Here is a 144,179-nt window from a genome sequence, read left to right as displayed (position 1 = left end):
GAGACATTTTTTTGGGGACATCAAGAACTTTCAACAAGGTTGTGTACGCACAACCTGTGTCTTGGGTCAAGATTGTTCTCGTACTGGTTCCCGTGTAACTGGCATAAGTCAATTAAGGAAACCCTAAAAAATTTCTTCCCTAAGAAACCTTTTAAGTACCCAACCTATTGAGTTACGTAAGTCACGTACGCATATTATAGGTTACTTTGGGTTATCAAGAATGTCATCTTCTTCATCTCGCTATGGTGATTTTGCAAAAGGATTTCTTGAAAAAGGTTTTGGTTTCGATTCAAAAGGGAGGAAGAAAAGAACTCTTGTAGAAGAAGGTGCACCTAATGCTTCATGCTACTATGCCTACTGACACCAAGATGTTGAGAATGTGGTATGGTTTCGGCTGAAGTGGTTCATGACTTTCTTAAGTACTTTAAGGAAGCGAAACTGCAACTTGTTGATATAATGAAGGATCTTGATGTGATTAGAATTAAGTTGAAAAAGGTTTCTACTGACCTTGGTCTCATAAAGTCACAAGTTAAAGAACTTCTCAATGAGGATATCTTCTCCGAAGACGCAGTTGATATCATGAATCACAAGCTCAAAGGCCTCGAAACCCGTGAAGCTGCCGAATGTGAACTTTGATTAAGCTTGTGATCAGTTTTTTAGTAGATGTTTTATTTATTTATCTAGAAAAACTTCTTAAAAGAATTTTTATTCTTGTTTTTGTTTAAGAAGGATAACTAGGGTTTGGAATAGCCATTATTGTGAGTACACATAGCTATATCCAACGTTTTCATCTTGCAATGTTTTTAGATTTATTTATTTAAATTCTAAAGTTGATTTGGAAGATGATGATTGCAGTATTAATCTTTATGGTTTTATATATTGCAATATATTATGGGATATGTGTGCTTGCGTCCGTGAACTATTATTGTCCCATACGATATCAAAAGTTATCTCTTTTATATGTCGATATGCAAGTATTGATACAAGATCGATGAACTTTTGACAAACAAAAGTTAAGCCTATTATGTCATTTTTTGATGGAAGATAGGTTAAATCTTTTGTTAATAAAGATTATGTCTATAATATGTCGTTATGCAAATAGTGATGAAAATAGAATGAATCCTTGTATATGCCGCAGTATTGATCTTTCCCTGATCCATATTTTATGTGTATACTGCAATGCTCCATAAGGTTTTCTTGTATTGAGCATAAAACGATTGAGTTGATCATTCCTTTATGGTTACATAGTCGTAGCTCTGTAAGTTCTCTTATGTCGAGCATGTTCAGAATGTTGGATATTGGCAAGATTTTAGGAAACATCAGTGTGATTTCTTAAATCAGTTTTGACTGATTTTTAGAATTGTGTTTAGAATTCTATCTAAGTAAGGGTTTCCTACCTTAGCTAGTTTAGATTTCCTAAATTAGAGTAAAGCTTGGTTTCCTAATCGAAGTATTGTAAGCCTATAAATAAAGGCATAACCTTTAGGTTATAGGTATCTACATCATCTACACTAGTCTTTTCTAAACCCTTAGGTTGTAGAAATCTCCTCACTAAAAAGAGAAGTAATCTCTCCATTAGAAAGATGTATATCCTCTCATAGCTTTAGGGTTAGGAGAGTTGGGAGAAAGTTGAAGGTGAGTTGAGAATGTGAAGAAGAAGAATGGGTGTTGGGTGTCATGTGCATTGTGTATTCTCTGATATATGAATGAAGTAAATTTCTGCTGCCCGTGGACGTAGGCCATTGCCGAACCACGTAAATATCTATGTCTTGTGTGTTCTATGTGCATTAGCTTCAGTTGAATGTTTAGTTTTCGTTTCTGATGCCTGATCTTGTGAAGCCTTGAGGAACAATATGAACCTCTCGAGCCTGGTCACAACACAAAATTGATCACTTTTGTGTTTAATTTGATTGTGTATTCCGATTAAATTAATCATGGGTTTACTTGTGGTTAGTTTAATTGAGAATTTTGGATATAGAAAATCATTTCATTATGGTTTTTGGTGTCCAATAAAATCCTTCTTTTCTTGTAAAAGTAAGGTCGCTCTTGTTGTTCTTTCGAGAATGACATCAAATGGGGGAGAGTTCTTTTGAACTTGCGCTTAATTTCCATATCTTTGTGGGGAGTGCGGCTGTGGAATTATTTAGGGGTTATCTTGTATCTTTATAAACTCCTTGATGAATGCATTTAGCTTCGGCTTTATGATTGCATCTAAATAAGTTGATATGTACTTTTCTTTGGTCTTGAAGCGTCTTCGTGGAAATTTCATTAGGATCCCGTTTTCGTACCTTTGCCAATTTTACTGACAAAAAGGGGAGAATTAATATGTAGTTCACACTACAAATACATATGATTTACGTGTTTTACGGGTCATTATGTAAGGGGGAGTGGTTTTCATGTTGAGACGAAAGTATTGACTAAGGGGGAGTGATACATATCACCATAGTATTTTTGTCGAAGTTGCGATATAAGAACTTCGATGTTGCGTCTATGACATTGTATAACAATGATCGAGAGATTTTGTTTTCTCATTGTTATGGCTACGGAACTTCAACAACTATGATGTTGAATTTAACATCTATGGAATCATGGGAGTACTTGGAAAAGACGAAGTTTTCGAGTAATGTTGAAGCACCAAGGAGATCAAGCATGTGGACAAGAAGCTACAAAGTTTTATCTATTTTGTAATCCATGTGTATTGATAGTTTTTTCACTAAAATTGACAAAGGGGGAGATTGTTAGATCATTTCTCCGTCGAACTCGCATGCGTTGCTATCTCAAGAATGTTTGTCAATGTTAGTGATCAAAACTATATGTCTTGATTTCTAATTTACTTATGACTAAGTCTCGGTCTAGGATAGTTAGGTATATTTGAGCTCCAGACTCCATGGCGATTATCTTACGAAGACGAAGAACTACTCAAGGAACCAGTGGAACTTCATCCGACCAAAAGGTATGTGGAGACTTGAACTCATCTGTCACTTAAAAGTCTATCTACTCTATCTCCTACTCTTGAGACAAAAGTCGTATAAGTATGATAATTTTCATACATACACATTTGCTATTTCGAGCCGAGTTTACTCGCGTATCTTTTTCTCGAAATATGTGTTGGTAAGCTTTTGCTTTAACCATTTTCATATTTACCCATGACGAAAGTCATGATGACGTTTCAATCTTGAAAATAGCTTTGATGACGATAGTCGATTCTTTTTGTCTAACGACTATTATAACATTATAGAAGAATGTTTCAATGATTGAAATGTGGAGTTGAGATTACGTAACCAACTATGGATATAAGCATATATATTGTGTTCGCACATTAGTGTATAAATCCATGTGCCGGAAACCAAGTGCGTGCATATGTGTGCATGCGGTATTAGTGAAGGAGACAGGTTAGGTACGCGTACCCGTACGCGTACTGGCGGAAGTTTTCATACCGAAAATTTCTGCAGTCGTTTGTGAAGTTTGCAAACTGAAAACCAGTGACCTAGGTATGCGTACCCGTTCGTGTACCCACTGAAGTTTTCAAACCTAAAATTTCTGCTGAGTTTCCAAACTCAAGTCCGGTAGCTATGGTACACGTACCCATACGCGTACCTAAGCTGGTTATATTTCTCAAATCGAAATTTCATGAACTTAAACAATAAATCAATAAGGAATCAATCTTTGTAAATCGAGGCTATATTGTTCATGAATTGATTCAAGTGAATCAAAACGATTTTGTTTCAATTGTGTCTATGTATAAAGACCTAAGCAATTGAACAACTCTTGACCTAGTTCTTATGAGTCATTTGAACTGCTTATGAGAAAGATGAATACGGTTAATATGGAAGTGCTCATATGGCTAACCATTGGTTAAATATTTGTGAACCAACCCAATGTACACGTTTAGATATGGTTACTCAAACCTAAATGAATACATTCATTTGTGTGTGAGACAAGCTAAGTTTCGATCTAACGGTTGAAAGATATTAGCTTGGATAAGTCAGGTTTTTCATCTAACGGTGAATATTGAATGCTTTGTTACCAAGGTAACTTAGATTGCAAACCATGATTTGAAAACTATATAAGGGAGACGTCTAGCAACTGGAAAAACTAATCCTCACACCTCCTGTGTGATACTAGTTGGTTTTGCTAGAGTCGAATCTCTTTTAACCGTAGGTTTATTCTCGAGACCCTATCGGTTAGCGTCTTAAAGACTTCATTGGGATTGTGAAGCCAGACGAAACTACTTCTCTTGTAGTTGAGCGATCTGATCTTGCTATTTTCTATCGTACGAGTTCAATTGAATAATTGACTTGAGATTATATCTCCGATAGGGCAAGATAAAAAGAAATCACAAACATCTTCGTCTCATCGTTTGTGATTCCGCAATATCTAGTTTCGCTACCATACGATTTAGATTATTGTGAGGTGATTGATAATACTAGGATGTTCTTCGGGAATATAAGTCTGGTTTATCAATTGGTTCTTGTTCACCTTGATTTCTATCAAAAGACGTAACAAACTTGTAGGTTTATCTATGGGAGACAGATTTATCTATTATCGTAGACTTTTATGTGTGATACAGATTTGTTTATTAAAGTCTTCGATTTGGGGTCGTAGGAACTCTTGGTTTTGGGTGAGATCAGCTAAGGAAATCAAGTGCGTAGTATCCTGCTGGGATCAGAGACGTAAGGAGCGCAATTGTACCTTGAATCAGTGTGATATTGATTAGGGTTCAACTACAGTACAGATCGAAGTTAGTTTGTAGTAGCCTAGTGTCTGTAGCGGCTTAATACAGTGTGGTGTTTAATCTGGACTAGGTCCCGGGGTTTTTCTGCATTTGCGGTTTCCTCGTTAACAAAATTTCTGGTGTCTGTGTTATTTATATTCCGCATTATATTTTGTTATGTAATTGAAATATCACAGGTTGTGCGTTGTATCGATCAATTGTGAAATCCGACCTTTGGTTGTTGATTGGAAATTGATTGATCCTTGGATATTGGTCATTGGTACCATCCAAGTTTATATATCTCTTGTATTTGATAAAGACTCGCAGATTTCTATTTGCTTGAGTATAAATCAAATCGAGAGATAGAGATATTAACTCCTTGATATACTTTTTATTAAGATTGAGTCTGACTGTCTAGTTGATTCTCTTAAAAGTATATTCTAGTTAGTCCATACAGATTGCTAATAGAAATATTGGGTGTGGTTGTTAGACCCCCGCTTTTTCAGGTTCTACCAAACACAAGTTCGGTTCTACCTCCATGTGGATACTAGGATCGGTCACAATAGTTTCCAAAACTTTGTTAACTAAGTACCAGGATCGGTTACCACTATTTATGATACTTACTTGTGATCGGTTGCACAGGTTATAGGATCGGTTGCACCAATTACTAAAACTTGTTAACCTACTACAAGGATCGATTACACATCTTGTGATTAGTCCCACCAAGTTCTAGGATCGGTTACCCAACGACTAGGAATGGTCGCACCAATTATAAATATCGATCATACCATCTCAGGTGATTACTTAAGATTGGTTTCACTAATAAAAGTCATACTGATACATAAGTCAGGCATTGTGAATAGTTTTACCAAGATACATGAACAAGTTAGGAGCGGTTACACTAAACACACATATTGGTAATCCAAAGATTTGGAATAAATAACAATATCAATAAGCCTAGCGATTTCCCTTTCGATTCACAAAACAAGTTTATGAATTGTACTTTCTTTAAACGAATGTAAAACAGTGTTTCCTAGGACGAAATCTTCACCCATACCCATACATAATCACAATAGCATTCATACGATTATGTCGATGTCTTATATACTAATTTCAAAAGACAGGCGTTATACTTCGTATTATAATTCCTCAATACTATGTCTAACTACAGTATAATCATACACAGCTTCGCAGTTATGTTTTCAATATAGCACGACTTGAAAGATACGTTAGGAATGAAATAGTTCAAGTCAAAATATTATTAACCTCAAGAGGAAGGATGATGTCGTTGTTGTAGCTCATTACTAGTTCGCATTCTTCAAGTCTTCGAGTAATACTTGTATGTCTCATATCCTAATAACTTTCTAACTAACCTATACGAAGTTGACTCTAGTAAATAATCAAACGACTCTTTAAATGAGTTTTGGTTCACTAAAATATGACAACCAAACTTGACATGCCAATGCTTGGTGAGTTCAACCGAGCAATGCTCTAACAATCTCCCCCTTTGTTAATTTTAGTGACAAAACTCTTACATCATATGGATAAACAAATTACAAGAATTCATTAAACATACGCTTGATTCCAAGTTTCAACAGCACAATAACCTGCATATATTCAATCCATAAATTTCGTTGTTGACATTATAATAACAAAGCTAATACTCCCCCTAAATGTAACATAGGTAGATTTTCAATCTGCACGTCTTTGTTATTCCCTTTGTATCAATATGATATGTTACTCCCCCTTAGTCTATGCTTTACTCTTTCGTTAGATATAACGTTTAAGCGCCATTGTCCTTTCCTTAGTGATACCAAATCACTTGTTTACTCCATATATTTTTCCCTTTTTGTCAAAAAAATGACAAAGGTACGAGCAAATAAAGGAAAAACCGAAAGGATCTTACAAATCTAAGAGACTTGCATAACCTATAAGAGTTAAGCAGGAGGGTTCCACACACCATTTTAGATAACCAATATCAAAACCGAAACTTCAAAGTAATTTTGTTTTGATATGTTACCAAGGAAATTAACAATTGCCCGAAGCAATTTTCCCTAATAGTTTAGCAAATTAAAAATTGACTAAGCACCTTAGTTCTCTTGCTAAACCTATTGTACAAATACAATTACTTGTTTGATAAGACCAAAATAGAGATCAAAATTAACTCTATTTTTCTCATCAAGTTCTAATTATTCGAAAAATAACTTAAACCTTTCACTTTAAACAAGACAAGTACTAGGTTAGTTAACTAGTATTTCTTGTTAAGGCATTCGATTAGACTTGAATAACCAAATCCTCCACTTTGATAAGTCTAACTAAGATCAGAATTAACTTAGTTTCTCTTATCCGGAATCGAATTGGACTAAACAATTGATCCCGAAAATCTTTTTGTTAAGCCATAAAAAATTCATACAAACCAAATAAATCAACTTGCATAATTATCTATCTCAACCGGAAGCAATTGAAACAAACATAGACATTAAAGCACCGCAATTGCACCGAAATTTCGTTAAGCCTAAACAATTGATACCAAACAATAAAGCAAAATAACAATAGTTTTTCTGAACCGGAAATAATTGAAACACACACACATCCATACACAAATAATGGAATAAACATCAATTGTACCGAAATTTTGTTAAGAAAAAGCAAAATATATGCAATAAAATTAGTCTTTTCTTAAACAGGAAAACGATTAACTAACAAATTTGTTACCTCAAATTCCGCATCCTCTTCTCCTCCGAAATATATATCATTAAGCGCAAGTTCACATAGAACTCTCCCTGGTTGTGTTGTCATCCTCTCGCAAGACAAAAGAACAACAACAAAAGGAAACCTTTACCAGAGAGAGGTTGAAAATCGGTTTTAACTAATGTGATGCAAAAGTTGAAAACCCCGAAACACATATGCTTTTATGATAAACCAAAAACGATTCAACATATTGTGACTTTTTCCCACATGAGTTTCAATCGGAACCCCTTATGATCCTTTGATAAAGGCTACCAACATGGGCTAGAACTTAATCCTGCTAAACCAAAAAGTCAAACCATAAGGGTTCACACAACATGAGATCGATTATTAAGGTTATGAAAACCGAAATCAAACATCCCATAACACATAGCAATAATATTTTTTATAGTACTGAAATATAAATAAAATTATAATGCCGAAAACATCATATTATTACACATAAGTTCAAAACACAATATTAGAATTTTACAATACTTAAAATAAAATGTTCAAAAGATAACACGTCTTACTGTCACCAAAAAAAAAAAAAAAAACTTAACTGATTTGGACAAAAGTCTAAGAACTTGAACTTGTGTCACTCAAGCCAAAATCTTCTTCAGATTCTGTATCCTTATATTCTTCAGCAATCAGGGTGAGGTCTGAAGCAAGTTCTGGATGCTTGAGAGATGCAAAGCTGACTTGATGCTTCAGACAATCATTCCTCCTACTGAGCCTTCGATAGAAGGTCTCAAGATCAACATCTTGCATAGAAGTGCTAGGACCAGCACTTGTGTTAGTCTTAGTATGACTTTGTCCCCTCATTCTGTTAATGATAGAATAATTATGAGGCTTTGGCACAAGTCATTGAGAATCATTTGCAAGAATTTCATAAGAACTGCAGATTCTAGTGATAAGGCATGGAAATCCCATGCTTTTTCCATTCTTCCAGATTCTAATCACTTATTTGATAATGAACCCACAAAAATCAAAGTTTGGAGTTCCAATTACCATGTGATAAATTAACTCTGTCACTTCAGGACTCTATATTACCTTGTGCATATTGCTAGGTGAAATATTGGGTACAACAAGCTTACCAAAAAACTTGAGATGTTCTGAAACATCATCAATACAGAGACTGTTACCATTCCAACTACTTCCACCAAGGATTTCAACAATATGTTGTTTGTTGAAGTCTCTGCTCCTGGGTAGAGAAACACTTTCCAAACGGCAACCAAGTAGATATGCAACAATTCTTTTATTTACGTCAAAGCTATGCCTCCTAACCATAGTGAAGAACTTACAGTCTTTTTCATCTACACGGTGTATATTACCATAAAACTCCCTAGTTAACTCTGGAGAACCAGGATAGCTACTGGAATGAATATCTCCCCAGTCATTACGGTTATGAATTAATTAATTATAATACTTCATATCAACATACACATATTTATTTTCACAAATGATTTGTTTATCATGCATTGAACTATACTTCTTGAAGCACTTACGATCAACAAAATAAATCTCAGTACTAACATCAAAGTAAAGAGATGCAAGAGAATCGATAGTTTCATCAGTAAGTTCAAGTTCGGTGTGATTCTCCTATGGGTTTGATTAGAACCTTCTCCTCTTGTAAAATCCCTATTGTGCATGTTGTTAGAATACACAAATTCGAAATAGAGAAGAGAACACTTACAATCGATGATGTCTGTTGATGTCCGAAATACCTTTCTTGGTGTGAATATGAAGCAAAAACTAAAGACCCTTTGATGATTGAAAGAGATAAAGTCACTTTTCAATATCAAACATAGAGAAAGATCGAAACTGAAAACTGTTTTCGATTTGAAGTGGGTATTTTCTCTGTTGTTCGAACTTGAGAAGAAAATAATGAGAATAGAATTTTCATTCTTTGGTTTTATCACAAAGGGTGTCGGTTGAGAATCTGTCTCACATGGATCGATTTGGGAGTTTCTCCATGGATTCGAAACCCATTCTTTGAGAGGAGTAGAAAACCCATTTTCGAATTTGTCCATGGGCCTCATATCTTCCATAAATGTTTTTGGAAACATTTTATCGAAAGTCAGTTCATTTTCTCTGAGCACAGTGTTTGAACAAGATGAATCACTGGTCATACAGACATTACTATCTGAAAAGATTTCTTTAGAGTTCGAATTAGAAGATCTAGATTCAGAACTTAAATTATCTAGAGAAAAGTTAATCATGCAAATACTGACTTCTTTCAGACATTGGTTCTTTCAGACTTTGTTTAATAACTTCATGTTCCAAAAGAAAACTATCCACTTCATCTTGTAATAGTTGACTATCACTGAGGATTTTTTAAGTCTTTTTAAGAGACTCCTCTTCCTTTAATTCGTAAAGTTCGAGTTCTAAAGATAGATCACTGATTTGTTTTTCAATTTCAGCAAATTCAATGAGTTTTAGACTTATTTTGTCTTTAGGATCTTCAGTGAGTCTGAGATACAGTTGACACTCTTCTACCGACCAAATTTCTTTTGATCGTATAGACTCAACAATTTCATTGTTTGTTCTTAATTCAAACAACTTTGAGTCATCTAATCCTGCCAAGACGTTAACTGAATCATCCATCTGATTCAATTCTTATAGGTTGGATCGCACCAACACATATTGTTAGCACTTTTCGTGTTTGCCTGCTCTGATATCAATTGAAAAGACGAGGGTACCCAAATATACCTCAATCTAAAACTTTTCCACCTATAAGTCCTTTCTCCGAAAGTGATTGTTAATTGAACAATTCATGATGATAAACACACAGATTCAAATTCAACAAATTTACTTGAGTAAGAAAACAAGGCACCCAATAATCATAAAATTCCAATTGTGCAATTAGGCAAGAATGAACTTAAATGGTAAGAAAATTCTCAAAGAAGAAGAGTAGCAAACCTGCCTCAAATTAGCATGCACCTAATTGTCTTCCTCCTTAGAAGTCTTCTCATGTCCTAGTTTCAACTCTTAAGAAAATCTCCGATTTATAGTTCTTTTCAATTCCTATATTTTCATCTACCATAAGTAATAAAACCCATTTTTTTTCCAATTAATGAAATCCATTCTCCTAAATTTATTTCCTGTTCTAGAAATCTCTTGTGAACATCTTTTGATTTTGTTCCTAAATCCCTTGTAAACAGCTGACTATTCCAACCCAAGCCTACCATCTCTAGAGGGGTGGAACAATACTTTTTAATTTCCTAAGCCTTAAAAACATATACAAACTATGAAGTTATTCTAAGGAAATGTCGTGTACCGGCAAACTAGTGGTAAGAAATGTATGACTAGCCTATCAATGTATATAGAACATAACAAGAAAAATTATTGGACTAAACCTCTCATTTAGTCATGATTCAACAAATAAAGAAAAAGGAACGAATTATTGAATACGGTTGATACCCGACCCAAAGCACATACAAAATGGGTAAATGAAAATGGAGGGTATCACATTCCGGACTTTGATCTTTTCCGACAGTTCGCAAACGGATATGCGTACTGTCGTTCCAGACTGAATTCAGGTGAAACAGTTTGCAAACGGATATGCAAACTTAGTTCCCGGACTTTGACAGTTAAAACCGTTCGCGTACGAGTATGTATACTTGGTTCCCGGACCTGAATCATTCTTACAACAGTTTGCATACTGGCATGCATACTATTCTATATCCAGACAATTATTAATTGTTCTAAACTCCCATTTCAATCATTGAAACATTTTTAGAAGACGACAATAGCTGGCTCACACAAACTATTAGCTTATAAGAAATTTTCAAGTGATCGAATGATCAATACGAAACTTTTCGAGTCTACATCAAATGACTGTCTCACACAAATCATGTAAGATGTTACAAGGCGATTTTCAGATGATCATCTTTTATTATTTAGTTTCCAACAAATAAATTATTTCCAACTAAACTCGTCAAGAATAATGATGAACGTAGTTAAAGCAAAAAGCTTTCCAACACATATTTCGAGAAAGATATAAGTGAGTAACTCAGGTCGAAACATCAAATGTGTATAATGTAAAATTCTATATAGCTATACGACTTAGTCTCAATAGGAGACGGAATAGAATAGACTTCTGAGTGATAGATGAGTTCAAGTCTCCACATAACTTTTGTTAATGAAGTTCCTACAAGCTCCCCTTAGTAGATCTTCGTCTTCAATACATATGGATTATAAAATAAATAACTTTGTAGCTTCTCATCCAAATGCTTGATTTCCTTAGTTCATCAACATTTTTGAAATTCTTCGTCACTCCAAGTACTCCAGTGATTCTGGACGTGTTCAACTCATCATCATAGTTGTTGAAGATCCGTAGCCATAACAATAAGAAAACAGATGTTCTCAATTATTGTTATACAATGTCATAGTATTATTACACAACATCAAAGTTCAATTGTATCACAACTTTGACAATACTACTACGGTGATATGTATCACTCCCCCTTAGTCAAAACTTCATCTCTCAATGAAAACCACCCCCTACATAATGATCCGTAAACCATATGTACGTAGTGTGAACTACAAAATAATTCTTCCCCATTTTGTCAATATAAATTGTGAAAGATACGAAAACTAGCGGGATCATAATGAAATTCTCAAAGAGATTATTCATGACTAAAAGAGAACATATCAACTTTGTTTCGATGATTTCACATAGTCGAAACTTAGTGTATTCATCAAGGAGTTTATAAATATACAAGATAACTCCTACAATATTCCACAACCGTACTCCCCACAAAGATTCAATTAAGCACAAGTTTAATTAAGAACTCTCCCCCATAAAATGTCATTCCCGAAAGAACAACAAGAGCGACCTTACTTTTATAAGAAAAGAAGGATTTCTTTGGACATTAACAAATCACATGAAACATGAATTTGTATCCAGTAAACTCTAATAAATTAACCACAAGAGAACCTTAATGATTAATTTAATCGAAAACGCTCAACATAAGAAAACTTACGGAGCCATACAATATCTTCACATAGAAGTGGATCAGGGAAAGATCAATACTGGGGAATATTCAAAAGTTCATTCTATCTTTTATCAGTATTTGCATAAAGACATAATAGACTTAAGTTTTAACATTTATGGGACAATTATAGTTCACTGACGTAAACACACATATCCCATAAAAATTTGCAATATATAAAACCATAAAGATTAATACTGCAAAATCATCTTCCAAATAACTTAGAATTTAAATAAATAAATCTAAAACATTGCAAGATGAAAATCGTTGGCAATAGCTTATTGTAATCACCAAAATTGCTATTCCAAACCCTATTTATCCTTCTTAGAACACAATAATAAATTCTCATAAGAAGTTTCCTGGATAAGAAAACGAAGAGACAAACAAACTCATAAACAACATACCAGTTATTTTCCCTTAGAAGGTAGAATCAATCTTTTTTGCATAGACTTACACCAAGAATGGCTACCAAAAGCGTATAAAAAGATTTTCTTAATAAAGAAGAAAGTACAAAGTCTTTAACATCCATGCACCGTAGTTCACATAAGAGAATCGTGAACATTCAAGAATCCAGAGTAATACGTACTACTGCCCATTCTTGAACTTTCTTCTTTGTGATTTACCAACAACATTCTTACAAAAGCTACAAAATGAGCTTAGCAGAGAATTACTCCAAGAATCCAAGTGCCCAAGTTCAAGAGAAGTGGAACAAGTGCGACGAAACGGAGCAAAACACTCAAAAACAAGAAACGAGAAAAAGACAAATCCTAACTCATACAAGTCCAGGGTTTCTCATCACCATTATAAAGATAATTCAAATAGGAAAAGAATGCAAAACTAATGAGGTCGTTTCGAGTTCAGACGAAGAAGTGACGGCCAAAACAAGATTTTTATCGAATACCGAAGACAGGAAAAGTTTGCAAACCGGTTTTGCAAAGGGGATTTCATGACCTGGAGAAATTTGCAAACTGGTACGCGAAATGAAGTCCCTGGATTTAAATTTTTAATGATGGAATGCATACCTGGTATGTGTACCATGAAGGACAAACATCTCGAACTACTATTTTCGAACCTTAAACACAAATCAAGTTAGGTAGACATGAACGATACACAAGGTACATGGATCATAATAAACACTTTAATAAAATAATAAAAACATAAATCTTGCTCAAGTTTATAGACATACCTTTTAGAAGAATCCAATCGTGAATCCTACGGCTTTACCAAAAATTAAATATCTTCCCTAAAAAAATATATGCGCGCCAATTCTCGTGCTTCCCTCACCGTATACATAACAAGCCATTCCTTGGTGAGGATGCACTTACAACACAATCAAGTTGTGTTGAGGTTAACAATGTCTTGATCACCACAAGTGACTAAAACAGACTTTTCCGCAACTATGGATTTTTCACCATCTATAGTTTTTGGCTTATTCCGTTTCACTTTTGGATTATCATGAAAGAGATTGCTTTTAGAACATTTCACATCCAAATACATCTTTCCAAAGAAATTTTTAAGTTCCAACATCATGGATACTGCCTTCTCCATAGTCGTGGAATTTTCTGGGAGATCATTCCTGTTCACACTCGAAGCATCATTGACTTTCTTTGGTATCCACTTATGAGTGTGTTTAGGAACAACCGGAACCTTCTTCCCATCACTCTCTTCCAGAACTCTCGGAAGAGAATTTGATTGATTATTCTTTTGCAAGTTAGTCTTTCTCCAATTGGGAGCATCAGATTTTATCTTTGTCTTTACGAAGTTATCCTTTTGATAATCATTACGATTATGAAAAGGATTCGTATAACGTTTATAGGCAAATCTAGGTTTATCACAACACTGATTCTTTTGCCTAAAGGTTGGATAGTTACAACCTGTAATGCTAAGGGGATTAGCCTTAACATATGATCTTGGTTTCACAACTTCTTGTGATGCCCATACAAGAACATCATGAAGTTTCTAATTCCTTATACGAAAACGACATCTCCTTTCCAGGTGACCTTTATTTCCACAATAATGAAAAATGTATAGAATGTTCTTACCCGAATCCGTATGTGCTGTTTTTGGAGGTTGATAACTTTGCTCTTTCAAACCTTAAATGTCGGTGAAGGTATTTCACTTTTTCCATCAATGGAAACCTTTTTCTGAGAAGAATCAATAGCCTTGACAAATTTTACCTCTTTGCTAGTACTTGGAGCATCTATTCCCTTATAGCCCCATCCTTGTGTATCACGATGATTTTTACTTGCTCCTAGCATTGTGGTTAATTTGTTCGAACTAGTATTGAATTTTTTCAAGTCCTCTTCCAACATCTTGATTTTATCAAGAGCAGCAGTTAAATCAGCCTCGAGTTGCTTTTCTCGAGAGAGAATAACACTTTATCTGTCTTTGAAACAACTCTGTTGAGAGTTAATCCTTGCTTAAGATTCTGCAAGTTTATCTTTCAACACAGAGAGATTTCGACAAAGATTTTCACATTCAGAATTCTTTGAGCGCACATCTTCTTTACGATCTTTCAGAAGGGATTGTAAGAGATTATATCCACAATCGTAACCTTTAAAGAGTTTTCCCATTTTCTTGTTTTCTAGACAGAGAGGAGTCAGAAACTCAGCCAAGCAAGATGTTGACTTCTTTTTCTTTATGAGATGGTCAAAAATCTTGATGTATTGCGAGACTTCCTCATCAACATCGTATCCATCATCTGAATTACTTTCATCTGAAAGATCATCCAACTATTCATCTAGGCGTGTTTCCCAGTTATACACAGTTTCAGACAATGAAAAAGATGTAAGAGATTTCTCAGGAGAAACAAAGCTTTGAACCAAGGCAGAACGTTTCTGAACTGGTGATGCGTTTGTTTGAGATAGTACATCGTCCATAGAGTTAGATTCATACAAACACAGACTTATGAGGTCTTTAACATGTTTGCCTTCTCTAATAATAATTGAAAAAGCGGGGGGTCTAACAACCACACCCAATATATTTCGTTCGACAATCTGTATGGACTAACTCCAATATAATTCCAAGAGAATCAACTACACAGTCAGTCTCAATCAAGGAAAATATATCCAAGAGTTATATCTCTGTTTTTCAATGTAATCACCAAATCAAACAGATAGAATCTGTGAGCCCGATTATTATGAGAAACAACTTGGACGGTACCAAAGACCAATGTTCAAGTGTCAATCAATTTCAATCAACAACCAAAGGTTGGATTTACCAATTTATTGTACTACGCACAAGTTGTGCTATTTCAATTATATAAACAAATATAATGCAGAAAAAAAAAAAACAGACACCAGAAGTTTTGTTAACGAGGAAACTGCAAATACAGAAATACCCCGGGACCTAGTCCAGATTTGAACATCACACTATATTAAGACGCTACAGATTCTAGCCTACTACAAGTTAACTTCAGACTGGAATGTAGTTCAGCCCTAACCAAGTCTCACACAGATTAAGGTACAGTCACGTTTCTTACACATTTGAATTCCAGCAGGACTCTACGCACTTGATTCCCTTAGCTGATGTCACCCACAAACCCAAAGTCGAAGACTTGATAAACAAATCTGTCTCCCACAGAAAAGTCTATTCTAATAGATAAATCTGCCTCCCACAGAAATACCTAAGAAGTTTGTTCCTTCTTTTGATAAATCAAGGTGAACATGAACCAATTGATAATCCGGTCTTATATTCCCGAAGAACAACCTAGAAATATCAATCACCTCACAATAACTTAACTATATGGTAGTAGAACAAGTTATTGTGGAATCACAAAGAATGATACGAAGAGCTTTGTGATTACTTTTTATATCTTACCTATTGGAGATAAATCTCGAGAAAATCTTAGAAAAGATAGTACTTAATACGATAGAACAAGTAATATCAGAACACGCAATTACAAAGAAAATAGTTGGGTCTGGCTTCAGAATCCCAATGAAGTCTTTAAGTCGTTAACCTATAACGGTTTTAGGGAAAACCTAGGTTAAAGGAGAATCGACTCTAGTCGCAACTAGTATCACACATGAGGTGCGGGGATTAGGTTTCCCAGTTGCTAAAGTTCTCCCTTATATAGTCTTCAAATTAGGGTTTGATAACTTTGAAACAAAACAATCAATATTCACCATGGATGAAAAATTGATTTAAGATTCAAGCTAAGTTTGCTTAAAACAAAAGAAACATCTCTCCACCGTTAGATGGTCTTAGCTTGTTACACACAATGAAATATACCTTCATTTAGATATGGGTAACCGTACCTAAACGTGTATATTGAGTTGACTCAATAACAATTAACCGAAGTTAGCCATACGAACACTTTTGTATTAACCACATTCATCTTAACGGTTCTAGATCAAATGATAATCAAATGAATCTAATTGTGTTACTCATAGAGTTGTTCAATTGTTTATATTCTCATGGACCAGACACAATTGAAGCAAAATCGGATTGATTCAAAAGAATCAGTACATGAACATTTTATCCATGGTTTGCAAAGATTGCATTCCTTAATTTATAAATGTATTTGTTCATGAGTATTAAATCATACTTAACCGATTTTAGAACTTAACCACATAAGTTTGCAAACGGGTACGCAAACTTAGGTTCCAGACTTTGATCTTTTTCGACAGTTAGCAAACGGGTATGCAAACTGTCGTTCCAGACTGAATTCAGGTGAAACAGTTTGCAAATGTATATGCAAACTTAGTTCCCAGGCTTTGACAGTTAAAACCGTTGCATACGGGTATGCATACTTGGTTCCCGGACCTGAATCATTCTTACAAAAATTTACATACTGGTATGCATACTGTGCTACATCCAGACAATGATTAATTGTTCTAAACTCCCATTTCAATCATTTAAACATTCTTATAAGACGACAATATCTGTCTCACACAAACTATTATCTTATAAGCAATTTTCAAGTGATCGAATGATCAATACGAAACATTCTGAGTCTACATCAAATGACGGTCTCACACAAATCATGTAAGATGTTACAAGGCGATTTTCACATGATCATCTTTTGACTCATTATTTATTTTCCAACAAATAAATTGTTCCCAACTAATCTCGTCAAGAATAATGATGAACGTGGTTAAAGCAAAAAGCTTTCCGACACATATTTCAAGAAAGATATAAGCGAGTTAAACTCAGCTCGATATATCAAATGTGTATAATGTAAAAGTCTATATATCTATACGACTTAGTCTCAATAGGAGATATAATAGAATAGACTTTTGATTAATAGATGAGTTCAAGTCTCCACATACCTTTTGTTGATGAAGTTCCTCCAAGATCCCGTTAGTAGATCTTCGTCTTCAATCGATGAACATCGTGAAGTCTAAAGCTCAACTACACATTTTATCCTAATACGAGACATAGCTATAAGTAGACTAGAAATCAAGACTTATAATTTTGACATCAAAACTTCACAAACAAGCTTGAGATAGCAACGGTTGCGAGTTCGACCGAGCAGTGCTCTAACAATAGGTAGTCAATTAGACTTCTTAGTTTGCATTTTTGATTTCAAAGGTGAAAGCTTTTATAGGTTGGGTTTTTGTTTGATTGCTTTGAGCATAGATTTTATCAAAGGTTGTAACCTTTTTTTTGATTGGATTAGTAATTCGTTAATGGAGGTATCAAAAGTATGCATATTGTCGACTTGTGGACGAATTTCAAGTTAAGTAACTCTGTCATGTATCTAATATCACATATGTTTTCATTGCATCAATGTAACTTAGTAGTGACAAGTAAAAATAGATAAATGGTAATAACAACCATCTATCTCTCATGGATAATTAACTTGATATGTTGTTCATAATATCTAATTATACTGATGATGAAATCATTTCTTCCACCGGATTAGTTGATTTAATGAATGTAGCGAGTCACTCCGTTTTTGAAAAAATCACGTGCTAACGGTGATATAACAATGTTAGCTGATTAATTTTTAATAATAATTTAAAATAAATAACCCCTCCGTTTTTTATTAATAGTCTTAATTGACAAAGTCAAAATATTAAGGAAATTGTACTAAATGTCATGACTAATTCTTGACGAGCCCTATTTAATGTTATGTTATTACTATAATTAAAAATATAAACACCAAAACAAATTAAACTTTTTATTTTTCTCACCACGCATACTGCTTTTTGTGCTAATTTGTTATAAAAGACAACTTCTTTTACAATTCAGAAGGATTATCGTCTGGCAGGAAATTAGCTGGAAGCCTAGCAACAAGCTGAGCTCCAACTCCCTTTTGAATAACCACTCCTAATCTATGAAAAATATATTCTCCAGCCCGCACATTAGCATCATGACTAGCTATATAATTACGCAGGCACTTCAGAAAATCCGTGGTATCGTCTCCAAGCTCTCCTAAGGTGGTGAAGGTAAGTATCCCAAAACCATAACCTTGTGTCATGCACTTCTCCAAATATTTGGAATTCTTCCGATAAACAACATTCTTGATAGTAAGGCCCGGGGTAAAAGTACGTATCCCACCTCCAGTAAAGGGTGAAACTCCAGTTACGTCAAAGCAAATGTCCCGTCCATTGTCCCAGTTATGCACAAGAATATCAGTTGGTCTCAAAGCAGTGCCATTGATGGAAAGACCCCAAATCAACCTCCTTCCTAGCTGGAAGACCCGCCCGATAACACATGTCAACAATAGTATCCCGCACCAAATCATGCCTAAACTTAAGACCAACCTCATTTGAACAATGTAAGGCATGATCCCCAAAGACTTCCATCTCCCTTTTGCAGAAAGGGCAAGAACCATCCACATCAAAAGGGGGATCCCAAGCCTATATCGGAGAACTAAACTGCCTAGCTCCAATATGTTTTTCTTTGATCAGACTTGCTTCAATATGTTGATTTAGCCCCAAAATAGGAATTGCTATCAGAAAATCCCAAGCATGTTTTGTTTGGTTACGTTGCCAAAGTCACGCCCCGTCAAAACATAGCTGGTTGGTAAGTCCTTCTTAATTGCATCAAAATAGATATTTTCCAGGGAGTTCATGGAAAGGGTGGCAAAACTACTATAGAAAAGTGAATAAACAATACCAGGAAGGGAGTTGAAGGAGTCAATGGCTTGCTGAAAAGAAGAACCACATCTACTGATACCGGTGCTTCTCAAAATGGAGTTCTGCATGTCTTGGGTTTGCAAATTATAAGCAAGGAAACAACAATGTTCAGTGACTTTCATAGTATACAAACCCAAAACACTGTGCTTAAAGGGTAGGGTAGAGAGTCTCTACTGAAGAAGCGCATAACCAGGCCCATCCCCTGTAATAATATGCCTGAGAAATTGAAACAAACGCGAGTCAAACAAGTCTGAGCTTCCTGTAAAAACTCTGGTTTGGTAGTCCGAAGCACAAAATAAAGCCGCGACACACCTGTGCAATTTCTAAACAAGAGCAATTTACATTGAGGGTCTTCAAACTTCACTACAGCATCTATAAGAGCCATAGTCTTGCACACTCTACTGACAACCAGATCCTTGTTAAATTGAGCATCAAGACTAACTGGACCCCCCAAAAGTTTCACACACTTAGTCGGCCTACTAATGTTGGTTGGAAAAACACCTGTAACCGAAGCTCTAGGATCAGGGGAAGGCCAAAACACCTCAGTTTTCGCTATATTCAGATGTAATCCCCTTTCTGCCCCTTCATCCTATATAATCTTCAAAGCCTTTGCCACCATCAACGTGTCACCTATCAAGGTGCCATCATCAAGGTACCGTGCTTGCATTTCAAGTGTATATTGCGCCTCAATTCTCTTGATCAAAGGATGAAGCGTGAGAGCAAACAACAATGGTCCTAAAGGATCACCCTGATGCACTCCTTGGGAACAGGAGAGAACATGATCCGTATAATGTAACCGAGCAGGAGAGGCGTAACAAAATTCTGCCCAACAAGAAATCGAAGGGCACATCTTACGTACCTCAGATAACATAGTCGTGCGGTCAATAAGGTTAAACGCATTCGAAAAATCCATAAGCAACATGGACAGAATATCCGAGTCTCGCTTCTTCTCGAGCATACGATTAACAGCGTGCAGAATTGCCTCGCCCCCATATTTAGCACCAACTCCAAACTGGTGATCTCCCAAATATATATTGATCTCCTTAACAACATGAGAATCTGCACATTTGGAGACAAGCCTTCTCCAAATTGTGCCAACAGCAATGGGTCGCTACCCTCCACCAGGCTTAACCAAGGGAGTGAGGGGAGCACTAGCAATGAACTCGCCCAACGCAGGTGGATATAATCCATCAAGCCAAAGGTTAACCACAACTGTGATAGATGCAATAAGCTTTTCCGAGATAGCAGCCGTAGAGCCACTAAGAGCGTCCAAAAGATGTTGTGCCCTATGACCATCTCTCCCGCAAGAAGTTCCTTTGGGAAAACTTCTTAACCTGCCTATAACGAGGTTCAGAGTTACCACCATAGATGCATAAGTAGACAGAGGAGACGGTAACAGAGGGGGGGGGGGGGAGGATTGGGGTGCTTGTTTCGTAGCTCATGCACAATGTCATCACAGTTGGGTTCTACCCCACTGGAAGTTAGGATACGGATGGCAGCAACATACAATCCATCACGGATCTTACCTCTACATAGCCGTAAGTTAGTAGTCTCATGGCTCTCGGGTTTTCTCTTCTTTTTCTTCTCCAAAAAACTCTGTCGCATCACATGTTCCTCCATCACTTTCTGAAAAAAGCATATGTCCATTCACTCTGTCCCATTGGTCCAGAGAATGATTAATGGACTTGACCTGCATATTTTTTATGTTGATAGACTTCTCTTCTTGTCTGCTCTGAGGGATGAACGTGTGAAGTGTACAAATTGGGAAGAGCAAGAGTTGGATCCAAGAAGCTTGCTCCGTAGGCGATGCAATCACTTTATGAAGCACATAGGGCTCTGAAGGTATGAGCAAAATGCAAACTGCATTTAATTGGGATGCTGGAAACAATTGGGATTTGAGCTCGAAGAACTGTATTCAACAGCTTCAAACTCACCATAGGTAAGGCTTCATCGGCGCTGTCAGTTACAACCCAGGTGGTAGACCAAACCGGTTATACCTTGTATGAGACACACAGGACTCAAAACGCTCGAAGGTGCAGGTACTGCAGATTCATGATGACCCTTGCATTTCTTGTCCCAAGCATTGATGTGCATGCACTGAGAGCACAACCAACTCTTCAGCTGCAGCAAAACAGCTTCCCAAACCTTAAAGACAACTGCGTCATTCAGAATTCTCTCCCGACATCTGTCTATCCTTTCTGTACCTTTGTAGTGTTGGTTCTTCAAGTGATTAAGCAGTGAAGCTTTCAAAAGTACTCTTCCTCCAACTCCATTCCTGCACCCATCCAAACCACGGAAAGGGCATTGGAAGATATCGTCACTTCCACCACAAGTTTGGTTTCTAGGGCTAATAGTAGGGTAGCATGCAAAGAGCTTGGATTAGCACCTATTAATTGGTTAATACTATTATTTTAGAAAATGTTTTAAGAAAATAAAAACAAAATATATTAACTTTATTATGGAATAGGTAGAAGCTTTATTAGGAATTTTATAGATGTCCATAAATATTTTTATTTAAAAAGGGAATGACGATTAATATGAAGTGTATTAAATAATTTTTTTCCTTATTTATGATGATACTATTTAAGATTTTGGATTGAGTTTATATTAAAAATGATTTTATGATTATAAAAAATAAATAATGGGTATATTTGATAGTTTAAGGGAAAAATATGTTTATAAACAGAGGGGATAGATAAAAAAAGACAGACCAAAATAGAATATAGGACAGATAAAAAAAAGACAGAGGGAGTAGGTAACAGTTGGATCAGTCAACGGTTTGACTTGACGGTCCTTAATGGGTCAAGGTACCATCCCTTAATATTTAAAATATTGGGTACGAAACTTAGATGTTGGTCATTTGCTGGGTACCAACCATTAAATAGCCCTTATTATATACAAAAACTTTTTTTATCTGAAATAGAAACAGAAAAAGTTAAAATTATTACTTAAAAGTAAAGGGTTATTTGGTTTTTGGTACTCAAGTTTTGACGTAAAACTGGGTTTGGTCTAATAGTTCTCCAGCCTTTGTGTTTGGTCTAAAGACCAACGTTGACCGTAGTTGACTATCGTTGACCTAAATTTTATTAATTTTATAGAATAAATAAATAAAATTGAGTTTACAAATCCAATGGATGTACTAAAACCAATAATCATATGGTCATGATTAAATACTTCAGTGACCTAACTCTACTCTTCTTCTTTTGCCTCCAACAGCGTATCAGAAACCTCATTGATGAATATGAAGATACTCCATTGATGAAGAACAATATACAAATCCATTATACAATCGAACAAGTAGATTCAAAATTCATTCATTACACAATCAAATAACCAAAGTCAATAAAAAAATATAAAGTCATTTCCATAAATTTCAATCTCACCTGATGTTTGAGAAATAGAGTGATGCAGATTTGTTATCTTCTTCCCGGTATTGCATTTAATTTAAACAAGGAACGATTCATCAATCACCAGCCTTTACCTTCAATATCAATGACACAGAACCGTTTTTTCCCTAATTTGATTCAAATACAGAAATTAATGTTTGTATCAGATTTAACTAATCTGATACTGAATCCACCAGTGTGATTATGTTTTTCACTTCGATGGATTGTTTCTTCAATTGGTTTGTTCAAATTTTTATTTGCTACTAATCACAAGATTTGAAGAGATTCAATCGGGGGAGAACACGATTTGGGCTTAAAGATTTTCAATCGCTATAACCGGGTTAATTAAGTATATTGTTGTCTTCTTTAATTATTCAGAGTAGCAGAAATTTATACATAATATCTTTTAAAGCAGGAAGGTAGAAGATTATTTTGTTTTTTTGATGTAGAGAAAAAATAAAATAGTCGCCGGTTTTTGTTGGGGAAGAAAGACAATGAAAGAGGAAGAAGAATCTTGGTCGTCCACGTGCACTTGAATCAATGGTATAGATAAAAAAATTAAAAAATTATTAGTTTTATTAAATTAAAATCTTAAAATTATACTTAACTTGGTCAACTATAATCAATATTGGTCTTTAAACCAAACGCAAAGACTGGACAAATATAGACCAAACCCAGTTTTAGGTCAAAACCTGAGTACCAAAAACCGAATAACCCAAAAGTAAATAACGATTTCTTAACATGCACTTGTATTTTCTACTTAGTTGGGATTTAGGGTTCACTAAGAACAACAAACATCTTCAAGGATGGTAAGCCTGCGATCAAGTTAAGGTATTCAGTTAACATATGGTTATGGAGAGCAATTATCTCACTGGTATATGAATAAGAACATTTAAGTCATTTTTAAATCTCATTGATACCCGAACATATTCCTTCAATTTTTGGAACATCTGAAGTGGAACAAATATCTTCATAGGTTTTTGTACCTTATAGTGGTCGTACACTAGTACCTACTATCCCTATCGTGTACCACCTTTAATGGATGAAGTTGAACGAGATCAATCTATTCTTGTCGAGGTTGTTGTTAAGTTTGTAATTGGTGTTAACTCGACAAGTGAAATCCCTCATAAGGGTCCGTGTTTTAAAGTAAAAATGTATTTATTCATTAGTATTCCATTGAAATTCTATAGGCGTAGTCGAATGCGGGTTTACTGTTTATCTCGGATAAAAAATTGGTCTTCAAAAACGTGTAAATTCTGTATGGCCAATTATAGTTTTGATAATTTAAAACTTTTAGCACAGAGTTAAAATAAGGGAACATTTGTTGATGTCAATTTAACCATGTCGACGGCTCCCTTCTCATAACACAAACAACCATTAATAAAAGGAGTCAAGATAATCAATATAAGTTTATGCAAATCTAATTGGTTAGTTTTTCGAAGAATCAGAAAAGATATTCGCCGAATAGGATAAAAAGTAACATCCTAAACTATTAGAGCCAGCCTTATATCCAATAGGAAGCTATTATTTTTCTTATTAATAACAAATCTATAAAGAATAAAATTGATTGACAATAATTATCTTGTTCCTTTATACACTTTATACTTTAATAAGCCCCAATTTCGACACATTCCTTAGACATGAGGCCCATGTAAAGATGATTATATTCCTGTTACTCCTTATTCAGTTAATCGCGACATGCTAGTAGCCAAATGACAGACGTGTACCAAGCCCAAACACCCTGTGTTAACTGAGCTCACGGGTACTATACCCATTTCAAGAGAAGCGAAGTAACACAATCCTTTCGGTCGACCATCTAACAATAACCAGACCTACAACACATCAAATTCTTCCTGGGGACACTATATTAAACCTGAAAGTGTTTACAAGTGCTTTTCAATTGGTACACAAAGAGGGTATAGTGGCCGAATAACTAAAAGGAAATAATCATGACCGACCCATGTCGTATGAACCATGTTGTTTCGTATTAAAAACCCTTCATAACCGTTGCACGCCACCTGAAACCAAATCTTTCTCTCTCTAATATGTAACTTACACACATATCCTAGAGTTCTAGTCTCTCCTTATATACAACGAATGTTGGTATACGGTAATATTATTCTGGAAGCTTAAATTTCTCTTTCCTTTAAATGCTTTCTAAGACTAGTGTTTCTCGCTTATAGTATTGAGAGTTAACCTTTTCGGTAGATAGAAGAAGAGTAGTAGATCAGATACTTTGCATACATATATAACCATGCTTTAAACTTTAGGATTGTACGAGGTGCAGTAACCTCAGATAACAACCTTGGGTTAGGTGTTAAGTAATATTGATAATTTGATGTAGCCGCCCTAGTTAACCTTAGGATTGAATTTTCCTAAAAGATATTTAATCTAGACATACTTTAATATCGAAGTCTTCGTACCTATCATTTCAGTGTGCACATTCTTCTATACATTTCGATGAAAAGAATTTCATACTATGTCACTTGACCATGTCCCTTGAGGAGCCTACACTTTCTTCTTTGTTTGAGTGCAATTTGTTTCTAAGATAATCATGAGCCTCCTTCGGGTCCCTCTCTCTAGTTGAGTTATCTATCCCACTTGAGAGATAAATAGGTGTAAGCGTGGCTTTAAGTATATAACCGAAAGATGATAAGTCTTTCCAAATGTTCCAAATCCGCTTTGAGTAAGAATATTATTGTTTCTATGATATGTTATTTTCTAGGATCCAAATGGGTAAGTTAATGTTAGAGCATTGCTCGGTCGAACTCGCATGTGTTGTTATCTCAAGTATGTTTGTCAATGTTAGTGATCAAAACTATAAGTCTTGATTTCTAGCCTACACAGCTAAAGGTCTCGGACTAGGATAGAAAGTGTAGTTGAGCTCAAGAACTCCATGGAAATCATCATACAAGACGAAGAACTACTCAAGGAACTGGTGGATCTTCATCGACTAAAAGGTATGTTGAGGCTTGAACTTATTTGTCACTCAAAAGTCTATCTATTCTATCTCCTACTCTTGAGACAAAAGTCGTTTTTATATATAAACTTTCATTATGCACATTTTCTATTTCGAGCCGAGTTTATCTCGCCTATCTATTTCTCAAAATATGTGTTGGTAAGCTTTCACTTTATCCGAATTCATCTTTACTTAGTGACGAAAGTCATGTTATGTTTAAATCACTTTGAAAATTTCTCTGACGAAAAATGGTCTGTGAATAACGGCTATATCCATCCTCTGAGAATGTTTCAATGATTGAAATGGGAGTTTAGATTACATAACCATTGGTAGGATATAAGCATTATTGTGGAACCACATATATGTACAAGTCATTATTCCTTGAACCAAAGTTTGCGAACTTTGTTGATCAAGAGAAATGGAAGTGGCATGAGCCAAGTTCGCGAACTCAGTCCGCGAACTGGCGGAAGTTCTCAACCCGATAATTTCTGCTGGAGTTTGTGAACTCCTTCCACGAGCTTAAGTCCGCGAACCCAGTCCGCTAACTTTAGCAGGTTATATCTAAAATCGGTTGTTCTTGAACTCATATTTATTTAAACTAAGGAATGCTTTTGCAAACCGTGACTATAAAGTTCATGAACCGTTTCGAGTGAATCAAACAGTTTCTGCTTCGATTATGTCTTGTATAGTTACATAAGATCTAATCAATTGAACAACTCTCTAACTAGTTCATTTGAGTCATTTGAACTAGTTATGGTGAAGAAGAATATGATTGATATGAAAGTAATCATATGGCTAACCATTTGGTTAACTATTGTTGAACCAACAAATGTTAATGTTTGGGAACGGTTCGTAAACCAAAAATTGGACATTTCATTTGTGTGTAACAAGCTAAGTTTTTGATCCAACGGTTGAGAAATATTAGCTTGAATCTAATCAGGTTTTCATCTGACGGTGAATATTGAATGCTTTGTTACCAAGCTAACATTGATTGCAAACCCTGATTTGAAAACTATATAAGGGAGAACTCTAGCAACTGGGAAACCTAATCCCCACACCTTACGTGTGATACTAGTTGCATAGCTAGAGTCGATTCTCCTTTAACCTTTGGTTTCTTCTTCTAAAACCAAGTTGACGACTTAAAGACTTCATTGGGATTGTGAAGCCAGACCGATACTACTTTTCTTGTTGTGTGATCTGATCTTGCATCTTCTATTGTTACGAGTACGATAGTAATAATTGGCTCGAGATTTTATATCTCCGATAGGCAAGATAGAAAAGTAATCACAAACACTTCGTCTCATCGTTTGTGATTCCACAATATCTTTTTTCGCTGCGTCGATTAAGAATATTGTGAGGTAATCAATAATACTAGGATTTTCTTCGGGAATATAAGACCGGTTTATTGATTGGTTCCTGGTCACCTTGATTTATGAAAAGACGGAACAAAACTCGTAGGTATATTCGTGGGAGACGGATTTATCTATTACCGTAGACTTTTCTGTGTGATACAGATTTGTTTATTAAAGTCTTCGACTTTGGGTCGTAACAACTCTTAGTTGTGGGTGAGATCAACTAAGGGAATCAAGTACGTAGCATCCTGCTGGGATCAGAGGCGTAGGAGCATAACTGTACCTTGGATCAGTTTGAGATTGATTTGGGTTCAACTACAGTCCAGACCGAAGTTAATTTGGAGGAGGCTAGTGTCTGTAGCGGCTTAATACAGTGTGTGTTCAATCTGGACTAGGTCCCGGGGTTTTTCTGCATTTGCGGTTTCCTCGTTAACAAAATTCTGGTGTCTGTGTTATTTCTTTTCCGCGTTATATTTTGTTATATAATTGAAATATCACAGGTTGTGCGTTGTTCAATCAATTAGAATATCCGACCTTTTGGTTGTTGATTTAAATTGATTGACACTTGGATATTGGTCTTTGGTACCATCCAAGTTATCTCTCTTTGATAATGACTCGCAGATTTCTATTTGCTTGAGTAAAGATCAAATCGAGAGACTGAGATATAAACTCTTTGATATACATTTATCTAGATTGAGTCTGACTATCTAGTTGATTCTCTAGAAAGTACTGGAGTTGATTCTCTAGTTGTCTATACAGATTGCTAATCGAATTGTTGGGTGTGGTTGTTGTACCCCCACTTTTTCAATTGGTATCAGAGCAGACAAACACGTTTAAGACCTTATAAGTCTGTGTTTGTAGCGATCTGACTCTATGGACAGAGGTGCTACTTCTATTAACGTACCACCAGTCTTCGATGGTTCTAATTACTTATGGTGGAAAATTGTTATGCGAGCTTTTCTTCAAGCACGTGATTTTCAATCATGGGTATATGTTGTTAATGGCTATGATCCTCCCTTTGTGGCAGTTGGAGATGTAAAAGTTTCCAAACCTATTGGTGAATACATCCCTGCTGAGATACTTGCTGCAAAGCAAAACTCCGACGGTTTAAATGCGATCATACATGCCATTACCCCAAATCTTCAGCACCATGTGACTAATTGCACTAAGTCGCAAGAAGCTTGGGATATCTTGGAAACCGTATTCGAAGGTAACTCCATTTAAAAGGAAGCTAGGCTTCAAAACCTTAATTCCGATTGGGAAAGCCTTCGTATGGCAGATGAAGAAACAATTGATGAGTTTAATCACAAAGTGTCTGAAATTGTTAAAGCATCTTTTGCATTGGGTAGGACTATTCCTGAAAAGGACATTGTGATGAAAATTCTCAGATCGTTGTCATCTAGATACGATTCTAAGAAGCATGCCATCGTTGAGGGAAATAACCTTAATAATCTCTCCAGAAATACGCTGGTTGGGAAGTTTAAGATCTTTGATCACGAACATTCATCCAAAACTAAGGATGTTGCGTTCAAAGCATAAAAGGACACTAAATTACTTGATAAGAGTAAAAAAGTGTATATCTCTGAAGATGATCATTTTGAGACAGATTCATCAGATGAATATCTTGACAAGTCAGTCTCGATGATCACAAGACAGTTTAGGGATCTTCTGTTGAAGAGAAGTAAACGGTTCTCCAGAGATAAGCCTAAAACATCAGTTAAACCTCATAATCGTATTCCTTTTAAAAACAGGGAAACATATGAAACTGATGATGAGGATATGCCTCAGTGATTTAAGTGTAAAGGTTTTGGTCATTTTGCAAACGAGTGCCCAAATCGTAGAAAATACACTGGGAACAAAGGTCTTGCTGCAACTCTTGATGAAATGTCTGACAGCTATGGTTTTAATGAAGATGAGAAATCAAATGTTGCACTTCTTGGTGAAAATATTGATTTTGATAACTGTAGCAATACATACATCAATCTCAATATTCTTTCAGAAGATAATCCAACTAATCTGGAAGAAAAAATTGACCCACTTCTTGGAAACTCTGTTTGTAATGTTTCAGGTTCCACCATGTGTCTAGATGCGTGCACATCTCAGAATCCTGTTTTTTTATCCTAGTTTGACGTGTTCGTATTGTTCTCTAAAAAGTCATGAACTTTCAAGGTGTTACAAGTACAAACACCAATTGAGGCACGTCAACAAACTTCAACGAAGAGCAAATCATTTAGCAAGGAAGCTTAAACTTGCTCAGAAGACCGCTGAGGTATGTAGGATCTTATCTTCGTCGAAGAAGTTAGTTTCCAAGAACAAACCAAGACCATTAGAGGAGAAGGTATGGTCAAATTGGTTTGATAGACAGAAGTCTGAGGATTCCTCTCAAGAGGAAAATAGTGGACAAATTGTTGCTCACCGCAACACAACTTGATTGTGTTTCTCTGGAAATCTTCTCTCATGTGCCTGATCAAAAGAAACAATGATTTTGTACCTCTCAGGATTTAAGAAAAGTTTTTCGTTCTTTTTCTTAGTTTTTTTGTTCTTTCTTGTCTATCAACAAAAGAGGGTTATTATCGACAATTCGACTCTTTATAGGGTTGTGAGTTGGACGTGTACGAACTTGTTTAAAGGTTTCGAAACCCTACATTCCTTTTTCCTTCCTAAAAACCTCTTTTTATCTCAAGATTACCTGTTGAGTTCAATTTGTGATTTCCTCTCACAAACCCATACGTTATGGATACTCCAAGCATGATGTCTTGTGATGGAAAAGATGTTAATGTGATTGTTAAGCCATCAATCATGAAGAAAAAAGAAAAATCTCCGTTATCTCCTACCTTGAAAAGAAAAAGAAGGAATGTGAGGAAGCCAAGAGTCGTTCCTTCAAACTCTCAGAAGTTTTCTGGTGTTCTTGAAGAGTTGAAGGAGATGCGAAAGGAGATTCAACAAATAAAGGCTTTTGTGTGTAAGACTCATGAGATTTAGAAGGCCCTGGTTCGACAACATCAGCCGAGAAGGTTTATTGATATAAACTCCTACCTTAATGAACCTTATGTCCCAATGGATGTTGACGACAAGGAGTTCGGGGACGATAAAGAATTCTTCAAAGGTCTTATTGCCTAGTAAATCTTCTATTTTCTTTTTTATTATTAAAAGAATAACTAGAGTTTGGAATAGCCATTATTGTGATTACACATAGCTATGTCCAACGTTTTCATCTTCATGTTTTTAGATTTATGGGTTTAAATTCTAAACTTGTTTGGAAGATGATTTTTGCAGTATTAATCTTTATGGTTTTATATATTGCAATATTGTTATGGGATTTGTGTGTTTATGTTCGTGAACTTGACCGTCCCATATCTTGTCAAAGGTAAAGTCTTTCGTATGTCTATATGCATGTATTGATAAAAGAATGAATGAACTTTTGAAAAATACAAAAGTTAAGCCTATATTGTCAATTGTTGAAGGAAGATAGGTTAAAATCTTTTGTTTGCAAGGATTATGTCTATTGTATGTCATTGTGCAAATAGTGATGGAAAATAGAATGAATCCTTGTGTATTCCGCAATCTTCCCTGATCCATATTTTATGTATTACTGTGAGGCTCCATAAAGTGTCTTATGTTGAGCATTAAACAACCAAGTTGATTACTTTTGATTAGCTATGTTGTTGTTCCGTAAGGTACTTTATGTCGAGCATTTTCAACTAAGTTAATCATCTTGTTTGATTAATTAGTTGTTGCTCCGTAAGTTTTCTTATGTCGAGCATGACCAATTAAATTAATTACTTTTGTGATTAGTTTGGTTGTGTCTTTCTATTAGATTATGGGTTCTCTTGTGATTAATCTAATTGTATTTTATAAGTCTCCATAAGTTCACTTATGTTTGAGCATTTGTCGATTAAATTAATTATGGGTTCTCTTGTGGTTAATTTAATTGAACTTTTTGGATTCAAATTCATACTTGTATGTGATTTGTTATGTCCAAAGAAATCCTTCTTTTCTGTCGAAATTAAGGTAGCTCTTGTTATTCTTTCGGAAATGAGATTTAATGGGGGAGAGTTCTTTTGAACTTGTGCTTAATTGCCATATCTCTGTAGGGAGTGCGGCTGTGGAATATTATAGGGGTTATCTTGTATCTTTATAAACTCCTTGATGAATGCATTTAGCTTCGGCTTTATGATTGCATCTAAAGAACAAGTTGATATTTTTGCTTTCTTTTGGTCAAGAAATGTCTCTTTCGGAAATTTCATTAGGATCTCGTTCTTGTACCTTTGCCAATTTTATTGACAAAAAGGGGGAGAATTAATATGTAGTTCACACTACAAATACATATGGTTTTCGGATCATTATGTGAGAGGGAGTGGTTTCCATGTGAGATGTAGTATTGACTAAGGGGGAGTGATACATATCACCATAGTATTGTTGTCGAAGTTGTGATACAATTGGACTTTGACGTTGTGTAATGATACTATGACACTGTATAACAATGATTGAGAACTATTATTTTCTTATTGTTATAGCTACGGATTTTCAACAACGATGATGCTAAACTTACAACCTTTGGGATCATTGGAGTACTTGGAAGTGACGAAGATTTCAAGTAATGTTGAAGATTAGGCATGTGGAATAGGAGCTACAAAAGTTAATTTATTTATTTTTTGTATTTCATATGTATTAATAGTTTTGCCACTAAAATTGACAAAAGGGGAGATTGTTAGAGCATTGCTCGGTCGAACTCGCATGCGTTGCTATCTCAAGCATGTTTGTCAATGTTAGTGATCAAAACTATAAGTCTTCATTTATAGCCTACATAGCTAAAGGTTTCGGACTATGATAGAAAGTGTAGTTGATCTCAAGAACTCCATGGAAATCATCATACAAGACGAAGGACTACTCAAGTAACTGGTGGATCTTCATCGACTAAAAGGTATGTGGAGCCTTGAACTTATCTGTCACTCAAAAGTCTATCTATTCTATCTCCTACTCTTAAGACAAAAGTCGTTTTGATATATAGACTTTCATTATGCACATTTGCTATTTCGAGCCGAGTTTATCTCGCCTATCTATTTCTCGAAATATGTGTTGGTAAGCTTTCGCTTTAGCCGAATTCATCTTTACCTAGTGACAAAAGTCATGTTATGTTTCAATCACTTTGAAAATTGCTCTGACGAAAAATGGTCTGTGAATAACGGCTATATCCGTCCTCTGAGAATATTTCAATGATTAAAATGAGAGTTTAGATTACATGACCATTGGTAGGATATAAGCATTGTTGTGGAAACACATATATGTATAAGTCCTTATTCCTTGAACCAAAGTTTGCGAACTTTGTTGATCAAGAGAAATGGAAATGGCGTGAGCCAAGTCCGTGAACTGGCGGAAGTTCTCAACCCGAGAATTTCTGCTGGAGTTTGTGAACTCCTTCCATGAGCTTAAGTCCGCGAACCCAGTCCGCGAACTTGAGCAGGTTATATCTAAAACCGGTTGTTCTTGAACTCATGTTTATTTAAACTAAGGAATGTTTTTGCAAACCGTGGCTATAAAGTTCATGAACCGATTCGAGTGAATCAAACCGTTTTTGCTTCGATTGTGTCTTGTGTAGTTACATAAGATCTAAGAAATTGAACAACTCTCTAACTAGTTCATTTGAGTCATTTGAACTAGTTATGGTAAAGAAGAATTATATGGCTAACCATTTGGTTAACTATTGTTGAACCAACAAATGTTAATGTTTGGGAATGGTTCGTAAACCCAAAATTGGACATTTCATTTGTGTGTAACAAGCTAAGTTTTTGATCCAACGGTTGAGAAATATTAGCTTGAATCTAATCAGGTTTTCATCTAACAATGAATATTGAGTGCTTTGTTACCAAGCTAACATTGATTGCAAACCCTGATTTGAAAACTATATAAGGGAGAACTCTAGAAACTGGGAAACCTAATCCCCACACCTTACGTGTGATACTAGTTGCATAGCTAGAGTCGATTCCCCTTTAACCTTTGGTTTCTTCTTCTAAAACCAGGTTAACGATTTAAAGACTTCATTGGGATTGTGAAGCCAGACCGATACTACTTTTCTTGTAGTTGTGTGATCTGATCTTGCATCTTCAATCGTTACGAGTACGATTGTAATGATTGGATCGATATTTTATATCTCCGATAGGCAAGATACAAAAGTAATCACAAACACTTCGTCTCATCGTTTGTGATTCCACAATATCTTTTTTCGCTGCGTCGATTAAGATTACTGTGAGGTGATCAATAATACTAGGCTGTTCTTCGGGAATATAAGACCGGTTTATTGATTGGTTCCTGTTCACCTTGATTTATCAAAAGACGAAACAAAACTTGTAGGTATATTCGTGGGAGACGGATTTATCTATTACCATAGACTTTTCTGTGTAATACAGATTTGTTTATTAAAGTCTTCGACTTTGGGTCGTAGCAACTCTTAGTTGTGGGTGAGATCAGCTAACGGGAATCAAGTACGTAGCATCCTGCTGGGATCATTGGCGTAGGAGCACAACTGTACCTTGGATCAATGTGGGATTGATTGGGGTTCAACTACAGTCCATACCGAAGTTAATTTGGAGTAGGCTAGTGTCTGTAGCGGCTTAATACAATGTGTGTTCAATCTGGACTAGGTCCCGAGGTTTTTCTGCATTTGCGGTTTCCTCTTTAACAAAATTCTGGTGTCTGTGTTATTTCTTTTTCGCATTATACTTTGTTATATAATTGAAATATCACATGTTGTGCGTTGTTCAATCAATTAGAATATCCGACCTTTTGGTTGTTGATTTAAATTGATTGACACTTGGATATTGGTCTTTGGTACCATCCAAGTTATCTCTCTTTGATAATGACTCGCAGATTTCTATTTGCTTGAGTAAAGATCAAATCGAGAGATTGAGATATAAACTCTTTGATATACTTTTATCTAGATTGAGTCTGACTGTCTAGTTGATTCTCTATAAAGTATATTGGAGTTTGTCCATACAGATTTCTAATCGAATTGTTGGGTGTGGTTGTTGTACCCCCACTTTTTCAGTTAACAACACGCTTTTTAATCTTGTTGGATTGGCAACATTTATATCAAAATCCATTTTCCTGTTATCCTCCTTTAACACATAATTCAATAAGGCTAGAGTGAACAATAATTCATTTCATAAAGTTTCAATGGCTATTCTTTACAAGAATATCGGCAGTTTCATTACCCTTTCTAGTTTGTAAAGCTTACTTAGACCATCTTCAATGCAAGATTTGTACCCCTATATAGGGGAAAACTCATCTCCTATGGGTAGAGAATCTCGTAAACCCTTATTCTATACCTCATATATATGAGGAAATTAACACGGGAATAAGTGTAGTCAGGTGAATGAAAGGTCTATAGGTGAAGCATAAATAAGCCGATAGTTATAGTAATCAATTGACCGATGAACCATTCACCGATCCACCTTATAATCTATCAAGCAATAGTCGATCGGTCAACGATTTTCGTTACACAAACTAAAGTACATCAAAATTAACTACCGATTGTAGTATTATCCACTGATTTTAGAGGACATATTTGCCATTTCCAAAAATTTGAAATAAGGATGGCTTGATTTTAAGTTTCGGTGACCCGTTTTTGTTTTATTAATCGCCCCTAATTCTTTCAGGGTCTCACCTAAAAATGCCTGATAAAATTACTGCTGCCTGGGATTTTAAGGGAATATCCTTTTTTTTTTTCCTCATTGGACATGATCTTAGTTGGGTAATACTATAATAAAACCCAGCAATGCTTCTGCAGTTCTGCTGCATAACAGAAAAATAGAGGGTAATTTAGTCATTGCATAGTTAAATAACGAAACTCGACATTCTTTTTATTATTTTCTTCTTCTAAAAATGAGTGCGAGATTTTGACGTTAGTTTTAGAGCAGATCGGAAGTTTCTTTCTCGCCTTCAAACTCCAAACACCCAGATAGAAACGTTCAGTCTCTCTCTAAAACCTAATTTTGGTTCTTCTCCGTTAAAACCAATTGAATCCAAACCCATAACGATTCCTGATTGTTAAGTCAGATGACCTAATTCAGGTCAGCAAATTGACAGATCGGGTTTGTCAAATCTTGAGAACTTTAGTTGATTGAGGGTGTTTGTGATTGTGAAGAAGAGTCATGTTCTATGGGGCTATGGTATGGGATCCTTGGCTAATTGTATCTCAAATAATTTGTTTACAATGCTTATACTATCTAACACTTGGTATATTAATGTCAATTCTTGTTGGGACTCGTGTATCACGGATGAGTCTTGTATATTTCTTTGATTACTCTACTCTTACTACATCAACGGTTACTGGATGGTGTGTAATTGTTGCATTCCTACTCAGCTCACTTGCCGGGTAAGATATTATTACATTCATTCCTTGCAATTTGTGGTGTTTATTGAATGAGTTGGAATTCTGTTTAATTTGTTGAATTAGTTGAAGTTTCATCGTTGCGTAATTCGCATAGCTTTTTTTATGTTTTAGTGTATTATGTTTCTATACTGGGTATAACTTAAAAATTACTTGATCTTTTGATGCACTTTTTATGTCTAAGGGTGGCATTTGGTTATGGGCAATACTAGTAGGTCGAATTGGCTATGCGCAATATTAGTATAAACCCCATCCAAGTTTGCATCTGGCTACTTTTACTGTCTATAATCCCCAACTGGTCGGTTGTACCTAGGGACTGCAGTTAACGACATTAGGATAAGATAGTCTATGCCAGCAAAAGGGAGAAAAATAGAGAACAGTGTGGTAGATTAGACTTAAAATTTACCAATAATCTGTACTAGTGTTTCCGAAGATTGAGATAAACTTGCTAGCCATGTTTTTTAGCATGACTAGAGAACTATTTTATAAGCGGTAGATTCTCTGTATGCATATAGGGTTTCTACAAATATACTCCTGGTCTAGGAAAGAGCCATCTTAAGTTAAGGAAATCAAACTATTAAAGGCTGATCTTCAACTAATGATTCGACATCTGACAGGAACAAAGGTAACGGATTACTATACTCCTGTTCAAATAACGGATCACTTGATCAGAAACATCTTATGTGCCATAATGCTGAGTCTGCTTCTAAGCCCTTAAATTTTTGTTTCTGTTTCAGACCCGTGTTTAAGTTGTCAATCCTTTTGATTTGACTTAATTTGCAAAGATTTTTAGAAGCTTTTGACCAGCTCTAACGCGGTGCAGCTTTACCAGTGAATCAGATTTCAAGGACAACTTGTTTTCGACATGAGAATTTTGGACTGCACGTATCGCGTATATCTGCTGGAATATAAATATTCAAGTACCTTATATTGGCTAAATGATTTAGGGTCATTGCCTTAAGATTTGATATAATTTTTAGCATAATGAAAAGATATGGGTTTCCTAGAACTTTTAGATTTTCATGTTATGTCTCTTTTGTTCCTTTGTAAGTTCATGGCTTGAGTATATGTTATTATGAAGTTTATGTTTAGATGTAGGCTTTCTGTAACTAGCAGGTGTGTCCCTTCTAGAATCTAATGGATTCTGACTTCTTGTATTTGCAGGGCTGGAATCATGCTTCATTTGGTCGAGAGAGCTAAAAAGTGCTTAGATTTCTCAGCGACTCTTTACATCATACACTTCTTTATATGCCTCGTATATGGAGGTTGGCCATCCTCCATTACTTGGTGGATCGTGAATGGTACTTGTCTTGGTTTGATGGCTTTGCTCGGTGAATGGTTGTGTATAAAACGCGAGATGCGAGAAATTCCCATATCACGGCTTAGATCAAGTAAGTTTCATGCTCTTTTTATGATTGAAAAGTGTCTCACCTTCTTATTGGTGATCTAGTACTGTACCACTATATCTACACTGATCCTTCCTAGGGGTTTTCCAACTTATATGGTGTTGGGCTAAGTATGCAAAAGAACATATTTTTGGTACGTCCTGGCAAACATACTTATGTCACATTGTGTTCAAACAATGAAAGATCCTCTATGTTGTTGCCTCGGAATTCAAAGCTTCCATAACTTCCGTTCTATAGGGTCTAGGGTTTACAGAATTTTCATAGCGCATCATGTAGCTTTATTGAAAAGCTACTTTTTTTCCAAATATTTTTTTTGCTTCGATCAAGTGTAGTATATATCTTCTTCTTCTTCTTCTTCTTCTTTTTTTTATTTATTTATTTATTCTAATAAGACTTACATTAATAAAACATACTAAAGGATTTGGGTCAACTCATTTGAGGTTGCCCTGGATAGGGATAGGCATCTAAGTTTCCCTAACCTCTAGCCTACCCGGTAATGCAAAAGGAATAGAATTTTCCAATGTGATCTCATCACAGTTCCATTAGAGTTGTTCACTGCTAGAAAAACGTTTAAAAAACTGGAAATACATGAATCCAGTGTTGGAAATTGCAGAAATTCTTTCCTTAGCCCCAGGAATCAGCAGCTGAATTGCCTGTTCTGTGGATGAAACCCAAAAAATAGTTGCACTCTGATAGAACTCTAGTTGCAAATTATAGAATTGCTAAGCATTCCCATTTAACTTTCTTGTGTTTGATGACCTTTTGGCAATCTCCTCGGATATAGAGATTTTGAAGATTTGATTCCTTAGCACATTCAGCTGTCAGTAATAGGGCTAAAGCTTCAACTTCTTCTGGGGATTCTCCGTTCATTGATCCTCCTCTAGCTTCCTTGCAATCTCCTGAATAATTTCTCACTAAAAACCCATAACCACAGTTAGTATTTATCCAAGCAGCATCAAAATTAAGAACACAGTTTATAGGAGGTTTAATTCATTTTTGTTTCCTATCTGTCCCGGGGTTTTTATATTAGGATTAGTCTCAGCAATAGAACTTGCAATCTGTTTTTTAGACCAAAAGATCACGTGCCTTTGTATTGCCAAAGAGGTGTGTAAACTGGTTTCTTTTGTTTCCTCGAAGGTCCTCTAACACCTTTCTTTCTAGATATACCAGCATTTAGTTGCTGCTATATCAAGAGCAATACCATCTTTATCCTTAGCAATCCACTGTCTGTAATGATTTAGAAACAAGTTTCCAGGAGAAGAAGAAAACCTTATAGTGTAGGATATAGTATCATGTTTGCTTTAAAAGGTCAATTCTGTTTGATTCATATCTCAGTACTGCAACACCAGAACTCCCACTGCTTTATTTTATATGTTATACTATATCACTCCATGATATCACCACACTACCACCAGTTTCATAATTGTACCACCAATGTTGCTTCATCTTCATTACATGATAACTACCACATCTCTACTTCTGTTGGACTTTTCTGTTATTGTTGGAATTCTCTCTTTTTTGAAGAAGTGTTCATTTCATTCCCTGCTTCCTAGTGCCCGCTTTGCTACAGTCGTTTAGTTGGATATTCTGCTAGATTAGTTCTCTTCGGAAACCCAGTTGTTAAATTACTCAAATTGTTTGCAACGCTATTTGATTGCTCTAATTATTTATTCAAGCACTTATTTCAGATCCTTTTTTATGCAGATGTTTGACTGACCAGACAAACTCAACAGGGTATGATAAATATGGTAAATTCACTTGGGGGTTGATAGTAGCTTCATCATCACTTTGGAGAATTTTTTGGCCAAAGCTTGCAAGATACCACCCAGTTCGATATTAATGGTGAGAATGAATTTTTAAAGCCTTCCTTCCTAGTCAGATTTACGTTTTCATCCTCTACGCCATACTCAAGAAAGTACACAACCACCATAGCAGTGATTTAGGAGATTTGAAGAGGGAAAAATAGGAAGTCTATTTCAAAGGTTATGTAATTTTTTTGAGTTGCAGGGAAGTATCCCACAAAGTGTGGGAGTTTAATTTCGCTTTGTAAGCTTCTCTTTACAATTTATATCCCTAACAAATTTAGTTGATATAATATCGATTTTTTCATTCGTCGATATAATTGTTTGAACGAGTTATTGATTAGGTTGGAGGAAATATGCTGTGAAAAATATGTGATGTCCAGTCCTCCAATCCTTGTGGAACATATCGATTGATGTTATCAATGTCTTTTGCTTGCGGTGAAATGAATAATTTCATGTTTTTTGCTTGGTCAATGTTTCTTCATTTTCAGTTTGGAAATGGTGAGTGATATTTGATAAGAAAATGTCTCCCATAAGGGAGTTTCATATTCTTTAATAAAGCTGTTGATCAAATTGGCATTGGGAGTATGTTTCCTGCAAGGAATGGTAGGTGGCAGGGACCAGAGAATACCTTGTTATTCCACATGAACATCTTGTCCATGTGCGACGAAATTCCCTACAAGGTGTCTATCCCATTTGAGAATCATTGACCCATGAAACTGAACCTAATTCTCTGATGGATCATTTTTGAGTTCTTGTTCCCAACTCGCTTTTATGTTGAAGCAATTCAAACCCTGAACCCAGTCCCTGCTGAGTGCTGATATATTTTAGCCCGAACACTTGTTGATTTGGAAGAACCAAACTGGAACCTTTCAAACGTCATTTTCTATGTAACCAACACACTACTGAAGGCCTGCTTTTGATGGAATATATGTAACTGAACGATGCTGTTCAGCTTTCTGGTAAAAGTAGATGCTAGAAGTGGTAAAATGGAAGACTGCAAAAGAGTTCGATTTTTATCTTTTATGCAATACAAGAATCCATTGCTGGAGACATAACAAGAATAAAAAATAGGTTCTTATTTCTTTTCTGATTTTTCTTCTGTTTCTTTGAAAATATTAATATGAATGTTTGATGGGGTGAAGTTCTTTCGTCCCTTTAATTATATCATGAACCACTTTAATTAGAGCCTCACTTGTTATTGGATAGGAACGCATTGCCAATCCAACTCCTAAGACATCCCCACTGTCCACTGATATAGGCTAGGAACTCATTGCCAATCCAACTTCAAGTCATTCCCTGTGACAGGCCATCAATTAAAATAGATGAAAAACCCTTTCAGAACTTCCAAGAGAGGGAATGAAAATCCACTAACTAAATAAAAAATGCCAATCAAAGTTTGTTTTAGCTAGTGAAAGTGACAAATCCATGATTCTTGGCTTCTGGCTTACCCTTTCAAATTTATTTTTAACTTAGAAACAAGGTTAAAATAAAATAAAATTGTAAAAGAAGTTTGGAACACTGATTATGCGTTCCATCATGATTGTAAGAGTTAACATCAAGAATCTTAAAGAAAAAAATGTTTATTCTTGCTCTAAAAAATCTTCTTCCAATAGACAAACACAGTAATGCAGTAAAGGTACAGCATTTGGATTCAAAATCTCTTCTTAGAAGAGCTCAAAGTACATAAGAGTAGGTAAAACAGGCTTGCTTTTGAAATTTAAAATTTGCATTTACTTTTATCTAACATCTCTTCTAAGGAAGAGAGTCAATAGACTACAACTTCAGGATCCTAATATCGATCGACTATTTTATGTTTTTCGCTACTCTAATATAGGATATCCTCGAATCACCATGCATAAGACAATCGGGATTCAACTAACTACTGCTCATAGTAACAAGTGACTTAAATCTCAATCTTGAACCTTTTGGACATATCTGCAATGGCTTCTCCAACTGTCAGATACAGTGATTTTTCGCCAAAAAGCTCTAATGTTCTTGAGCTTTCCAGTTTTTCCATCACTTGTCCTACTGGGTTCACCAACACCAGCTGCAAAATTCAAACAAACACCAAATTATGTTTAGACTCAATACAGAGTCCAAAATAACTACACTTGAAATACTTTTGGAGGTTATTCTTACCTTGTATGATCGTTTCTCAAGCATTTTCCTGATTTCGACTATTGCTTCGAGTCCATTGGTGTCTATTGCAGTTACAGCTGCAAAGTTGTATAATATGTTCAAGTCAATAGCTGATAAAATAAACTGGATTCCGCGTCATTGAACATGGACAGATGAAACCAAGTTTTGTAAAACTCGTGAGATGGTCTGTATGTTTCGATTTAAAAGTGAACTTGAACATAGTTATATACCTGTCAGGTCCAAGATTATGGTTTTCATATCTTGCTCTTTGTTTGCTACGATCCTTTCTTCCTCCTCTCTAACCCATCTTAATATCCTGCACCGTGAAACAAGCAAATTTGAGAAGCTTAAAAGGTCTTTATGATTCATTTAGAAGTTCGTCAATACCAAGTCTTTGTAAACCTTTGGAAAATCAAGTGATATACTGTATGATACTTAATCCTATACGAACCTCTCTTGAAGATAGGTAGAATTTGCGAAGCAGATGGGAGATTCTATCGCAAGAATAAAGAACGATGGAACCCTTGTAGCGTCTCCATAACGACCAACATTTTGGAATATTTGCGTCCCAGGAATATTCCCTAACACGACTGTAGTTGGCCTGGTCACATTCATCAGAATCTTCAATACTGACACACCGACCTGAAGAGACAAGAAGATGTCAGATTCCAATCAGATATCATAGCGAGCGTTTATAGAGCCAATTTTGTAGAAGATCTGGATTAACATACTGCATAAGTATATTGTAAGACAAATAGGGAAAATGGAAGAGAAGCTTACAGCAATTGCGAGGCCCATTTGAACAGAGAGGAAAAGAACACCAAAGAATGCAACTAAACATGTCATGAAGTCGTACTTGTCAACCTTCCAGAACTTGATGGCTTCTTGGTAATTTATCAGTCCAATAACAGCAGTTATGATAATTGCCGCTAAGATCACATTGGGAGTATAATAGAACAACGGCATCAGGAACAGCAATGTGATCAAGACAGTTGCTGCCATTACTATATTGGAAACTGCTGTCTGTGCTCCGGCATTGAAGTTTACAGCTGATCGAGAAAATGATCCTAAAAATAACAATTACAAAAAGTGGTTAACAAACGGTGATCAAACATTCCGCAAGCAAATATCTATACATTATATAGAAGATTAACGATACCTGTTGTCACATAGCATGAAGTACAAGAGCCAGCCATATTCATAACACCTATTGCTATCATTTCTTTATTGCCATCAATTTGATAATTTCTTAGTGAAGCAAAAGTCCTTCCAACTGCAATACCTTCCTGTAAAATGAGGTATACATTTCAGAAATTAGCAAATTGTAGACTTAGGTACAGATTTTGATCCATAAATATTTGTTGAGAAAAAACAAAAGAAGATGGTTTAAGATGACTTACAGTTAGAGACAAAATCCCAGTTACAATGCCTGTTTTTATCGCAATGGCTAGATGAGTCCCACTGAAATATAGCATGTTTGCTGACGGTGGGTTCAAACCCTTCGGCAAGTGTCCAATCTGGTAGTACAATAAAAAGGTAAAAATTGTAAGATTGGTGAAAGATAAAAACAGATAGATAAAAAAAAGTGCTTATGTTACAGAAACTTACAGTTGAAATGGCAGAAGTGTGAGCTCTGAAGACATAGACTAAAATTGTTGACAGAATTACAGAAGTTAATGGAGCAGCTGCCGAAATCCAAAAGAGCTTTGGTTTTTTGATGCTCTGATAGTCAATACAACAATAAGCACAACATGAGATTATGCTAGTTACATAGGTTAAGAAATTCAGGTGGAGATAAACAATAAGAAACAGCAAAAAGATTGATATTTTCATATGTGATGCTTACAATATGCCTTGTTGCCAGTAGAAAGATCAAGAAACTCATCCCCATTACTACAGTTTGCCATGACCACTGCATATCAAAATCATACAGATCACCAGATTAGTACTTTTCGTCTATCAACCTTTCAGAGTGTGTATATTAAAACAAGGCCTTGTCATGCATACCTCTTTTTCAGTGCTAATAACAGAGGACAGCACATTAACAATTTGCATCTTAGGAGTGAAGTGAACAATCCCAAGCATTCCCTTAAGCTGTTGTAGGGATACAATAACTGCTGCCCCAGCTGTGAACCCAATTAAAGTCGGCTTCGATAGGAAATCGATTATGAAGCCCAACCTACAAAATTGTACCATAACAAGTTTTTCAATATCACCGTGATTTAACTTCTTGCTTTATTCACAGAATGAGATGATGTTAACACCAACCAAATTAAACATTTATTGAAAAGTGTCAACCATGATTAATGTAATAGGGATAGACTTAATTAAATCAATTATGACACCACAAATTTCCTCATGTTTCTTGAAAACTAAGATAAGGTTAAAAAACAAATCAATTTCTTACCTAAGTAGACCCAAAGATGTTTGGAATACACCAGCAAAGAAGGTTGCAGTGAAAGCCAATTTGAGATATAGAATTGGCTCTGCAGTTGGTGAGACTACTTCTCTAAGCATAGAACCCATCACTAGTGATGCAATTGATACTGGACCAACTCCTAAATGTCTTGAACTCCCAAGAATTGCATACAACAATGGTGGTACAAAACTTGAATCTGTCATTCATATCCAAAACAAAATCCAAAATCAATATAATTCCAAAACCCCAAAACTGTACAAAGTGGGGGATAAGAAAGTGATAATGCTTACATAATCCAATAATAGGAGGCAAATTGGCCAACTTAGCATAACTAATCCCCTGCAAAGTCAAAATTCCTCCATTAAATAAATCCAAGAAACTCCCCTTTGTTTGTTTTTTTTTGCATGTTGAATATGAAAACCATAGAATGGGGGGGGGGGGGGGGGGGGGGGGGGGTTACAGAAAGGGAATTAAATGCTATTATACCTGAGGAATAGCCAAACTAGCAATGGTGAGACCAGAGATAACATCAGATTTGAGAAGCTTCAAACTATAATCAGAGCCCCATTGAAAGATAGGGAAGAAATATTGTAAACCCAGAAGGAATTTCGTAAATGGTTTCTGATTCTTAAACTTATGGAGAGGATCATCAGGGAAAAAAATCTCAGAAAAGTTATGCTTAATGGATTGGAATGTAGTTTTATTTGGTGGTAAACAAACTTTATGTATCTCCATTGTTGATGATGAACCAGTATTCACTCTGATACTTGTTTCATGAACAGTATCCACTTTGTTTGAACTTCCACCCACCATCTCTGCAACAAAAGAGAAAGAAACCCAAAAGTATGTATTTAGATATGTAGGAGAAGGGAGAGAAGAATTGTAAGTATGAATGAGTGATTAAGTTTTCAGAACATCTGGTTATTTATAGAGGACTGAATGAAAAAGGTGAAGAGAGAAAAAGTGCACAGAGGCCCATTAAAATAAACAGCACACACAGACACTCTTCTCTAATTAACTGACAATTTCCAGTTATCAAGAAAACGTTTTGACGAGGAAGAGAAATTGAAGTTACAGTTATGTTTATCTTCTTGTTATTCTTGTAAGGTAAGTTTTGCTAATATGGATATGGGGCCAACTAAAAATACTAGTTCAAAACAGCGGTGTGTATATGATAAAAAGAAATCACAAGATTTTTTTTGCATGGGAAAATCTTGCCATTTAGGTAAAAGTAAAAACTAGACTAAATAACAACCTAACTTGGCTAAGGGCTAACTTTTGGTACGGACGTCCTTAAATTTATTGGGAAGATTTCCATCCCATCCGTCAAGAAAACATTTACGAAGTAAAATTTTCAAGTACTATTATTATGCCGCAAGAGATTGCAAAAAAGATAAGAGTAGATGAGGATGGTATCCCATCATGAATGAATTGGCACTTGAAACCACCATTGGTTTCATTTTCATATATCTTTACCATGTTTTTGTGAAACAGAACCACCTAACCCTAATGTCTAGCTATTACATTTGAGGCAATATCAAGGGCCAATCTCCTCATCTTTTCTTTTGAGTGGATTCTGATTGATGATAGGAAGTCCCCCCATTAAGGGATTTTTTTTCTTCTAGCCGTCCAGTGGAGAGAACATAGGATTGTTACTTTACCTTAATTTACATTACCCTACGGTCACAAAGTAATGGGATTACCAGGATCACGTTTGTAAAATCCTTAGAATTGGTATTACAGTATTATTCCACAGTATTTCTTACAGGTACAGGCGAGGTATATTTATAACAACAAACTTGGTCAAGTCAAGTCAGTACAACTAGACTTGACTGGACCTTATATTCCTAATAACGTTAGCATACTTAAGTGAACCTTATAATAAAACAACTCCAACTAAGTAATTTTTTTAAAAATCTTTTAACACCACGGAGTAGAATCCCAATTTCATCATCTAATACGACTGACAAATTACTTTTAAGTTGGCTGTGAAAAACATATCTTTATAAAATGTTCGGATTTATTTGTTCCTGTGGTATCATCGAAAGTAATAATCTTAATTTTTGGCCACATGATATTTAATACTGCAAAATGTTGTATTTTACTCTAACATCTTTAGATATAGTTACTTAAAACGGATTAAAAAATGGTATGTCATATTGCTGGAAAACAAAAAGAAAAAAAAATCAGGCATTTGAAAATTCATCTCGTCAATAGAAGAAAAACAAAACACAGCTACGGCAAAAAAATCACCAAAATCTCCTTTAACTGAAGGGTGATTTTTGCTCAGTATGGGCAACCGGAAAATTTGGTAGCCCCTTCTTTAGCAAAAGAGTTATTTCAAACTTAGGCTGAATACTTGTCTGGTGTGTGATCACATATACACGGCGAGGTGGTATATTTGTCGGGAACTTTTTAGTTGTCTAATTGGAGCAAATGATTCCTGTAAGGTGCCCACTAAGTAGTGGATTCTTGTAGCTTATATCAAATGCTGACACGTGTGATGATGCACTACAACAGGTGACGTGTCACTCCACGTCATTACTACACGTGTTGAAATTACCATTTTGTTGGAAACTACATGGTAGCCGTACACTGCCATAATTGACTTTGAGGTGGGACTAGGTCGATCCTTGACTTAATTGACTTTAATGGCTGAAAATAGAATTTAACATTTGACTTGGGACTCAGCTGGGAGGAGCATGACCACAGCCTCCAATTTGCTGACTGGAGTTGACTGTGACTGACAGTTAGAATATTTATCCAACTGCCAAATCCTCCGACAGCTATAACTAGTATGTGAATATCTGGTATCATGAACATCAATGGTCCCAGAGTCTAGCACTGAGAACTTTGGCAATACGAGTCTGAAAAGAAAACTTGGCCGAAATTGGAGATACGTGTTTTAAACACCCGCCTTGTTGGACAATGTTGGCTGGAAACCAAGAAGCTTGCGACATCTGGTCTTTGCGTCCCTTGAAAACATGCCTAAACATAAACAATGCGACTATTAACCGAACGATTTTTTCCTAGCGAATACCAAATTCGCTAATTACCAACTCTCCATGTCGGATTAAGTGAAGTTGTTACAGCTTAACTTAGTTAAGAGTTATATAATAATCACCGTGTCAGTGAATACCAAATTCACAATAGTCAGCAACTCTCCTCCCCTGGGATATTGTCACTGTTGTGTGAATCTCAAAACTAGCAGTTGGTTAGTTAGGCATTAGAGAGAATCTTTGTTATTACTTTTAGCTTGGCGGTGCTTGTAATTGGCCGAAAGTGCAAGGTACTTCATCATATGGTAGTTAGTCAGTTTCCTAAAACTCCTAAATTAGTATAACAAAAGAACTAGATATTATGTTTTAAAAAATAATGATTAAAGCACCTCGTTTTCTTATATTATGTGCCTATTTTTCAAAAGATTTTACTTGGTGCGTTGTTGCCTTGTTTTCCAGCCGGGAAATTATGTTTTTGACTTGGAAGAAAGAAAGGAAAATCAAAAGAAACAAAGAGCATTGTAGGAGCCACCGGATACCTCCTGCATTTTGTGGGTGTTCGATTTGAAAAGCCATTACCCTGTCTAGTTCTGATATTGCCCATTTGAACATTTAACATGTTTTCTAACTCAAAGTGGGAAAGATTAAGGGATCGTGACAGAAATCTCTTTCGGTTTCTTTATATTTGCTTCGGTTGTTTTCATTGGGTCAGGATAATCTTGAGTACCTCTTTTTCGATGAATTTTTTCGTATTGATTTATAAAAAATAAATAAATGTGACAAACAATAATCCATAATGTGAACGATTTTTTTCGTTCTAGCTTTTGATAGTGAATGTCTACCAATCAAGCCAAATTAATGGGGACGGACTAAATTGGACGGTTGTGATTATTGGTTGGTTTAATAGGTGTGACTACTTCACTTATCTGCAGGATTAAGCAAAAAGATAATTGGCATTTTTGTCTCAATGCTTAACCTTTAATCAAACTTTGCATCATACATGGTGGGGAAACTACTGTTTATTAGTCGGTAAACACACCATATATTGCTGCACAACTTTTTGCCAAATTCCCGTGTTTTGACAAAATGAAGCCAATGTGTTGTTAACTAACGCGGTCAGATTTTGTGTGCCCCAAAAATATCATATAGAGAAGCTTCCCATCCATAAATGTCTTTCATCCTTATCTAACATGAAGATAAATAATTTTATGCTGACGAGTTTAAAACTCAAGTTATTAATATCAACACTCAATAACATATTTTTTTTATTCATTTTTAATGGATAAGTGGATTAGAATAATTTATATATTTTCTGTTGCCTAAAGTGATTTTATATCCAGCAAAAGAAATCCGAAATTATTTCAGGACGTGTTATCAAGTTGGTTGAGAAATAATGCGTCAGTGTGGTCAATTTTGACGGCCAATTTTTAAGGTTCATTTAAAAATTTGTGGATCAATTAGTCTTTATTTTACTCAATTACATATGGGAAATCAAAAGAAGACAACCAACAAAACAACATTATTAGTATTGCCATTACCATGTTTAACCATGATGATTTTAGAAAATTTTGAAACCTTAGATCACGTGTTTGAAAATACGAAACAAATAAACATAAACATATCACCCAAAGAAAATAGAAATAACTTTTGAAAAACAAAATGAGAAAAATTTATATATTCAAAAATAACTTTTGAAAATTAGTTGTGGATAAATGATTCCTTGGTGGGAGCAGATCACCATTACTAAATGGATATTCCATTGTTTTTCAATATATTTGGATTCTAAAGATCTCCATAACACAGAATCTTCCTCCTTCGTCATTCTGCAGGTCCCACAATTATTCCAAACTTGACCAACTAACTTGATATAATCGTATTGTTGTTGTGTTTGACTGTCCTACCTGATTCACGATGCTCTGTAAAGTTTGCATCATCCTATATAGTTTCCGACCCTAGAAACCGCATTGCCGTCTTGTTAGTTTTCAATCTTTTTGTCAGGATGAATCGTGGAAGGTGATGTTTTTGCGGATATTTGTATGGCTTAAGACTCAAGTAATGCTTGATATGTTAACGATTCAAATGCATGACTAGCATGCATGACGTGGAAGATGTTGTGGTCTCATGGGAAAATAATGACTTCAAGTTGGTTATGAAAATATGGTATAGTAGAACCTGATTTTCACTTCCACCGATTACATTTGTCTTCAAGAAAACCTTGGAGGTTTCATATTCTTTTTTTTTTTCTTTTTTTTTTCCCGAGTTTCAACACGAGGTTTCATATATTGTATACATGTTTTCATCTGGATTTCATTAACGACCAGTATCAGAGTACTATTTGTTCTTTTTAGTGCAAGGGAGAAAATAAAAATGCATAAGAGTTCAATGCATGAAATGTGTACCTTCTACAGATGGACGGGTCGAAGCCATTAATAATTTTGAGATACAGGAGTTGCTTTCTTTTTCCTAAGCCGTCAAGAGTATGAAGAATAAATGAAACAAAAAAAATTCTGAGAAAAACACTTTAGAAAGACAATAAATTTAAAAATAAAGAACAAATTAATGGGCAGTGAAAAAAATTAATGGGCAGTGAAGAGTAAATATAGGAACACCCCAAAATTTTGGTCCGCAAGAGATATGTATGGTGTATGAAAGATTTGTCAAGGAACATGAGTATTTAGGTGGAAAAAAATGGGTGATTAGAAAGGACGGACCCAGAAAGGCTAAATTTCCTTTTAAGGTCCGGACTAGAAGCCTTGGTGGAGTAGATTTTTTTTTTTTTTTTTGGCTTGTGGATTGGGAAGATTACCCGGGCTAAAGCTCCCTTTAGTCCATCCGTAGGTCCGTCGGTGGTGATTAGAATGAGTTAAGGAATTAAGGATAAATATCCATTTACTTTGTTTGCCGTCAATGGACTCAATTGTTTCAGTATGCTGTAAAACTGAATTTTATCCGCTGCACATTTTTAACCATTTTTACTACCATCCGATACTCTGTCTCAAGTAATCCAAAATGACATAAACTGATAAACACCTCACATTTTTATCAATAACAAATATCAATCTTATAGCACCTCTGTTAAAATGAGTTATTATCATTTTTTTTTTTAAATTTTGGCCTATTTTTTCTCTTCAGGCGAAAATGAAGAAAAAGAATTGCAATACCTCTTTCCCAAAAATGAAGAGAATATTAAGAACGCGCAATTGGGGATATCAAAACTAATTGGAGATATGAATTACTTCCCACCAACCAATAGTGTTTGCTAAGGGGTGTTTTTGAGCGCAAAAATACTAAAATATCCTTCCTTCAAAATAAAAATCAAAAAACAAAATCATATCCCCATTTCCATCTTCACCTCTTATTATTCTCTTTTAAGGTTAGGGATTTGAAACCTAAATATTCCCACTCCCTTTCAAATTCTGAATTTTACCCACTCCCTTTCAAATTGTCTTCTCCTTCTCTGCCGCCTTTTCAATTTGAAATCAATTCTTTCCTTTTTTTTTTTTACATTCCGAAGTGATGAATATCATGTCAGAAATGATGAAGACTATGTCGGAAGTGATGAATACCCTGCCGGAAGTGATGAATACCCTGCCAGAAGTGATTAAGACCATGTCGGAAGTGATGAAAAAATTCCAGAAGTGATGAAGACCATGCCGGTATAGATGAAGACCATGCCGGAAGTGATGAAGACCATGTCTGTAGTGATGAAGACCATGTCAGAAATAATTTCTTTTACATCGCCGGAAGTGATGAAGACCATGCCGGAAAATGGTGCCGGCATGCTTGATAACTAACATTCAATGTCGTAACTAAGTGCCGGCATGCTCGATAGAAATCTATCAATGCCGATACTCAAGTGAATTTTTTTTTCAAGTTTCTGGATACTTTACATCATGTGCCGGCAAAGAAATTCAAGCAACATACCATGCCGGTAGCTGTACCGGCATGCTCGAGAATTAACTGACCGTGTCGGCAGTGGACTGAAAACCAAAAAAAAAGATCAAAACGGACTGAAATTCAATTTTCTCGTAGATTTTTTTTCTACGAGACGCTGTCTCGCACTCTGGTAGGGGGCGTTGCCCCCTAGACCCCCCACGACCTGACCGTTCAGGTCGATCATCGAAAACTATGCGTAGAGGCAAACATTTATGAAAATTTCCAACATATGTCGGCATGGTATTCATACTTCTTCTATGCCGGCACCGAGCTTTTTCAAAGAAAAAAAAAAGAGAATTCAAAGAAAAAACTTCTTTTTATAGTTGACCTAAAGATTCAGTAACAATTCTCTTTTCACTATCATCCATCATTTTCACCAAAAAAACTTTCCTCTCAAATTTTTTTCCCTCCTTCAACTCTCACCTCACCCAAAACTAAATAATACACTAATCATTTATCAAATAATCTTATGATTTTCCTAAGTATAATTAAACACTAAACTTGATTAGTGAGGGACAGATTAAGAATTAAAAAAATAATTAGATAAGGGTGATCCTGATTTGATATTTGGATCCATTTTTTATCCTTTTCCTCTATCCCATCTAATTTTGATATCCCATCGCGCGTTCAATATTAATCGCACTTTAACCTTGGTATTTTGATCTAGATAGCGTTTTATATTATTGTTTATTTCAGATGGATTTCCCGCTTGAGAATAATTTGGAGGTCACGGACCGTGTGCACTGCAAAAGACGTACACAAGTTGTCCTACCACAGCTCATTTTCTTGCTGCAAAGATGAACAGCATAACTTGGCCAGTATTCCAGTTGTCCAGCCCACACCGTATAAACGCAACATTTGGTTGACATAGTGGATAAGAAGCGTCTGAAAATAGAACAAAACAATATCTGAATAAAGCTGACTATTATTCTTGTTAAGTGTGATTCAGATTCTGATTCTTGAAACAGCAAATCAATAAATTAAATTTTCGGATTCTCATCTCACGGTAAAAAAATAACACAATCAAATTCAACGGTTCATATCAATTTCTCGCGAGAAAATAGTATTTTTCTCTCTCTGTACTCTGTTTATAGTCTTCTTCTCTTTCTGTTACGCATTGAGAGAAAAAAATTCCACAGTACATTAAATTCTGTTTCCCGCTTTTAATATACGCGGCGGGAAGTTTCTGCTTTAAATTGGTGTTAAATTCGGATGCCATGTGTCAAAATCAGCAGGAGAATCTTTCTTGTTTGACAAAAATTGGCGGTCTAGATTCTGCAATCTGGGCCCGCCGTTTTGTTTTTACTAGGGGCCACCCTAACATTCTATTGCAAATTGGGCAATTGGTGGTGGGCTATATAGGGTGGCATTTTCTCCTGATTAGGATTCGTAGTAGTAGTCGTATTCGGTAGAAATCATATGGTGGCATTTTCTCCTGGTTAGGATTCGTAGTAGCAGTCGTATTCGGTAGAAATCATTAGTCGTCAAAATCATATAAATTGGTATCATTTTCCACCATCTAAAAATATTCTGATGATGATTATGATCTTCACAATCGCCGCGTCCTTCGGTAAGTTTGGCACCTACAATGCACGTATTATTTGCGGTCCAAATCGAAAATAGGATATATGAACAGTTAAATAACAACGTTTTGATAGCAATTTGATGCAACATTGGAACCTATTACATTTTTTCGCTATGATTGTCAAAATCATATCAATCGTTTTCATTTTCCACCGTCTAAATGAAATCTCATGATGATTATGATCTTCACGATGGCCGCATCCTAGAAATCTTTATAACGCCTACAATGTAGATATCTAACATACCACGTACCTGAATGCACCATAAAAATGCACCTCCGAGTCGCCATATATGATATTATAAAGATGCATATGAGATTTAACGGCTTTGAAATACATGTTCAATGCATTGCTATGCACTCGAGTGTGTAGTAACTGGTAAAATGCCTCTCATTTACGATCTAATTCAAAATAATATATGAACAACTACATATATCCAATGCGGCAATGAAACCTATAAAGTTGTTCACTATAGCATAGTCATATATTTCCTAAAAGAGTACACCATTTTCATGGATGTAGGTTTTAAATAGTGGTAACCGGTAAATTGGGTGAATTTAGCTGTCAACCTAATAAAATTGCACCTAATCGCCAATGACACTACAATACAATGGTACATTCATGGGGTTATAAAATTAATAACATGAGTCCAAAATTCATTAGCACTAAATTTTATATTGATTAGAAAAAAAATGAAAAATATTACATGTAATTGGGTTTATACGAGGTAAAATGTTAACATCTTCACATATAAGTGTCTAGTTTTTGTACACAGCTAAAATACCTTATTTTCTCCTAAACTAAAGCAATAGACGTATCTCTTTTGAGGCATTTTACCATTTTGTTCATTTTATTCCGATTTAATTTTATGATAATTTCAAATGAGTTATTCAAGTTTTATCACAATATAAGTTGATGAGAGAGTTACAAATTTCAAATTACAATACCCTTCACAAGATTGTTCTATTTTGATTATTAGTTTTCGCCATGCTACTAGCCATGCTTTGAAGAATGCTGCTGGAGTAAGAAGTCTTCAAATGTATTCGCCACAGTTATTCCATAAACTGTTGCCAAAACTCAGATTGTTCAAAAAGTTGCACTGCACATCGACCTGATATGTCATCACAGGTAATCAATGAACTGTATCATTCTAAACCCGAATTAAAGTGAACTAAACCATCATTAGTTTAACGTACAAGTATTTAAGTAACAGTACTACACTAGTAAGTGGGATAGGTTTATCCTAAGAATATTCTGAATCCAATTTAAGGAAGGTGGTGATGGAGTGCTTTAACTTAGAAAAAAGTTGAAACTACGCCTAGATTTGACTAGCTTTTCTTTTTCTTTCTAGGGCTGGCGTTTTAAGCAGTTTGCTTTTGCTGCAATCCATTCTGGTCTCTAACGTTAAGTCAACATAGAAGGGCTTCTAGCTAGGTGAAACTTTATTTTAGTGTTTGACATCAATGACATGTAACCAAAAAACACACACAAGTACATTGCATTAGGTACCATTGAAATATAAGTGGTGGTGAAGCTACATGTAAGAACTTAGAAGGTGAAATGAAGGTGCTATGCCTATATTGTGTAGAGTAAAAGTAGGGTTTTAATTGTATGAACTATGAAGCGGTTTCACCTAAAAGAAAGAAATGGATGATGGAAGTTTCAAGATTTAATAGTGAGAATCACTAAGTTTTTAAAGTGCAAACCTAGCTAGCAGCTAGCTAGGGAGTTAAGTAGAAAGAAAACTTAAATGTCATTATTGATCGGTTAAGTTACCCCATTCAGGAATCAATGGTTGTAGACAAATTCCACCAAAACACCACCAAAATAAAATTTAAGAAACTAAACCCTAGTTAGGGAATTGTAAACTCTTATGGAAGATAATGAGTATCAACTCAGTGATTTGGAACCCATTATCACGTGAGTGTCAATTTTTGTGGAGTCAAAATTTTTGGTTCAAATGACATCCAACTTGGCTAGAAATTTGGGTTGTGTCGCTGAGATGTTATAGTGATTAAAAACTGACTTGTTGAGTGAGCTTCTTCCCTATGTAGTTGTAGTTCTTTGGTGGTCTTTTTTCTTTTTCCTTCAAGAGGAAAAAAAAAATAATTAAAAACTGTAATATGTGCATATGCCGAGCCGATTCCACCTGTAACTCTTTCGTTAGGTAATTATTTTTAATTAAACCAACTACTGAATTGAGATTATACCTATAACACTTTATGGGAAGTGTACATAAGATTATACTATTTTGGTGTTTCTTCGTACAATGGCATATTCTTTTTCTCTCGTGACAGACTCCCAAAAGAAGTGTGTTTGTGACGGATCAACTTTGGAGTCTTGTCTATAAACAACAATATTATGAAACCGTACTTGCTATTTTAGGATTTTCATTAAGTGGAGATCTAGTTAATCTACTGTATAGAGTCCTTCTCCTCAGCTAAGAAAATGATGAGTAGTGAACATTCCTTGGATAAACTAAATATTCTGTCACTTCTAAAAAGAAAGCCAGTTCATATAGTTCGGCTGATTGTCTACCACTCAGACTCCTCTGGTTGAGATTACTGACATGGATTCCATGATGTTCCGAAAATGCCATAGTCGAAAACCCTTTCGAGCGGTTGGTTCTTGTTAAACCATTTTAACCTTTCCGTGAATAAAACACGTTAATCCGCATGCAAATTGCATAATTCTTTTGAAAGAGTCCAAGCTGGTCGACCCAAATGAAGGATAACATGTGGGCGTCTTCCTTCGTCCGAGTACTGTAGGTCACGCCAACTAGTTGGATCCGTCTCCAAGGCGGCAGCTCAACTCATTCATTCTATTTTGTAGGATAAACTAGGTAATAACTCTGCTAGTTTTCCAACAAAATATTCAATAACAAGCTTATCGTTTCCTTTGTGCGTACGATTCAAATTCCATGCATTGATCATTTTACTTGTGTTTATCTAAGTTTGCTGTCCATTGATTGTGATAGTGCGGTTGATGGGTGTTGAAAGTACTTAGAAACACATGAGAGTCAATTATGGCACTTATTAGTGGATCTTGCTAGAAAAATGTTGATGGAAGTCAATGATTTGGCTTTACTTTATTATTAAGTCACACAACATGTGTCAACTTCAAATAGATTTAGTCCATCAAATGTCACCGGACTTCAAAAAAGGTTCTTTGATTTTTAGAAAAACAATTCAATCGGTAATCATTGCAAATCAAAAACGGTGAACCTAACTTCCGTGAGAAATTGATCCGCAAGGGACAGATTGTGAACCTAACTGCAAACACTTAGACACTAGTTGCTTATAATGGGTTTGGATAAAAATCTGTTTCTCAGTTCTGCCTCCATGTGAGGTTGTTATTTTAACATCCCCTGCCGCTCTCTCCCGTGACAACAAAGGCAACCCTAATATGGACATACAAAGACGACAAATTGTTAGGATGCCACATCACAAATATAAAGTCGAAAAATCAAAAATTAACTTGGAAACCAAACATCATCGCAACTTTTATTAACTGAAAAAACTTTGCTTCTGATACGTGAGAGGTAACTTTGCTTCTGGAAAAACAAAAACACTCTGATTGCTGAACTGACTTATAGCACAAAGTAGCACCCCCTGATGTGGGAAGGAATGCACTAAAAATATGAAACTAAAATATGCATTCCACTTTGCCGAGACATGAAGTATTACGAAGTGCTGAACATGTGAAGTAGTGATTCTTGTTTTAGACTTTCGGTTTTGCTGGTAATTTAAGTGATGGATTATGCATCACTTTTTTTTTTAATGTTTTTCATAGTTCTTCGACTCATATGAACCATCCATGGTTTTATCAAAATAATGAAACTCAAGACCTTTTCTTTTTGTCCATCAACACCTTTTCTTTTCTTTTTCCTTATGGTCCTTCGTTATTTTTTTCATTTCAATTTTTGAATCAATTCTGTACTGTAATAATATCCATTTTGCAAAGAACAATTTTTGATCCTTTGGATATCCGTTCATCTTGTCTATCTCTAGTTGTACAAAAAAAATAACAGAAAGTACTAGTAATTTTGTTGTAACATTTTTTTAGTTCTGTTGACACTATTTGGAACTACCACACTTTTAGACATCATGCTTCAAGAAGAAAAAAACAAAAAAAACATGATAAAACTATTTGGAACTACCACACTTCTAGGCAACCGTTGCCTATAGTCTTGAAAAATTTGAAATGATAAACTTCCAATCTCCCAGTTATTCAAGTTGTCATCCCCTCTTTATTTTATTTTTTTATACATTTTGCTGGGTTAATTAAGGAGACCCAAAGCAAAAACAAAAATACGGAAAAACAAAAAGAAAAAAAACAGCTATATCTTTATTTTCTTCCTCTTCTGATAAACCTCTTGTGTCTAATTAGCAGCAAGAGTCTCACGATAATCAGGGGAGAGCTCATCATGTCTCACCTCGACCCAAGAACTGGTAAGATGAATATCTGCAAGCGAATCTGCAGCTCTATCATTCTCTCTGTAGCAGTGAGTAACTTTCTAAGAGACAAAATTCTACCTCAACACTTTTATTCTTCTCCAAATTTGGATAACATGCTATAGTGATTCCGGATTAGGATTTGTAAGCAAATTGTAAGCTTCCACAGAATCTATAACAATACGAACTATAAACAGATTTTTCCTTATAGCCAAACTGAGATCATGTTCAACTTCTCTAAGCTCATGAGCAAGAACAGAGATCGGATGAGATCCACCATAAGTTCCATCCAACACTTCAACAGTATGATCTTTAACTACTGCCCCTAAACCACCAGAATGTTCTTTCTTTGAACCATATGCATTTATCATTACCTCATTGTCAGAGTGGGCTAATAAGGTGCAGGCAATAATTTTAGGAATAAAATATGCAATCAATGTCCCGTCTCTTCATAAACCATATGATATTCAAATTATCATCCTCCTTCTGAATTTTCCCAGACATTTTAAATCTCACATCTTAAATCACAAGTAAATTAACTTGATCTTGAGTGTTGGACTGTTGTCTGGAGATCCTATTATTTCTTTCTCTCCAAATTTGATAGACGGAACCATTGAGAACAAGCTTCTTATTTTTTTTGTTATCACTATCACACATTTTTGACCGTTAAAATTCTCAACACACAGAAACACTTCCTCATCCCAAATTAGCTACATTTTTGACAAAACCCAGCTTCAACATAACTCAGTGTCAATATCATCACTACAGATAATATAAAAGGCATCTTGCGCAATACCCAACTTCACAAGTTTATTTCTAGTCTTATGTCTCTTATGTATAACCAACCAAGTGACAAAAGAGTGTCTAGGGATATGAATCTTAAACCAAACTAAAATTTCCCAGATAGGTTTAGAATTATGAGAATAAATAGATATGTAAGTTGCTTTCATGGAAAACTGACTTAAAATGTTAGCTTGCCGAATCAATTGATCGCTTTCTCGAATATAAAAATCAACAACACAAATTTGGTTCACCTTGTCCTGCACATCATTTTCCATAAAATAAGTAAAACTTCATTCACCATTAGAGATAAAGTCACAACAACATTAGTATCAGAAGCTCTTATTGTTTCAAGAGTAGCTGGCTCAATCCAGTCAATCTATCTGCCTTTATGATGCCAACAATCATTTAAAAAGTTAGTAATAGCACCATCTCCCAAACTACTCCAATATACTTAGTTAGTATTAAGATTTTTGAGCAAATTGTAAGCTTCCACATAATCATATAACAATTTGGGTCCGGGAAATTTCTGCTGTGTTTGGAGGTATGCGTACCCGTTAGAATACTAGCGAACCCGGACTTAGTCTGTCTACTTAAGTATGCGTACCCGTTTGCATACTTGAGTGGTTAAAGTTCTAAAATCGGTTTGTTCATGAACTAATACATTTATAAAATAAGTAATGCATTATATGCAAACCGTGGCTATAATGTTCGTGAATTGATTCGACTGAATCAAACCGATTTTGCTTCAATTGTGTTCTTGTATACTTCTATGAGAATATAGCAATTGAACAACTCTATAACTAGTTTCATTTGAGTCATTTGAACTAGTTGTGGTAAGATGAATAAGGTTGATATGAGTGTGTTCATATAGCTAACTCCAGTTAACTACTGTTGAGCCAACCTAGTGTACACGTTTGGGTACGGTTACTCAAACCTAAATGAAGGTACATTTCATTTGTGTATAGCAAGATAAGTTCGATCTAACGGTTGAAAGATATTATCTTGAATCTAATCGGGTTTTCATCTAACGGTGAATATTGAATGCTTTGTTACTAAGGTAACTTAGATTGCAAACCCTGATTTGAAAACTATATAAGGGAGAACGGTAGCAACTGGGAAACCTAATCCCGACACCTTCTGTGTGATACTAGCTGCGACTAGAGTCGATTCTCCTTTAACCTTAGGTTTTTCATGAAACCCTACAGGTTAACGACTTGAAGACTTCACTGGGATTGTGAAGCAAGACCCAACTATTTTCTCTGTAGTTGCGTGTTCTGATCTTACTTCTACTATCGTGATTGAGTATTATATTTGCTAAGATTTGCTTGAGATTTATCTCCGATAGGTAAGATTAAAAGTAGTCACAAACATCTTCGTCTCATCGTTTGTGATTCCACAATATCTTGTTTCGCTTCCATACAATTAAGATTATTGTGAGGTGGTTGATAATGCTAGGGTGTTCTTCGGGAATATAAGTTTGATTTATCAATTGGTTCATGTGCACCTTGATTTATCAAAAGACGGAACAAAACTAATAGGTATTTCTGTGGGAGATAGATTTATATATTCCAATAAACTTTTCTGTGTGAGACAGATTTGTTTGTCAAGTCTTCGACTTTGGGTCGTAACAACTCTTAGTTGTGGGGTGAGATCAGCTAAGGGAATCAAGTGCGTAGAATCCTTCTGGGGTTCAGAGACGTAAGGAGCGCAACTGGACTTTGATCATTGTGAGATTGGTTAGGGCTCAACTACATTCCAGTCTGAAGTTCATTGGTAGTAGGCTAGTGTCAGTAGCGGCTTAATACAGTGTGATGTTCAAAGCTGAACTAGGTCCCGGGGTTTTTCTGCATTTGTGGTTTCCTCGTTAACAAAATTTTTGGTGTCTGTGTTATTTCTTTTCCGTATTATATTTTGTTATATAATAGAAATATCACAGATTGTGCGTTAAGATCAATGAGTTCTTGAATCCGACCTTTGGGTTGTTGATTGAATTGATTGACACTTGGATATTGTTTTGTGATACCGTCCAAGTTATTTCTCTTATTCAATCGGGCTCGCAAATTCCTGTTTGTTTGATTGCAGATTGAATTGAGAAATTGAGATATAACTCTTTGATATACGTTTCTATAGATTGAGTCTGACTGTCTAGTTGATTCTCTTGAAAGTATATTGGAGTTTGTCTATTCAGATTGACGAACAAAATATTGGGTGTGGTTTTTAGACCCCCACTTTTTGAATAGGTATCAGAGCAGGCGAACACATTTAAACCTTATAAGTCTGTTTTTGTAGCGATCTGAATATGGACAGAAGTGCTATCTCAATAAATGCACCACCAGATCCAGGGATTTCAGAATTCTCTTTCATGACTGATTTTTTAAAATCTATAGAGGAAATTCTATCAAAACCTCCACCAGGTTTAAAATCCCTAGAAGTGTTTTCAGGGCTTGAGAAAAGGCTTGAGAGGTTGTCTCTTGATGTTGAGTTATATCTCCAAAGAGAGAAAGAATCTCTTGATAGGCTAAATCAAGTTATGATGAATAATCTCCAAGTTGAGGTTGATATTGATCTTCTTATCAGTGAGGGTATTTCCCCTGTTGCCTGTGTCTCTGATATTTTAGGTGTAATACAGGAAGTATCTAAACCTCATCTATTGGCTAGTTCAATCTCTAAACTTAACCATGATCATCAATCAAACCCTGATGCAGCTTCTCAAGATAATAATACTTCCCTTGCTTATGAGAAAGTCAGGATGTCTCTTTTTATCAAAAAAGTTTCCTTGTGCAGTTCTGAACATTATCGGTAGAGACTGTGTGTTACAAGTCGGATAAAAAGAAATCAGGAATGCAAATTATTTTGTGATCCGTTTAAATTCCTTGAGAAACTTGTAAGGACAGTTCCTTGGGTTTCTCTCAATACTGAAAGTTGTAAGAGTTGTTGGAAGGAAACTCTCTCCTGGTGCCATGGCACACAAGACTAGTTCGCTCCGTGTCTTTGTGACCATACAAATTTACTCAAGGAAAAATATTTATTGAGTCCTTATTCCAAATACTTTGTTTTGTTAAACCAAACAAGTCCTTACTTGGACACGTGTGGTTTACACACCTTGATTCCAAGTCTCGTACGTTTTCGAACCTTGTTCCAGGACGTATTCGAACCAGGCCAGGTCCACCGATTGAGAAAATAAAAGAGAAAGAATCACTTCGTTTTGTTCTCCTTCTTCTTCTTCATCTCTTTTGTTCGCAAAAGAAGAAGAAACTCAAACAGTTCGTGTACCTTTGATTTCCATAACCTCAGTTCTCAATCATTTTGAACTTTCTTAATATCATTGGAATCACGACAGGAAATTACTCGACGGGTTGGTCCTTGTTTCTACTTTTATTGCAGTTCCAGTGCTCTACCTTCAACGTCAGTTCGTGTACTCAACAGAAAGTCTTGGCGCTAGGTTCATCAACGATTTTAATCTTCGTTCCAAAGAACTATTATTACAACAGTTTGGGTACCCGAGTAAGTTTTCCTCTTTATTTACCTTTGCAACAATGACATATAGGAAGAGAACTAGTCATGATGGAAGCTCAAGTGGTCAAGTTGGTGATAATACGTTCTATGACCCCAGTATTTGCGCTAGGTTTGTTAACCCTGCTGCTTGTGACCTCTATTTGGAGTATAAGAACAAACAACCTATTTTTGAAAGATACTATAATGCTTCTGAAATTGAGGTACAAGGACTAACTGATTTTTTCAAAAATCGCTCATGGGGCATAATTCACAAACCAATAAGAACTGCTCTTATTGATATGACTTCACAATTTTATGCAAACATTCATGATCCAGACCCAGCCAATTGCATGTTCAAGACTATTGTAGGAGGTAATATTTTCACTGTAGATCGTCATGTTATTGCTTACCTGTTGAATATGACTCATGTTGGTAGTGTTCGATTTCATACTCCTGAGAATGAAAGATTGACCCCACAAGTGATGTCAAATCGTCTTCTTAATAGAGATGTCTCTCGGAGAGATGGCAAGATTGATGTTCATGGTGATGGGTTGTTTCTCAAAGTTGCTGGGAAACTGATTGTGGCCAATATGATGCCAAGCACTATTGACAATATGCTATGGACCAGGTCTCTTGCTGAATTGGTATGTTCTATTGTTGAAGGGAGAGACATTGATTTTTGTGGACTTATTGTTAATCAGATGACAAGTGTGAAACAGACTTCAAGGAAAACTCCGGGCTTTCCTTGCCTCATTTCAAGCATCGAAAAGATGAAGCAACCTTCAACCAGAGTCTCGACAAGTACTTCTGCAACTGCAAACTCTGAACTTGTCTGTCTTTGGCATGAAGTTGAGTGTATGAGAGAGCAGTTGGATTATGCTGAAGAAGAACATCCAGATCTAATGAAAAACTTTGAAGAAATTGTTATTGCTTATTATGAGATGGTTGATTAATCTCCGTACTTGCAATCTTGCTACTTGATTTGTCTATTAAATTTCTTATGTTGGACTTACGTAATTGTTATCTTTTAATAGTTGTAAAAACCTTAATGGTATTTTAGCTTTGAATGATTTTATCTTTCAATTAAATGCTAAATGAGTTAATTCTATAAGAATTGCAGATGAAATTTTTTCAAAATTTAAGTCTTTCATATGTAATTATGCAAATATTGATAAAAGATTGAATGAACTTTTGACAAACAAAAGTTAAGCATATTATGTCATTATGTAAATATTGATGGAAGATAGGATGAACTTTTGTTTTCAAAGATTAAGTCTATTATATGTCATTGTGCAAATAGTGATGAAAAATAGAATGAATCTTGATTATTCCGCAGTATTGGTCTTTCCCTGATCCACATCTTTGTGCAAATACTGTGCGGCTCCGTAAGTTCTCTTATGTTGAGCATGGACAATTGAATTGATCATTTTCCTTGTGGTTAGTTCAATTGAGATTTTTGGATACAAATTCATGTTTCATGTGATTTGTTAATGTCCAAAGAAATCCTTCTTTTCTTGTAAAAGTAAGGTCGCTCTTGTTATTCTTTCGGGAATGACATTTTATGGGGGAGAGTTCTTAATTGAACTTGTGCTTAATTGCCAAATCTTTGTGGGGAGTGCTGTTAGAGCATTGCTTGGTCGAATTCTCATGCATTGCTATCTCAAGCATGTTTGTCAATGTTAGTGATCAAAACTATAAGTCTTGATTTCTAGTCTACTATAGCTAAGTCTTGGACTAGGATATAAAGTGTAGTTGAGCTCAAGAACTCAATGGCAATCATCATACAAGACGAAGGACTACTCAAGGAACTGGTGGATATTCATCGACTAAAAGGTATGTGGAGACTTGAACTTATCTATCACTCAAAAGTCTATCTACTCTATCTCCTATTCTGAGACAAAAGTCGTTTTGCTATATAGACTTTGATTATACACATTTGCTATTTCGAGCCAAGTTTATCTCGCCTATCTATTTCTCGAAATATGTGTTGGTAAGCTTTTGCTTTGGCCAAGTTCATCTTTATCTAGTGACAAAAGTCATGTTATGTTTCAATCACTTTGAAAATTTCTCTGACGAAAAATGGGTTGTGAATAACAACTATATAACGTCCTATGAGAATGTTTCAATGATTGAAATGAGAGTTTAGATTATATAACCAATGACGGATATAAGCATTGTGTGGTAACACATATATGTATAATTCCTTTTTCCTTGAACCGAAGTTTGCAAACTTTGTTGATCAAGAGAACCAGAATAGTGGCATGAGCTAAGTCCGCGAACTCAATCCACGAACTGGTGGAAGTTCTCGACCCGAGAATATATGCTGGAGTTTGTGAACTCCTTTTGGGAACTTAATTCCGCGAAATAAGTTTGCGAACTTGAGTTGGTTATATCTAAAAACGATTTTTTGTGAACTTATTCATATTAACTATGGAATGCTAAATGCAAACCGTGGTTATATAGTTCATGAACCGATTCGAGTGAATCAAATCGCTTTTGCTTCGATTGTGTCTTATGTAGTTACATAAGATTTCCTTGCAATTGAAAAACTCTCTAACTAGTTGATTTGAGTCATTTGAACTAGTTATGGTGAAAAATAACATGGTTGACATGAAAGTGCTCATTCGGATAACCATTGGTTAACTATTATTGAACCAACAGATGTTCATGTTTGGGTACGGTTGCATAAACCCAAAATAGTACATTTCATTTGTGTATAACAAGCTAAGTTTTCGATCTAACGGTTGAAAGATATTAGCTTGAATCTAATAAGGTTTTCATATAACAATGAATATTGAATGCTTTGTTACCAAGCTAACATTGATTGCAAACCCTGATTTGAAAGACTATATAAGGGAGAACTCTAGCAACTGGGAAACCTAATCCCCACACATCCTGTGTGATACTAGTTGTATTAGCTAGAGTCGATTCCCTTTAACCTTTAGTTTCTTCTTAAAAACCAGGTTAACGACTTAAAGACTTCATTGGGATTGTAAAGCCAGATCGATACTGCTTTCTCGTAGTTGTGTGATCTGATCTTGCTGATTTTATTGTGTTGAGTACAATCGTAACGATTGGCTTGAGATCTTTATCTCCGATAGGCAAGATAGAAAAGTAATCACAAACATCTTCGTCTCATCGTTTGTGATTCCACAATATCTTCTTTCGCCGCGTCGGTTAAGATTATTGTGAGGTGATTGATAATACTAGGATGTTCTTCGGGAATATAAGTCCGGGTTATCAATTAGTTCCTGTTCACCTTGATTTATCAAAAGACGGAAAAACTTGTAGGTTTATCCGTGGGAGACAAATTCATCTATTCTGTAGACTTTTCTGTGTGATACAGATTTGTTTATTAAAGTCTTCGACTTTGGGTCATAGCAACTCTTAGTTGTGGGTGAGATTAGCTAAGGGAATCAAGTGCGTAGTATCCTGCTGGGATCAGAGACATAAGGAGCGCAACTGTACCTTGAATCAGTGTGAGATTGATTGGGGTACAACTACAGTACAGATCGAAGTTAGTTTGTAGTAGGCTAGTGTTTGTATCGTCTTAATACAATGTGGTGTTCAATCTGGACTAGGTCCCGAGGTTTTTATGCATTTGCGATTTCCTCGTTAACAAAATTCTAGTGTCCGTGTTATTTCTATTCCACATTATATTTTGTTATATAACTGAAATATCACAGGTTGTGTGTTTGAATCAATCAATTGGAAATATGACCTTTGGTTGTTGATTGAAATTGATTGATCCTTGAACATTGGTCTTTGGTACCGTTCAAGTGATTTCTCTTGTATTAAATCAGACTCGCTGATTTCTATTTTCTTGAGTAAGAATTGAATCGAGAAAGAGAGATATAACTCTTTGATATACTTTATTAAGATTGAGTCTTATCGATCCTCTTGAAAGTATATTGGAGTTTTTCCATACAGATTGCTAAGCGAAATATTGGGTGTGGTTGTTGTACCCCGCTTTTTCAAGTGCGGTTGTGGAATATTGTAAGAGTTTTCTTGTATCTTTATAAACTCCTTGATGAATACACTAAGTTTTGACTATGTGAAATCATCGAAACAAGTTGATATATTCTCTTTTGGTCATGAAGTATCTCTATGAAAATTTCATTAGGATCCCACTAGTTTTCGTACCTTTGCCAATTTATATTGAAAAAAAGGGGGAGAATTAATGTGTAATTCACACTACAAATACATATGGTTTACGGATCATTATGTGTGTGTGTGTGGTTGGGGGGTGGGGTGGGGGGGTGGGGTGGGGTGGGGGTGGAGATTGGGGGTTCATTGTGAGATGAAGTATTGGCTAAGGGTGAGCGATACATATCACCATAGTATTGTCGTCAAAGTTGTGATACAATTGGACTTTGATGCTGTGTAATAATACCATGACACTGTATAACAATGATTGAGAGCAAGTATTTTCTCATTGTTATTGCTCCGGATCTTCAACAACTATGATGCTGAGTTGAACACGTTCAGAATCATGGAGTACTTGGAAGTGACGAAGATTTCGAGTAATGTTAAAGAACCAAGGAGATCAAGCATTTGTATGAGAAGCTACAAAGTTTATTTATTTTTTAATCCATATGTATTGATATTTTTGTCACTAAAATTGATAAAGGGGGAGATTGTTAGAGCACTGCTCGGTCGAAATCGCAAGCGTTGCTATCTCAAGCTTGTTTGTCAATGTTAGTAATCAAAACTATAAGTCTTGATTTCTAGTCTACTTATAGCGATGTCTCGGACTAGGACAGATTGTGTAGTTGAGCATTAGACTTCACGACGTTCATCATTTGAAGATGAAGAACTACTAAGGAGAGCTTGTGGAACTTCATCAACAAAAGGTATGTGGAGACTAAAACTCATCTATCACTTGGAAAGTCTATTTCTACTCTATCTCCTATATTAAGAAAAAAGTTGTATTCGATTATGCATATGGCTGCACATGGGTCGGGTTGGGTCGGGTTTGGCCTCACCCACCACCCGACCCACTGCTGGTGGGTAATTGAACTTTTCACCCGCAACCGACCCACCATAACAATGGGTCGCTTTTCACCCGACCCACAATAAGGCGGGTTGGGCCGGGTCGAGTGGTGGGTTACCCGTCATAACTTGCAAATTACTTGTATCATGATTCATGAAGAATTACAGAATTCAAGTGTAGAAAATTAAAGTTACTTAAAAATGAAGGAGACAAATATTTGATGGGGCCTATACTTAAAAAGACAGTGAATGGTACTGTAAACAGGTATATATATAGGCAAGTTGGTCATACATTCAATTGATAACTATTTTCTTAGTTCAAAAGTCGTTTCATAAGTATCTCTATCTCTACAGTTAAGAGAACAGGGAAACAGATGATTGCAGATAAAACAACGGTCAGTGTCAGCTTAATTAGCAATCAAAAAAGGATGCCAAGGATAAAAAATCCCATCGACAGAGATCCAAGGAATAAAAAAAAGTAGGAAAGCAAATGAACAAACAAGGAAAACAAAACAACTTTTCGGCAACGCACTGACATTTGCAATCACAACTTAGTCAGCATCAAAATCAACGACACTCTCCACAGCACAGGGTACTACATGTGAATGAACAACAAGTTTCACTTAAGAAACATTTGTATCAACATCGGTTTGAATACTCAAGTATGCAAACCGATTTTAGAAATTTCTAAACGAATTGACGAAGGAAGAAGAGTCTCCGTGACTCTGTCTCTGAGAAGGAGAGAAGAAGAGGCCGAAGTGATAGGTGTGAGCTGCGAGTGCGATGCTTAGTTAGGGTTAGGTATTTATTTTTCAATCCAATGGCTGAGATTCATTCTAGGATAGAAAATCTAAGGGCTAGCATGCTAGGGAATATTGGGCGGGTTGGTGGGTCGGTTCGGGTGAAGGAAGTTCCTACCCGCAACCGACCCAACATACGGTGGGTTTTCACGTGCCTCACCCATAGTCGACCCATACCTAGGTGGGTCGGTTCGGGTACGGGTATTTTCGACGGGTGTGGGTCGGATCGGCGTGTCGAGTCGGTTATGTGCAGCCCTAATTATGCACATTTGAGATTTCGAGCCGAGTTTAACTCGCTTACAGATTTCTCGAAATATGTGTTGGTAAGTTTTCGCTTCAACCAAGTTCATCTTATATTCTTGACGAAAGTCAAAAGATGATCATGTGAAAATCGCCGAGTAACATCTTACATGGTTTGTGTGATACAATCATTTGGTGTAGACTTGGAATGTTTCGTAATGATTATTTCAATAACTTGAAAATTTCTTTGATGCTAATAGTTCGTGAAAACAACTGTTGTCACCCTCTAAGAATGTTTCAATGATTGAAATGGAGTTTATAACACTTAACCATTATTGGATTATGAACATAGTATGTGTTCTTGCATAAATGTGATCCATGTCTGGAACCATAGTATGCATACCTGTATGCGTACATGTTGGTTTGTGAAATTCAGGGAGCCTAAGTACACATACCGGTACGCGTACTGGATTAAGGTTTGAGTCCGGGAATTTCTGCTGTGTTTGAAGGTATGTGTACCTGTTCGCATAGTGGCGAACCCAAACTCAGTCCGGCTACTTAAGTATGCGTACCGTTTGCATACTTGAGTGGCTAAATTTCTAAAATCGGTTTGTTCATGAACTAATACATTTATATAATAAGGAATGTATCCTATGCAAACCGTGGCTATAATGTTCATAAATTTATTCGAGTGAATCAAACCAATTTTGCTTCATTTGTGTTCTTGTATACTACTATGAGAATATAGCAATTGGATAACTCTATAACTAGTTTCATTTGAGTCATTTGAACTAGTTGTGGTTAGGATGAATAAGGTTGATATGAGGGTGTTTATATAGCTAACTTTGGTTAACTACTGTTGAGCCAACCTAGTGTACACGTTTAGGTACGGTTACTCAAACCTAAATGAAGGTACATTTCATTTGTGTATAGCAAGCTAAGTTCGATGTAACGGTTGAAAGATATTAGCTTGAATCTAATAAGGTTTTCATCTAACGGTGAATATTGAATGCTTTGTTACCAAGGTAACTTAGATTGCAAACCCTGATTTGAAAACTATATAAGGGAGAACTCTAGCAACTGGGAAACCTAATCCCCACACCTTTTGTGTGATATTAGTTGTGACTAGAGTCGATTCTCCTTTAACCTTAGGTTTTTCACAAAACCCTGTAGGTTAACGAATTTAAGACTTCATTAGGATTATGAAGACAGACCCAACTATTTTCTTTGTAGTTGCGTGGTCTGATCTTACTTCTACTATCGTGATTGAGTATTATGTTTGCTAAGATTTGCTTGAGATTTATCTCTGATAAGTAAGATTAAAAGTAGTCACAAACATCTTCATCTCATCGTTTGTGATTCCACAATATCTTGTTTCGCTTCCATACGATTAAGGTTATTGTGAGGTGATTGATAATGCTAGGATATTCTTCGGGAATATAAGTCTGGTTTATCAATTGGTTCCTGTGCATCTTGATTTATCAAAAGACAGAATAAAACTAATAGGTACTTCTGTGGTAGACAGATTTGTATATTCCAATATACTTTTCTGTGTGAGACAAATTTGTTTATCAAGTCTTCGACTTTGGTTCCTAGCAACTCTTAGTTGTGGGTGAGATCATCTAAGGGAATCAAGTGCGTAGAATCCTGCCGGGGTTCAGAAACGTAAGGAGCGCAACTGTACCTTGATCAGTGTGAGATTGGTTAGGGATCAACTACATTCCAGTCCGAAGTTTATTGGTATTAGGCTAGTGTTTGTAGCGGCTTAATACAATATGGTGTTCAAAGATGGACTAGGTCCCGGGGTTATTTTGCATTTGTGGTTTCCTCGTTAACAAAATTTCTGGTGTCTGTGTTATTTCTTTTCCGCATTATTTTTTGTTATATAATAGAAATATCACAGGTTGTGCGTTAAGATCAACCAGTTCTTGAATCCGACCTTTAGGTTGTTGATTGAATTGATTTATACTTGGATATTGGTTTGTGATACCGTCCAAGTTATTTCTCTTATTCAATTGGGCTCGCAAATTCCTATTTGTTTGATTGCAGATTGAATTGAGAAATTGAGATATAACTCTTTGATATAATTTTATATAGAGTCTAGTTGATTCTCTTGAAAGTATATTGGAGTTTGTCTATTTAGATTGCCGAACGAAATATTGGGTGTGGTTGTTAGACCCCCGTTTTTTCACTTCTTGCGGCAAAGGCTATGGGAAATGCTTTCACAAGAAGGCCTATCTTCCTTTAGTCTAGGGAGACAAAAATTACTGAATGGGATTTTGGTAATATTTGAAACTAACTCTCTATCAACTTGAATCCTCTTTCTATCAATCATTGTCATAAAGACAAGTTTGTCGCGTTTAACATCATGGATGTTAGCATAAAATATTCTTGTGAGAGTTTCAAATCCTTCACCAAGACCATCAAAGATGTTACCAAGATTGTATTTCTCAAAACAAGATAAATCTTCTTTAAGACATTTTTCCTATACCAATTTGTTCTCAAGGATGAAGTCCCTTGTAGAAATCTTATCAAAGATTTTACTACCAGAATCATTGATAAAACAAATTCTAATGGAATCTTGATCACTTGAAACAATCTTACTCAAAGGAGTGGAAGAAACAATGTCTTAGGAATTTTCCTTGATTTCTTATCGTCACTATTATACCTACCCATTAGCAAACAACAGAAAATTGAGAGAAGAAAAACAAGATAAGAGACTTACTTGATGAATTCACTTGTAGAGATTGCTTTCTTCACCATTTTTTAGATTTCAGTTTTAGCCTTTAATGGAGATTAGTACGGGAACCCTAGAATAACCCATGTTCACGTACGCGAACGATGTGAAGAAGAAGAAAGATACACGTGCCATAACCCTTTAATGGGCTTGGACCCGAACCGGTAACGAGACCCGTGAAAAATAGGATTCCTTATCATAGAACAATTCCAAAGAATGACTAGATGATGTCACAAAATAGTCTTGAAGCAAGACATGTAAATTAAGAGAGGTGCTCAACTAAATTTTAATTTTTGAAAAACGGTTTACCAACCAGGGTGGAATCCAGAACCATGAGGATCATACATCATGAAGATTTTATATCATATGATAGGATAATCACTCTTATTCTTATCTCAATAATTAATTCCAAAAGAATATTCATAGTACAAGAATTATTGATATTTTTATCATGTCACAGTGTGATAGATAAGGTAGAAAAGCAAAATTTTACATACGTTATTTATCCTCAGATGAAACGTTTGCTTAAGAGAAACGAAAAGAATCTACCCAAAGAGAAATACAAAACTCAAAAAGTTTACCAATCTGCTACTTGCCCCATCTCAAGTTATATACATGATGGGGTGACGCCAATTATTGTTACCAATAAGTTAGATGAGCAGGAAGCTGCTCATGGACCGTCTCAGATCGATATTCTTTATGTTTTGTGTTAGAGGAACAAACGGTGATTATTAAACTTGGGACAAAATACTAAACTTCGTTATTCTTCCGATAAAGAGACGAGATTTTCGGTCACTAGAACTTGTAACCAACTCAGCGGGAATCTTATTACTGATTTTACATGAGTTATCAAATGACCGGTTTGTATATCATGAGAACATGTGTTAACGGGATCTGAATCAATAAAAAGGTTAACCTTATCCTTCATCGAATTAAGTGTCTCAAGAATTTAAAAGCATCTTCAAAGTCCATAAATATATCCTTCTCAATAGATCCATCATGATAGTATTCCTCAAAAAGATTGAGTATCATTCTAGTGAGATTTCATATCTTTGAGCTTTCGTCAGCATGATTCTTGTATCAACTTTTCTTAGAAGAACCCTTCACTTTTCGTTTAGGATGTTTTCCATCATCTAAGATTTTTAATGTCTTAGTTGATTCAAGCTTATCTTAAGAGACCAAAGGTTTTAAGGAAAACAAACTTTGAATTTTTTTTAAGGATTTCTGGTGTGCGTCACAGATAGACGGAACGAGTTTTCCAAAAAGGTTTCCCATTAGAACAACCTTTAGGATCAAATAAACACAAACTTATTAGGTTTATGGTGTTTTCCCTCTCTGATACCAATTGAAAACGTGGGAGTACAACAACCACACCCAACTATTTTGTTCGGAAATTTGTATGAAACAAAGACCAATATACAAGTGTCAACCATGTCACTAACCAACAAACAAGGACGGACTTATCAACAGTGATTGAAATACGCACAACCTGTGATATTTCAATCATATAAAGAAAATATGATGCGGAAAAGAAGTAACATAGACACCAAAAAATTTGTTAATGAGGAAACCGCAAATGCAGAAAAACCCCGGGACCTAGTCCAGACTTGAACACCATACTGTATTAAGTCGCTAAAGACATTAGCCTACTACAAGTTAACTTCGGACTGGAATGTAGTTGACCCCTAACCAAGTCTCACACCGATTAAGGTACAGTCGAGTTCCTTACGCCTCTTGAATCTCACAAGATCCTGCGCACTTGATTCCCTTAGCTGATCTCACCCACAACTAAGAGTTGCTACGACCCGAAGTTGATGTCTAATAAACAAATCTGTCTCATATAAATATGTATATCCTTCATTATTTTTGTTCCGTCTTTTGATACAAAGATCAAGGTGAACAGGAACCAACTAATAATACGGTCTTATACTCCCAAAGAGCGGCCTAGAAATATTAGTCACCTTACAATAACTTATCTATATGATGGTAGAAGAAGTTACTGCGGAACCACAAAGTTTGAGACGACGAACTTTGTGATTACTTATATCTTACCTGTCAGAGATCTCGAGAAAATCCTAAAGAAGATTAAACTCAATACGATAGAAAGTGTAAGATCAAGATACACAAATACAAAGTAAAATAGTTGGACATGGCTTCACGTATCCCAAATGAAGTCTTCAAGTCGTTAACCCTATAATGGTTTATCTGAGAAACTGAAACCCTACAATGTTTGAAACTAGGACACACGAAAGTGTCGGGATTAGATTTCCATATGCTAGAGTTTTCACTTATATAATTTTTCAAATCAAGAAGGCCCGTAATGATTAAAAATGTTACCTCTTCCCTATGTGCGTACCAGATGAATTGCTTTAAAATTCTTGTGAAAATTTGTAACATTATTACCAAAATGCAAACGGATTTTTGGTGGGGTGAAAATGAAAAAAGTAAGAATGAAAATGGTAAGAAAGGAGTGTGTCTTAAGGTTTGAGAACCTGTTTGTAGGCCTTTAAGTGAAGGTGGTTTAGGTTTTTAGAACATGCAAAAGTTTGATCTTGCTAAGATAACCAAAATGAGATGGAGGCTTAAAGAAAATCTTTCTTCCCAATGTGTCTCCATTCTCAAAGTGTTTTTTACTTTTAAATCACTATTAGTTTTGATTCATTTTCTATGTGCATGTTAACAATTTTTTGGGCCCATCCAGAGCACGGGTGCTGCACTAGTTCTTACGGAACCGTTTTTTGGGCACCACCTTTTTTTGGAGGGGGGCGTTATGTGATAAGAATATCTACCCTATAGTCATAAGGGGTTTACTAAAGTGTGGAAATGACTAACCTACCCTTAATTAACCTAATTTAATTTAAAACCAACTTAATAACCACCTATATATACCACCACCTCCTCCCACCACCGCCGCTCGCCACCATCGACCACCATCTACCACCTCCGACTACCACCCTCACCACCACCACCACCACCTATCTGTATATATATATATATAGCTTAATTTAAATCAACCACCACCACCTCCTCTGTAAGTTCGGCTAGAAATTTTGGTAAAAACTTTGTTGAAGTAGATGAACCTGATGGAAACGAAGAACAGTTCGGCTATTTCGCAATTTGTTTTTCTAGGTACAGGTTGCCGAACTTAGTTTTAATGAAGTTTTTTCTTTCATAGACAAGTTCGGTTACGTCGTAGTTTTTTTTCCTAGCCGAACTTTAATTTCGGTTACGTCACAGTTTTTTTTCCTATCCGAACTTTTAGTTCGATTACGTCGCAAAAAATATTTTCCTAGACGAACTTTTGGTTCGGTTACGTTGCAATATTTTTTCCTAGCCGAATTTTTCTCTGAAAGCAAAAACTCCATTAAAACCGAGTTCAGCTACCTGTGTCTTCAGAACCATTAGCCGAACTACACTAGCAAAAGAGTTCGGCTACCTGTTCTTCAGATTTCGTAGCCGAACTCTATTGTCATAGCCGAAATCAGTTTATAAAATTTTCATTTTTTCAAAAGTTTTGGCCAATTCAAACAAAATTAACTAACTTTGAAGTATATCTAAATATCCAAAACCCTCATTTTGAAATCAACCATCTTAAAAAAAAAAAAAAAAAAAAAAAAAAAAAAAAAAAAAAAAAAAAAAAAACCTTCTTCTTCTCAAAAGTTATTTTTCTAAAAACACTCAACTAATTAATCTTTGGGATATTTTGACTTTGGGTCACACAAAATAACCAAAATTACGTTTGGGTCACGAAAAACTTTTAATAAGAGTTTGGGCCACAATGACCGTCATTGACCGTCTTAATCACTAAGAAAGTTAGTTAAATACTGAAATGACAAAATAAATATTAGATTTTAATTTATTTACTGACAGAACCATTGAATTAACTGTTTGACACAAGTACGATACAAAATGACTACCAAGGGATGTGATTCCAAAATGATTTGGGATTTTTATGCGACATCCATTGAAACCATGGGATCTAACTGAATACCATGACCCATGGACCAGTGGAAGAACACACAAAAAAAGAACCTGCATTGGTAATTCCCTTTATGATCGGAGAAGAAGGGTCCATTCAAGAAAATCAGATCTGTGTTGGTGGTAGCTCTCTTTCTGTATACTGTAGTAGAATAGAAGCCGGAAAAAAGATGAGAATCTCAAATGGACGGAGGAGGGTATGGAGATATAAGGCCAAGCACTATGGTGCCTCTTTTCCCTATCCTATCCCTCATATGTAGGGAAAAAGCTAAAAATCCATCCACCTGATCACTCTGTAGGGAAGGGAAATCACACGGCTACTCAGTAGCCGTATGGAAGTAGATACACCTACTCAGTTGCCGTAGCATTTTACACGGTTACTGAGTTTCCGTTTCTAGTTTTTAAAGTTTTATCTTAAAACTTTCATTTTTTTTTTACTAAAACTCTTGTTTACCCATTATATCTCTTTTTTACCTCTTATACATTTTTTTTTGGTCTAAAATATCTTATTTTTCTTAGAGAAATCTATTTCTATTGGAAAAAAAAAATTGAGAAAAAGATACGGCTACTCAGTTACCATATGACACTATTTATACAGCTGCTGAGTTTCCGTATCATGTAGGGGAAGAAAAAAAGGACACCATAGTGAGGCTGTGTTCCTTATGATATCCCTTCCCTTTATTTGATGGATAGGGAAGGATACCTTGCGCCATAGTGCTTGGCCTAAAAGAAAGAAAATCCAATTCGTTTCTCCTGCTGCTTCAACTTGTCTCTCGTTCATCGCCTCCATCATCTTCGAATGATTAAGCTGTTGTTGGCTAACCATGAGATGGGGTATGGTGGTGTTATATCAGCAATTTGTGATGATTAAATGGTTCTTAGCCTTGATTTTCTACTGGTCTAATTACTCAACAGGATAGCAGCAATAGTTGGGGATTTCTGATTTGATCGAAATTAGGTCTAATCGAGTTCTCAAGACAAAGGATGTAAAGGTTTTGGGTGGTTGTTTCTACAGATATAAATTGATGATGAATGGATGTGACACGAAGTAATTTGGAGTCTGTTGATGTTTAGGGAACTTGGGTTAATTGTTAATTCGAACTTGCAGGAATTATAGGGCTACAAAAGATGTTTCTTCAACGCTCGACAACAGCACCAGTTGTCACTACCCCATTTTAAGGTATTAGCAACTTACTATAGCTGTTGCTTAACGGGGTTGCAACATGCTTCCGCCGTTGCGTAACACGGTGTCGCATTTATTAGCAACGGCAATTAGCAACGGCGCTTGCCCTAAATCTTTTATTAGCAGCAAATACATGTTGTTGCTAATTGCAGCAATACCCCTACCCGGAACTAGATACTGTTGGTTCTGGTTCTAATTTAGCAACAGAGTGCTGACGTTGCTAATTTCTTGCAACCACAACAAAAAGGGTCAAGTCTAAGTTTCTTGACCGAGTCAAAATTCATTTCCCCCACATCCCCCAAACTACAATGGCGATACAAAACTGTACTGTTGAGAATCTTCTTGAGAATCACCACTAGATAATATTATAAAAGAAAGGATGCTTCAATTGATATAAATGTACACAAGTAAACTTACTGAACCCAAAATTTTGTGACTGACAAAGAATATTCTATCTATGTTGGTGTTCATAAATGGATGGGTAACCTAGTTTGTGCCAACTGACAGGCATTGAAAAACAGGGAAAGAAAGACTAGAATATCACCAGAAGTATCACAAGACTCCGCTAGCCTAACTAATTTCCTCTGCAGATCATAGGTAGACTCAGCTGCCGTGACAATATCACCAGAGTACAGCTTTTTGACTTAAACCCAAATACCTGCATAATAACCAATTTGATGTTTCAGTATTGAGGTCACAAACAAAAGACTAAACCCTAGATTTTGTATAATCTGAAAAGACAAGTCACAACCATGTGAAGCAAATATCAACAGAAGTGAACTGAAATGGAGTTGTATGTAAAAGCAAATCAACACAAAATAGAAAAGAAAGACTACAAATAACTGAACAAGGACAAAATAAAAGCTACAGGATGCCTCTGCCGAACCAAATATTCCTTAGCCATGAGCTCTAACCACTACCAATAGACTGCATACTTTCTAAATGGACAAGTATATAACTATATACACGGTCTAAATGGACAAGTACATACGTAAACATGGAAGACTCTTGGAGATCCATAACTACTCTTGTACCTCAATTCTGTAACATTTAAGTCATTTGGATTTTTCCTCTTTTGAAGCTTATGTAGTGTAGGAATAGAATGCAGTCTTCTGTTTGTTTCCAAAGAGGGTGCTAAGAGTTTTCCACGTCAGTTAAGTGCATTCACATCTAAACTTAATAGAAAAACTATGGGGCTATGATAATTATAGTTACAGTTTTTCACGCTCTACTAAATCCAGGGGCGAGAAATAACATCTTAAATCAGCTTCAGCCAAAAGTGAGAGACAAGACACCGAGAATTGTCGACTTAATGGACTTCTGACTACAAACAAAAAGCAGTATGAATTATATAACCAGGTCATTACCTCCAACATCACAGTACAAGTGATATAACATCCTTAGCCTCATCCATGGGCAGCTGTGAAACACGAGACCAAAGTAAGAAATTGGGTCCAAAAGAAGGAATGGTAGCTACGATTATATTGCTCAAGTAAAACGCAGAGTTAAATTACCTTATTCCAGAATGCTCCCATGAAATCCCCAATCTTTTTTTTTTTTTGGCACGAAAAATCTCTGATCTTAGTAGAGTCCTAAACAATAAATCAGAACCGAAATTAAAGAAGGTCACAAATTTCGCTAGTCAATTTACAGAGATCTCTTATGAGGCTAACTGAGGCCACTTCACCTGAGCAAAGGTAAAAAGGCCTCAGAATTTTAGCTTGGTTCTGACACACCCTATGTCCCTTTTCATAGGGACTTTAATACGTATCATGGGGTGATTAAATTTTTTAACAAAACTCATCTTGGACGCAAATATGCAATAACTATAATCACCTTTAAAACTTACTAGCTACAAGACTTTCCCCACTACAAGGGTCTTAAAACTCTGAACTAATAGACTTATATACTATTCCAAAAACAACATTTCACGGGTTGATTTTTGAAATACAACCACTGATCAAAATATACATGAAGATAAAGCAGATACATCGCAAATACATACAACAAAAACTTACCAAGTTCTTCCAGGTTTTCGCATATATTCTGGAGTCTTGGTGGTGTACAATCAGAACCCATGGACTAGTTCAGCTTTAGAAGAACCCACACTTTGATCCAAAATTCGCAGAAGTGGGACTGTTATAAAATCCTTTACACTGAGGGGTGGTTGAAGTAAGCTGTGATGGCCTTCAACTTGCCATTTAAGAAATTTTTCTCCACCTGTCACCAAAAGGCACCTTAATTGATTCTGAATAACAAATAGGAACTAGAGACTAAAAGAAGTTGATGGTTTCAATATATTCTGATCACCAGCAACATTCCCTACTTAAAAGGATAGTGGCTATCAAAAAAGATCTCACTCTAAACACAATTTGATACAGATATACGTTGTCAGACTATAATGTTTGGCATGTTCTCCTGCTTACATACAACTATGAAGCCGTAACAAAATGACTATATCATCAAGAAAATTGCGAAAAGTTAATACCTGTAGAGACCAAGGTGGATGAGTAGCTAACACTGATCCGGTTAATAAAGACTTGAAAAAAGACCAACAAGTGAGTGATCAAGACCAAAGGACCCTCTAAGAAAACTTTCTCACAGCCACTTTGGCTTCCCTGAAAGTATGAATAAGTTTAGGAAGATCCCATGAAATGTATCAATTTCTAAGAGAATAAGTTTACACGTGATACTATAGTTGTATACCACCTTATATACATGAAAACAGTCTGCGATAGCTGCTCTCTGTGCATTGTTCAACCTGCAGGGGGGATACATAGCATATACAAACCCTTTGAATAAAGGCGAAGTTTGTATACAATTAAATGCTAAATAAATTTAAGCCACCTTCTTGCTCGTGCATCGCAAACCCAACAATGAACACCACACGGAACACTATATACCCAGAGAATGTGAGTAAAGCTAAAATTCTCTGAGACACAGATGTTATAAGCAAAAAAAAGAAGTGTAAGGTCTTCATTTAGGAATCAAATTCGAAAAAGGAGCACGACATATGAGATCAGCAGAAGAAATATAATGATCCTGCTCAGTTACTAAATGGCTAGATTAGGTTTCCAATTATGATCAAGGTATTCTGCGTTATACACGGACACCTGACCAGGCATTACAGCTTTAAAAAACCTACACTTAGTAGACTGATAATTGCATATAGTATGATGCGTAAACAGGGTTTAGAGAACACACATGCATCAGTAGCGATACCACAATATCAAAATTATGTAAGGGGCCAGACAGCAGTAACTTCAGAACTGGTTGTATGATAACTTTTATCGACAAAATATAGTGCAATTATATAGAATAGCTAACACTGATTGGGAACTTTGCAAAGGATCGAAGTAACAGGTATTTGTTTTATCCTACTTGTACCACCATGTGCCAAAAAAATTGCTGTGTATCTCCTATTGCGAACTTACAGAAAGGAAAAAAAGATGTAAGTTTTCCTGTTTGCCAGGGTAAAAGAAAAAGTACAATAACTAGGGCACCACATGAAGAAATTTTCAATTAGCTAAAATGCTTATCGGTTGGAAAGTTCCACTCGAATGAGAAACGTACAACTGCCAAGAACATGATTAGGCTGGATGGTAGTGCGCCATCCAATTAGGTCATTATCTGAATTAGGATACTTAAGAAATAGGACCCCGCAATGAAGGGACTTCGAACCCAAAGAGTTCAAATCTCCATGTTCACTCAACAACACTGACCATGGGGCTGCTCTTCGTAGTTCGTAGATTTAAAATTCAATAAATAGCTAATGCAGGAACTCTTACCTCTGAGTGCAGAATCAATCACTTTAATAGCAATTGTCATTAGTGGCCAGCACTTTTTGCAAATATTAGCACCCGAGCAGCAATACCGAACATCGTCATAATCTGACATATCCTGCGATGAAATGCAGTTTAAACATTCAAGGCACTGGTTCTGAATAATGTTTATTTAGAAGCAAAGAAGCTCAACAACTTACAATATTGAAAACTAACTCCTCCACCGGAGTGAATGCATTTTCACCAGAATACGCATTACGCTTAGCAGGCTGTTGAAAATGTTTAAGTTAAAAACGCAATCTTCCAGGATATTTTCACAAGTTAATTGGTTAATAAAGAACATAAACGAACAGTTTTTCAATCGAGTGTTGGAAGGAATTCTATTTCTTTTAATAGAAACTAGTCCACAAAGAAGACTAACATGCCTACATATAGACAGCTCACAGCTGCACACATACAAAGAGGTCCTAGGAAAATAGTCACTAGATATATTTCTGGAGATCATGCTTCGGGCACTACGTTTCAAAGTAGTCATTTTACATGCTAAAACCCAAGAGAAGGAAATTAAATCATACATCTACATTGTGTACAGCACTGATATCAATTTTAAACGGGCACTCCCTTTTGGTGGAGCTTTCCATCTGAGCAGCATTGTTGAACGATTGATAACGCAAATATACGTCATTTCCCAAAATGAATGAGAATTCTCTTCGCCCAAAGTAAGATAAGTCACAAGCTGGATGCTTCCGATCTAAACCCATATCAAAACAAAACAAAAATCATATAAAAATGAAGAAGCACTTGCAATACTATATAATAAAATGCCATATAAGTATTTTATTAATAAGATTCCCATTACCATTTCTGATGGGAGTATGAGAAATTGAAGTGGGATTTCTGATGCTTGAAAATCAATATAGGCGATATCAAGACACTCCAGTTGAGTCACACATACTTAGAGATGGTTACACAAATAATTCACTGTGAATAGTTCAACAGAATACAACCAAAAGCCTCGGTCTATCGGATCGATGTCTGAAGAAGACTATCTAAAGATTCCTAAGATGAGCAAGTTATCAACCATTCCCAGCCACCCGTTGCTGCTTCTAAAACTTTATCCAAATTTTTGACTATCTGGGGTTCTAGTTAGTGATCCAGTAATCATCATAAACTGATGGTTAAATTCATTTTTTCAAGCACTTCAACCTGCAATGCATCTCTTGTCCTAGCAAACCATACAAGACTGGTCTAATTTCTGACATCAAACAAATGGACGTTATAATTCTACTAGTCAGCCTAACCCTAGAAATAAGGCAATGCTGTGCTCCAAATTATCTAGTATGTACCAACCAAGACACCAATCATTAGGAACTAGGACATACAGAAAAAAATCTGGACATAATACTTTTCTTTGGTGTGTCTCAATATAAACGATGGCACCTTAGTGTCTCGGTACTGTGCGCATCAAGTAAATCACATAAAAATACACAGGGAAAATACAAATGGACACTATGATACAACAAAAGAAGATATTTTTCTTTGGTGTATTTCAATATAACGATGTCGCATTAGTGTCCGTCTATAGAATTATCCCAGATGCTCATTAATATGTCAGCTATGGTTGGTCTCTGGTGTGTTCTTTTAATACAAGTTTGTGTTGTCAGCAAATAGCATATCTGTTGCCAAGCAAGGTCAGTTTATTTCTAACCTTGGATGTATTTGTAGGAGAACATGCCAGGTTGTTCAAGATATTCATGCTCGGCATGATATTCTGAGAGGCTCCATAATCTTTGGTATTACCTGAATCTTCACCTATGCTTTCTGACATTGCTTGAACCATTGAATGATACCCAGAAGAGACCACTGAACTACACACGTGGAAGCCATGAAACAGTCAGCACCAAAGCATTATCAACAAATTGAACTAACCAATGAAAACACATAAAAATAGACTACATCCATGAAAGACAAACCTACCAACAAGATAAGATAAACTTGATTCAACTTAAGAAATATAGTTCAACATCGAATAAATTCTGTCCTAAAAGCTAATTTGGTGGTTCTAGTTTGTACCTGTTGTGCCAATGTTTTACAATAAACATCTTCTGATTCTCTGGCAAATTAATGACACGACCTCCTGCCTCACCATACATGAAAGGGCTTCTTTACTATATAAGCACACAAAACCACTTCTCAGTTGATGCGCCATGTTGACCTGGTGAGTAAAATCCAATGGAAACTTCAGCATGAGAAGGAAATGAATGAAGTAAAATAAAGTAAACCATAAATATTAACAGAGAATAGAAGTTCTCACAGAAGATAATTAAACAAAGAATAAAAGTAAAATAAAGTAGGACATCCATTTAGATATATCAGCATAAGTCAAACTTATACCTTCAATGTTCTTCTGATCTTCAAAGTACTTCAGTTCTTCAACCTTGACAAACCCTAAAATGGAAATAATAAAATCGTATTAGATTCACATATGAAACCCTAAACCGAAAGAAGAAATTAAAAAACTGAAATCGAAAAAAACAGATTCACAAATGAAACCCTAAAATCGATAAACTGAAATCAAAATCCCTAAAATGAAAAAATAGATTCACAGTTGATTTTACTTGTATTGCACTGGTAAACATTAAGACCTAGGAATCGAACTTTTGATTCAAAAAATTTACATAAACTATTCTACGGCTTCAACAGAGACTGGATTGTTGACTGTCATCCACTGTGGTATGAATTAACTGTCAAAGTCATTGGGTGATGACACGGGTGACCTGAGTTCGGAACTTGTCAGCATAAAAAAAAATCAACTGTCAAAATCGAGCAAGGGTTGTTGACTGCCATCTGTTTTGGTATCATCCACTGCTGAAGTCAAGATTGCTCGATGACTCTAAGGCTGTGAGGAACATTCTCCATGGCTTAAATATCTGAAAGAATGACAGAAATGTAAGGTAACAATTAGATGAGTAGACAAATCATCCCCTGACTAATCAAATCTTATGATCAGCTACTACTACACGATCATGCAGCCACTTCATAATCTGTGCAAGCAACATTTAATAGAAAAGACGCATTCAAGTTCTTAATAGCATCCAAAAGGGCAAGACAACAAATTAACCAAAAATAATTCACATAACAATTAATGGGGCGAAGAAGAGGGGTCAAGATCTTTTTTGTCCCATCAGCATCCTTCAATTGAGGTTTCCTATTTGTAGCCCATACAGTAAATTCTGTGGAATACATAAACGATGATCACTAAATTCAATCTCTAAAAGCTATTCTAACACCTATCTGTTTTTCACTTTTGATTTGTTCGACCTACACTTCCATTGAAATAAGTATCTATAAAAACACATTTCATAAAATTCTAAAATGGTAGTTACCTTCAAACTATTTTCTCTTTCAACTTAACATTTGGGCAGGGTGGGACTTGCAAGATAATCTCGCAACCTGCAAAATGATATAAAAGTATCAATTTAAAGTGGATACTTGTAAGCAGCAAGTAGGTTATTCAACTGCAAAATAAAAAAATTACATGTTGGTTTGCATGTTCATAAACACCATTTTTTCAGCCAAGATCACCTCATTCTGTTGTAATATTTAACTTCCTTCAACCACATGTGAGGCCCATCATGGGTTCTTTGAGATGAGCATTTAGTCTATTTGTGCCCGGTTAGTCCAAAACATCTTTGCTATCATTTTTCCCTGCAAACTAAAATATAGACTGATCACTGATATACTCATTATGGTTGCATTCGTAAGTAAGCAACAAATGACGTAGGTTATAGTTCCTGTAGTTAACTGCAAACATTGAGAACTTTGCACGTAGGTTTAGTTTGCATCTTATTACATTACTAAATTTACGCAACACGTAACTTAATCATACCAACTGATTTACTAACCCATATCCTATAGTTTAATGTATCCCTTTTGGGTGTCAATCTCTGCTCAACTAAGCTAAATATCAAGTCAATAATATAACATGGTATAAAACTTGTATGCAGAGTAAAAATATCAAATTCAAGTAATTCGGCATGCCAAAATTCTGCACTACCTACCAAAGATTTTTATGCATTTACGCGAAGAGTTGTGGCTAGAGTGCACAATACTCAGAAAGAGTCAAAGACATATCCATGACCTACTATGAAGTACTCAAATAAGAATGTCATTAAACCCTCACCTGAACTTCTCAACCCAATGCAAATTCCATAACCACCTACTCGCTTCAATAGCTATAAAGCACAATTGAAAATGATATCAGTCGTTAATCAAAGTAAGAACCAAATGAAAACTGAGCATTACTTTCTATTAGGAATTTAAACAAAAAAATTATAAGTATGGATAAATAATAATTAAACATAAACCCCTAACTAAAAATTAGTGGATTTGAGTTTCTTGGTTTCAACTGAAATTCAACTCACACCCAAAATCAGTCTTCAACTTGATTAAAAAAAAATAGTACTAAGATGTACAAAGAATCAAAAATACCTGTAATCATAATACCAAACATCATGGCGGTGTTGATGGTGGTGGTGGACGACTCACTTAAGAGAGGAGGAGGGCGGTGGTGGTGATTCAATTTGAATGAGTAGGGTGGTAGTGGTGATTCAACAGTAACCGAAGCAGGTGGAAGAGGGTGGTGGCGGTGATGTAATTAGTGTCTCAAACAAATTCGATGCGGAGTGTTTGATTCAATCGATTCGATTGAGATTCCAAAATTTCGGGGTGGCTCACCAAAATTTGTGTCGGACGAGGACCCGGGACGTGAATAACATTTGGGACCTAAAAATCAAGCCCATGGACCTGCCATTAAAAAACCTATTATATATATTTTAGGGCAAAACGATGGTGGTTCTGCGTGACCGACTGGTAGTTCTTCATCCAACTCCAAAAGGTTGCGTTCGAAGGATGAGTCTGATCCTTCACTTGGTGGCTCTAGGCGTTTGCGATTTAGTGGTCGTGTGCCCATGCGGTAACTCTATTTAATTAATTTTTCCAACGATTATCTAATCGATCTGGGCTGGGGATTTGAAATCCCTAATTAAGTTATAGCGATTTTTGGGGGTATTTTGAAGCCCCTGTTTGCTATGGGGTTTTGAAATTGAAATCCCTAATCGAGTTATAAATTGTTGGAGTTTTTTTTATTTAAAGTATGATTCTGAGTGTCTTGGTGAAAGCTTGTTATGAACATAGGGCAATTAGGGTTGTGATTCACGAAGAGAGTCTTAAACTTAGACATGGTTAACTGGTTATTGGCACATCTCTTCAGCGCAAACTCAATTGAATGCTTTTGATTTGCTCAATCTTTGGCAATTTCAGGCCTGAACCCAAACCCAGAAAGGGGTGCTCAACAAAATGCCGTCATGATGGAGTAAGGCCCTATGCAACAGATGCCATAAGTGCCTACAACGAAGCATCAGTCAGTTTTCTTCCGAATCTATATTTATATTGCTTTTTCTTGAAATCAATCACCATTTTTGTTGGATTCCCTCGATCTTTCTATTTTGTTCTGCTTTTTTTTTTTTCTTTTTTTTTCTGATCGATAATATTTTGTTCCGTTGCTTGGCCTAAAATTCACAGGGCACAAAATATGAGCTGGTGGAGCCTGGTTTTCTTACATCTGTGTTACTTAAGTCATTTTATTATTCACCGCATCGACTTCACGGCTAAAAAGACTGATGTTGCTGATGCTCCAGAGGAGATGTTTTTTTGCTGAACTAACAACACACGTTGCCAATCAATGGGGCCAAAAAACTTAATATAGGTTTGTATTTTACATGTAGATATGGTTCGTGTGGTTTCATTAGCCTCTTACTGCTACAGTTAAGTGCATTGTTTTTCCTGCTAACTGATTGTTTGTGAATCGGGGATCATTATTTGACTACTTGTACTGTCAATTCGTCCTGCAGGAGATGAAAACTATGGCTGCCGTTATTGCGTAACAAACAATGTTCGGCATCCTAGTGGTGGAGGATTCATGACTGGCCGCGCGTGATGAATAAAAACTTTATCTATGGCTTGTCGACAGTGAACCTTTTGTGAACATAACTGTGTATTGAAATTAACTTGGAGTCTTACTATGTATGACGCAAGCATAGTTGCCTTTTGATATATGTGCTCTGAATGAAGTGTGGCCTCTGTGGTTGTGAACACGTAAATCACGAAGGCATCTATATGTTCACTAACAATGTTTGCATTCTAGGTACATACTCGCACTGATAATACGATTGCATTGATTTCTTGGCTCAAAACCTTCGGGTTTATCATAGCCTCATCTAATAATATCGTGAGAGGCGTTTACGCAGGGGAAGATAAAGAAAACGAAGTATAAAAGTAAAATTTATGGAACGTTCGGCGAATATAAAGTGCTGGAATGTAAATAAGACTGGGATTTACGTGGTTCAGCACTAAGGCCTACATCCACGGGTTTATTGTTTCACTATGTACTTGATGATTACAGAGATAGTCGAATGACTTTGGAGTTTACATAGATCTGTGTATTGTAAAGGACAAACTTACACTCACAATTCTTCTCTCTCTCCTTCTCTCCCTGGTTTTTCCGATCCCCTCACTCTTGGTGGAGAGGGGGTATTTATAGGGTTAGAGTGTGTGACCCATTTCTGAGGGCCGTTGGAACCTTATCTTCTTGTGCTTTGTGTCCATCACGCGGAGGTCTTCGTTCATTGCTTGATCACGCAGAGTCATCCTCGTTCGTTCCACGAGATGATCGACACGTACACTGCTCAGAGTGTTTAATGCGGGTGGTTGAGGCGCCTGCTCGTGTCAGACAAGTGTCTTCTGCCCCTGTCACGTCCATGTCAGTCGACCTTTTCTTCACCGTTGATCTTGGCTTCTTTTGGGGATGAGATAAAGTAACTCTTCGGGAGTTATTTGGTGCTCCGCAGTACATCGTGTTTTTGATAATCTCTTATCTTCTGCCCTTGGATTTGTTCGAGCAAAGATCCGACGTCCACGGGATGGGCTTCTTGGCTGTGGGCGTGTGTCATCATGTTTTGATGGCTTGGTCCGCATGCTCTCCACGTGTCTTCCTACATACACATGTTTGATGGTGAAATATGTACACACAATTTGCCCCTTTTCTTTGGGCTTGAGTGTTTAGTGGAAGCATTGAAGAAAACAGACGTTACATATTCTTCATCTCTCCTAATAACTTCTCCTAGATACTTGGGCACGTTTCTCACTCGTGCATTAACTGCTCCTTTAATGAGCACGTTTCTCATTCCTCCATTAACTTCCTTCTCTTTCTTTCGAGTATATTAAGGAGAGGAGAAAAATTAATTTTATTCTCCTTGAAAATTAATTTCATTCTCCCTGTCAGTCTTCATTCTTTGTTCTTCAACCATTAAATTCTCTCTGCCCTAGCATTAATCACGCTCGTTTCTTCTTTGTTTCTGGTTTGTTGTCTTCTTTTGGGATTTTGTTTGTGGTGGTAAGGTTTCTTTTCTTTGTCTCTGTTGTTTTAAGTTGTGTTTATTGTGCTGAAACAAAATTTTCTGCTGCTGTCATACCTTGTTTGTGATGAAGAACACCTTTTGATGTATGTATGCCACCTTTTGATGTACGTATGCTAGTTTTCTTCTCAAGTCGAGGAGGCCATTGTTGCACTTGTATTGATTGAACTTTTAAGCTTAGGGTTTTAGGGTTTTAGGGTGTACATGTATGTATGCTAGTTTTGGGGTTTCTGGGGTTTGTTGAAATGAACTGGTAATTTTGTTGTTTTTGATCTTTGTTGATGCCCTCGTGTTTGCTTCTAACTTGTTTTTGTTGTTCCTCTTCGCAGCCATGTCTGACCGTACGCGGCTTCCATATAAAGCTCCGGCTTCTAGTCTACCGAAATCCCCTCCACGTAGAGAGTCTGATAGATATCCACCTGGGGGAGATTTCTCTAAATTGTCTCAAATGGATCCCCGCGGTAATAAAGTTTCATCTTCTTCTGGGATGAGGGCCTCTCCTCCTAGGAAAGGGGATCCATCGAAGAGTCCTTCCGGGTCTCGAAACGCTGCCGGTCGTGCTGCTTCTTGCCCTCGTGATGACTCGGGGTGTACGCAGACACGTCCTCGCGGTGGCCCCTATGAGGTTGCCTCGGTGATACGCAGCGTTTCGGTCAGCAAGAAGAAAGTTACGTTCAAGCACATTGACCTTGAAGTTTTCAAGGAAAAGCATGAGCTTCAAGCCTTCGAGGTTCGTTTCTATGCCCCTGAGGATGATATTACTTACGAGCTCATCTCGAAGTATCAGTTTGATGAGTTTCACCTGCTGACTACGGTTGGAGCCTTCGAGGCGGGTCTTATGCTGCCGTTGTACAAGTCTGGTGATTCCTTTTATTACGATGTGCTGGCTGGTCGTGAAGGCTCTTCCACCAATACTCACAGTCGTTCCGTGTCGCAACTATAGGGGAATTATCTCCGTGCACTGAGGGAATGTTATCTTCGGAGTAAGGGGAAGACGACGATGACATGTTACGTTCCAAATCCCGCTGAGAGGGAGTGGTATACCCCTGAAAACTTCAACAACTCCTTTGGAGATTATGTCAATAGTAGGAACCGTAAAATGTGGAGTGTTAGCCTTCGAAACCTTGCTGCTCCTCGGGGCGAAATTCGTCTGTTAAGTGAGGTGAGCGATGCCAAACTGAAATATGTTCCGGGCACCGAGGGGTCGAGTCAACGGAAACTTTTTCCCGCACGCAAAAGGATCAAACGTGACCATGATTACGAGTGGCACGCCACTGTTATTGAAATTGTTGGTCCTTGGGCGTATAGTTGGATTCCCGGTCCGCGCGGTTGGCGTCCTTCTGAGAGTAGCAGGCCTCGTGAATCTCCTCCTGCTCGTTATGGAGATTTCTGTCCCTGGCGTTTAAACTTCGAAGGCATGAACTTTCCTTATGCTTTCGACGTCGTTGAAGGAGATGAGGAGGAAGGTTCTGGTGCTATACTTCCACCGAAGAGTGTCACTACTGCCAAGGTGTCGAAAAAGAAGAAGATTGGGCCCAAGCAGTCTTTTACCATTGTGACGGGTGAGGCTGAGGTTCATGAAGAAGTTACCAGTCCGGTGGACGAAGAGTTTGCCAAGGATGAGGAAATCTCTGATGGGGAAGAGTGCACTAATACTTCCCCTCCTAATGTCGAGGAATAGATTGGTGTGGGTTGTGATGGTGTTGAAGTGAGAAATAATACCGCGGTGGCTGACGGAAGTGTTATCGCGGACATGTCTGCTCCTGCTGGTGAGGCTGCGGAAACTCTCCCCACCATTTCTCAAGAGTTCTCCTTTGACAGGATTTATTCCGCGGGGGAACTCTTTGACGATGCCCTCGATTTTCCCGAAGGCTTTTCTTTGCTCTCCCCCAATGATGATTGGGATGTGCTCGGGGGTTCTGGTAAGAGAGACGCTGCTGTTCAGGATGAGGGCGCGGATGATCGCAATGCGCATGTTAATGCCGAAACTTGTGCCGATGGGGCAATATCAGCAAAGGGGAAGTCTGTGGTTGACTCGCCTTCCGAGGATTAACACAACATGGGATTTGACGCATTCGATGAATGATTTCATCAATCATTGCAGAGATATACCATGGAGCTTCCTTTGGAGTTTTAATGAAATGCACGAGATTTTCCGAGTCCGTCTCAAATATTATTTTAGTCCAATTTATTTCATTTGCTGCTCTGGTTGCTATCACTGCGGCCCATGTTTCCGTCGTTAGCGTTGTGATTATACCTAAAGGTTGTGCAATAGCCAAAACTGTGTGCGCGCTTGAGTTCATGCATATGAATCCTGCTCCCGCTATTCCCGGGTTGCCTCTAGATGCACCATCAGTATTTATTTTAAACCAGTCTGATGTTGGGATACTCCAACCCACTTGAACGGCTGTAGAAGATTTTGTTATCTTTGTTGTCAATCTGCAAAGAAGCTCCCCGGGGAGTACTGGAGGGGATGTCAATTTTTCCCATTCAAATTCATGTTGTTGTGCGAAATATTTTGCCAGGATGTCGTCATGGGTGGAGTGCGTCGGATTGAATACGAGCTCATTTCTGGTTGTCCATATAGACCACAAGAAGAGAAAACAACAGGAGGTGATAAAAGAGGTATTACCTCGAGTTTGCAGTGATTGAGAAATGGTTGTTTGGTGGTTTATGGTAATTGGTTGGTGGTTACCTTGGGGTTGGTTTGTTGATATGCAGTTAGAAAGGGTGGTCCAAGTGGACAGGGCTACTGGACAATGAATCAGCATATGATTGGCTGTTTCAGGCTCAGAGCTGCAACGGGGGCATAGGTTGGAAGTGGAGAGATTGATATGATGGAGTAGAGAGAAGGTTGGCAAACCTTCATTTATACCTTTCCACAAGAAAAGATTTATTTTTGGAGGACACGGTAAGGTCCATAAGAATTTTTTGTTTGGAAGGGGTTGAGGGTGAGGTTTTGGGAGAGAGCTGTTTTCTTGTTGGATTAGACAGTTGTACCCGGATGCTGTGGTGTATTTACCAGATTTAGAGTAGGGCCAAATAATTTTGTCCGAAAGGTGGATATTTATAATATGTTGGATAGCAGTGTTGGGTGGGATATTTAGCTGATCGTGATTCCAGTTATGGGAGATGAGATCGATTAATTATGCGACATATTGAATAGGGTCGCATTAGAATGGATCAAGTTTTTGAAAGTGAGGTATCCAATTAGCTTGGATAGGGGTATCTAAACCATTTCCTATTTGGTGAAATATATGATTTTTGACAGTAGGTATGAGAGATGCCATTTGTTTCCATTGAGGGCTTGCAGTACTGGGTATTGAAATTATACCTTGCAATATAGGCTGATGGTGGAGGTATTTCTCGTTAATGAGGCTTGAGCAAATGGAATGTGGCTGGTCTTGAATGTTCCAAATTTTTTCATGAAAAGAGATTTATTGTGATGAGTACTCTTCCTAACGCCCAACCCTCCCTCCGTTATTGGCTTGTTTAGCTTGTTCCATCCTAATGGGTGAAGTTTTCGGACAGAAGAATCGTGACCCCAGAAAATATTCCTAGTGATCGATCAATTTGTTTGTGAACATGGGTTGGGAAAAGTTGTGTTTGCATGAGGATATTTGAGGTTGGTGTTAAAGAGGTTTTTATTAGGACTAGTCTTCCTGCAAGGGTAAGGCATTTTTTTATCCATCCTTGAGTTTTGCGTGCCAAACGCTGGAGTAGTGGTTCGAAGATGTGACGTGAGGTCCTCCCGTGTTTGAATTGAACTCCTAAGTATATAGGCGGGATTGATGTGGTTGGCATGTAGAAGAAATGGTGAAGAGTATCTATGTGTTGTTGTTGTAGCCTTGGGGGTGAATGAAGGTTGATTTTGCTGCATTGATAATTCGACCAGCTGAAGAGTCGTATGATTGAAGAATTCTCTGAAGGTGGTTGTTACTTTCCTGGGTAGCTATGTATGTGACGAGCAAATCATCTGCATACATTAGGTGTAGGATGTGAGGTGCCTTTTTTGATATCCGGATTCCTTGAGCCAGTTTTTTTGCCTCTAGTTTGGCAAGATTTGTCGATATAATTTCCGCACATATAATGAATATGTAGGAAGATATGGGATCACCTTGTCTAATGTCTCTAGTAGGAGTAATGAATCCATAGGGTGTACCATCGATGTTGATTGAGTAAGTTACTGATTTGATACAAAGCATGATATATTCCACAAATATTGATGGAAAACCTAGTTTTGTAAAAGCTTTTTTGATGAATCCCCAGTCCAGGCTATCGTAAGATTTTTGGATATCAAGTTTGAGAGTTATTTTGGGGTTTTTAGTGGTTTTTGATGTTTTGATGTGATGAAATAGCTCACTGGAAATTGTGATGTTATCATGTATGAACTCTTAGGGACGAAGGCACTTTGATATGGACTTATTAAGAATGGAAGGAGAGGGCGTAAACGATTGACATGATTTTTGAGATGATTTTGTAGCTGACATTTCAGAGGCTTATAGGTCTGAATTGGGATGGTTTTGTTGGGTTGTCAACTTTCAGAATTAGTGTAATGTTTGTATGATTCATGAGAGGGTGGATGCTTAAATTATCGAAAAAACATCGAACCGTAGAAATTAATTGAATATGGGTGGTGTCCAGAAAACTTTAAAAAACTTACTGGTGTATCCACCTAGACCAGGAGCACTTTCAGAGTTGATGGAGAAAACGCTTGCTTGATTTCCTTCACTGTTACGGCTGCCGAGAGTTGGTCACATTATGAAGGTGTCAATCGTGAAGATATTTCTTCAAAGGGTTCGTCGTCCAGAGTTGTGTTTGGGGCTGAATATTGAGTGGTGAAATGATCGAGGATGATCTGGATCACTTGATCCTTATCACTGACCCAGTTGTTTTGATGATCCTGTAGTTGCTTTATGTTGTTGCGACTTCGGTGTATGGTTGCCTTGGTATGAAAGAAGGTTGTATTATTGTCTCCTGATTGGAGCCATTGAATTCTGGACCCTTGCTGCCAGTATGTTGCATGGCATTGAAGTAAAGTTAGGTGATGATTGCGCATCTCCTTCTCGCGATTTATCCAAAAATTTAGTTCTTCTTCGATGTGAATAGAACATTGATGTTGGGCCATCTTAATTTGTGTTGTTGAATTGCGAATTAATTTTGGAAGATGTCCAAAAGTGCCCTTGTTCTAGTCCATTAGTGTTTGTCCTGTTGTGATTAACCTGAGTTGAAGATCCAGGGAAGAGTCTGAGTCGCTTTGTTGTGTCCATGCGGATTTGATGATTTGCTTGAGTTGTGGATGTATCAGCCATAGATGCTCGAACTTGTAATTTTTTTGGCCTTGCCAGTCAATTGCTTTGGTGTGTAGCAGGATGGGTGCGTGATCCGATGCAATCCGTGGAAGGTGGGTGACTCCAGCATGAGGGTTCGATGTGCGCCAGTGTTGGGTTGCAATGTCTCTATCAAGTCTTTCCATGATGTTGTCTTGACCCTATTAGTTGTTTGTCCACGTAAATGGATCTCCTCTAAATCCTAGATGGATGAAACCCATTTGATCTATCATTGTTAGGAACGGTTGAATCTGACTATATGTGACTTGTCTGCCGTCTTTTTTCTCTGATTGGTCCATTATGACATTAAAATCTCTTATCAGGAGCCAAGGAGTTGAGTTGTTAGGATTTGGTAAGATTGTTGCGAAATCTTGCCAAAAATATGTTCTTGCATGTGGATGAGGAGGACCGTAGATGCCTGTGCAAATCCATGGTTGTGTCGGAGCTGGTGGAGTAATAATGACGTGAATGTAACTTTGAGACTGGAGTAAAACCCGAATGTTTAGGTTGTTCCACATAAGACATAGTCCACCTTTACGACCTACTTTGGGAACGGAGGTTAGGTTTTGGAATTGAAGTGATCTAGCTAGATTTGACATATGTCGGTCATTTTCTAAAGTTTCTGAAAGGAATAGGATCTCGGGTTTGTGCAATGATACTAGATCTTGTAGATGTTGTATTGAAGTTTGATTGTTGATGCGTTGGCAATCCAGGCTAGAATGTTCATATTGGGCTTAGAATGACTTTGTGCTTGGTTGAGCGTTTTGGATGAGTTGAATTAGAAGGGACAAATTGCGATAAGCCTTTTTAGGATTGTATGTTAATTGCTGATGTATGTATTTGGGCTCGTGCGCTCTTGGACCATCGTCAAGATTTATGTGTGGTTTAGGATGGTGGGAAAGGGGTTAAAAAAGACGAAAAAAACGACAACTTACGGGGACTCATAAAATGGAAGCACGCAAACAAATTGACACACTATGAAAACCAATACAATTAAAGATGATATCATTTTTATTTATTTATTCATTTTTTTGAAAAAGGAGATCATATAAGAATTCTAAAACATCAACCTCGGCTAAATAAGACTTCAAATCATGCATGCCTCCTGTTTACAAAATTTACAAGAATACAGGGAAATCAATTAAATATTCAACAAATTATTCAAATAGAAATCACCAACCGTCACCCACAAGCATTAAAAGGAAGACTCGTCTGAAATGTTCCATCCTATGAACTAACGTCACCAGTTACATCATCCTTGGAGTTTTCCATTTTTTATGATCATATTTTTTATTGTTATTTTTTCTTCATTGTTAAAAAATTGAACTAGCTTGAGAAAACAGCAAGCTACAGCGTTGCCGGAATTTCGCAACACCAGAACCATGAAACAGAACAACACCAACAGATCTACTTCAACTCTACCAATCAATTCCATCTAAACCACAATGGAATTCCAGAAGCACTATTATCAATCAATTCCATGATAAAACACAATGGAATTTCAACAAAAGAAGTTGAAAATAAAGATACGATAACATGACACCATAATGAACACAGGGATGGACAGACTGATAAGGAAAATATGAACAAATTCAAGAATTAAGAAATTAAGAGACAAACAGAGACAAAAAAAACAAAGGCATGCAATTATGAAACAAATTGAGGATAACCGACCAAATAGAATGGAAATATAGATCTACAACAGAAGAACACTTATCTATGAGAATGAATAAAAAGATAAACAGATAGAAAGCATGACCCTTACCTTAATTATAAAGAGAACCCCAAAACTACAAGTCTACAATTTCCCACCATCTTCGTCACCAAACACACTCTACCTGACTTTTCTTTTCCTTTTCATGAGCGCCGGGAAATATGCTAGCCCCGACAACTATTGACTACTCAGATCTCATGGTATTACTAGCTATATCTAGTTCTAAATTCGACTTTATTTCTTGGTATCTCACTGGAGGATTAGTTAGTACTTAGTTAAAAAGCTCTTCCTTATTATAAGAGTATATTAATAAGCCTCATTTCTTTGGTGTTCTGATCTAACTTGATACTAAAGTGTGTACCGTGAAGAGATTGTTATCTCTCTCCCTACATAAATTATCTGTTATCATCAGCGTGTCAGACTCGGCCGACAGCAATATTTCTTCTCCCAGACCTGTCACCAACTTGCAGTCTCCAGCTCCTGCTTCCGAAGCTACACAGTTGTCTTTTTTGCAGCCGACAACGTCTATGCCAGAGTCTACTACATTACCTTCACCTATGCACCTGCCAGAATCTAGTCATGTGTCTACTACGGTGTCTAATTCAGCTCTAAATGAGCCTGTTCAGAATTCTGTGCCTGCCTCTGCTGTTGTCACACATCTAATGGTGACTCGGGCTAAGGATGGCATTTTTAAACCAAATTCGAAGTATGCACTGATATGTGATTCTCTTCTTGAGCCTACCTGTATTTCTCAAGCTCATAAAGATCCAAAATGGCGTACGTCTTCCGATGACGAGATCAATGTTTTAATTCGAAATAGTACGTGGTCACTAGTAAAATATGATCCTTCTACGAATGTTATTGGATGTAAATGGGTATTTCGTATCAAACGCAATCCTGATGGCACAATTGCACGTCGTAAATCTCGCTTGGTTGCAAAAGGCTATAATCAACAAGAGGGAATTGATTACTCTGAAACGTCTAGTCCGGTTGTTAACCATGTACTATACATATTATTCTTACATTGGCTTTGTCTTCCAATTGGCAAATTCGTCAACTTGATGTACATAATGCTTTCTTACATGGAGAACTTCAAGAAGAGGTGTATATGAAACAGCCACCGGGCTATGCGGATTCTCGTTTTCCTACGCATGTTTGCAAGATACACTGTTCTCTCTACGACCTCAAACAAGCTCCTCGTGCGTGGTACCACAGACTTAGTACCTTTTTGCTGCAAATTGGCTTTGTCACTTCGAAATGTAACTCCTCTCTATTCATCTACAACGGTGCTCATGGTACTATTTATTTGCTGGTCTATGTGGATGATATTATTGTTACAGGTTCCAATTCTACTGGTATTAAATCCACTCTTGATCGTCTACAACAAGAATTTGCAATTAAAGATCTTGGTTCTTTGTCTTATTTTCTTGGAATTAAAGCAATTCGTACACCCTCAGGATTGTTTCTTTCTCAACAAAGGTATGCTCATGATCTTCTTATTCGTGCAAAAATGGATGGTGTTAAACCTATTCACACACCACTTAGTACTTCTGGGGACATATCTTCTGATCATAGTACCTTATTAACTGACGCTACTGAATATCGTAGCATTGTTGGAGCCTTACAATATTTGACATTTACTCGTCCTGATTTGGCATATGCTGTTAATAAGGTATGTCAGTTTATGCATGCACCCACCGTTTTTCACTGGGGTCTAGTAAAGCGTATACTTCGTCATCTTAAAGACACGTCTACTTTTGGTATACTTCTTCGACCATCTCCTTCTCTACAGTTATCTTTCAGTGCATATACTGATTCAGATTGGACTGGTTCTCTTGAAGATCGACGTTCTACTAGTGGTTATTGTATTTTCTTGGGTGGTAATATTGTTTCCTGGAGTGCTCGTAAACAGAAAACAGTGTCACTTTCTAGTACTGAAGCAGAATATATGGGACTTGCAATTGCTACTGCTGAAATTATGTGGATTCAATCACTTTTTTCAGAACTTCGTGTTTCTACTCAATCACCTCCTGTTCTATGGTGTGACCATCTTGGTGCAACTTATCTTACTGTCAATCCTATATTTCATGCAAGAACGAAGCACATTGAGATTGATTATCATTTTGTTCGTGATCAAGTTGCTTTGAAACTTCTTGATGTCAGGTTTATATCCTCCAAGGATCAAATTGCTGATATATTCACAAAACCGTTATCAAAGGATCGATTTTGTTTTTTAAGGTTCAAGCTAACGGTTCAGAATAACCCGTTACGCTTGCGGGAGGGTGTTAGCACATAGTCTGGTACGTGTATAATAACACACGCATAACCCTGTTGACCAAGATATTTAGCTTATTTCATATTAGGAAATCTGATGTTTTTAGGAAACAAGACTCCTTGTTGTTCAAGGAACCCTGTATATATATATGTTGTACTTTGATCAATTATCATCATCGAATAAGAATCACAATTGTTCATCTTCTGTTTTCAGTGTCATCTCTTCTTCTAAACTATTCTCTAGTTCTTAACCTAAACCTAGTAGTCTCGTCTCTTTACACCCGTTACTCAAGCGAAACCATCATGATGGTACATTGCTGTAAGACTGGTTTTTTCTCTTAACAAACGTTATAACCCCAAGATGTCCATATCACCTCTCTGTCTGTCCCTTGTTCGACACAAGTAGGAACCAGTATTATACAAAAAGTCTTATATCCATGCATCTCCCTCAATTTTATTTACTTTATTACTGTCCCCTAGCTACTGAAGAAACAGAGCTGATCAAAACTATATGGACAAAAGTTAAAAATACCCATTAAACAAGATCGGCAAGAGGAGATAAAAAGTACATGACCGATCAAAAAAATGTATAGATATCATTGACGCTATTATAAATCAATTCAAGTTCAAATACTCTTCGTGAATACATACATCACTTTGGGAACCAATTACGTATGGATATTCAATCAAAAATATGTCATTACTTGTGTTCTAATTAACGCGTAGAAGAACCCATTGTCGAAGAACTTCGGCCTGAGAAAATATTAGGAGACTGATTGTGTAGTTGTAAAAATTCTAATATCTAACATTCATTAAGACATCATGTGCAGGATAAATCTTACATGCCGCAAGATAAACAAAAGATTGAAAGATATTTTGGCTTTATAACTTTAGATAGATATAAAGTTAGGTTATGCATGGATGTGATCTGCACAAAACGTTCCTAATGTTTGGAGTAGGACGACGGAACGTGAGAGGATAGTGGTACATGATGCCTCTTTCTAACTGAAGATTTCATTATATTTATTCCCATGGATTTACTTACAAGGCAGCTGTTTTCGACCGTAGTTATTTTATTTTAATTATCATTAATCGAGTATTGAGCAACTTGAAAACTAAAACACTATGAAGGAAAATGTTACATGAATAAGGTATTCTTGCACCTACAGGATAACAAAAAAAAATACAATTCTTTTATTGAATAATGATCCTTATACTGTACTTCATTGATCTTATCCAAAATCAGAGACATAGACCCAAGATTTTACCTTGGGTAGGGCTGAAATGTCATTGATTGACAAGGCCCCGAAAGTCATGACCTTCAGATGTAGGACGAAAGATTCCTCACTGCCTGCATGAATAATGCAATCATATGAACTAGTTAAAATTTCTACATTCACACAACAAAATTTTATTACCAGACACGACCAATTTAACACACATACATGGTACACTCCCTGGTTGTACACTTGTGTAATTTAATCCTAGAACACCACCACTGGAAGAATTTTATAATTAACAATCACGTTGCGAAAAATAAAAAGTGATCATTTGCTACTCATGGTCATTCCTTGGGCAACCTTTAGGGAACCTGGCCTAGAATCTACCCAAAAGCGAATTGAAGATTGCAAGGTATTAGGAAATAATATAGGAGAGTCTATATTTTAGGAGATATTTTGAGAGTTACATTAGGTATGTCTTCAGAATCAAGTCTTGTTGTATAAATAGCTTGAATATTAATGAGAAAGCAACACCAAGATTATTATCAATGTAATCTTTTATGCTTTCGCGTTTATCTCTCCTCTCTCTTGCTCGATCCTTAACATGGTATCAGAGCAAGGTGAGAGGGAGAGAGGAGAGGAAGAGAAATCAGAGAGTTTGCAAGTCATAAAAAGAAGAACCGAAGAAGAAGAAAATAATAATAATAATAATCAGCCGTGTTTTGGTAAAGAATATGCAAGCCCAATAAATAGGGAGAAAAGAATCTGTGTTCGATTTTTGTTAGTTAGAGTTCGGAGCTAACAAAAGATGTCTCAAAATATTGGGTGGTTATTGTGACAAGTTTGAAGCCGAGAAGCCAGGTGAAGAAGTAGAAACTTGAAGTCGTTTGTATTCATGATGAGAATAGATTTTAGGTCATATTATTAATGCCAAGAAAACATGGTAGACGAGATACTGCTGCTTATCAACAAACACAAAGCTCCGTCTACTAAAACAAAACGAAGAAACCCTAGATACAAACTCCCAAAGAAGAAGAAGAAAGATGTCAGGATTCACACAAGATTGAGAACCAGTTGTGATTTGCAAGAAGGCACCAATATCCGCTGCTAAGAAAGGTGAGAAAGCTGTTAACGCTGCCAGACGTGCTGGTGCAGATATTGAAACTGTTAAGAAATCTACTGCGGGAACAAATAGAGCTGTCTCCAGCGGAACTTCATCGAGCACGAGTTAAACAGGGAGAAACTGATTTCCAGATGAAGGAAGATGATATCATGAAAGCAAGGTTACTACTGTACGTGACTTGTGTTTCCCGCAAGGCCAAAGCCAGGCTTCACAAGTTACCACAGGGTCTAATGAAAAGAAACCGCAGCCCAGATGGTTTGGGTTAGAGGTCAAGTCCGTGGAGTTTTGGGTCCAAGTTGGAACCCTAAAAAGAAAGAGAAAAGGTTTAAAGTTCGATTTACAAGCTGAAAAGAAAGAAGAAAAGGAAGTTTGGTTACTAGTTGATGGATTTGCTGTGAAGAAACTTGAAGTTGCAGCAGTCACTGTGAAAAGAACTTGACGGTTGCTGCCATATTAAGGACGGAACTCGAGCAGATGGATAATGGAGCTGTATCTGTGTTGGCGACGTTGATTGATAGAACAAGCTGAGAACCAGAAGAGATAAAGGAATTCTCGGTGAATGATGGACAGAATTGACAGAAAAGAATATGGAGCTGCAGATGATTTATATTGCAGCGATGGTGAAGCATGGGACGCGCTGTTAAAAGCTGCCTTGAGTTAAAAAGTTGGCTGCATTTTATTGGAGTTAAATACAGAGACAGAAGTATCACGAGTCTGCTAGTGTGGTTCAAATGGTCGTTGTAGACAGAGAAAGAGAAGAGAGAACTAGGAAGAAGTGAAGAAACATGTAACAGCTAGCCATGGTTGTTTTTCGTTTGGATGATTTTCGTGATGAATGGCTAGGGAAGGAAAAGTTGATTGTTAGCAGAGAAGAATGGAGGAGGATGTATCGGTTGGAAGCGATGAAACGTTGAGCTGTGAACGGAGTTAGAGACCGATAAAGAAGGAGCAGAGCTTGGTCGAGTTTGCTTGATTGCCAGAGATGGTTTAGGAATCTGTGTGTCTGTTTCCTAATTAGGTTAAAAAGTGAAGAGAAGGTGTTTGTTTAAATGCCTACAAACAGTGTGACAATTATGTCACAACGTTGCAAGTCTGTTGCGAAATCTGATAGCGTGGCAAATTTGTAACAGCAAATAACAAGAAGCAATATTACAGCTTGTGGCAGAAGCGTGACGAGAAGAAAGATTGTGAGAGAATCTTGAAAACCAAAGAAGTGTAACAGTTTTCGCAACAAAAGCGTGACTGGAACAAAGAAGAATAGAAGAAGAAACAACAAAAATGTTGTGAAGAAGAACAAAAAAAAAAAAAGTCACCGAGATGTGATGAGAGAAAGAACAACAATAGTAGGTTAAAATCCTATGAGTTGTAGAGAATAACAAAAATGGGTTAAATTCTAAGGAGTACAGAAGTATTCTACCCAAGAAATCGAAGAGGACCGTAATATTCTTAAACTTCCGAAGAGGACCGAAATGTCCCTAAACTACGAAGAGGACCGCAATGTCCTTAAACTTCCGAAGAGGACCGAAATGTCCCTAAACTACGAAGGGGACGACACGTCCTTAAACTACGAAGGGGACCGAAATGTCCTAAAACTACGAAGAGGACCGTAATGTCCCCAAACTACGAAGGGGACCGTAGTGTCCTTAAACTTCCATTGGGACCGTAATGTCCTTAAACTTCCGAAGAGGACCGAAATGTCCCTAAACTATGAAGGGGACGAAACGTCCTTAAACTACGAGGGGGACCGTAGTGTCCTTGAACTTCCATTGGGACCGTAATGTCCTTAAACTTCCAAAAACTATGATGAGGACCGAAGTTGGAAGATTTTTTTTAAGTGTTAGCAAAAGCTAAGTTTAAATTTCTTTTGTCCAAGATCGGCATTCGTGATCTACATGCTCCATCTTGAGGGAGGGTATTAGGAAATAATATAGGAGAGTCTATATTTTAGGAGATATTTTGAGAGTTACATTAGGTATGTCTTCAGAATCAAGTCTTGTTGTATAAATAGCTTGAATATTAATGAGAAAGCAACACCAAGATTATTATCAATGTAAGTCTTGTTGAAGGCTCTGATACCATGTTAAGTTTGGTAATTCTCTGTGTTTCATTCATTCATCATGTTTCAATTTATACAAGACTCAACTTGGGTTCCAAGACACAAACCCTAAACCTACCGACTTGAGACCGATTACTTGGGTCTCAAGTTTGCTACGTACGGAAACGGACTCAAGACATATTCTTGAGCCCAACCCTACGTATCTCTTAATACCCCCCCTCAAGACGGAGCATGTAGGTCACAAATGCCCATCTTGGACAAAATACCTTGAAATTGAGCTTTCCCTAATGATTTGGTGAAGATATCTGCCAATTGCACCGCCGTAGTGTAAGAAGGGGATATAATCTTCTGTACTATAGCATCTCGAACAACATGACAGTCCACCTCTATATGTTTGGTTCGTTCATGAAAAACTGGATTCTGAGCAATGTATAATGCTGATTGACTATCACACAGGAGCTGCATTCCATGTGGATGACGAACCCCCAAATCACCAAGTAATTGTTTCAACCACTTCAACTCACATGTTGCTGCTGCCATGGATCGATATTCTGCTTCAGCTGAGCTTCGCGAAACAGTTGGTTGCTTCTTTGTTTTCCAAGACACCGGTGAATGCCCAAGACGAACAAACCATCCTGTCAATGAACGTCTAGTCAAAGGGAAACTTGCCCAATCTGAGTCACACCACCCTTGCAAACTCAGGTTACTATCAGAGCGCAACAAAATGACTTGCCCAGGATTCTTTTTCAAGTATCTAACCACTCGAAGTGCAGCCTCCCAATGTTCGATTCTCGGTTGTTGCATAAACTGAGACAGTGTATGCACCGAGTATGTAAGATCAGGTCTAGTCACTGCCAAATAAATCAGTCTACCAATTAGTCTTCTATATTTTTCAACATCAACAAACAAATCTCCCTGCGCCAAAGCCAGACGATGATTAGTCTCCATTGGAAACTCAGCAGGTCTAGCTCCTAATAAACCCGTTTCCATGATAATATCCAATGCATATTTCCTCTGGCATATATAAATACCCTGTTTACTACGAGCTATCTCCAAGCCGAGAAAATATTTCAATTTTCCCAAATCTTTCATCTTGAAACATTGTCCCAAATATGATTTAAATGTATGAATCTCCACTAGATTATTCCCCGCAATAATCAAATCATCTACATAGACCAAGACATTAAGCTGTATGTCTCCCTTGGTCATACTAAAAAGAGAACAGTCCGAGTATGCTTGCCTAAAGCCGTATTTCTTCAAGGCTGTTGATAGTTTGGCAAACCAACAACGAGGAGCCTGTCTTAAACCATATAATGATTTCTTCATTTTACACACCATATGTGTCTGACCCTTAGCAAATCCAGGTGGTATATTCATATACACCTCATCCTCCAAGTCTCCATGAAGAAATGCATTATGTACATCCATCTGATATACTTCCCAATGTTTAACTGCTGCGACAGCTAAAAAAGTACGTACCGTTGTCATTTTTGCAACTGGTGCAAATGTCTCTTTGTAATTCAATCCTTCAACCTGATGATTCCCAAAGATTACCAAGCGTGCTTTTAATCGGACCAACTTCCCATTTTCATCATACTTCTCCGTGTAAATCCATTTACTTCCTAGTTCTCTCTTGCCCGGCGGTAATTCTTGCAATTCCCAGGTACCTTGTTCTTCCAAAGCTCGGATTTCTGCTTCCATGGCTTTCCTCCATCCTGGATGCTTCATGGCTTCTTTAAAGTTGCGTGGTGCAGATCCAGCTGTTATAGCTGCAAGATATTTCTTATGCACAGCAGAAAATTTATCACAACTAACATAATATGTCAAAGGATAAGGCGTACCTGAGGATGATGATTGTGTAGAATGAGGATGAGGTAGACTGTTTTCTCGAATGGTGTGTGTCACAAATCCTTTTAGTCTGCTAGAAGGGATCTTCTGACGCTTCCCTTTACCCATCTCACCATCAACGACAACATTATTGCGAGAAGCAACATTTTCTTCATGCTGCTTATTCTCGGACTCAGCTGAAACACCAGCACCTTTAGTCTCAGTAGAAGGATCAGCATCCTCGGTCTCAGCTGAACCATCAGTGCTGCCTGTCTCAGTTGAAACTCCAGCGTTGTCCGTCTCAGTTGTATCCCCACCATGAGGAGCTAATACAGCTCCTTCTCTGCTTTCATCATCACTCCAGTACTCATCAGGACTGTACTGAAGCCTCTCAGCCAATACACCTTGCGGATCAGTCACAGATGAAGTATTAAATCTCGACTGCATCCTCTCAGTCGCCATCTTACGCGATACAGCCTCAGTCTTAAATGGAAATTGATGTTCAAAAAATACGACATCTCTTGACACCCTAAATTGTTTCATGTCTAAATCATATACTTTCCATGCCTTTTTACCAAACGGATACCCAAGGAAGACACACCTTCTTCCTCTACTCGCAAACTTATCCCCTCTACTAATTTGATCATGCACATAGCACAGGCATCCAAATACCTTCAACTGATGATATGGGGGATATTTTCCAAACAAAAGCTCATACGGAGTTTTATGATCTAAAATAGGTGCAGGCGTGCGATTGATTAAATACGCAGCTGTCAATGCGCATTCCCCCCAAAACTTTATTGGCAAATTGGCTTGAAATCTCAAAGCCCTTGCCACATTCATTATATGTTGATGTTTTCTCTCAACTCTTCCATTCTGTTGTGGTGTACCGACACAGGATGTCTCAAACACTATCCCATTGGTTCTAAAGTATCCACGCAATGCATTGAACTCAGTTCCATTATCACTTCTGACAATTTTGATTTCTTTATTAAACTGACGCTTCACAAGAGCAATGAAGTTAAGAAATGTCTGTTCAACTTCAGTTTTGGTTCGAAGCAAATAAATCCACACACCTCTTGAAAAATCATCTACTATTGTTAAAAAATAATGTGCTCCACATGATGACTGAGTCTTATACGGACCCCATAAATCTATATGAACCAACTCAAAAATACAACTGGATTTACTGAAACTACTAGCAAAACTACTCCTATGATGTTTTGCTCGTGGACAGATGTCACAAGCATCATTATTCTTCTTTATTAACCTACTCATTCCTTGTAACTTTTGCAACACTCTCTCTGAAGGATGTCCCATACGCCGATGCCATAGCTCATACGTATCTCCATTAACAGCCATAACTTCAACTTGAGGCACACCACAGAAAATATACAGTCCACCTTGTCTCTCAGCCACTCCAATCATCCTCCTCGTCAACCGGTCCTGTATAAGACATAAACTGTTAGTACATTGGATAATACATCTTTTCTCATCAATAAGTTGTGTAACCGAGATTAAGTTACAAGTTATCTGAGGCACATAAAGCACATTCTCTAGTCTCAATCCCCCAGGTAGAATAACAGTTCCTATCTTCTTAGACAATGCAGAATTCCCATCTGGAAGTCCAATATTGCATGCCTTTATATCTTTTATCTCTATCATGTCATCCTTTTTATATGTAACATGATTTGTTGCCCCCGTGTCTACAATCCACACAGTTTTATTCTTCTTACCTTGGAGTTGAGGCGTGGATTTCTTGGAGTTTAAAAACTCAAGCACCTATTGAAGCTGTGTTGCTGTGACTCCAGTCAGACCTGACGCTTCTGATGAGGATGCTCCACCTGACTGCCTTGCATCTGATATGTGAAGGTTGTGCGCTCGAACCTGGTTGCCTGCACCTTGTCCTCTACCTCCTCTACCACTGGTAAAGTTAGTGCCACCACGCCCTCTGCCATTGGTTTTGCCTCCTCTACCAGATCCTCTTCCACCTCTAGGTCTGTCTCCCCACCATTCTGGATATCCAATACGTTGAAAACACTCATCCTCTGAGTGTCCATCTCTGTTACCGTACTTGCAATGCTTGTTAGGATCATATGTATTGTTAAACTGACGTTGATCAGATTGCACTCTGAATGCCATCACATTGTCATGTACCTCTGTAGATATAGCTACTTCTCCTATACGCAGACGCTCCGAGTTGACCATTGTCTGGTATGCTACATCTGTTGATGGCAACGGGTCTCTAGCCAACAGCTGTTCTCTCATGGAACTATACACAGAGTCTAATCCAATCAAAAAATAGTGCAAAAAGTCTTCTTCTCTCAACGTACTCACTTGTGATGCGATATTACATGTGCAATTACCACACTTGCACTAAGGTACCTTCATGTATGTCATCATCTCATCCCATATCTTGTTGAGTCTCCCAAAGTACTCAGCTACACCTTCCGCTTTCTTTTGTTTGCACTCACTTAACGAAGTTTTCAACTGACAGATTCTTGTTCCGCTCACAACACAATATCTTCTCTTCAACTGTGTCCACAGCAAGTTTGCATCATCATAGTCTCCCAAGCTCGATCTAATTGATGAGTCTAACGTGTTGCTAATCCATGAAACAAGCATCGACTGGACATCAATCCACTCTTCCAACTGGTCGCTATCTTCAGGTTTCGTGATTGTTCCATCAACAAAACCAAACTTCCTTTTAGCTATCAATGATCTTCTTATGGCTCTAGCCCATTCTTCATAGTTAGTCCCCTTTAGAACAATCGGCGTGATGATGATACCTGGACCATCACTTGATCCTAGATGGTAGACTGGGTTCTTCTTCTGCATATCACACTCTATATTTTTCCCTTTGGATGATTCTGTTTCACCCTCCATTGTTTTCTGTTAGGGTTCTTAACCGGCTCGTGAAGGTACAAACCCTAGGAGAGTCTATATTATAGGAGAGTCTATATTTTAGGAGATATTTTGAGAGTTACATTAGGTATGTCTTCAGAATCAAGCTATTTATACAACAAGACTTGATTCTGAAGACATACCTAATGTAACTCTCAAAATATCTCCTAAAATATAGACTCTCCTATATTATTTCCTAATACAAGGGTATTGAAGTTGAGCTATGATCGTCTTGGACAACATTCAAAACAATGTTTTAGATATTGCTCTCTTTTGCCAAAAGATCACATCATCGACAGAGAAAATATTATCCGGCTTTGGATGGCACAAGGGTTTGTTAGCTTAGCTCTTCAAGACCAAATGTTCAAATGGAAGACGTGGGTGATAATTATTTTAATAGTTTGTTGAGTAATTCTTTCTTTGAGGAGGAGACGAAAAATGAGTCTGGAATCGTAAAATCATGTAAAATGCATGATTTTGTACACGATCTCGCACAATCTGTTGCTAAGACTGAATGCTCGATATTAACTTCTAGCAAGATGGTTGGAGAGGAAATCAGCAGATATGGCCGTGTGAATTTGGTACTTGGGAAGGAGTTCTCACGATTGCCAAAGCCGTTGTGTAAGGTAAAGAAATTGCGGACATTCATATCCACTACACGAAATTCTATGGACAATACCTCCGCATTGCACATTTTCAAAAGCTTAAGTTACGTACGTGTACTGGACTTGAGCTATAGTCGGATCAATGATTTACCATTATCAATTGGCAAGTTAAAACACTTGAGGTATCTCAATCTCTCAGACTCCAAGTTAACAGAATTATCAAACTCTATCACTACTCTTTATAATCTGCAGACATCGATTCTAAAAGATTGTTATGAGCTTAAAGATCTTCCGCAGGACATGAAAAAATTAATTAAGCTAAGACATCTTATAATCAACGTCGGATGTGGTTTTTGGAACATTCCTCCGATGCCAGAAAGTTCCCTCACTTATTTACCGGTGTTTGTTGTTGGAGATGCATATCGAGTTGGGAGGCCTAAATCTCCTTGGTGGTAAATTAATAATTCTTCATTTGAAAAATGTCCGCGACAGAGAAGAAGCCGAAGGAGGGCGTCTAAAAGAAAAACCGAACATTTTAAGCTTGAAATTGCGTTGGAGGGATGGTGAAAGCTGTAGTGATGTCTATAAAAAAACGGATAGCTCTTATTGATGATTCTGAAGTCAAGGATTATGGCTATGATTTTGGAGTGTTAGAAGGCCTCGAACCTCATCCAAACCTTAAAAGATTTGGAATCTGCAACTACCTTGGTTCAGCATTCCCAACTTGGGTGATGAGCTTGAAGAGTTCACTTCCCAATTTGGTGCATGCCCAATGTATCTTCCATTTTTGATGCATTTTTTGTAATCCATAGTTCAATGGTGATATCCCTCGTCTTTTTATGTTTGTAGATCTTGATGTAACAAAGTATTTGATTCTGACTTCCTGACTTTCTTTGGCATTTTTTTCTTTCTGTTCATTGATTTTCACAGTATCATAGACGGACAACCAAAGTTGACGGGGTTAAATGAATTGCTTCAGGTACCATTGCTGTTGTTACCTTCCGTCTATAATCGCCTAATCGGATTATATATAAAAACCAGATCTTTTCTTTCTTCGGTATCCAAGTATTGTAAAGCTTATATATAGCTTGTTTACCTCTTTCTTTCCCATTTAGATTTGGATACTTAAATAGCATATAAATATCTTTCCCATTTATTTATTACCGTCTGTTTTGATATTACACCCGTGTAATACCAAGTCATGGAATTTCTTTTGTTGTTAGTTATGAATTACTTGTAACCTTTGTAAGGTTTGTTGTTTTTTTACAGGTAAGCATCATTTTACTGAAAGATGTTGTTTGCTCATCTCTTGATATGATGCAGGGCAATGGGTCCATCTGTATGTTCTTTACAGTCAAGCGTGAGATTTATATTCATTTTCTTCCATTCATTTCAGTTAAGGGTAAGATTTATATTCAGTTAGTTGTGTGTATGAATTATGAACACTAGCGAGTTATTTTTCATAGAGCTCTTAAACTTTTGTCCACATGATTATGTTGAAAATGATGTTTAATTTAGCTGGTTAAAGCTGAGAACTTAACTGAACGTAACTAGAATTAGTGACAAAGAGAGGTGCTTCTCTTAGTTTTTGGGACAGGAATGAAGAAATGTATCAATTTTTATCTTACCAAAATTCTGTAGGAGTGTAAGAATTTTGGAAAAGTGTTATAGCGTTCCAGGTTCGGGCTAGGCTTGTTGCTCAACACCTGTTCTCAGTGACAGACTGACATTAAATGTGGAAGTAATGCTAGGAACGTCTTTGTAAATTAGCACTAATACTATTCTGGGCCTTTTGGCATGTTTAATTTCCCTTACAATTAAGTAAGAAAGTAAAAATGCTAAGTTTCATGCAATGAATTATGGAAGATAATTATCCCATTGGTGAAATGGTACGATTAGAAAGAATTAAGATGTAGTTTTTGAAAAAAAATGTTACGGATCAGCAAAATATAGACTTGTTTGCATTTTATGCCATGTAACTGTAAGGGTATTTTTAAAAAAAGTAGAAATACATGTTTCCTTTATTCGTAGGGTGTACTATGCTAAGTTTTTGCTTGAGTCCAGTCAATGATAATCTACTGCTCGATGAAGTTCTAAATCTGCTATTTTTTCTTTTCTTTTGGAGTTTTCATATTTTCCATCCCATTTGAGGTAGTTTGGTTGTGTACCTTTGTGATGGACAAGTAGTGCTTCAATAAAGATGATGTTCCTTCTTCAACAGACAACAGATAAGCTTAAGTCTAAATTGATTTGTCTTTCATTTGTCTCAGGTTCAAACCCTTCTTCAGCAGATGGTCAGTTACCTTGCACACAACATACTTCGAGATCCCTTCCATTACAAATTCAGCAGATGGTAAGTTATCTTGCACACAATATACTTGGAGATCCTTTCCAGTACCCATGTGCTCATTAATTCTGTTGTCCTGTTTTTTTTGTTTTTGTTTTTTTGCTCTTAATCACAGAAAAAAGAAGGTTGTACACAAAACTGCTACCACAGATGACAAAAGGCTCCAAAGCACTCTAAAGAAAGTTAGGTGTGAACTCGATCCCAGCTATTGAGGAAGTCAACATTTTCAAGGATGATTCAGTTATCCAATTTTTGAACCCAGGTAACCATAATGGAGGTTTCCCAGCAGCATATAGTCAACTTTATTGCTTTGCTATGATTCCTGGTATTTGTTATAATGTAGGAGTATACTGTTTTCTGCTCAGTTCAAGCCTCAATCGCTTCTAACGCATGGATCGCCTCTGGTTTCCTCAAACAAAAAGTAATCCTTTATTCTTTTTATTTACTCATGTATATGCTTTCCTTCTGTTTATTTGGTTGACATCTATGTCTATATGTATATGTCAATTCTTTTACTCCACCATGGTTGTTGCCTTGTTGGCCAATCGGTGCATCAGCTGTAAGCAAGCCATACTAACGAATGCATCATTAGTTATATGATCCTCTGATTTTTCACTTTCTTCTTCATTATTTTATTGGTTATTCAAATGCGAGTTTTCTGTATATATTTCAGTTATTAGTGTTGTTTCGTGCATGAATATTCTGTAATGCCTTAAGTGACGAAATATTCGAACACCCGATTTCCTGCCAACATTTGGTCACCTAATACTTGTAATTTTGTGACGCAGAATTGCAAGATATCGTCCCAGGAATCATCGACCAATTGGGTATGTTTAACTACATCTCTATGAAATTTCTTTTCTATGTTCCTATTTTCTTATGAGTAAAGGAGGGTTAGTTTACGTTTAAATCTTTTAATGGCATCTGGGATCTTGTCTGAAGAAGTTCTTAACTTGTTTGCAGGGCCTGATAACTTAGACAACCTAAGAAAGCTTGCAGAGAATTCAAAAAACAAGGTGCAGTAGCAGTAGCATCTCAAGAGGATGATGACGATGATGTTCATCCATTGTACTATATACTTGGTTGTTGATACTTCAACTCACCTGGTAGTAAAAGGTGCTTATATGATAGTGCTTGTCTGATTGTTGTACATCCATATAGTATATTCACTTTTCAGTGATGTTAAAGCCTTTTGTTTGTTGTAGGTCTGCCGTTCCAGAATCGGTGGCTCAGTTCAGCATTCGGCAGGATCCCATTTTGATGGTTCATCATTCTGCAGGATCTTATTATGCTGGTTAGCAGTTGTCCTTATGAGCCTTAGCACTTAGATATTAGTTGTATGAATTCGGGGCTTGACTATTAATTTTCTTTAGTGATTTTTAAGTTCAATAAACCTAAGTGTAAACATAATTGTGTAACCACTACAATGATTTTGTAATGAGTTTTAAGTAAAATTGATTTCATCCCAATCAGAAATACTGCAGTCAGCCAAAGCTGATTTGGGATTCAGCTAAATCAGATTTGGGATTCAGCTGCATTTCTATTTTTTTTATTAATATAAAATTGAATCAACGACGTAACAAAGGTGCCAGGTGCCGTACCTAGCGACAACTTGAGTGTATCGTAATTCTGAGTCAACCAGAAAGTGTCGTTCCAGAAAAAGACACTGAATCTACGGCACTTCTAGCTGCATTTCGAAAGTGTCTTATAACCTGCTAATACGACACTTCCAGACTATCTTAAAACAACTTTTTTCCACTAGTGTAAGCAATGAATGCTCAGCTCGAAATGTCAAGTGTGTATGATCTAGTCTATATAACATACGACTTTTGTCTCATAAGAAGTAGGAGATAGAATAGATAGACTTTTGAGTAATAGATAAGTTCAAGTCTACACATACTTTTTTGTTGATGAAGTTCCACGGTTCCTTGTGTACATCTTCGTCGTTGTCGTTGAATCTCCATGAAGTTCTTGAGCTCAACTACACATTTCTATCCTAGTCCGAGACTTAGCTATGTAGGCTAGAAATCAAGACTCATAGTTTTGATCACTAACATTGACAAACATGCTTGAGATAACAACGCATGCGAGGTTGACCGAGCAATGCTCTAACAATCTCCCCCTTTGTCAATTTTAGTGGCAAAACTATTAATACATATGGAATACAAAAAATATAAACTTTAGTGGCTCCTATTCCATAGTCTAATCTTCAACGTTCCCTGAAATCTTCGTCCTTCCAAGTACTTCAATGATCCCAAAGGTTGTAAGTTTAGCATCACCATTGTTGAAGATCCGTAGCTATAACAATGAGAGAAATCGAGATTCTCGATCATCATGATACAGTGTCATAGTATTATTATGAAACATCAAAGTCCAATTGTATCACGACTTTAACAATAATACTACGGTGATATGTATCACTCCCCCTTAGTCAATACTCCATCTCGATCATGGAAACCACTCCCCCTTACACAATGATCCGAAAACCATATGTATTTTTAGTGTGAACTACAATATTTCTCCCCCTTTTTGTCAATAAAATTGGCAAAGGTACAAGAACGGGATCATAATGAAATTTCCACAAGAGACATTTCAAGACTAAAAGAAAAATACATGCCAACTTAATTTAGATGCAATCATAAAGCCGAAGCTAAATGCATTCATCAAGGAGTTTTAAGATACAAGATAACCCCTATAAAATTCCACAGCCGCACTCCCCACAAGATATTACCATTAAGCACAAGTTCAAAAGAACTCTCCCCCATTTGATGTCATTCCCGAAAGAACAACAAGAGCGACCTTAATTTCGAAAGAAAATAAGGATTTTTACTTTGGACACCAAAAACCATAAGAATGATTTTCTATATCCGAAACTCAACCAAATTAATCACAAGTAAACCCATGATTAATTCAATTGGAATACGCAACTAAATCAAACCAAAAAAATGATCAATTTAATTGAAAGTGCTCAACATAAGTAAACTTACGGAGCTACGACTAAGGTAATCATACGGAGATGACTAACTTAATCGTTCACATACTCAACATAAGGAGAACCTTACGGAATATACGACTACATTAACCAATAGAACATGATAGTGTAGTCATTCATATAATCAACACAAGAACTTGTGGAATATATGAAAACTCAACTAGAATAATTACAATAGAACCTATAATTAATCCAATTGGAATACAAACAACCAAACTAATCACCGAAGTAATCAATTTAATTATTTTGGGCTCAACATAAGAGAACTTATGGAACCCCGACTAAGTTCATCATAGAGTATGACAACCTTAACCGTACATGTACTTGACATAAGAAAGAAAACTTATGGAGTACAAACTAAATAACCAAACTAGTTTATTAATTTAGTTTCTAATGCTCGACATATAGCATCTCATGGAACAACCAACCAAATCAATAAGAAATCGACTTAGTCGTATCGTGCTCAACATAAGACACACAATGGAGCCTTCACGGTAAAACATAAGAAATGGATCAATGAAGGTCAATACCGTGGATAGCATACAAGGATCTATTCCAGTTTCCATCATAACGACATAATAGACTTTATCCTTGTCAAACAAAAGATTTTATCCTATTTTCCATCAAATACATGACTGCATAGGCATAACTTTTGTATATGTCAAAAGTCCATTCGTCCTTTCATCAATACGAATACCAATTCATGAACGACTTTACTTGTGACCACAATATGGGACCTTCAAGTTCACGGAAGCAAACAATACATATCCCATAAAAATATTGCAATATCACAAAATCGAAAGATCAATACTGCAATAACATCATCCTCCAAATATTTTTAGAATTTAATAACCAATAAACCTAAAAAATAACATAAGAAGATGAAAACAAAAATAACTATGTGTAGTCACAATCATCGCTATTCAAAGCACTAGTTATTCTTTCAACGAATCCAAGAAGAAGACATCCTAGGGGATAATGCCTTTGAGAAATTCAGCATCATTCCCGAACTTCTTGTTGTCAACAACCATTGGAACATACGGTTCGCGAAGATAGGAGTTTATACCAACGAACTGTCTTGGCTGATTATGTCGTACCAGGGATCTCTAAATTTCTATGGACTTTGACACAAAAGCCTTTATTTCTTGAATTTCCTTTCTTACTTCTTTCAACTCATCAAGAACATCGGAAAACTTCTGAGAGTTAGAAGGTACAGCCCTGGGATTTCTTGTATTCCTTCTTTTTCTTTTCAAGGACTTAGAAACAGGAGATTTTTCTTTTTCCTTGATTGAAGATTTAACAATCATGTTGACATCCTTTCCAACTGATGACATGGTGCTTTGAGAACAGTTATAAACAACTGGATTTGTGTGATTGAATCACTTAACTCAACAAGTAGTCTTATATAGGATGTCAAGAAGGAAAAAGGAATGTAGGGTTTGAAACCTAGAGACAGGTTCGTGTACACCCAACTCTAAAACCCTATAAAGAGTAGAATTGTCGATAATAACCCTTTATTTTATTTGATAGACAGATAACATCAAATCTAAGAAAAGAAGGAGGAAAAGAAAAAAAAACTTTACGAAGCCTGAATCAGCACTCAATCTTGTCTCTTTTCGATCAGGCACATGAGACAAGATTTTCCCAACAACACAATCAAGTTGTGTTACGATGAACAACGATTTTTCCATCTTTTTCCTCAAGGGAGGAATCTTCAGACTTCTGTCTATCAAAACGATTCGACCATACTTTATTTTCAAATGTGATGAACACGCCATTGTGACACATTTTTCACCCATAAATACATTAGCTGGGACTCATTTTATCACTAATAAACTTGTTTGTAGGTGTTTTTGGGCAAATAAACGTTTTTAGAAGAATCAACTCGAAAAACTGTTAAAGGCACCTCCGGAGGACAGTTGATATTCGGACTTTCATTGTTGGCTAAGGGGTACCTTAATTACTAAGGGCCACCCTAACTGTTATTCACACCACAGGGCACCCCCATCTACTAAAGGCACCCGCGTTTTGGTTAGAAGCAGCCTTTTCTTCCCCGTTTGAATTTGTTTTTGGCGGGAAAATTATTTGATGAACAGTGAACTCGGAGTTATTCACTGGATTAAAACCGGAGAGTGATGATTGGACCTTGCTTGATTATTTTGATTGTTATGGGCCTATTAAGGGTAAACAAGGCCGCTAAGAGTTTCACTGTCAAAGAAAAAAAGAAATTCACGTGGATTTGGATTAATACAGGGAAGTCTACATTATGGATTTTGTTGGAAATATTTTTGGTACTTACGTGAGTTCTACTATTGCTGAAACAAATATTAAACATGAAGGGAGTGTGCAGGTTTCCATCCTACGCGTGAGAAGATAAACATGAAAGAAAATACTCACCGAGTTCTTCACAAGGCTGAGAGATCTCTGGAAAAGATTTGGAAGATATTCTATAAGATTTTTTCACAAGATTTGGTTAGGATTGACCTGTTTCCACTAAACAGGGGTGGTAATTGCGTTGAAATAAAAAAGGGAAGGATATTTATCGTTTGGAACAAAACAGGGCAAGGAAGATATTCACGGGTTTCTGTTATTTATCTTTGGAAGACTTTGCGCATTAATGGGAGAAGATATTCTGTTAGACTTGGTTTTATTCTCACAGGAAGTTTGGAAAGTTTAACAACCAACAAAAGACGCGTGAAGGAGGCAAAAAAGGGAAGAAAATATCTCGAAGATATATTCTTTTACCGCCGAGTAATGGAAGAATTTTTGGAGTGATTGAGCGATATTTCTAGGTTTTGCTGGATATATAAAGAGTGTTAGTGTTTCATAGAAGATATCGAGAGTTTGGGGCAGAGACTGAGGGTAAAAGAGGAGGTTGCAGAGTGAATCATCACCTGCAGGAAGAATAAGCCACGAAGAAAATAAGACTGCAAACTGCAGTCGTTATTTCTAGTGTCTTATTTTTCCAACATCCTAGCGTCTTATATTTTGTAACAGTCCATTGTAACAAGTAGCTTCAGTTTGCAACAAATATTGTTCTGTAACGCCTATACAGCGTTACAGATTCATTGTTTTATTAATAAAAACACCATTTGAGCTGTAAATCATATTTTTTGAGTGTGTTTTTATCATGAGAAGCTAAACCCCAACACTGGGTCGACGGAGGAAGCCGGACTTCATACATGGGTGAATTTGTTTTATTTTCTATTTGACTTTTGCACTTAATTGAAATAGAATTATGATTTGAAAAAATTAGTTATTATTTTATTAGATGGGTCATGCTTGCTTAGATGTTTGATGTCCCATGCTAACGATTTATAACTAATGTTTGGAGAATCTACCTTGGCAAGAATAAGAGTCGATGTTGTTTTATTTATCGAGCGATAATTGTTTGAGAATGAATAATTGAACCTATTGATATGAGTTTGGCCGAATCCTAGAGCCAGTAACTCTCTATTTTATTCCTTTAAAATTAATCTTAACAAGTCTCAGAGTTCGAATCCTATTTACTAAAAAAAACAACGACAATCAAAAATATCAATCAAAATGGTCTTACTCTATCCCTGGAAATCAACTTCTTAGACGAAGATAAGATCCTACATACCACGGCGTTCTTCTGAGAATGTTTCAGCTTCCTTGGTAATCGATCTCCTCTTCGTTGAAGTTTGCTGGCGTGCCTTATTTGGTTCTTGTACTTGTAACACCTTGATAGTTCGTGTCCATTTATCGAACAAAACGAGCACGTCAAACTTGGATAATATTCAGGCATCTGAGATGTGCAAGCAGCTAGACATATAGTAGATCCTGAAACATTACTGACAGGGTTTCCAGTTAGAGAATCTTCCATCTTGATTGGGTTTCCTTCTTCTCCGAACCCATTGAGTTTGATATATGTATTGCTACAAGTATGAAAATCGATGTTTTCGCCAAGGAGCCCTACACTTGATTTCCTATCTTCATCAGAATCATAGGTTTCAGACATTTCATCAAGTGTTACAGCTAGACCTTTGTTCCCAGTGTATTTTCTACGATTTGGGCATACGTTAACAAAATGGACAAAACCCTTACACTTAAAGTACTGAGGCATGTCCTCGTCATCATCCTCGTCAACATCCCTGTTTTTAGGAGGTATGCGAGAGGTTTGTCTGATGACCTGGGTTTGTCTCTTGAAAACCGTTTACTTCTCTTCAACAGAAGATCCCTAAACTGTCTTGTGATCAAGGAGACCAACTTGTCAAGGTCTTCATCTGAAAGATCATTCTCAGACTGATCATCCTCAGAGACATGAACACTTTTACCTTTGGGAAGTAGTTTAGTGCTCTTCTGTGTTTTAAAGGAAACATCCTTACCGACTTTGGATGTATGCTCATGGTCAAATATCTTTAGCTTCCCAACCAAGGTGTTTCTGGAAATCCTATTGAGGTTATTATCTTCAACGATGGCATGCTTCTTAGACTCGTATCTAGATGGCAGCGATCTGATAATTTTCATCACAATGTCCTTTTCGGGAATAGTCTTACCCAATGCAAAAGATGCATTAACAATTTCAGACACTTTGTGATTAAACTCATCAAATGTTTCTTCATCTGCCATACGAAGGTTCTCCCAATCGGAATTAAGGTTTTGAATCCTAGCTTCCTTTTCACTGGAGTTTCCTTCAAATATGGTTTCTCAGATATCCCAAGCATCTTTAGACCTAGTGCAATTAGACACATGGTGTTGAAGACTTGGGGCAATGGCATGTATGATAGCATTTAACCCTTCAGAATTTTGCTTTGCAGCAAGAATCTCGACAGCATTATATTCAACAATATTCTTGGGAACAGTTTCGTTTCCATCTGCAACAACGGGCACATCATAACCATTCACCACATATACCCATGATTAAAAATCACGCGATTGAAGAAAAACTCGTATAATAATTTTCCACCATAAGAAATTGGAGCCATCGAAGACTGGTGGTACGTTAATAGAGATAACACCTCTGTCCATAGAGTCAGATCGCTACAAACACAGACTGATGAGGTCTTAAACGTGTTTGCCTGCTCTGATACCAATTGAAAAAGTGGGGTTCTAACAACACCACCCAATATTTCGCTTAGCAATCTGTATGGACTAACTCCGAAATACTTTGCTAGAGAATCAACTAGACAGTCAGACTCAATCTAGATAAAAGTACCTCAAGGAGTTAATATCTCTCTCTTGTTTTTGATATTACTCGAGCTAATGGAAATCAACGAGTCCTAATCAAAACACAAGGAATACTTGGACGGTACCAAAGACCAATGTCCAAGAATCAATCAACAACCAAGGTTGGATTTCCAATTGATGATCACGAACGCACAACCTGTATTGTTTCAATTATATAAAATATAATGCGGAAAAGAAATAACACAGACACCAGAAATTTTGTTAACGAGGAAACCGCAAATGCAGAAAAACCCCGGGACCTAGTCTAGATTGAGTACACACTGTATTAAGCCGCTACAGACACTAGCCCACTGCAAACTAACTTCGGACTGGACTATAGCTGAACCCCTATCAATCTCCCACTGATACAAGGTACTGTTTTAATCCTACGCCTTTGATCCCAGCAGGATACTGCGCACTTGATTCACTTAGCTGATCTCACCCACAACTAAGAGTTGTTGTAACCCAAAATCACAGATTTGATAATAAACAGATCTGTCTCACACAGAAAAGTCTATCATAGGATAAATCTGTCTCCCATATATAAACCCTAGGTTTTGTTCCGTCTTAAGATATAAAATAAAGGTGAACAAGAACCAATTGATAATCCGGTCTTATATTCCCGAAGAACAACCTAGATTAATCAATCACCTCTTTACAATCCTTCCTGACTACACAAGCGGATTGTCGAGGAATCACAAACAGTGAGACGAAGATGTTTGTGACTTCTTTATCTTTCTTATCGGAGGACTCTCACGATCTCAAGCCAATCAATCGATTGTACTCGTACGATAGAAGATGCAAGATCAGATCACACAACTACGATAAAGTAGTATCGGTCTGGCTTCACAATCCCAATGAAGTCTTTAAGTCGTTAACCTGATTTTAGATAAGAAAATCAAAGGTTAATGGAGATCGACTCTAGAGAGCGCACTAGTATCACACAAACGTGTGGGGATTAGGTTTTCTCAATGCTAGATGTCTCCTTTATATAGCCTTCAAATCATGGTTTTTCCTTAGTTACAAAGCAATCCTTATTCACCATTAGATAAAAACCTGATTTAGATTCAAGCTAATATTTCTCAACCGTTAGATCTAAAACTTAGCTTGTCACACGCACTCGGGTATACGTTTACTGGGTTCGTGAAAACCATGCGCAAACATGTACGTTCATGATGGTTCACCATAGTAACCCAAAAGGTTAACCATATGAGCATTTCATATTAACCTTATTCTTCTTCACCATAACTAGTTCAATTGACTCAAATGAACTAGTTAGAGAGTTGTTCAATTGTTATGAGATCTTATGTAACTACACAAGACACAATTGAAACAAAGATGATTCGATTCGATTGAATCAGCTCATGAACATTATAGCCACGTTTTGCATAAAGCATTCCTTAGTAATTTAATGTTTCTTATTCAAAGAACATCTTTAGATCATAACCTCTTAAGTTCACAAACAAGTTCGTGGACTTAAGTTAATCGGTTGAGTTTTCCAAACTCAGCAGAAATTCACGGAAAGAGAGCTTCTGCCAGTTCGCGGACTGGGTTCGCGGACTTAGCATACAAACGAGTTTTGGAAAATCCAGTAGAAATTCGGCAAGCCAATTCCACAATCTTCCTGATTTCTCTTGATCAACAAAGTTCGAAAACTTCGGTTCTAGGTATACATGGTTATGTAATATAAACTCTCATTTCAATCATTGAGACATTCTCAGAGTACTCTATGTAGCCGTTATTCACAAATCGATTCACGTCAGAGCAATTCTCAAAGTGATTGAAACTTTTCATGACTTTCGTCACTAGGTGAAGATAACCTTGATCAAAGCGAAATGCTTTACCAACACATGATTTCGAGATAAAAGATAAGCAATGAATGCTCAGCTCGAAATGTCAAGTGTGTATGATATAGTCTATATAGCATACGACTTTTGCCTCATAAGAAGTAGGAGATAGAATAGATAGACTTTTGAGTGATATATAAGTTCAAGTCTCCACATACGTTTTTGTTGATGAAGTTCCACGGTTCCTTGTATAGATCTTCGTATTTGTCGTTGAATCGCCATGAAGTTCTTGAGCTCAACTACACTTTTTTATCCTAGTCCGAGACTTAGCTATGTAGGCTAGAAATCAAGACTCATAGTTTTGATCACTAACATTGACAAACATGCTTGAGATAGCAACGCATGCGAGGTTTACCGAGCAATGCTCTAACAAGTACAAATATTGGCAGGTTTAAATGTATGGCTTGCGTGAGAATTCGAGCAAGAAAAGTGTTGCCTGGATCGTTCATTCTGGGCTGTCTTGAACAGATTTGAGATGTCGAGAAAGAAGAAGGTGTCAAAATGTTTTAGCCTGATTTTGTGAATGTTTGCCGTGGGTTTTGAGAGACAACTGAAGCCATCCCTCCATTGTCAGAGCCATTGCACATCAAATGTTCGATAACAGTTCTGAATGAACTTCTCTTCACCACTTCAAGCTCATTTAAATTTTTTGCTGCTGGATTTTGTGGGTGTTTACACAAGGGGTTACAATGAGTGGTGGTGGTTCTCGACAGACTATGTGTTGTTTTAGGAGCTGGACATGAATACTAGGTACTGATGGTGTTTCGGGTTAACATTGGCTCGAGTAAAGAATGGAAGAGAGTTGTGTTGTTGATGATGCCATTAGGTTCTTATGTATCGATGGGGATTTTGTGCAGTTCTGGTAGCAAGGACACCAACAGTTCTTCCTTGCTCTTGTTCTGCAGTAGCCATGGATCTGTGGGCTATGTATGAGGTGTGTTTGTTCCTGAAATTCAGACGAGAAGGGTTAGTGACTGTTGTTGTGAGTCTGTACAAGGAGGTGGAGTTTGGGTCGAATATTGGGCTTTATTTCATCCGTCAAAACTACAAGAAAGTGGACTGATGGTTGCTTCCGTTAATGTTGAGAGTATTCTGGCAAGGTCAGGCAGAGGTGCTGGTGCTATTGCCATGGTTCACTGGAAGGGACATGAAGTAGAAGCTGACCAGGATTGTATGGGCTGAATGGTGAAGATCTGATGACTTTATTTTACGCATATCGGGAAAGGGACATGAGGTAGAAGCTGACCAGGATTTTATGGGCTGAATGGTGAAGTTGACCAGGATTGTATGGGCTGTAATATTTACTTTACTCATATCCGAAAAGGGTGGTCTGGTCATTTTCACAGTCTCCAAAATATTTATTGCACCTATTTCCAGTAAGGATAGATGGTCATTTTCACTGTCTATAATATTCACTTTACTTATTTCCGATAAAGATAGTCTGGTCATTTTGACAGTCTTCATAATATTTATTGCACTTATTTCCAGTAAGGGTGAAATAGTCATTTTCACAGTCTGTAATATCTACTTTACTTATTTTTGATAAGGGTAGTCTGGTCATTTTCGTATGTTATTCATTGCAAGTCAAATAAAATGTAAATTTTTAACTCGTATGACCAATTCCAAGATGTTAAATCATTTCTTTTGAAAGCAGGGTCAAGATCTCTACAATTCAAAACAAGTGAGGGATACACAAATCGCACATATACTTGGAAAGGTATATTTGTTTTGTTCTTTATACTTTCTACCTCTTGTCATGTTTTGTTTTATCTTCTGCCTAATAAGGGTGTTTAACCACAAGTTTTGATTATTAATGCAACATTACTTTTGGGTGTTTTAACTTGTACTTTCGTGGTATTCCACCTAGTGTTAATGGTCATGTGTACATATAGGCACCGACTATTGCTGCCGCAGCTCATATGTTAGGATTTGGTCATCGTGTATGCTAGAACTATATGACCCTCATGCTAAATTCATAAGAATTCTGGCAGAGGAAGTCTTTTTTATTGTTGGAAGAGATCCACTCATTGAGGTAATTATTTTTTCTTTCTAAATTTGTTTTATTGCAAATCGTAGCTGGAAGTTGAGACGTGTTTTGATTTCTTTGTTTTTGAATGTGTAATTTCTAATTATTAATATCAAGGGAGAAAAGTTAAATTTCATTATATCACCCCCAAAGGTTCAAATTTTGTTGACTGATAAACTTTTTTCATAGAACTGTAAGAAACACAGTCTTCCTGCAACGTATAGATGGTAAATTTGTGAATCCATTAGACTTTTTTCATACAATTGTAAGAAACACAATCTAAGTGCTGAGCAAAGATAGTAAATTTGTGAATCCATTCGACTTTTTTGGGATTTTCGTAATGAATGTCAATCAATTGGTATGTTGATTAGTGCGATGCTTCCAACTATTTCAAGTAAATCCTCCTTTTTCCCATATGTTGATTGTTCGTGGTCATGTTGTTCTCTGCAAATGTAAATCCTCCTTTTGCCCTTCTTATTTCCTTAACATTAGCTTCAATCACTTTTGTCTATTCATAACTTCTTGTTGTTAGAATCCTATTGTTATTCTTTCATTCAAGTTTGTTGATTCTTTTTATTCTGTTTTTGTGAAGATTCCTCGATGTAAAAAGCTGCAGTTCGAATAACCTACTGAGGCAAGACTACTTCGAATTTCTTATATGGGATTCGCTCTCTACATAAAAGAGTGTCAATAACCTTTGTGAGTCGTGCAACTATTTCAAGTCTAGATGTTCTTACACCGAAAGTCTTCATTGGGTTACTCGCTGGAGTCGAAAAGGTGTGAAGAGATTAGAAAACTCATTCCAACTCTTAAAATTTTGGGTGTGCGTGTCTGGTTCAATTTTTTTTTTTAACTTCTACTTGCTCTGTTTTGGTGCAGCCAAAGAAAATCTAGGTGCATACATTCTTGATCTTGGTTGTGCTCTTTAAGTATGTTTACTAACCTTTTCTTTTCACTTTCTTGCAATGTTACCTATTTTTCTAAATTCAATCATTCCTTGAATTTTTAGTCAAATATACGGTGTTTCGACTCCTCACTTTATCTCTTTTGGTGCAGTCAAAGACAAAACTAGGTGGATCAGTTCTTGATCTTGATTGTGCTCTTTAGGTATTTCTGCTGACCAACTTTCAGTTTACTTCCTTTTTCTTGTAATGTTCTCCATTTTCTGAATTTTACTTCCTTGAATTTTTAATCAAATCCATGGTGTTTAACTTTTGAATTGAGTATCCAACTTTCAATTGTTATGAGATGAAGTTCTTGTATTCGTTGCAAGTCATATAACAAAGGTAGTTCGTGTGAGTACAAAAATCTGGCAAGTTAGTAGTGCTATAACTACATTTATAGAACTGAAGTGTTGAATTAGTTTTAGTCTTTATTTTTTACAGGACGTGAAGAACTGTAGGTGTTAATGTTGAGTCTGTTTACCTACACCTTAGGAAGTGGGAGTCATGTAAAGTGGAACGCCACTTATTCTATGTTTTTCTTTATATAGCTAAGTTGTAATTTGGAGTTTGTGAAGATAGATCGATAATAATGTAGTTCTTTACATTTCTTTATTCTGTTTTTCTTTCCACTCCTCTCTTGATCCATGAAACTCCAAAACTTGTCATTAACGTGTACAATTTTTATTATTTGTAGGTCATGCGTGTTTGATTCCAATGCTGGAATTACTTGAAATGATAACTTTGTCTATGCTCGCCTTAAATGGTATGATAACAAATCTTATTGATTCATTTGTATATTTTTATTCTCTTGCAACTTCTCACCTCATTGTATATTAATTAAGTTAAGCTTGTTTTTACTTGGTTGCAGCTCACAAAGTGTTGGCTTTGAATTGTGCTTGGTTAAATTTTGTTATGAATAAAATAATTTTTTTGGTTGTAAGTATCATAATGAGTAGACCTTGGTGCTTGTGTTTCGCAATGTATGTATGAGTATTGAAATGTGTGTCGCAGGCCTGTGTTTCAGGATAAATTGTGTCGCAGGCCTGTAAACTGAAAGTCCAGGTCCGTTATAATGGATCTGGACTATGCATTTTTTAAACTGTAATTTAAAGAATTGTCACGGAAATAATTGCTACAAAAAGTGTTAGTTAAAAAGAACATGTGTCATCATCTGAGTGCTCATATAGGAGGACGACATGTGTTACTAAAAGATTTGTTACAAGCAATAGGTAGCACTTATAGGTGTTATTGTAACCGTTACAACAAGAAGACAGTGTCCTCAAGCGAATCGTTGCAATAATATACTCACGCCTAAAATTGTTACAATTTTCGTGACAAATGAGCCACGTGTCGCAATCCTAAAATTAGGTCAATTGTGACTATTAATTATTGTAACGCTGTTTATATGTGACTGTGTCGGGATCTTGTCACAGATAAAACCGTTACAAAACACCATCACAATTATTAATAACGGCCTATTTGTAACAGATTATATCTGTTACAAATTCAATAAGTAACAGGTATAGCCTGTGACAAAATCCTGGAAATGGTGTAGTGGCACCTTACTAAAAGACTTCATTCGAGCAGTGAATACTCCACTTCCTCGTAGTTCTACACCAAGTGAATTTTCGGACTCGGACAAAGAGGAAGACAACACAATGGGAGGTTGACCACCTGCTCCAAGAACACTCAAGGAGCTCACTTCTCCAAACATTGACCAGCTGCCTTTATGTATTCAGCTTAATGGAACCATTGAGTTGAAGCCGCAATTAATTCAATTGCTGCCCAAATTCAAAGGTTTAGCGGGAGAGGATCCTAATCGTCACTTAAAACAATTCCATCATGTTGTGACTAGTATGAAGCAAGCAACCTCAGATGTTGATATGGCTATGATGACCAACGTTTCCTTTCTCCCTTATAGATGCTGCAAGAGAGTGGTTATTTGCTTACCCTATGGAAGTATAACCACATGGAATGGAATGAAGAAGTTGTTCCTTGAGAAGTATTTTCCAGCATCAAAAGAAGAAGTGATTCGCAAGGAGATATGTGGTATTAGGAAAGTACCCGGATAGACTCTCTATGAGTATTGGGAGCGCTACAGGAAGCTTTTAGCTAGCTGTCCACACCATCAAATTAGCGATCAACTCGTTATTCAATACTTCTACGAGGGGTTGCTTTCTAATGATAGAAATTTGATTGATGCCGCAAGTGGTTGTGCACTTACCAACAAAACCATTGCGTAAGCTACAAGTTGTTGGAGAATATGGCTGCGAACACTCAACAATTCTATACTCGAGATGAACCAATGGTAAGGAAAGTGAATGAAGTTGGTGATTCTTCACATTTGGAATATAGGATTGGTAACATGGAGAGGATGATGCAACAAATAGCAGCGGTTGTAATACCATCATACACTGAAGAAGTTGAGCAAGCTAGTGCCATGTACCAAAATCAGCAACGTCCAAGATAAGATCCTTATTCCAGCACATATAATCCGCGTTGGAGAGATCATCCTAATTTCATCTACGCCAACAAGCAAGCTGCAGTCTCTAATCCTTCTTTTAATCAACAAGGTGCGTACCAATTATTGCAAAGGCCCAACAAGAAGCTAAAGGCATGAGTATAGATGACAAGTTGAATCTCATTCTCAACACAATGGCGCAAGATAAGCAAAAGGCAGGGATGGATATGAAGGACATCCGTACACAAATGGGTCAACTAGATAATACCGTGAGCAAATTAGAAGCACAAGCAGCTGGAAAACTTCATTCGCAACCATTGAATCATAGGGATAATGTCAGTGCAATTGAACTACGAAGTGGGAAACAAGTAGAGAAACCGACAACATCACCGGAGTCACATGAACGTGATTTAGAGAAAGAAGTGGACGAAGCAGCCCCTAAAAAGAATGATTCGGTAACTAATTCTAACTCTAAACCTCTTTTTTCTACTTACGTTACTCCTCCACCTTTTCCTAGCAGGTTTGCAAAGTCAAAGAAAGAGACGTTGGACAAAGAGATTTGGGAAATCTTCAAGAAGATAGAAGTGAAAATTCCATTAATTGAGGCGATAAGGCAGGTTCCCAGCTATGCAAAGTTCTTGAAGGAATTGTGCACTAACAAGCACAAATTGACCGGTAATGAGGTAATGAGTGTGGGGGAGAGTGCTTCGGCATATCTTCAAAAGAAACTTCCACCTAAATTGAAAGACCCCGGCAGTTTTACTATTCCTTGCACAATTGGTAAAACAAGGTTTACAAAAGCTTTGCTAGATTTAGGAGAATCTATTAGTGTCATTCCTGCTTCAGTTTATGAATCTTTAAATCTTGGTCCTCTCAAAAGTACCAACATAGTTATTCAACTTGCCGATAGATCTAATGTCTACCCGAAAGGGGTTGTTGAAAATGTTTTGGTGTAGGTTAATGAGCTTATATTTCCTGTCGACTTCTATGTTCTTGATATGAGTGATGAAAACTCATCCTCGTCCACACCTTTGATGTTGGGTAGACCATTTATGAGAACCACTAGAACAAAGATAGATGTATATGAAGGTACCTTGACAATGGAATTTGATGGAGAGGTCGTTCGCTTCAACTTCTTTGAGGTGATGAGATACCCGAGTGATGTGCACTCATGTTTTGCTGTGGAGGAAACTGACGCTGGCTAAGAATGCAAAGGAGATGAAAGTCGAGCTAACGACTTTAAACCAAACGCTAAATAGGAGGCAACCCATCGGTTTTGTATCTTTATTTTTATCTTTTTATTTTTCAGCATTTTATCTTTGTTTTTTTGCATATCATTTGCGGAATTTCCCACCTTGAACTTTACTTTGAATGACTAAATTTTACATTGAGGACAATGTAAAGTTTAAGTGTAGGGGGGAATTTATATGTTTGTAGTTTTATGCCTTTAGTAAAAAAGAAATAGAAAAATAGAAAAAAGAAAAAAATTGCTTGATAAACTCCAAAATCTGGAAACTTGTGCCTTTAGGATGACACTACCAATATAAGTGGATGGGACCATCTTGATTGCAGGAGTTGAGGAATCCATTAACTAAAAGGAAGGGCATAGCTCATGAACTACAAATGACATGATAGTTGTTACCATATCTCAGAATGTCACCATATCACTTTCAGTTTTTATTTTTGTAATATTTTCTTGTTTAACTAAGTGATTTGGTGGGTCACTAACATCGAATTGTTATTGCTGTTAGGATGAAATAAAGTGATTGAGTTACTAAGAAAAGGAAAAAAGACAAGACCAATTAGACCAACTGGTGTATATACAAAAAAAATATGACACTTTGATGCAATATGTGTGTGTTCTCCCTGTCTCCGTCGCCTAAGAAAGCGTGGAACGCAGGATCCATGGGAATTACCATGTAATATGCTGACAAGAAGCATGCACTTGGATCCAAAAAACCTAATCATGTTGTCAATTAAAAAAAAATATTATTATTGTTCAATAAAATCGATCGCTGGTTCCCTTGTATATGCCTGTTGAATTGATCTAGAATTAAGATTATCAACCATTGGTTCCCTTGTATATGCCAGTTGTGTTGATACTAGAATTCAGACCAGTATCTCAATCCATTAGGATTCATAGGTTCATCTTGGCGGTGACCTTTAGACAGATATGGGAAACATCGATCACTTTAGTCAACATTCGCAAACATCTACCTTTATATCCATCTTCTTAATCTATTCATATATGATTGTGGTTAGTTATATTCCTAGTATTGTGGTTTGTTCGACTTTCTAAGTAGAGATTTATTTACTTATATATGAATTGAATTTGCATCAAGGTGCCTCCTCCCGTAGTCATTTTGGATTCGTTCATAGATTCTTCATAGGTAGTTGGATAAAAGGTTTTGTAGGTACACCTCTTGTAGACCTTCACGAGACTAAAATTCGTCCACTAGGGACACCTAGGGGTTCAAAGGCTTGTTATACGTGTTAAGTGTGACCGTAGCCTCGAAGACACAGAGTTGTATGTATGTTTTAGAATTATTTTGTTTGATTTGCTCGAGGACTAGCAAAGTCTAAGTGTGGGGGAATTTGATAGGTGTCTAAAACACCTTAATATTTATCTATTGGTTAATCTTTCTTTGCTAAGTTTTCTTGTAAATTACGTACCTTATGTTTGTTTTGAGTTTTAGGTACTTTGGAGTCATTTGGAACAAAATAAGAAGAAACGTCGCATAAAAGGGCAAGGCAGATTATTTATCATTATTTACTTTTATTTCTTCATCTTTGTCTGAAAAGCATGTCTGTTTAGTGATGCAAATTCTTATATCCGAAGAGCATGGCAACTTTAGTGATGAAGAGACATTGAAGAGAAGAAGTGAATTTGAGAAATAAGAGAATTCAAAGAAAGCAAAAGCGCCATGCGAATTGAGTCACGAGCTAGGTGGATTGCACATGCTTGTTTGAAGGAAGTCATGGGCTTAGCACCGGAGGGGGCTGAAGGATTGGATTTCACCACCAAGGCACCGCACATATGCATTCAAGATGGGAGAAAAATTAGTTCTCCTTGCAAATCAATTTGTGCAACCAGGTGAACACCATTTCTCTCTTAATTCACAACAGACATTTCTCTTCTCGTTTCATCCAACTCTCAGCCATGTCTGCCGTCGATCTAGCCGTGAATTTGGTGGCTGTTCATCATGGGTCGAAATCTTTATCTGAAGCTGAGAAGGAGAAGGAAGAATGGAGTAAATTTGCTGGCATTTTGGACCGGAAATAGGGAGGAAATTAAGCTGTTCAATCGATGGTTTCTGGAAGGAGAAATGGACAGTGTCACAGCAGGGGTTGAGAGCAAGAAAGAGTACAAAGAATGGCAGGTTTAGATGTATGGCTTGGGTGATAATTCGAGCAAGAAAAGTGCTGCCTGGATCGTTGATTTTGGGGCTGTCTTGAACAGATTTGAGATGCCGAGAAAGAAGAAGGTAACCAAATGTTTTAGCCTGATTTCGTGAATGTTTTGCCGTGGGTTTTCAGAGACAACTGAAGCCTGAAAGAATACGACTGAGAGGGCGAATTTTGGTGGTTTAATGGTCGAGTTTTGGTGGAATTTTGAGGACTGGATTGAATTGTGTATGTATAAAAACATTGGGTTTGTGTTGAATGTGAGTTTTCTGCAGGGAAGGTTATACGAAGAGGCTTACAAATCACTAGAAAATCTATCCCTCCATTATCAGAGCCATTGCACATCAAATGTTCGATAACAGTTCTGAATGAACTTCTCTTCACCACTGCAAGCTCATCTAAAGTTGTTGCTGCTGGATTTTGTGGGTGTTTACACAAGGGGTTACAATGAGTGGTGGTGGTTCTCGACAGACTATGTGCTGTTTTAGGAGTTGAACATGAAGACTAGGTACTAATGGTGTTTCGGGTTAACATTGGCTCGAATAAAGAATGGAAGAGAGTTGTGTTGCTGCTGCTGCCATTAGGTTCTTATGTATCGATGGGGATTTGGTGCAGTTCTGGCAGCAAGGACACCAACAGTTCTGCCTTGGTCTTGTGCTGCAGTAGCCATGGCTCTGTGGGCTATGTATGAGGTGTGGTTGTGCCTGAAATTCAGACGAGAAGGGTTAGTGATGGACTGCTGTTGTGAGTCTGTACAAGGAGGTGGAGTTTGGGTCGAATATTGGGCTTTATTTCAGCCGGCAAAACTACAAGAAAGTGGACTGATGGTTGCTGCCGTTAATATTCTGAGTATTCTGGCAAGGTCAGGCAGAGGTGCTGGTGCTATTGCCATGGTTCACTGGCAGGGACATGAAGTAGAAGCTGACCAGGATTGTATGGGCTGAATGATGAAGATCTGATGACCTGTTGCCGTTAGTTTAGGCTGTTGAAGGGCTGAGATTTAGAGGCCCGTAGGGTTTATGAATGTATCTTATTCACAATTCCAGGGCAGAGACATATAAGGGAGGCGCAGAAATCACAGAAAAACTACCTTATCATCACCATTTTTCCCCTGTACCTGTTTGCAGAATTGCTGAGAAAGCTTGGAGCTGACAGAGACCTGTTCTACACAGCAGCAACTCTGGTTTGCTGCCTGGGTTTAATCTAAACTTCTCCTTCTTTTGAACATCTTTTAAGATTTGTATTTTTGAGAACAATGTTAATTATGAGTAGCTAAAACAATCTTTGATTAGGGGCGATTTCAAAGCCCGGAATATGAATCTACAATTGATATGAAATAACTCGTTTTCTCGTCATTGTATGATTTCTACTATGCCAATAATGTTTATGGATTAATTGTTGATTTTTTAAGTTCGAAATTGAATAGTCAATTCGTAATTTTATTGCTAGTTTAGAATTTCTTCGACCGTAATTGTCTAGAAACTATAAACACAAGTAGCGATATATGGGTATTGATAATGGGACTTTGTTAAGTACCCGTATGTAGAAATTGACACTATTAGGTGATTCAAGCGTTTGAATTCATCACTAGGAGCAACCTTATCTCACAAAACTTAGAGCATTTGTTTAAGTCACATCTAGAGAGCGTACTTCCAGGAAACTTGGCAAGTAGAATCCGATAGTCGAGCGCTTCCGTATCCGGTGAGCTTAGGGGATAATAACGGGATAGTTGAGCGTACCAATTATCCTAGGCTTGTTAGTAACGAGATAATGCGAAGAACGTGGTTATATATCGATTAGGTTTATATTTCGTGGTCGAGAATGATTCCTTAATCAACTCCATCTCATATTTGAATACAACTTTGTGATTTTCAAAATTTCTAGAACAAAAATCTTCTTTGCTAGGAATATTCGCATAACAACTTTTGCTTCATACCTCTTTTGGGACGATCCTGATTTCATTGTACTACTTGCTAGTGTAAAGAAAAGTAGAGAAATATTATTTGCGAGTTGACACCTCGTCAATGTCACGTATACAAAATGTACAAGTGGAGCTAGCTCATGCTTTTCTTGTGGAACTAGCTCATGCTTTTCTTTTCTGTGCCTAACTTTGTTACATGGTAGGCATGCATTGTTGCAGCCTTTAAGATATTATTATCTGTTTCTAGGCACACATTGCTAAGACACAGTCGCACCACTCCAAGAATGACAAGTACATTTTGCACAATTTAAGCCGGTTCATATGGGGTCGGCTAAACCCTTCATTTGCTATGCTAGCTGGCCTGGCGAACTGGTTGCGCCACTATGGAAAAAAAGATAAGCGATCGAGTCTCCACCTAGCGGTCGAGACTACACCGCTAGCGGTCTCATTTCAGTCGCCCTATCTAATTTACACCGCTAGCGATTTAAACCCGACCATCCACGGTCGGTGCTCTACCGCCTATAAATATCACAATTCCCTTCAGTTTTCATTCAGAATTTTTTTTCTTCTCTTCTCTAGAGAGCAGACCAGAGCGATTTTTTACTTAAAAATGAGTAGTTCCAAATCAAATAGACAAAGAAAAAGAACACAGGAAAGAAAAAGGAAAAACTGTTGCAGATAGTGATATCGTATGGGTTCAAGATAAACAACAAGAGTTCGCTAATGTTAGGCAACTGGTTGGACCTGGTGTAACATATATGCATTTATGTAACCATCCCGAGTGAGTTCTGTTACCTAAAGTAAGAGGTGGGTGGTCTGCGCTAACCGAAGTGTTTGGGTTACTCCCCGAACCTGTTCAAGAATCCTTGAGAAGATATCCTTGGAAGCGTTTATATTTCATGAAAGGCAAAAACCACAGGACTCAAGTTGTGCGAGTTATTTGTGAACGTTCGTGGAACAATGCAAATACGTTATTTTTCAAGGATTTCGAGTGTTGTAAGTTCTATTTTTCCATTCAATAGTTTAAGTTTTAGTTTGATACAAATTTTAGTTCCACATACAAACTTTAATTTTATGACCATGTTGTTTTTAGGGTTGACACCGTTAGATTTGTATATGTTGACTGGAATAAAAAGTGAGGGTGAAATAGTACAATTTAACAAATTAAAGTGGATATCAGAAGGAAGATGGAAACAATTACTCCCCTTGTACTCAAATGATACTAAAGGAAATCAAGAATCCGGACAGTTACACTCATTTGGATTAAGAGTGTCTGGGTTGAAGGTTTTTTTGAGCCGTTACCATGCCTAGGAGATACACTGAATATTATCCGAGATCGAACGTATTTTTGTATTATGGATGTTAGGTCAAGATTTTTTCCCCAATGATAGCACAATGTCCTTAATTGGTTTTCTGGAATCTTTAGAAGATTTAACTAAAGTGCCAAATTATGATTGGGGTTCTGCAATTTTAACTGAGCTATACATATGTCTCGGTGATTGCTCAAGTAAGAAGACAAATAGCTTAAATAGATTAATTATCGAGTTGTCAAACTAGTGGTGAATGTACTAACACATCAATTTTCGTCAATGTTATTTTTCAGTATTGGTGGTATACTTACTTTAAGGTCGGAGAACCTGATCTTCACGATAAACGATTAATTTTTCCAGTCATGTACAAGTACAAAGCTGATAATTGGATTGGTCAGATTAATGATGGTCAAAATACCGTTGTTGTTCAGAGGATGCAACAATTGTGTAGAACTAGTATCAACATTACGCCAATGCCGTATATTGCTATTGACGAGTTCCATGAACCAATGACACAATCCATGCTACAGTTAAGCCTTAGGAGACTTGTGATTTACAATCCAATTAGTGGTCAGGGTATTTGGTACTACGGGGAAAGACATACGTTTCAGCTACAAGGAAAAAAGGTAAAAGCAATCAATCCGTTTCCAACTTAAATAGTTTCACATGATGATTGGATAAAGTTGATAAATAATAGACAACCTTGGGAAGAAGTTGAATATTTGATCCAAATTCCAGAAGATGACTATGATTACTTCAGCAGGTTTCAAAAGGTATGCAAGCTAAATATTGTTATTCATCCACAAAACTTAGGTAGTGTTGACTTTCCAGCAATTGGAAATTTTCCACTTACATATCTTCCATCCCAACCCCCACTACCGACGGGCGAAGCATATACGTACCCTAGCAGTCAAATAGGGTCGTCAAATATGCCTCCAATATCTTGGGAAGTCCAGACTTTATCACCAAGTGGAGATATTGTTACAGTTCCATTTACTAGTGAAGGTATGCAACAAAGCTATCCATACTATGGTGTGGTGGCATCAAAAGAAGATTATCAGAACGAGTTGAACAATTTTGGCTTTTTACCAATCTATTCCGCAATTTTTCACTTGAGATAGATGCAGGCTTTGAGGGAGAGTATGAGTTATGAATTGCCTGAGACTCTGTTAGGGTCAAGTTCTCAAATGCCTGGTGAGAGCAATTCAAGAAGTTGTATAAGTGCAAGTCGTGGAGGTCGTAGAAGTCGTCATCACACTCCAACTATGGTGGAAGAGACTCAGCTACCACCAACAGCAGCAAACGTGGAGACAGATTTGCAGTTTGGTTTCATGCCCCAGGCATCTGTACTTACTCCTGGTGGTGGTGTAAATATGGATGCATTTAGGAAATCCTTAATTTATACCCCAGCAAGTTCAGCATTTCACCAATTTCAAGCACCTCCAATGGCTCTGGTACCATTTCAAGGTTATGAATCACCTTTCACCAATTTCAAGCACCTCCAATGGCTTCGGTACCATTTCAAGGTTATGAATCACCTGATGCTACTCAACCACCATTTCAGAGTCCAAATAATGAGTTTTCACAAGATCAAACTGGCTTAGGGGATTATATATTTGGTAATCGTTAGTTTGATAGATAAATGTTAATCGTTAATATGAATCGTGGTTTGTTTAAATCGTTAATCTAATTGCACTTTTGTTTGATAAATAATAATCTTAATTTAAAATTTTCTACATAAGTTAAAATTGAGAACTTAAAATTGATAAGTTAGATTAAATTGGGGCAACACTTTTAAGATTTCATAACAACTTGCATATCGGAACTTCTTTCCGTTGTCACGGAGCCACTTTGCACGACATCTTTGATCAATCTCCAGCAGGGTTTCACCACTTCTCATGTTTCGAGCCTCTTCCCATATCATACCAATATACTTTTTAACGTTCTTGGAAATTATGGAGAACAGAGCACTAAACACCGTCGAATCACGATTGTTGAGGTTCGTTCTTTCTTCTTCAAATTTCAGTAAAACGCGTCCCCAAGACGGAATAATCCGTAATGCACCATCAAGGATTGGATGATTAGTGAAGAAAACATAATTCCTGCAGATGCATTCATCTTCTAACGTGCTAAAATTGCGCTGGTGTGCAACTCTCCAACTATTTGCTCTTCTTATTTCATTTTGCACACTAGCTCGAAGTGCAACTCTTTGATTTTCGGCCGCATGTTGCTCTTCTATGAATTAAGCCATACACATGTTTTGAGCCATTGAAAAATCTAAGAAAATAGGAAGAAGGTGTGAGTTAAAATGGTAGAGGAATGTGATATTTATAGGGGAAAGATTTATGGTCGTTGGATCAGATTCTACTTAGCAGTGTAAACTAGACCGACCGGTCTTACAAGAGTCGCCACTCGGTAAAAACTTGACCTGGCCTGGCTAAGTGGCAAATTTTCCACTTAGCCAGCCAGTTTGCCAGCTCCATAGTGGGTGCAAAATACAAACTCTCAAATTTGCCATGCCCATAGGAACCGGCCTTAGCAGTGGGTCGACTTTCACGCAACCTAACAGTTCAAAAAGTTCATTTAGCTTTCTCGAAATGACATAGTAGAAATAGAAATATTCAAAATTATATTAATACAAAAGAAAAATCATACTCCTTCAGTAACAACAGCTGGGTGCAAAATATGGTGGAATACTTTCTTCATCATTGAAGAAATTTTGCGGATCAACTTGTTTCTTAACCATTGCTAATCTTTTAAAATTTCCTTTGAAATACTTAGTTCCCCGTGAATTAGCAGCTTTCAGAAAACTCATGTTTGGAAGCTCATTCTTACCCAAATCAAGATCTCTATAGTTAACATACGAAGCCCGCGGATTAATTGACACATATGGAGTAATGTAACTGTAAAGATTTCTAATCCAATCTATATGTTTCTCAGATGCTTGTCCTTGGTTCCATTTCACAATGTACTGAATCTCATATAAATTACCTTTTCTATGTGGAAAGGTATTGCGGATTCTGATATAGCGTTCATTTTTCCTCTGAATGGCTCAAGTATTAAGAATGTGCTTGCTTCTAACTCAAGAACCCTTTTCCAAATGCCTTCCAACCCGTTTTAGCAATGTGTCTATGTTTGGAGTAAAAGAGAGCTTTAAAACTGATCCAATCCAATTCGTTTCGATGCAGTCGTTTGCCGTTAATCCGAGCTCAGGGAAGCTTTTTTGCATTAGCTTGAGCAGGTCTCCAGTACCACCAAGGTACAATGAGTTGAATACAACTTGAATTGTCTTTTGTCCGTTCCAGTTTTCGAGTTGTACGACGGTTCGAATGAATAAATCTTCGGGAAGCTTATCTGCAATTTGTTGTCATTTTACAAAAAAATTTGTTGCACCTTGTTCCAATGTTCTGCTAGGTGAAAAAACAGTGACTATTTCTGGGATATGTACTAATTTGATTTTCCATGCAAGAATGATGCCGAAACTCGCTCCACTTCCACCTCTAATGTCCCAAAATAGATTTTCACCCATTGACCTCCTATTGAGTATTCTGCCATTAACATCAAGTATAAAAGCATCAATAATATTATCAGCAGCAGTACCATATTTTCTTACCAAAGCTCCAATCCCACCTCCACTAAAGTGTCCGCCAACACCCATTGTAGGACATATCCCAGAAGGGAACCCAAGAATTTTACTTTTCTCAGCAATCATATATGCAAGTTCTCCTATAGTTGCACCACTCTGAACCCATGCAGTTTGAGTACTAACATCGACAGAAATCGAGCACAAATTAAGATCAATAACAATGAAGGTACACACATGCATTTTGTATTTGCTTTACTGTTCCATATTTGTAAGTTCTAGATAGCTCAATCGTCTTCTATAATGTGTTTGATTTTTCTTATCATATACTGCAATTTCGGGGTGATTAATGTTGGAAGTGAGAGTTGTAGAAAACTGATTGGCAGACCTGGTATTAGCGGGTCAGTTTACTCGAATATCTAACCTCCAATATATTAACTTATATTGGAGCAAAAGTATGCATGAAGAGTGTTGCAAATGTCTAAAGTGAGAGTTGAATGAAATTAAGTTGATTTGTTTATAATATATTTCCTTCAAAATTAACTCATTTTTCTTCTCTTACTCGTTGCTGAGTGTTGACAATGACATGGATATTATACGAAAGTTGACAGAAAACAGTGTCAACTTTCATATAAAGATTGAACCAGTTTTCGTGCTTATTAATCATGGTACACTGGTTCAGATTTCTCCAACATCTCACCTGCAACCATCACTCTTAAGCGATAGAAATGCTACTATTAGCTTCTCCAATGGCAGAAAGTGGAAGGGCAAGAGAGTTCCGATCCATTGTAAGTGAGACGCCGGTGAGAGTTGGCACGTACAAAGTGGCGAGTAACATGCCATTAACTCTCCTATTTTCTAGCATTTTGTACCGGATAAAACTAGTAGGAAATACCATATGGTCCTACAAATAATATATTAGAGAGAGTCTAGTCCTTTTGACCTAGTCAACTGTCTGTTTGGTCCTATTTGAGATATAAATTATAGTTTGGTCCTAGAAATAATGATTTGGTCCTAGGGTGATGTCATGGATGATGTAATTGTCACTAGGTAGTGACAGAAATACCTTTTTGGGGCCACATATATATACAAAAATCAGTAAAGAAAAAATCTTTTTCAGATTTACTTTCTCTCTCATATTTATTTTCAGATCTAATCTCTTTTTTTTTTCTTCTTCTTTTCTTCTTGGTAATAATGGCGTCTCCATTATTTTTTGTTCTTTTTCTTCATGTTACTGTTGAATACGTTGTTGCTGCTCATGTTGGTGATGTTGAAGATGAACTTAGGGTTTATGATGATGAAGATGAAATCATGTTATTTGTTGTTGCTGCGGATATAGATGATGAAGACGATTTACGACGAAATCCGTCGCTGCTGTTGAAGATTCATCTACATCTGTTGAAGATGTTGAAGACGACGATGAAGATGTTGAACATCTTGATTCTTTATGAAGTTGTTGAAGACGAAGATCTTGATTATGAAGATGTTGAAGACGAAGATCTTGATTTTTTATGTTGACGATCTAGATTTTGATGACGATCTTGATTTTTTTTTATGTTTGTTGCTCGTGTTGAAGACGATAAACATGATGAATATGATGTTGCTGGTGCTGTTTTGAAGACGATGATGTTTGATGCTGCTGTTGAAGACGACGAAGATGATGATGCTGCAGTTCATTCCATAAATGAACTCTGGTTTTTTTTAGGTTTTTATATGGAGTTCATTTCTGGAATGAACTATGTTTTTTTAGGTTTTTATATGGAGTTCATTTCTGGAATGAACTCTGTTTTTTTAGGGTTTTATATGGAATTCATTTCTGAAATGAACTATGTTTTTTTTTAAGTTTTTATATGGAGTTCATTTCTGGAATGAACTCTGTTTTTTTAGGTTTTTATATGGAGTTCATTTCTGGAATGAACTCTGATTTATATAGGTGATTTCGGAAAAAGTAAGTAGAAATTAACAGGAGTTCATTTTGACGAATGAACTGCTACAAAAAAATAAGTAAAAATTAACATGGAAGGGTATTTTTGTTCATTTAATATTTTTAAATAATTATGGACCAAACAGTAAAGGCGTTTTCCCAAAGGACTAAACTGACATGGGCCCACCTGAAAAAGGACCAAACAATATTTTTCCCATAAAACTACTCCCGCCAGCGACCCAACATCTCCTGTGAAACCTTACACAACACACTTTCTCAAACCTTACACGACACACTTTCTCAGGAAACCCATTTAAATCTTCTCTTTCTCTACAAAATCTAATCGGAACTCTAAAATTTAATCATCTCGACATGTCCCATCCTTCGTCACCTCCACCAAAAGATGTTATCACTCTTCTCATGGGAAATGCAAAGAGAAAACACCAATCTCCTTCTCCTTCCATGAACCTTAAAACTCTCACAGAAAATGATGATGTTCCTCTGGCTAACAAGCATAAAACCCTAGAATGGGTAAAAGAAGAGTCAAAGAAAGTCATAGAGGAAGGAGGTAGATCAGTTAATATAGATAAAAAAATATTGCTCTTTTGAAAATGTTGGAAGGGAGGTTCAATCGAGACTATTGAAGCCGCAACAAGTTTGGAAACCAAGTTTACTTGGTTATTAAGTTTCAGAGTCTGTCTAAAATATTCTAGAAGTTTTCCAAGATATACTTGGAAGCTAGGTTTGTTCTTTTATTTAGTAGTTTGATTGTCTAGGAAGTTAGTTATTTTTGGAACTCTGATTGCCTTTGAACTAGTATAAATATGTTATATGGCTTGATAGTTTTGTAAGCGCATCAGAAGAGTTTATTGTTTTTAATAGATTCTTGTTTGGAAAATTTCTTCGTCTGTTCATATCTTCTTTTAGCTTAATCATCTTGTCAGATCCTACATCTGGTATCAGAGCTACAAGATCCTAAGACTGTGACGAATAAGCTGCAGGGAAGATGGCATCCAGTTCAAGATCAATAAAGGTTCCAGTATTTGAAGGAAAGAATTTTGAGCATTGGAGAATACATATGGAGAACATATTCAGATACCAGGAGGTATGGGACATTGTTGACACAGGTTATGTTGAACCTGCAGCGAATGCAGTGTTGACTGCTGAACAAACAACAGCTTTACAAGAAAGTAGGAAGCAGAAAGAGAAATCAACCTATATTCTTCATCAATGTGTGCATGAATCTCTGTTCGACAGAATTGTGTACATCAGTTAAGCCAAAAAGGCTTGGGATGCTTTGAAAACCTATTACAAAGGGTCTGACAAAGTAAAGAAGGTAAGACTGCAAAATTTAAGAAGAAAATATGAGTTATTACAGATGGAAACTTCAGAAAAGTGTCATATTTTTTCTCAAGAGAACTAGTGAGATGAAATCAAATGGTGATACTATAGAAGATGCTGCAATTGTGGAGACAATTCTACGGAGTTTACCAGAGAGTTTTGAAGCTGAAGTAAGTGCAATAGAAGAATACAACTCAGCAGCAACTATGAGTTTAGATGAAATATTAGGTTAATTGCAATCTTATGAGAAGAGAAGGACATAAAATATGTTAAAGAAACAATTGAGGAAGAACTTCAAAGTCGGGTTAATTGGAGTGATGGTCAATCATCAAACTCATATAGAAAACCTAAGAAAAATATTGACAGAAGCAAGATACGTTGTTTTAACTGAAAAAATTTAGGTCACTTTCAAAGAGGGTGCCCTGAAAAGAAGTTTGAAACACGAAATAATGAAAATTTTGTTGAGAAACAACAATATGATTTTGAAGTTCTCTTATTGGCATGTTTTACAGCTCAAGAACAAAACAAAAGCAAGTGGTATTTGGATACTGGATGCAGTAACCATATATGTGGAATGGAAGAATTATTTGTGGATTTAGATGAATCAGTAAACACAAGTGTAATGTTTGGGAACAATGAGATAGTTACAGTAATGGGAAGAGCGAAGATTGGTATTATTCTTAAGAATGAAGCTTATTCATGCATCTTAGATGTTTATTATGTTCTTGGTCTATATAAAAATCTACTAAGTATGGGGCAGTTAGTAGAAAGAGGTTATAGTATGAATATCTCAGATGGTGTTTGTTCGATTCGTGATACAAGGAAGAAGTTGTTTGCAAAGGTGAATATGACCAAGAATAGATTATTTCCGCTGAATATACAATATCAAAAGGAGATACGCTGTAACACATAAGTACAAGAGATATGTCATAGTTCATCAACACAAGATAACACTTGGTTATGGCATATGAGGTTAGGACATCTCAATTTTAACAGTTTGCAATTGTTATCAAAGAAGGAGATGGTTTCAGGATTGCCACCTATAGACAATCCTGAGAAGCAGTGTGAAAGTTGTATATTTGGAAAACAACATAGAGATGTTTTTCCTGTAAAAAAAACAAAACTAGCAGAACAACCTCTGGAATCGATTCATTCTGATCTTTGTGGACCTACAGAAGAAATTTCACGTGGAGGAAATAAATAATTCATTACATTCATTGATGACTTCAGTAGAAGAGCATAGGTTTATCTAGTAAAACAAAAGAGTGAAGGTGCTAATACCTTTAAATTTATTAAAGCATTTGTTGAAAGACAAAGCGGAAAGCAAATCAAAATCTTACATACTGATAAAGGAACATAATACACTGTGAATGACAAGTTTCTAGAAGAATGTGGTATTCAACATCAAATGACAGCAAGATACACACCACACCAAAATGGTGTGGCAGAAAGGAAAAATAGAACTATAGTAGAAATGGTTCGTTCTATGAGAAGAGATAAAAATATACCAAAAGAGTTTTGGGGAGAAGCTGTATCATGTGCAGTTTACTTGTTGAATACATGTCCTACCAGGTGTGTTTTAGACAAAACACCAGGAGAGGCATTGACAGGTAAAAGACCTATTGTTAGACACCTTAAGGTATTTGGGTGCATAGCATATACACATATACCGGCAAAAAATCGAAAGAAACTAGACAACAAGAGTGAAAAATGCATATTTGTTGGATATAGTGTTTCAACAAAGGGTTATAAGTTGTATAATCCTAATACAAGAAAGATAATCGTTAGCAAAGATGTTATCTGTGATGAATCAAGTCAGTGGGACTGGAATTTAACAAAAGATAATGGTGATTTTAAAGAACAAGGAATTGTAACTTTACAAGATACTGTTCCTAAAGTTATTACTCCTACTACTGTTTTGGAGACTACAACACAGCAAGAAGAAGAAGTGTCAACACTTCCTGTGTGTAATCTTGTTGCACCAAGACAACTTGAAGATTATGTTGTGACAAGAGATGATGAACAGGAAGATGAAGATCTTATTAACTTTGCTTTATTTGGAGACAGTAATCCAATAAATTTTTAAGAAGCATCTAAAACTGAAGGTTGGAGAGAAGAAATGGATAATGAAATTCAAGCAATTGAAAAAAATGAAACTTGGAAACTCACTACACTTCCGCATGATAAGAAAGCTATTGGAGTTAAATAGGTTTACAAGACAAAGTATAGACCTAATGGTGAGATTGATCGTCTTAAAGTTAGACTAGTTGCTAAGGGGTACAAACAACAATCATGAATTGATTACTTCGAAGTCTTTGCTTCTGTTGCAAGACTTGATACTGTGCGATGATTAATTGCAATAGCTGCGAAACACTAGTTCAAAATTTATCAGATGAATGTGAAATCTGCATTCCTGAATGGTGTCCTTGAATAAGAGGTGTATGTTGAGCAACCTAATGGATACATAAAAGAAGGGGAAGAAAAGTGTGTATACAAGCTACACAAAGCCTTGTATGGATTGAAGAAAGCACCACGTGCTTGGTATACACGGATTGATACATACTTCATCAACAGTGGGTTTGAAAAATGTCCATATGAACATACACTTTATATGAAGACTGATTCTCAAGGTAATATGAATATTGTGTACCTATATGTTGTTGATCTTATCTTCATCGGGAATAATATGATAATTATCAGTGAATTCAGGGAGGCCATGATAAAATAATTTGAGATGACTGATCTTGGCTTAATGTCCTATTTTTTGGGACTTGAAGTTCTTCAAACAGAAGATGGGATGTAAAGGAGACTGTGAAGCGATCTAAGATGAATGACTGCAAATCTATCTTAACACATGTTGAGAGTAGATTAAAACTCACAAAAGACGGAACTGGTGAAATTTTAAATCCAACAGAGTGTAAGTGTTTGGTGGGAAGTTTGCGTTATCTGACTTCTACTAGACCATATATTGTTTTTGGTGTTGGCTTGATCAGTCGATTTACGAATCTCCTAAACAATCTCATTTGCAAGCTGCAAAGAGAATTCTGAGATATATTAGTGGAACAATTGATTATGGTATTCTATATAATTCCATAAAAACCATGACGTTAGTTGGATATACAGATAGTGATTGGGATGGAGATATAGAAGAAAGGAAAAGCACTTCAGGATTTTATTTTCATATAGGATCTGGTTATTTCTCTTGGTCATCTAAAAAACAACAAGTAGTTGCTTTATCTACAACAGAAGCAGAATATATTTTTGCAGCTTCATGTGCAGCTAATTGATGCAGGGCATACTACAATTCCAGAAGATTCCGCTTAGAGGTTTGGCTTCCATGGTTTCCTAGTTTCAGTCTTTCTTATTTTTAGGATTCTTTTAGATTTCCTTTTAGTTTTCTGTTTCCTAGTTTAGTTATTCTTCAAACCTATATAAAGGCTAGATTAAGTCTTGTAAGAGCTATCTATTACTCAATCAAATTATTAAACACAAAACTTATCTTTCTCTTCTTGCTTGAATTCTCTTCTCTTCTTTCTTATAGCAATCTAGTATTGCTTTCTTTGACCTTGTTCCACATTAGTTGGTATCACCCGCTTAGTTTTAGGTTTTTCATCCTATCACTTGATCCTTTACTTCGCTTCCGCAACACCTTTCATTCCTTTTAAGTACACAAAAAAAAATATATGACTGCTCAACCAGTTACTCTAGCAGCAATCGAAGCTCTCATCAAATCTCATACCGATATTTTGGCAAAAAACATTACTGAAACTCTTGAGAAGTCCATGGAGGAAAAATTAGGGTTAAGAGATAACAAGCTTGAAGCAATGCAGAATCATCTTTTCAAGGTTGCAAAACACATAAATATAGATTTGGATATGCCTGAGCTTGTAGACTTAGAAGAAAAAACTAAAAACGATACACTTCAGTTTTTACAGAATGATGAAGTACCTAAAGATGTATTGCGTACTTTAAACATTAAGAAACCGTATGAAGGGTTCATAGGTCATTCAAAGAAGAAGCTAGTTCCTCCTACACTCGACAGTGATGATGAAGATGAACGTGAGAACGATCTAGAGAAGAATTGGATTGAAGAACGACGTTTAAAAACTGGTCACAACCCTTACAGTTCTTTACCCGAATATAAGCTAAAAGATGATATTCCCAACTTCTCTGGAAATTTTCGTATTGAAGAACTAACTGATTGGTTCTTTGAGTTAGAACCTTTTTTCGAATTTATGGAAGTCCCTGAAGATTCTAAGGTCAAACTTGTGACTTACAAGCTCAAAGGAGGAGCTGCAGCCTGGTGGGATAAGATCTGTGATGATCGTAGAAACGCTAACAAACCGAAAATACGTAATTGGACACGTATGAAAACTTTGATCAGGGATAAGTTCTTACCTAGAGATTATATGCAGCAACTTTTCATCAAATTGCAGAACATTCAGCAGGGGGCACGCACTGTTGAAGAATATGTGTCAGATTTTTATAATTTGGTGGCACGAAATCAACTCAAAGAATCTGAAGAACAGTTAGTTGCAAGATTCATTGAGGGCTGAATAGATTAATACAAAATGGTATGACTCATTCAGTTTTTACTATGGTCGAAGCTGTGCAGCAAGCTATTAAGATAGAAAATCGCCTTCTCGTTCTTCTAGGACTTATCCATCCAGACAAGGGCGTTATCAAAATAATTCCAGGGGTACCAATTCATCTCAAAACTTTTCTCCAGATACTGTTTTGACTATTCCCAGGCCTCCTTATGATGATGTTAGCCATTCACATCGACAACCTAGCCATATTGTGCCTTATACTCCACCTCTGGCTACACCTATCTTAGCCAATCCAGTTGATCTTCAGCCGGGTCAGCAGTCTCACTCTCTGCAACCAACTCCTCCTACTACAGGGAATCGGTTTCATAACAGGCAACAACAATTTCCACCGCAACAGAGAACTACTAATACTTATGCAAAATTTCGTGGAGATAAGTGCAATAAATGCCAGCAATCGGGGCACATCTAGTGATTGTCGGAAATTCAATGCTTTGATTGGTGAACCTCAGTTCATTAATGAAGTCACTGGTGCGCTTAATGAGTTCGAAGATGAAGACTCACCTGGTGATGACGATGAGTTTGTTGGGATGATTCGTCCATTATTTCTTACTCAACAATGCAAGTCTCAGAGACACAGTATTTAAATCAGATGTTATATTGGGGGTAAAATCTGCAAGATGATAATTGATAGTGGCAGTGTGGATAATTATATTGCTGATCACGTAGTTAAGAAGCTTGAACTACCAGTAACTTCTCATCCAGAACCTTACACTGTAGGATGGGTTAATGCCTCTAGCACACAGAAGATTACTCTTCAGTGTTATGTGTCATTCTCTTTTGAGGGTTATGAAGACACAGTTCTATGTGATGTCATTAATATGACGGCAACCCATCTTCTTCTTGGCAGACCTTGGCAATACGATCTTCACGCGGTTCACAATGGATTCGAGAATACTTACACTTTTGTTCATAATGGGAAAACCAAGGTTCTTAGTCCATCCAATTCCACTTCAAACTCTTGTGCGCAGACTGATGCTGTCGTAGCCACTGTTATTCGTTCTTTGCACCCACAACATTCTTTACATTCCCATGAAGATTCTAAGCCTATGATTGAGTTGCCTGCAAAGGTGAAGCCCTTATTATTTCAATATAATGTTTTATTTCCAGATGAACTACCAACTGCATTACCTCCTTTACGGAATATTCAACACTGCATCGATTTTATTCCTGGAGCCTCTTTACCAAACCAAGCACACTATCGCTTGAGTCCTGCTGAGCATGAGATATTACAGGGACAGGTAAATGATTTGCTTACAAAGGGTTTGATACGACCTAGCAACAGTCCTTGTGCCAGTCCTGCCTTCTTGGTTAGTAAAAAAGACAATGGATGGAGGATGTGTATCGATTGCAGAGCATTAAATCGCATCACCATTCCTTATAGATTTCCGATCCCGCGTATTGATGATATGATTGATTTACTGTCGGGCTCTATTATTTTTACTAAGTTGGATTTACGCAGTGGTTACCACCAAATACGCATTCGAGGTGGAGATGAGTGGAAAACACATTCAAGACACGTGAAGGTTTATATGAATGGCTGGTCATGCCATTTGGGTTATCTAATGCACCTAGTACTTTTATGCGACTTATGAATCAGGTTCTCCAACCCTTTCTCAGTAAATTTGTTATTGTCTATTTTGATGACATACTAATTTTTAGTCGCAGTGAGCCAGAACACCTCCAACATCTTTCACAAGTGTTTCAAGTTCTTGCTGACAACTCTTTATATGTTAATTTGAAGAAGTGTACCTTCATGGCTTCTTCAGTAACATTTTTGGGATATGTGATTTCTACTGATGGTATTCATGTCGATCCTTCTAAAGTTCAAGCAATTGAAGATTGGCCAGTTCCTACTTCTATTCGTGATGTTCGTAGTTTTCATGGTTTGGCTTCTTTCTATCGAAGACTTGTGAAGAACTTTAGCTCTATTTCTGCACCTTTGACTGACTGTCTCAAGAAGGAGAAGTTTGAGTAGACAGAAGCAATGGATAAAAGCTTTATTCTTCTTAAAGAAAACCTTTGTACGGAACCAATTCTTGCACTTCCGAATTTCAACAAGCCTTTTAAAATAGATTGTGATGCATCTGTTGTTGGTATTGGTGTAGTATTATCACAGGAGGGTCATCCAATTGCATATTACAGTGAGAAGAATTCAGATGCACAAAAGAAATGGTCTACATATGAATTAGAGTTATTAGCTCTTGTTCAATCTCTTAAGCAGTGGCATACTTATCTTATACATAGGGAATTTGTTGTCAACACTGACAACCATGCTTTGAAGTTTTTGAATACTTCTGCTAAAGTTAACAGAATGCATGATCTTTGGAAATACACTTTCTCCGTGAGACATAAAAGTGGCAAATTGAATCAAGTTGTTGATGCCTTAAGTAGAAGAAGTAATCTATTAACAACAATTCGTAATGAGAGTTATGCATTTGACTATATCAAAGACATTTATCCAGAAGATGAAGATTTTGGCAAACTATGGGATCAATGCAGTTCTCAAACTCATGGGGTTGATGATTTTCTTATACAAGAAGGTTTTCTTTTCAAAGGGAATCGATTATGTATTCCTCAAGGGTCTTTACGTTTACATCTTATGCGAGAATTACATGGCAGTGGTCTTGGTGGTCATTTTGGGAGAGATAAAACCATTGCCCTGATTGAAGAAAGATATTTCTGGCCATCTTTGAAACGTGATGTACAAAAGTTCGTACAAAAATGCATGGTCTGTCAGAGAGCAAAGGGTACAATTCAAAATACCGGGTTGTATACTCCTTTACCAGTTCCTGATGCACCTTGGGTTGATATAAGTATGGATTTTATACTTGGTTTACCTCGTACTGCTATAGGTAATGATTCTGTTATGGTCGTAGTTGATCGTTACTCTAAAATGGCTCACTTCGTAGCTTGTAAGAAATCAACTGACGCTTCTAATGTTGCTTCTTTGTTCTTTAAAGAAGTAGTAAGATTGCATGGGGTTCCAAAGTCTATCACTTCTGACAGAGATACAAAATTTTTGAGTTATTTCTGGAAAAGTTTATGGATGCGCTTAGGCACAGTTTTACAATTCAGCACAACTTCACATCCGCAAACTGATGGACAAACTGAGGTTGTTAATAGATCACTTGGGAATTTGATTAGAGCTAAGTGCCTGGATAATAGTAAGCAGTGGGATGTGGTATTGCCACATATGGAATTCGCTTTCAACACTTCTGTGAATTGTTCTACTGGGAAAACTCCATTTGAGATTGTGTACTCTAAAGTACCTAATCATACTCTTGATTTGGTAGCCTTACCCACCACACAGAGTACAAACACTGCAGCCGACTCTTTTGTAGACAAAGCAACTGAATTACATAATGAAGTAAAATCTAAACTGGAGAAGTCCAATTCGAAATATAAAGAGG

The 144,179-nt window shown here is 36.7% G+C and overlaps 4 protein-coding genes, 2 long non-coding RNA genes and 1 pseudogene across 6 annotated transcripts; 3 read left to right on the top strand and 4 right to left on the bottom strand.

Moving 5' to 3' along the window:
- Window positions 1-35,095: 35,095 nt before the first annotated feature.
- Window positions 35,096-39,285, top strand: LOC113299785 (protein SYS1 homolog). Its single transcript, XM_026548872.1, has 3 exons — window positions 35,096-35,594; window positions 36,774-37,000; window positions 38,720-39,285. The coding sequence occupies exons 1-3, from the start codon at window positions 35,371-35,373 to the stop codon at window positions 38,725-38,727; spliced, it is 459 nt and encodes a 152-aa protein (XP_026404657.1). The 5' UTR covers window positions 35,096-35,370; the 3' UTR covers window positions 38,728-39,285.
- Window positions 39,286-40,384: 1,099 nt separating this feature from the next.
- LOC113299784 (probable sulfate transporter 3.4) lies at window positions 40,385-48,931 on the bottom strand. Its single transcript, XM_026548871.1, has 14 exons — window positions 48,777-48,931; window positions 43,865-44,193; window positions 43,669-43,717; window positions 43,367-43,574; window positions 42,967-43,138; window positions 42,806-42,871; window positions 42,568-42,681; window positions 42,360-42,476; window positions 42,119-42,245; window positions 41,740-42,026; window positions 41,411-41,601; window positions 41,190-41,275; window positions 40,960-41,036; window positions 40,385-40,867 (listed from the first exon to the last, which is right to left on the bottom strand). The coding sequence occupies exons 1-14, from the start codon at window positions 48,802-48,804 to the stop codon at window positions 40,724-40,726; spliced, it is 1,995 nt and encodes a 664-aa protein (XP_026404656.1). The 5' UTR covers window positions 48,805-48,931; the 3' UTR covers window positions 40,385-40,723.
- A 27,011-nt stretch (window positions 48,932-75,942) lies between these two features.
- On the bottom strand, window positions 75,943-82,970 carry LOC113299782 (DNA primase small subunit-like). Its single transcript, XM_026548869.1, has 16 exons — window positions 82,832-82,970; window positions 82,524-82,575; window positions 81,879-82,055; window positions 81,727-81,793; window positions 81,019-81,270; window positions 80,735-80,788; window positions 80,414-80,555; window positions 80,141-80,208; window positions 78,916-79,091; window positions 78,541-78,609; window positions 78,347-78,458; window positions 77,268-77,350; window positions 77,047-77,176; window positions 76,577-76,778; window positions 76,073-76,150; window positions 75,943-75,978 (listed from the first exon to the last, which is right to left on the bottom strand). The coding sequence occupies exons 7-14, from the start codon at window positions 80,491-80,493 to the stop codon at window positions 76,627-76,629; spliced, it is 870 nt and encodes a 289-aa protein (XP_026404654.1). The 5' UTR covers window positions 80,494-80,555; window positions 80,735-80,788; window positions 81,019-81,270; window positions 81,727-81,793; window positions 81,879-82,055; window positions 82,524-82,575; window positions 82,832-82,970; the 3' UTR covers window positions 75,943-75,978; window positions 76,073-76,150; window positions 76,577-76,626.
- Window positions 82,971-83,209: 239 nt separating this feature from the next.
- On the top strand, window positions 83,210-84,449 carry LOC113299783. The gene is made up of 4 exons (XR_003335187.1): window positions 83,210-83,315; window positions 83,663-83,762; window positions 83,924-84,107; window positions 84,253-84,449. It is a non-coding gene; the product is annotated as an uncharacterized LOC113299783 (long non-coding RNA).
- A 7,684-nt stretch (window positions 84,450-92,133) lies between these two features.
- On the bottom strand, window positions 92,134-93,274 carry LOC113293459. Its single transcript, XR_003332318.1, has 2 exons — window positions 92,911-93,274; window positions 92,134-92,250 (listed from the first exon to the last, which is right to left on the bottom strand). It is a non-coding gene; the product is annotated as an uncharacterized LOC113293459 (long non-coding RNA).
- A 38,696-nt stretch (window positions 93,275-131,970) lies between these two features.
- LOC113296087 lies at window positions 131,971-133,137 on the bottom strand (annotated as a pseudogene).
- A 2,687-nt stretch (window positions 133,138-135,824) lies between these two features.
- Window positions 135,825-137,363, top strand: LOC113296086. Its single transcript, XM_026544425.1, has 4 exons — window positions 135,825-136,081; window positions 136,197-136,387; window positions 136,561-137,000; window positions 137,178-137,363. Exons 1-4 carry the CDS (start codon window positions 135,825-135,827, stop codon window positions 137,361-137,363), a joined length of 1,074 nt encoding a protein of 357 aa, XP_026400210.1.
- The last annotated feature ends 6,816 nt before the right edge of the window (window positions 137,364-144,179 follow it).

The sequence above is a fragment of the Papaver somniferum genome, chromosome 7 (assembly GCF_003573695.1).
Source record: "Papaver somniferum cultivar HN1 chromosome 7, ASM357369v1, whole genome shotgun sequence".
NCBI classification, from domain to species: domain Eukaryota; kingdom Viridiplantae; phylum Streptophyta; class Magnoliopsida; order Ranunculales; family Papaveraceae; genus Papaver; species Papaver somniferum.
The sequence above is the reverse complement of the archived record's forward strand: the minus strand, read 5'-3'. Positions and strand labels throughout refer to the sequence as shown.

What these genes read in the sequence shown, in the direction of transcription:
- LOC113299784 (XM_026548871.1), bottom strand. Translation starts at nt 48,804, where the DNA reads ATGGCTTCGACCCGTCCATCTGTAGAAG. An exon ending in ACATCTTTGGGTCTACTTAG is followed by an intron (nt 43,139 to 43,366) that starts GTAAGAAATTGA and finishes ACAATTTTGTAG; the next exon opens with GTTGGGCTTCATAATCGATT. An exon ending in TTGAGAAACGATCATACAAG is followed by an intron (nt 40,868 to 40,959) that starts GTAAGAATAACC and finishes TGAATTTTGCAG; the next exon opens with CTGGTGTTGGTGAACCCAGT.
- LOC113296086 (XM_026544425.1), top strand. Translation starts at nt 135,825, where the DNA reads ATGGCATCCAGTTCAAGATCAATAAAGGTTCCAGTATTTGAAGGAAAG. An exon ending in GAGTTTAGATGAAATATTAG is followed by an intron (nt 136,388 to 136,560) that starts GTTAATTGCAAT and finishes GAAAAAATTTAG; the next exon opens with GTCACTTTCAAAGAGGGTGC. An exon ending in GGAAGAAGTTGTTTGCAAAG is followed by an intron (nt 137,001 to 137,177) that starts GTGAATATGACC and finishes TTATCAAAGAAG; the next exon opens with GAGATGGTTTCAGGATTGCC.
- LOC113299785 (XM_026548872.1), top strand. Translation starts at nt 35,371, where the DNA reads ATGTTCTATGGGGCTATGGTATGGGATCCTTGGCTAATTGTATCTCAA. An exon ending in CTACTCAGCTCACTTGCCGG is followed by an intron (nt 35,595 to 36,773) that starts GTAAGATATTAT and finishes TTGTATTTGCAG; the next exon opens with GGCTGGAATCATGCTTCATT.
- LOC113299782 (XM_026548869.1), bottom strand. Translation starts at nt 80,493, where the DNA reads ATGTATGGTGAGGCAGGAGGTCGTGTCATTAATTTGCCAGAGAATCAG. An exon ending in GTGCTGTACACAATGTAGAT is followed by an intron (nt 78,610 to 78,915) that starts GTATGATTTAAT and finishes CATTTTCAACAG; the next exon opens with CCTGCTAAGCGTAATGCGTA. An exon ending in GATTGATTCTGCACTCAGAG is followed by an intron (nt 77,351 to 78,346) that starts GTAAGAGTTCCT and finishes CTTTATTCAAAG; the next exon opens with GGTTTGTATATGCTATGTAT.